The sequence below is a fragment of the Oryza glaberrima genome, chromosome 8 (assembly GCF_000147395.1).
Source record: "Oryza glaberrima chromosome 8, OglaRS2, whole genome shotgun sequence".
Classification (NCBI taxonomy): Eukaryota; Viridiplantae; Streptophyta; class Magnoliopsida; order Poales; family Poaceae; genus Oryza; species Oryza glaberrima.
In genome coordinates this window covers 23417630-23540106 of record NC_068333.1, presented here as the reverse complement: position 1 = coordinate 23540106, position 122477 = coordinate 23417630, and the positions used below count along the sequence as shown (strand labels likewise).

The window sequence follows — 122477 nt, the reverse complement described above, 5'->3', positions numbered from 1 at the left end:
TTCCCTTGCAACCATTCAATCCCTGGCAGGCATTTTTGAAGGATGAGCAGTAGTAGTAAATGGTGAAGAAAGGGGGGGTTGGCCGGGCCCTGCAGGGACCATATGCATGCTTTGATCTTTTTGCACTGCCATGGAAGGGGGGCTTGTGGTGCTTTGTGCTACAATTATTGAGGTGAAAGGTTGTGTTTTTAAAGCTCAAGGCAATACCATCCATTCCATTATTAATTTGACCTTTTCTCAATTATACTCCCTCCGTCCAAAAAAAAAAATCAATCTAGAACCAAATGTTGGCAGCTAGATTTGTCCAGACTCGTAGTACTAGAATATATCAACATTAGGTACTAAGTTGGTTTTTCGCGGGATAGAGAGAGTACTTGTTTACTCTCATTTCTTAATAACCGAGAATTTCTATTTTTCATTTAATTTTTGACCATTAATTGCTCTCAAATTGTTGGACTATAAGTGAATAAAAGTTTTACCTCGCTTTAATAACATGATATCATTTGTAGTGTTTGTAATATTAGGAAAAAAGATAAGTGGTTAAAGTTTAAAAGAGAATAGTATCAATGTCAGTTATTTTAAAACAGGTGGGGTATATTTTTTTTCCCTCAGGAATAGTAGCAGATTTTTTTTCCCTTCTTCTTCTGATGAATGCGTTATAATACTGTTGTTGAGTGCTGTATGAATAGAACAGGTTTAATTATCACCAAACACCGGTTGTTGTTGTTGTTGCTTCAGCAGCCTAACCACCTTTCTGCCTGAGAAAGCTTAAAATAATCCACACATCAACTAAAGCAAATCAAAGCCGACAGATTGTTTCCAAGTTTGGTCATGCCTGAACCACACATTCTGCCTCCCTCCATTTTAAAAATCTCAACTTTCTTAATTGCCAAACTTGCCTCTGCACTTGCACCCATTATTTTTTTAAGTCCAATATAGAAACAATCGCACTTGCACCCATTATCCGAAAAGGACGCAAAAAGATATAGAAAAGACTCTTGCTCCTAGTCTAGCTAGCGAGTTTTTCTTTGTTTAAGCTATGAGTTGGGAGGATATACATAAACGTGATATTAAGCTAGGAGTTACATGTATTGACTAGTCTAACCCCAAAAGTTATTAGTTGAGCTTGGTCTTATAGAAAATAAATGACAAAAATAATTTGAGATAGGACTCTTATAATTAAAATCAGCTCTAAAATTAAGTTTTAAAATTTAAATTCAAGCTCTAGTTACAAGACAATTGAACAACGACCAGCCAAACAAGCGTCAACGGAAATTCCTCAAATCTTTTGATTTCGGATACAATATTGAGTTGTATGCCTCGACCAGTTCAATAAAAGGTAAAGCTGACAAAAGAATGGCAGAAAATTTATTTAAGCTCAGAGAATTCGGTTTCTTTTTCATGTACAGTAGGATGAAGAAAAAGATGAGAGAATGATTAATTTGATTTGGTTTGGTGTGGGCATGGGAGAGAAGGAAGGTGGTGGTTTGGATGGGAGGCAGGAAACAAGACCTTTGAGTGACATGGGGCTTGTTTGTTTGCTCTTTTTAGGCCTCCTTGCAGCCTTTTCATTTCAGTATAGTAGGCGATAATGGCTGACATTGCACTGCCGTGTGATTACACACAGGTCATCAGTCATGGGAGGATGATTGGCCATGTGAAGGTCATCTTTCCTGCTGCTAGCTCCTTTCCTTTTTTTTTTTCTTTGGATTGCATGCATGCTTCTCCCAACTTTCCCATGCTATAAGAGAATAATACTATTACTGTGGTAAAATGTTTTTATAGGATTTTTACTAGTAATATTTCTTACTGGTTACTAGATTAAATCTTCGAGATTGCGGCTTTTGTCGTCTGCTTGCTCAATTACCGACATCAGCAAACTTTCCAATTTAAAAACTCAAAATTAGAGTTAATTTTGTTATTTTATTATAGTATTTTTTAGCAATGTTTTAAATTGTTACTAATCTCGTAAATTATAATTGGTTGCTTCGCTCATCTAGCTATGACTTATCGGTCACTTAACCTGTGCAACTTTTACATACCAATGGTTTTCTTTACCCCTTTGTGATTGGAGGGGATTCGATAACAATATTAGGTTATGTTCTTCATAAAAGGTTAGGAACTAATTCTTTTGCACATAAAACGGAACGATTCATTAGTACATAATTAGTTAAAGGCATTATTTGAAAGCTAATTAAGGAGCTGATTTATCCTGAGACAGGGGATATAGTGTGTTTGTGCATGATTTACTCTACTCGGGTGCGCATCCTCTGCCTTTGTGGACAAAGGCAAAGTTTGCCGTTGCCTCTATCCAGGCCATCCAATTGACGGCTGCATGGCTTGGCCTCACTTCATTGACTAGCTAACAACCTAATTAGTAGATAAATTATCTCGAGTATTGATGAAATCGCATAGTAAATTTGCTGATGAGACAGGAATCAACATATCTCGGCGCTAGATCATGGGACAAGCTCAGTTGCTTCTTCATTAGATGTGGAGTGTATTGTATCTCTTTGATTTATAAGTGCAAGACTAATTACCACTTAACTAATAATATCATGAGCCAATTGCACATCTAAAGACTTATATATAAATTTACGTATTGTTAAAAACGTAAAAGGGAATCAGTGAAAAATCAGACCACAAATTAGGTGATCAATAGCATACAGTTGATTTTATCCGCTAATTAATTGTGTTGTTAACTAGCCAAAGAAGTGGTGCCAAGCAATTCAGCCGTTTGATCCACGGTGGATGGCCTGGATAGAGGCAACGGCAAACTTTGCCTTTATCCACAAAGGCAGAGGATGCACACCCGATTTACTCTTGCATTGTGGGCGTTGCAATTGGCGTGCACGTACTACACCAAAACACGCCGACGTGCGAGACGAGTTACGATCGAGTACGTGCCCTTCCATGCGATCTATCACCATCAAATCAAACCGATCGCCGACCATAGACGTACGGATCCATGCGTGCATCCACAACCGATCGACCAAGCTAGGCACCACACTACAACTATATATTACTCATGCTATATATGTACGACCAAACTGTACCACTAGCATCCGACCACGGCTCACACACCAATCCTTACGCTCGATTTAATTTTTCTTTATGTGAGTGTAGGAAAACAGTTTTGCTATACATTTATCAACAGATATAATACAATTGTAATGTAGCTACATTGTAACTTGTATATAACTACAATATAACTTGATGTAACTTTCAGAAATCTTGCGATAACATGCTATTTCTGCGAAGCGGAGGTCACAGGACCAAATCCCCTCACTTTTGTGTGCTTTGTGATTTTTTTTCATCCCCTATTTTAAAGCAAATCTAACGGTTTTAAAATTATATGAAATTTGCATACAAGTTACATTATAAATATATGCAAGCTAGAATATAATTACACTACTATTGTAATATATTTACATCTGATAAATTTCTAGAAGGAGTTTTATCAACAAATGTATAGATAGTTCCGTAGAAAAATAATAAATTTGTCTATACATTTGTTGAGTCGAAAACTAATGAGTGCTTCCTCCGTTTCATATTATAAGACTTTCTAGCATTGTCCGTATTCATACATATGTTAATGATTCTAGACATATATGTGTGTCTGGATTCATTAACACCTATATAAATATGGACAATGCTAGAAAGTTTTATAATATGAAACGAAGGGAGTAATTAATACGACACTGGTCGTACGGAATTCTGTCGGTGTCACCGGTGACGGCGAGCCTTGCCGCAGGTGACCCCAAGCTTGTGCCGCCACCGCCACCGGCGGCCGGCCAGGTGTAGTGTACGTGCGGTGTTCGGTGTTTTGTCTCCGGCGACAGCCAGCCGCGGGCCCCACCTCCCATCGGGCGCGCCGCCGGCCACTACGAGCGTGACGCGTGTCCATATCCCACAGCATCTCCGTACACATACGGGGTGACGTCATCCACAGCTAGCGCACCCGGTACCGGTAGTACTACCGCCGCGCGTACGTCGAGCCAAAAAAAACGAGAGGTGGTCCCGTGGATCGGATCCGGGCCGTCGATCGCGCCATCGACGGTGTCACGTGGATCTTCCAATCCTACTACTAGTATAGTTCGTGTCGTGTCTGCGTGCTGCTGGATGGTTTCCTACTTTCCTTTGGTCCAATCGCTATCCAATTCAGCATCCAGCTAGCAGCTTAGCTTTTGCAACGACAAGGTATTATTTCGTCAACTTGTGTGCACGTTTGTAGCTATAGCTTTGGGCTCAATCGATCACGACGTACTCTACTACACTTTACATAAGGTGGCCAAAGAGAGTGGTACTGCTACACCAAAGTGCAGCTATAGCTATTTTTTGCTGCTGTTGGCCATGTTTGTATGCAGGGATGATTTCAGTAGGAAAAAAAAGTTCACTTCTTGTAGTAGTTCAACATAGCTAGAAATGCTCTCACATTTCGTAGATGGGGCCTAGATGATGCTTGGAGCCTACATTTCATAGGTAGAGAAGAGAGAAGATTAAAAAAAAAAGAAAAAAGTATATATTTTTTTTGAAATTTTAAGGTAGAGATAATTAAGAAAAGATAAAACTAGAGAGGAAAAGATGTTTTTTTAAATTTCTTTTTCCTATTTGACTGACATGTAGATTCTTATGACACATACTCACTCCGTTCAAAAAAAACTAAACCTAGGAGGGGGACAATGAATCTGGACTACCCTTTGTCCAGATTCGTTGTCCTTAAACTAGGAGGGATCAAATTCCCTCCTAGGTTGAGTTTTTTTTTTGACGGAGAGAGTATGTGTCACCGTAGCATGTCACATCAGCGCACGGAATGGGTTGGAGCCTGTTTGAGCATGTATGATATCCAAGAAAAATTTCGGGATACGAATATGCATTTTGAGATTTCATGGATCTAAACGTAAAAGTTTAGATCAGATTCATTTGGTTCTACCTAATTAATTAGGCTGAGTAGTGCAGCTGGGCATTATATATGATCTCTGCACCAAGAAAAGTACTGGGTAGCTACATATGGGGTTATGGTTTGTCCTTAACGAATTAATTAGTTCGAGAAACCGAGTAACTGATCAGTGCGTACATCTCTGATATATGCAGGTTAGTTATTAACCTAGTTTCAATTCATTAAGGACAAACCATTCATGCAATTACATTTGCTGGGTTTGTACACTGTACTCACATGCAACAAGATATGCCAAGAGCTACAGTACTCATTAGTGATCGCTAGCTAGGTAGAGACCATGCATTCTTGCATCAAACCACCATTCTTGCAATTACATGCATGCTCAATCATCAAACCATACTACCAACAACCCAACAAGAAGGACGAAGAGATGATTAACTAATTAATTGATTAACCCTTTTCTGAAAGGCCGGGGTCCAGTCACCGATCATCAGATGACACACACACACACACATATACTACTACAGTAGCTGTAGCAACTAGCAAAGCAAGTGGAACAGAGATGAATCTTTCTGAAAAGGGTCATTCGATCACCTCGTCATCTAGCTAGCTTAGCTACCCCAGCTACTGAGTGACTGAAAGTGACGTCGTAGCCATCGATCGCTCGCTCGCCGGCGATCGACGACGGCGAGATCTACCGTCGGCGTCTGTCGCCAAGCTTGCGGTGGTCGTCGACGACGACGACGGCGACGGCGACGTTGATGGTGGCACATGGGCATCGACCGATCGATCGCTTTCACGGCGGCGCCGGCGACTATTCAACGCGGAATTGAAACATAATAATGCATCGGAGCAGATGAGATCAGAACGAGATCGCAGCAATAGCAACAATCTGACGGCGTCCTTGATGGCTCTGTTCCCCGGATCGATTTGCTCCGCTTTTTTGGTTTTTTTTGCCCAATCGTTGGATCGATCGATCGATCCTCATCAATGACGATATGCTCATGCATGGACCACGACAAGGGCCTAGCTACCCTAGCTATAGCTATAGCTACTGTTTTATTGAGCGGAATTCGCAATCAGTAAAAGCTAGCAGCGGAGATAGCTCAATGCGATAATTGGATTGATTTGTCAAAGTGAGACAGTACATGTAAACACGGCTCTTTACAATATCCACTCAATTAATGGGTCGATCGATTTCTTAGAAATAGAATCTACTCCCTCTGTCTAAAAAAAAGACAAACCCTGAATTTTCGTACTCAATGTTTAACTGTCCATCTTATATGAAATTTTTTACAATTAGTATTTTCATGATTAATACTTTATGCGTGACTTGTCTTTTTAATTTTTTTTATAATTTTTTCAAATAAGACGGACGATCAAACATTAAACACGGAAATCTAGTGTTTGTTTTTTTTGGAACAGAGAAAGTACATAAGTACATACCACGTACTACCTTTATTCGAGAATATAAGGGATTTTGCCTACGTGATTAATTGCATTAGCAAAATCCCTTATGTTTTCTTATAAAGGTAGTAGTACGAAACCACCATATCCATCTCGCGATCTGTGCTGCCGCTGTGGAAACCGATCGATCGACAAAGAGTCGTTTTTATAAGTCGTGATTGCAACTGATGATCATGAATATAGGCAATTAGCAAAAGCTCATTTATCGGTTTATAAATGAGAGATCGACCTGACGAACTCAATTAAAGTAGAGAGATTAAATTACGAGCTACGGCTCATCATCGATCATGCAGTAGCTAAGACGGCCACCAGCCGCCGGCGATCGTCGTCGTCGTCGCCCGGCGACATTAACTGCTCCCGGGCGTCTACTGTTCCTGTGTTGCGTGGCCGCATCCAACACCATGGATGGATGGGTGTTTCGCTGGAGGGAGGGAGGGAGAGAGCTAGGAGTACTAACTCCATAAAAAAGAAAAAAAACTCATAGCATCCCAAGATAAATTTAGTGAGAGATAAAAATAACCAAAATAACCCTCATCAATGGAAAATATAGTAATGATGATAGGTAAGTAAAGGATATTTAAGGGATAAAACTTCTCGTTTTATGTGTTGAAACCTGAAGGTATGTAGGGTGATAGAAGTTGGTTTTCTGCGGGATAAAATTTAAACTCTATAAAGTCCCATTTGTTTCTCCAACAAAAGTTGGATGAAGATTAAGATTTTTCATGACATGCTTTTCAAACTGCTAAATGGTGTGTTTCGTGCGAAACTTTCCATATGAAAGTTGTTCTAAAATATCATATTAATCTATTTTTTCAAGTTTATAATAATTAAAAATCAATTAATCGTACGTTAATACCATCTCATTTTACGTAAAAAACTTAATTTCATCAAACTTAATTTCATCTTCAGGAGAAAAGAACACCACCTAAATTGAGTTTTTTTTAATTTAGGGAGTAGCTAGCTAGCTACCAAGGTAGGGCTACTGTGCCGGGAAAACGATGCTTCACTCGGTCACTTTCGTGACCACGTCCCAGAACGCCGCAAGCACAAGCTAAGCTATGATCCACTAGCCAAGCTTCAATTAATGTTCTGGGTTGTTCAGCTAGCTGTCGAATGCGATGACGATTTTTACCTCCTTTCGTACCAAAATAACTACGATAAAAAAATATTATTATTTTTTCGTTTAAATCGTTCTAGAAAATACAATGCACACACCTAATATGATTAGATATTTTAAGGATAAAGGATTTAAAGAAAAAAGGTGGTTATGTCTTATATTTGATAGGGAGGGTTGTACCTACATACTAAGAGATTGGGTGTTTTACTGATATTTGTATTATACTGTAAAGAGAAAATATCTCAAGTCTAAATTTTACTTGCTTATTATTTTTTGAAAAAATAATTAAAATACTTGAAATATGTTAATATTATCAAGGTGCGCGGCGTCACATATATGACTTTCACTCATCCAATATAATCATTTATAGTAGTATGTGGTCAAAAAGTGGGACAGCCATAGTTAATTAAAAGTGGTAGTTAAAGAACGAAGGAAGTATTAAGGGCATGTTTAGATACTCCAAAATATAAAAGTTTTGCAGTTTTGGACCATTTTTTGACAAAATGAATCTAAACACTAGTAGCAAAAAGTAGACAAGTTGGTATTTGTCATTTGGGAGTACATAGCAGCAAATTTGGCCAAAAAAGCATAGGGCCCCGTGTATGAGAGAGGCACCAGCAATTAATGGTAAAACTTTACCATGCATCTAAACGCCAACCAACTTGTAAAATTGCAATGCCAAATCTTTTGCCACCAAAACTTTTGCCAAAAAAAATTTGCCGCATCAAATTGATCTAAACAGGCCCTATGTTGTATTTTATTGGAATCCGTACCACACGTATACTTTCTTAGCCTTAGAATAAATTCATTTTTGGCTCCTTTCGTTTATTCTAAAATAAGTTTATTTTTCAGTAATTATTATATCGGAGTTTATAAAAGTATAAAGGAAAATACATTGAGAGTAAATAAAGTGGAATAATTACATTAGTATTTGATAATGTGGGGGTATTCTAGTTTCTTTTATTTGTATGGTATTTGTGGAATTGGCTAAAAAGTAAAGTTATTTTGAGATGAAGGGAGAACTCAAAATAAATATAACTAAAGAGCGTAGGTGCACATATATTCACTTCGTTGCAAATTGATATTCCGTATGAAAAGGAGCATCCCAAGGTTTTTATAGGAGCGAATTTTAAATTAGGTTATTATATTGAATTTATCCCTTTTATTCTTAATGTGTGAGTTAAATTTAGGCTTAATTTCTCTCTGATTTTATAGACTGTTATACATATGTTGTATGAATATTTGCAACTTATTCTTAAAAAACATAACTATTTGGATAATGTTTGAGGAAACAAGAGGACATCCTCTTTGAGAGTTTACAAGTGTGTTTTCCCATTGTAAAACTGCCCAAAACCCCTACATTATGCTGTAGGACTAGTAGGTGTGTTTGGGTACTTAATTTGGTGTGGTCTAATTAATTACACGCTCTAGGGAAGTTAATTGTTATGGTGAGCTAGCTAGCTCATTAATTGTCTCGTAACAAATCAATGTGCCATTGTTGAGGAAGAAAAGCAAACAGTACCTGCAGCAAGCAAAACCGATCGATATGTGTCCTGGTTTTCCACACTGACCAGTACACATTTTCAGTTGCCTCCTTGCTTGGGAAGAAATTAACTACAGTTCCTACTATCTTATATATATATATATATATATATATGGAGAATTAAATTAAAGTGGGTAAAAGGACAGCTGATTTTTCAACAAGTGTGAATTCACCGCGCAATCAATAGATGTGTTCTAATCCTACTACGGGTGTGTTTAGTTCACGCTAAAATTGAAAATTTGGTTGAAATTGGAACGATGTGATGGAAAAGTTGGAAGTTTTTGTGTGTAGGGAAGTTTTGATATGATGAAAAAGTTAGAGGTTGAAAGTTTGAAGAAAAAGTTTGGAAGTAAACAAGGCCTAATTAACATGATAACATCGGACTTTTCAGGCAATCAGGCTACAGGAGCAGGAAGACATCTGCAGGTATACGTATGTTGCTTCCCGTGGATATTATTAGTAGCTGAATCCTATGAAAAAAATATGATAAGCGACTAACATTAGGAACGATCTCATGGTAGAGGGGCGGGACTAGAATTTAATTTCTCAAACCTATAGCTGGAGTACTATTATAGTTTACACATAATTGTATATTTAATTATCTTCAAGCTTTTGAAGTGTACAGTATAATTCAATGGGTGTTTAGGCTGTGTTTAGTTCACACTGAAGTTTAAAAGTTTAGTTGAAATTGGTACGATGTGATAGAAAAATTGTGTGTGTATGAAAGGTTTGGTGTTATGGAAAGTTAAAAGTTTAGAAAAAAAAACTTTAAAACTAAACAGGGCCTAATTAGGTTCATGATCGAGTAGGACTACTTACGGCGCCCTTAACTGTCTTATTAGCTAGGTTAAGCTAATTACGTTCCGTTGTAGCAGATAAAGAGAAGAAATCTCTCGTGTGTTATCCACAGCTTATGGAGAGGCGAACATGGGAAACAAAAATCATGGTGGCTCACATGATGACGCGGATTTCAGGTCACGTATACGTACTAGTATCGATGACGTTGTACGTGTACACATAATACAATATATCATAAGAGTAGAGTTTACGTACGTGTATTTATATAGGTGAGTGTGTACATTGTGAGTGTCTGCGTTGTACTGTGTATTTTTTTAAAAAAAATTAGTGTATGTCACATTCTCTTTTAGTTTTTTTTTTAACGGAGGAGAACAACGCCGTAATACGCACCTGGTCCATTGTGTATAGTACACGATCGACGACGTGGCATGCAGGGACCGCGTGTGCGTGCGTACGTACGTCGCATGTGGTGGCTGGCGTCCGTCCGTGCGTGTCTGTCTCGACCGCCCGCGCGCGCGTGGTCCACGTGCGGTGCGGACGGCGCAGCATCGGTCGGTCGGTCGATCGGTCCGTCCGTACACGTGTGGGTGGTGGTGGTGCTGGTCCAGTGAACGAACCAGTTGGGCTGGACCTGGTGGACCAGATCGAGCGCCTGTCACTTTGTCTGGCTCTGCCACGACACAACGGCTGGGCTGCCCCTGCCTGGTGCGCCCGATTCGCTCGACCTGCACTGCACTATACGTACGTACGTACTGCACCGGAAATGTATACGTACTCGATACTCCCATGTACAGTATGTACGTGGTGCACATCTTGTATAGTTGTGGGCTCTCCCTTTGTTCTAAAATATAATCATATCATTTTAGGTAAATAGCTGATATAGTCCCTGAAGTTTCGCTTTAGACTCAATTTAGTCTTTTGGGTTTCAAATCGTCTAAACAAGTCCTCCAAATTAGTTATTTGGGTTAATATGGTCCTTGGAACCGTAAAAAATACCACGTGAGCATGCAAGTCATCATCGCATATAGTGGTATGGATGAAATGGCCATTCTACCCTTATATACCATATACTTCATCCGTTTCATATTACAAGACTTTCTAGCATTACCCACATTCATTATTAATGAATCTAGACATATATGTGTGTCTATATTCATTAACATCTATATGAATATGGGTAATGCTAGAAAGTCTTATAACCTGAAACGGATGTAGTACAAATGAAAGAAAAAAAAAAGAAGATAAATGGTTCACATGTGTATGATCGTTTTAGAATTGCCACTTACGATTGCTGCAGCCAAGCACTGATCGCGTAAATTCCTTTGTCGGCCACCTATCCGCAACAATGCTGGGCCTGGGCTGGCATGTTATTTTTTTGTTTGTCTTTTCTTTCTTTTCTATATGGTATATAAGGGTAGAATGATCATTTCATTCATACCGCTGCATGCGAGGATGACTTGGTATGCTCACATGGTATTTTTTGGGTCCAAGGACTATATTAATGGTTAATTTGGAGGACTTGTTTGGACGATTTGAAACATCGAGGACTAAACTGAGCCCGAAGCGAAACTCCAGAGACTATATTGGCTATTCACCAAATCATTTTTAGAATAGCGTCTAGTCAAACATTTTAAACTTTGAATATTATAGTAAAAAAATAAAAAAAATCAATCATGTAAAATTGGTATTACAATATTTATCATTAAACAAACTATCATAATATAACTCTTTTTATTTAAAACATCTTACTTTTAGATATATTATTGGTCAAACTAGCATTTCAAAGATTATGTCAAAACAAATACTCGCTCCGTCCCATAATATAAACATTTTTAACTTCGACACGATCTTTAGGATGCTACTTTGACCAACAAAATCTATTAAAGTAATATGTATTAAATAAAAAAAGTTGCATATTACTCCCTCCGTTTCAAAATGTTTGACACCGTTGACTTTTTATTACGTGTTTGACCATTCGTTTTATTCAAAAAAATTAAGTAATTATTTATTCTTTTCATATCATTTGATTTATTTTTAAATATACTTTCATGTACACATATTGTTTTACATATTTCACAAACGGTCAAACATATGCTAAAAAGTCAACGGTGTCAAACATTTTGAAACGAAGGGAGTATAATAGTTTGTTTAATGATAAATCTAGAAACATCAATTTTACATGATTGATCTTTTTTATTTTTTATTATCAATAGGCAAAATTTAAAATGTTTGATTTGATACTATTCTAAAAATATTTATATTTTAGGATATAGTGTCTGTATGTTTCCAAGTTGCCTCCTGTAAATATTTTCTTCATCCATTCCATATTATAAGTAATTTTAATTCTTTTATCAATCAAATATTTTAGTTTAATTAAATTTATAGAAAAATATATCAATATTTTAAACACAAAACAAATATATTATTAAGATATATTTAATCTTACATCTAACAAAATTAATTTAGTATTATATGTTGTTATTTTTTTAAAGTTAATCAAAACTAAAAAGTTTTAAGTAGCAAATAGTAAAAGCGATTTATAATATGAAACAAAAACAGAGGCAGCATACCATACTGTCTATACAGCTAACTTTTGTACCAACCTATATTCCTTTAACTTTTGTACCGTTTATAAACGCTACTTCTCCAAATATGCTAGTACTAATTGATAGTACATCTCGTCTCGATCACACTCTCTTATAAGCTCGTGTAGATATTACTCCCTTTCACTCTCTTTTTTCATTAAATCTCTTACCACAATTTCATAAGCCTAGCTTACTCCCTGTCTTTAAAAAGGACAATTATACCATTTACATTTTAGCTTTTTTTTTTGAAAACCACATTTTAGCTTAAAAATACAATTCTATGGTATTATCTTCCCCCTCTAACCACCCTCATATAGTCACATATTTAAATTTCTTCCCATCTTATTATTAACAACCCTCCTACGACTCTCTCCTGTTCCTCACTTACGGATACCGTCCAAGTCATTTTTGTATCCCAGTTATTTTGTTTTTTTAAGTAATTGACAACCCATTTTATTTGCTGAACACATCATCCTACGTGGAGTATTAATTATGATCTGCAACACCCTTCCTTTAATTTAGATGTGTTACACTGCCGCATGCATTGATCGTTCTTTGTAGCAGGTGGGTACTCGGTTAAGGCTGTCTTTAGTTCACAACAAAATCGAAAGTTTGGTTGAAATTGAAACGATATGACGGAAAAGTTAGAAGTTTGTGTGTGTAGAAAATTTTGATGTGATGGTAAAGTTGGAAGTTTGAAGAATTATTTTGCAACTAAACACGGCGTAATTACACTAGCTAGCTCTCTAAATTATTAGTCCCTCCGTTCTACTCCATCCGTCCCACAAGAGCATTCCTAGTATTCCAAGGTAAAACTAGTGGAGAGTAAAAAAGACTAAAATATCCCTCATTATTGAAAAAAAAGTTGTAATGGTGATAGATAGGTAAAGTGTATTTAAGGGATAAAACTTTCTTATTTTATGTGCTAAGCCTGAGTTCAGATGAGGGGGTTCCCAACCCCTCTCCCTCGTATTCCGCGCGCATGCTTTTTTAAACGGCTAAACGGTGTATTTTTTACAAAAAGTTTCTATATGAAAGTTACTTAAAAAAATCATATTGATCTATTTTTTTTTAAAAAAATAGCTAATACTTAATTAATCACGTGCTAATGGACCGCTCTGTTTTCCGTGTGGAGGAGTTGGGTTCCCAACTCATGGTATCGAACACAGCCTAAGGGTAGATAGAGTGGTAGAAGTTGGTTTTTTTGCACAAAATTTAACTCCATAAGTTGAATTTTTTTAGACGGAGGAAGTATGATATAAGATTTACCCTTCTAACTTGTCTCACAATAATAATATATATAAGGGATTTTATTATCAAGAATACTTTATTTCCCATTTATCGAGTCTTTATAGTTTATTTTCCCAGCTATCTCTTGTGCTACTACCTAATTGTCACCTTGTGTACTACGGCAAATTGGCACGTTATTTTTCTACTCTCTTCATTTCAAATTAAAATATTCTCTCATATTCAGATTCGTAATACTGGGATATGTCATATCTCTATACTAAATTTATTTATTTTGAAACGAAAAGATACTTCCTTAAATTTTATTATATAAAAGTAATAAACTCCTTCCGTCTCATAATATAAGAGATTTTAGATGGATGTGACACATCCTAGTACAATAAATTTGAACAACCGTATGTTCAGATTCATTGTACTAGAATGTGTCGCATCCATCCAAAATCATTTATATTACGGGACAAAGAACGTAGTTTGACTAGTTAGGTTTCTTGTTTGTGGAACCAACCCCACCCAGTTGAAGTTCTAAACTTGACACGAGTGCTCGCATTTATGACTATTTATTCTTTTAGTGGTAAGCAACGCACCCATGATAGTGAGGAGTCCGTGGTGACTTTATCAATCTCAAGATATGTGAGCTTAGTTTTCTGGAGGTGTGCTCATAGGGTAGGGTGTGTGTTCATAGGGGTGAGTGGATGCGTGTTAGCGTGCCGATGACAAGTCATGTCACAACGCTGTTGATGCGAAAAACACACACTAGCCTAGGAGATCTGTTTAGCTCCAGTGCAGGTCCAAGACGTTGATGAGATGCGGGCGTGCCAGTCAGTTTGATCCTGCAACTGACAAGATATATAAACAAGATATCAATAAGCCGATCGGCTGACAAGCCGATGAAGTAATTCCAGCCGATACCGATACCAGCCGATAGCAATAGGGTTTCGAGCTATCGGCTATGTGTTTGATGTGGGGTCTGACAATTGATGTAGATAACAATATAAAGTCAATCAGCTGATGATGATATAATATAACAATAATATAATCCAGTAGAAACCAATCGGCTAATAATGATAGAGTAATCACTGATCCGAAGGTTAAAGCATACATCGGCTGGAGGTCCGATGTCATAAAATCCACAAGATTAGATAAACATGAAACCTTTGTTGTCATCGGCTAAATCCAACTTATATGTATATGCAATCCTTATAAGCCGATGCAACGTCTAGTAACTTATCGGTGTGATTACTCCATTGTACCTTGTACATACGCCACACTTTGCTCCTAGTCCTCTTTTCGGCTTCATCCAATATCCGGACCGGGTGTTCTGGATACGTAAGATCATTGCTAATGTGAATCTCTTCCAGCGGAGCTTGTTCTTCCGGCACTCGTAAGCATTTCTTTAATTGAGACACATGGAAGACTGGGTGCACATCAGCGATATTCTCTGGTAACTGTAACTGATAGGCAACTTGTCCTCGTCTTGCGACGATCTGAAAAGGTCCCACATATCTTGGTGCTAGTTTTCCTTTGACCTTAAACCTTTTTGTTCCCCTCATCGGAGAAACCTTTAAATAAACGTAATCTCCTTCCTTAAATTCCAGGTTTCTTCTTCGGGTGTCGGCATAACTCTTATGTCGTGATTGTGCTACCTTTAAACGGTCACGGATCAAGCGAACCTTTTCTTCGGCTTCTTGGATAATGTCAGGTCCAAATACCGCCCGTTCTCCAGTCTCGGACCACATTAGCGGTGTACGACATCGTCGACCAAACAATGCCTCATTGGGTGACATCTTTAGGCTTGCTTGAAAGCTGTTGTTGTAGGAGAATTCGGCGTAGGGCAAACATCTTTCCCAGTCCTTGCTAAAATCCAGCGCACAAGCTCTCAGCATGTCCTCCAGGACCTGGTTGGTTCTCTCCGTCTGGCCATCTGTCTGTGGATGATAAGCTGTGCTAAACGCAAGGTAACTTCCTAGGGCTTCATGGACTTTCTCCCAGAAATGCGAGGTAAACTGTGTGCCTCGATCAGATATAATCCTCTTAGGTACACCATGAAGACATACTACCCTGGTCATGTATAACTCGGCTAGCTTGGCACTGCTGTAATTCGTCTTAACGGGGATGAACCTCGCCGTCTTGGTGAGTCGATCCACGATCACCCAAATGGAATCATATCCTGTTGCGGTCTTGGGCAATCCAACAATAAAATCCATACCTATCTCATCCCATTTCCACTCGGGAATCCTAAGGGGTTGCAGCAAGCCTGCCGGTCGCTGATGCTCAGCCTTCACCTTTTGGCACACGTCACAGAGTGCTACGTATTCTGCCACATCTCTCTTCATGTTGGGCCACCAGTATCCTTCCTTCATATCTTGATACATCTTCGTACTTCCGGGGTGCAATGAATATGCCGATTCGTGAGCCTCCTTTAAAATTAATCCCCTCAGTCCACCCTGTTCGGGTACGTAAATTCTCTTTTTATACCATAGGACATCTTTTTCGTCAGTTGAAAATTCCTTTGCACGTCCTGCAGCTAAGCGTTCCTTTACCTCTCGGATTTCCTCGTTGTCCTTCTGAGATTCTTCTATTTGGGTTCTCAAAAGAGGTTGAATGTCCAGGGTGTTTATCTGTCCACAAGGTACTATATGTAGGTTCAGCTGAGCTATTTCCTCCCTAAGCTCAGGGACCATCCCTTCCATTCTCAGATGATTGCAATGGCTCTTACGACTCAGAGCGTCAGCCACAACGTTTGCTTTGCCTGGGTGATAGTGAACCTCTAGATCATAGTCCTTGATTAATTCTAACCATCGCCTTTGCCTCAAGTTGAGATCTGACTGGGTGAAGATATACTTCAGATTCTTGTGGTCAGTGTAGATATCGCAATGGTTTCCAATCAGATAATGTCTCCAAATCTTTAGCGCATGAACCACGGCTGCGAGTTCTAGGTCATGGGTAGGGTAGTTTTCCTCATGTGGTCGCAATTGTCGTGACGCATAGGCCACAACCTTTCCGTCCTGCATCAGTACTCCTCCTAGTCCTTGTCTCGATGCATCACAATATATAACAAAGTCTTTCCTATTGTCAGGGAGAACTAGAATAGGTGCCGAGGTCAGCTTTTCTTTGAGCTGCTCAAAGTTTTCTTGACACTGTTCTGACCATACAAACTTCGTTTCCTTCTTGAGTAATTGTGTCATAGGTCGGGCTATCTTAGAGAACCCTTCAATAAACCTTCGGTAGTATCCGGCCAAGCCTAGAAAACTCCGAATTTCGGTCACCGACTTGGGTGCTTTCCATTCCGTAACGGCCTCCACTTTTGCAGGGTCCACTGCTACTCCACCGGCTGAGATTACGTGACCCAGAAAAGCGACTTCTTTTAACCAGAACTCACACTTGCTGAATTTTGCATATAACTTATGCTTCCGGAGTTTCTCGAGTACCAATCGCAAGTGTTCCGCATGTTCTTCCTCATCCTTGGAGTAGATTAGAATATCATCGATGAATACCACCACAAATTTGTCCAAGTAGTCCATGAACACTTTGTTCATAAGATTCATAAAGTATGCCGGGGCGTTGGTTAATCCAAACGACATTACGGTGAACTCATATAATCCATAGCGTGTTGAGAACGCAGTTTTGGGTATATCCCCGGTCCTAATTTTCAATTGGTGGTATCCTGACCGAAGGTCAATCTTAGAGAACACCTTAGCTCCTTTGAGTTGATCAAAAAGATCATCAATCCGTGGTAGTGGATATTTGTTTTTGATGGTTACTTCGTTCAGTGAGCGGTAGTCCACACACATTCTCATGCTACCATCTTTCTTCTTGACGAATAGCACTGGGGCTCCCCAAGGTGACGAACTGGGGCGTACAAAACCCTTTTCTTGCAACTCCCTGATTTGCCTTTTAAGTTCTTCTAACTCATTGACCGGCATCCGATATGGTCTCTTGGATATGGGGGCAGTTCCGGGTATCAGGTCAATAATGAACTCTATGTCACGATCTGGTGGCATTCCAGGTAAATCTTCTGGGAACACATCAGGAAATCGCTGCACTACGGGCATTCCCTTTAGGGGTAGCATGGTAAATATACCTCCAGCACGTTCGGTTAGCCTAGGATCTTGATCTATGGTTGCTCTCATATCTGATCCCCATGGTGTGGTCAGGGTAACTTCTCTACGTTTACAGTCAATTACTCCTCTATGCTTTGCTAGCCAATCCATGCCCAATATGACATCAAGGGTCTGTGGTATCAAAACCATAAGGTTGGAAGGAAACACCACATCCTTAAGGCGAATAGGTACGTCAATGCAAGCTGTGTCCACGGCTATTTCACCCCCAGGTGAATGTACTAACATTGGTTGCCTTAGTTTAACTCTGGTTAAATTGTGTTGTTGACTTGCTTTCAAAGATATAAATGAATGCGATGCTCCCGAATCGAAGAGAACTTTAACTGGAGTGGAGTTGAGTGAAAACATACCCATCAGTACGCCTTGGTCTTCCTGGGCCTCTTCAGCTCGAACGTGGTTCACTTGCCCGCGTCCAAATCCGGTAGCGGTCCTGTTAGTCTGCGGAGTCCTGAATAGACCTCGTCCAGCAGCAGGGGTAGCAGTCCCGTGAATAGCCGTTGCATTAGCTCCGATGCGAATGGGTGTCTTGTTTGGATGAGGACATTTATTGGCGAAATGCCCATACTCTCCACAGTTGAAACAGCTTCCCGGCCTTACTGATCCAGTGGCGGCCTGATTCGGTGTAGGAGCTCGGTTCTGAATGGTAACCGGCCTATGGAAATTGCTGGAGGCGGCAGGTCGACTGGTTGTCACCACTGTTGGTCTCCATGCCGAGGAGGTTGTCCCTTTAGGACGCTGGGGTGCGGTCTGAGGCGGGCGGTTCATGGCAAGCCTCCTTTTACGATTGTGCTCCACGACCTTCCGGTCGTTTTCCAGCCTAACGACCTTATTAATTAAACTCTGGAAACTATCGTGGTCTTGTCCAATCATGGGCCCACGCAACTCGTCATTCAAGCCTTCAATGAATTTGTCGATCTTTTCCTCTTCGTCGGCAAGATCTCCAGTCGCGTAGCGTGCCAACTGAGTGAAACGGTTCAGGTACTCTTGTACTGTGGTATTCCCTTGCCGTAGTCTCCTGAACTCATTCTTCTTCATCCGCATCACTGCGGCAGGCACGAAGTTGTCGCGGAAGGCTGTGGTAAATTCTTCCCAGTTTGGTTCTCCAGCATCTTCTTCCCGAGCTTCTTTGTATGTGTCCCACCAGTCTCCGGCTGGTCCTTCCAATTGGTTTGCCGCAAAGATCACTTTATCGGCCTCCCGTACCCGAACAAGAGTTAGCTTCTTCTCAATGACCCTTAACCAATTTTCAGCATCCATAGGTTCTTCAGCTGTGGCGAATGTGGGTGGCTTGGTCCTCATAAATTCTCCAAAGCTTGATCCGCCGCGGTTGCCTTGGTTATTTGCGATGGCTTGTAGAAGTTGGGTTTGGCTGGCCATAATTCCGGCCAGAGTGGTTAAGTCAGGTGTCTGAGTTTCATCATTGCTAGTTGTTGCCCGACGTCGGCTTGCCATCTGTGCAGGTTGATTGATTGAGTAAGTATCCTAATTCTCTAGCTATCTTTTAAGGCTTTATCCCATTAAGGGGGGGGGGATTGTTTTGATGTGAACTTTGTTTTGCCAGCATGGTGGAATAAACTCATTTATGACACAACAACAATAGATATCATAACATCACAGAGTTTCACAAATAGTACATAAATCATGATGCAATCGACTGCATACATACGCAGTCCAAATAAGATTCATCCAAAGATACATCGAACTAATCATCAAACTACTCGTCCATCTAGGTAGGGAGGGGGGGTGTCTCGCATGCTATCCAAAAACTAACTGAAGCGAGATCGAAGCTGCAATAATCCTCCAGTCTAGTCATCCAGCCATCCGCAGGATCCTGGGGCAGGTAGAGGGTGGTCGCTGGCACGCGCAAACCTGAGTCCCCACGGCTCAGAAGTAGTGGCCTCTGGATCTGGCTTGGGCCTCTTGCCCGGAGGTCGTGTGCTCTTGCGAGCAGTGCTGAGGGTGCGAGGGCCTCCGAGGAAGGTGATGCGGGGAACAGGGGTCTCATCCTCTGAAGGATCAGTGATGTCTGGCTCGATCTCTAGCTTGGTGTCGGTCCCCTCTGTCTTGGAGTCGACCTGGATCGGAGTCTCCAAACTAGAACCCAGCTGCGGAGAAGGTGTAGGGATCAGTGGAGTGTGCACAATCTCCGGGGCAGGTGGCTGTGTCACTGTCGGGTCCACCAGGTAAGGTGCTGACTCGGTAGCTAGCATACTAGCCTCTCCCAGAAGAGCGTGGAACGCTGGTGGGTACGGCGGGGTGAGGAAGAAGTAGCGGTCACGGCCTACTGCTGTGGAAGTAGAAGCCCCTGTGGTGCTGATCGTGGCTGCTCGAAGCTGCTCCTCCAGCTGGCTGACGTGCTCCTGACTCTCTCTCAGCTGCTCCTCTAGTGTATCCATCATCCCGCGGCGGTCGTTGTACTGGTCAGATAACTGCTGGAACTGGTCGCCGTGGACCTGGAGCTGTGCCTTCAGTGAGTCTATCTCACTGCCCCAAGCCTGGTGCTCCTCCTCCAGCTGAAGCTGCTGCGCTGTGAGGTCGGTCACCTCAGTCTCTAACTCTCCCATACGTCTCTGGTGGTCGTCAATCTCCAACAGAGCCTCCTCGTAGTAGTCATCTACTGCCTCAGCCCATCGTGACAACCGAGTCACCATTGGGTTGTAGCAGCAGGGCGTGTCCTGAACTGTGCAAACTGAGTTGCCCTCCTCCCGGAACGGGTGATGAGCAAACTCGGTACTCGCTAACTCAGCTCGGTGGATAGAGCTGAGTCGGAGGAAGGCCTCCCGGGCTGCATCCTGCATCGCGGTCTCTGGCAAGTCTCGGTAGTGACGTGTCTGAAAACTATAATCCAACTCGGAAGGGACTCGGGGGTGAACCTTGACCCGAGCCTCCCAAACTGAACCACACTGTCTCACTCGGTATAACGGGAACCCAGAGTATCGCAGACGCCTCAACATCCGATGCAGCTCAATGACATACCCCTCTGATTGAGGTAAGCTCAACTCCCAGGTAGCGGGTGAATCCTGGTCTGCCATCTAAGTTTAAGAAAAACCCAAAGTTAGCTATGAGTAAAACTTGTTTTATGAAGGAAATAGTTAAGAGTAGGATGAAAATCGTTCCGAGTTTTGTAAACATAGCGTTTTTATTTTTGAAAGTATTACTAAATGGGAATTTCTCCCTTGGCCAAGCTTAGGAAAGGGGTGGGGCGCCTTTTGGTCTTTTCCTACAGTCGTATGGCTCTGATACCAGCTCTGTGGACCCCCGTTTCTATAACAGGAATCATTCGTGTAAACAGTACCATTTCCCTGGATCAAGTAGTCTGGTACACACGAGTTCATAGCTGAAATGCCAAAAGCACATACACGAGAGTCTAGTGCTAATTATTACATCATAAGCCCGCAGGCATTCTCTTAAATCATCGAACCGAGCGGTCCGGAATACATCCAAAAGCAGAAATAGATGAGGCAGCGGAAATCAGGCAGCGGCATGCCATTGCCACAGGCAACGACCGTAACTAAGACCTACTGAGCGCCATCGTCTTCATCTCCCTCCTGGTAGTAGGCATAGGGATCCTCCGAAGCTTCATCTCCCACTTCTGATTAATTTTATTTTTGCAAGGGTGAGTACCAACCGTACTCAGCAAGCCACCACAGCAAGAAATGCACATGATAAGGGTATTCAAAGGATAGCTATGGTTCCTTTGCGCAAAGCCGGTTTTGTAATTCTTTTCGCAAGCCTAAGACCTAGCACAGACTAATCAAATTTTAGTACCAGTGTTCATATTAAACAATGACGGTTCTGTCCACCATCCATTGTGATCCCAAGGATAGCTTCCCGCCATTGAGTCGTCATGGTTTTCTGAGGACGTCCACCTTCCTTCCTCTTAGGAAGTGGCTCCATCAGCATAAAAATCATCATGCAATATCCCATCCCACACAGGTTAAGAATTTAGAGTCTAGCCAAGTGTAATACATGTCCCGGTGCTCAATAACCGCGAGCACGGCTATTCGACTAGATTTGGTTTACTCACACTGCAGTGGATGTACACTTTACCCGCACTCCGCGACTGCCCAACACATGAGCCTCGTCCCAACACATGAGACGCGTCACGGCAAAGCTTTTCGATAACCTTGCATTGGCAGTACCCGCTCCATGAACTTAAATCCTCATGCACTCTAGGTGTCCATGTTTCTAGCAGTGAGAGGAGTTCTGGCGCTCCCGGGAAAGAGAAGTCTCACACACACATTAAATTATAGTTCAAGTTAAGTTCTCTCTCTCACACACTCATGGCAGTCCTACTAATGGCGACACCGATGTAGGGCACGCCTCTCGGCCCTACCTCAACGGCTGTCCCATCGTAGCGCACCTGCCTCACTCAGGGGTGAACCATCTATGCAGGGATACTGCCTCCACTCGGCTATCTAATCCGCTAGGTCTATACCCATTCGAGAAGTACGGTTGTACGGGGGTCGTTTCATGCTTAACTTCATGGCTCGGTCCTTAATTGACCGGGGACGGTACTAGCCTTTTCCAGATACCACCCAAATCCTCCGTCCGCCCCAGTCGAAAATAGTTGTTTAGTTTTATTTTTTTCCCTTTCACAAATCATGTCATCAATATCATGGCAATGTGGCGCTCATGTCTCCACATGCCGCATCTCAATTACCTTCCCAAAGGTAATTGCCCAGGCATATAGCATTTGATAAATATGAGTATGCATAATTCTAGAATAGCATTTCTAAGCAATTGTCATAATTGACTAGGGACTCATACGTAAACATGGTTACGAAGGAATAAGGGCAAACAATAATCAAGGCATGGCATAATCACAAGTAGGATGTTCATCATTGCATGCAATTTTATTTGTAAACAAAATAATTTCGCAATTGGGATCAACATGTTCAAGGAATAGTGATGACTTGCCTTGCTCAATGTCTTGCGGGTCTTGACCTTCGCTTGGATCCGCAACTCCCTCGGGCTCTATAGTTGCGTGCGAAAATTGATTTGAATTCGGTTAGAATTCAAATTAAAATCCAAATAAATCCAAATGAAAGTCGAATGTGAAAGTCGATTTCTTTACATTAACTTTATTATTCGCGAACTAAGGCAAACCCAATTTCGATTCAAACTATTTTGCGGGTATAAATATTTTGTTGTCATAAGTTTTTAATTTAATCTAACCGAGCGTTATATCCATATAATAGGTTAGAAATTTCTATCGCGAGCTAAATATCGGACGGAATCCTAGAAATATTATACGATTTAATTTAGTCTATGACTAAATGATTAAATATAATACACGGGTAAAATCCCTAGTAGTTAAATCCGAATTTCTACCGTGAATCGATTACTTATAGGGATTACCCAAAAATAATCTATAATAATCTATAAGAATTCATCTATTTGTTTAGTTATTAACCACATCTAAATTATTACCGCGAACTGATTTCTTATAGAAATTGCCAAGAATAATCCATAATTTATATTAAATTTTGCAATTCTAGACTATAATTAATCTATAATTAATTTCCAATTATTTTAAATTTTCTAAACTTCCTAATCTCCCTCTAATTTCCTATTTATTTCCTTTTTCTTTTTCTCCCTTTCCTTTTCTTTTCTTTTTTTTTTCTCTTTTTCTTTCTCCTTTCTTTTCTTTCTTCTCTCCCGGCTCCTTTCTCCTTTCCTCTCTTTTCTTTTTCTCTCCTCCCTCCCGGCTTCTTTCTATCTCTCTCTCTCTCGGCTCTTTGCTTCCCCGGGCGGCGACGGCGGTGGGCGCGAGGTGGAGGGGGGGAGACGGCTCACCGGCGGCGGCGGTGGCGGCGATGACGGCGACGGCGGCGCAAGGCGGCGACGCACGGCGCGGCGGCTCCGGGGCGACGGCGCGGCGGCTTCGAAGGTGGCGGCGCGGCGGCACGACAACGGCGGCGCGGCGGCGCGACGACGGCGGTGCGTGGAGAAGGGGAAGAGGGAGAGGAGGAGGGAATGGAGTGGGGTGGAGGAGGGGATTGGGCCGGGGTTTTTATAGGGGAGAGGGGAAGAAAGAGAGGGGAAGGAGGGGGAAGGGTGAAACGACGGCGGCGCAGGGCGCGAGGCGGCGGGCTCGCGGCGCGAGGCGACGAGACGGCGCGCGGCGCGGCAGCGGCGATGGGACGCGCGCGGCGACGGGACGTCGATGGCAACGGCGACAGCGGTGGCGCGCGGCTCGGGGCGGGATGCGATGGGCGGCGACGCGGCGACGGGACGGCTGCGCGGGGCTCGAGGCGACGCGGCAACGGGACGGCAGCACGCGCGGCACGGGGTGGCGATGTCGGCGCGGGCTCGGGGCGGCTCGGCGACGTCGGCGCGGCGGCAGGCGGCGATGGGACGGGCGGGCGGCTCGGGGCGCGAGGCAGCACGGCACGGGGCGCGTCGCGGGGCGATGGGGCGGCGCGGCAGCGATGACGACGGCGACAGGCGACGGCGCGACGGGACGGTGACAGCGACGGCGCGGCAGCGGCGGCGCGGGGCTCGGGGCATGGCCGGGCGCGTGCGGCAGGGGAAGGGGCGGGGCTAGGGGAACCATGTCGAGCACCTAGAGGCTAATGAACAGTGTAGTTTCCTATTTTCCCGATTTTAGCCCATTTTCTATTTAAATTTGATTCCATAATTCCTAATTTTTGTATATAGGAAGTTTAATCAATATTTGTGTTATTTTAACTAATGAATCCACCCTAGATTAATATTACTCATATTTTATTTTTATATAATTTATTTGAGTTTTATTTAGGGTTAATTCTTATCCCATCGTATTTAAATTTAATTGATCCAAATATGGTCGCGATAATATTTTATTTATTTCTATCCACACCTAATCTTTATTTTAGTTTATATTTATTTTACCAACTTGTTTTTATGGTTTATTCCTAATTAACTATTCTTTACTCACGGTTAATAAACTTCGAGATCAAATCCAAATAAAATAGGCGAATAGGATCGGCATGATGCAATTAATTTAAAAAGTTTTTGAAAATCCGTATTTTTAGAGTTTAGATTTTTGTCGGTCGAATTTTCAGGGTGTTACATAAAGATAAAAGGAAAACATAAATTCCTTATTGGACACTGAACACACTTTCCTAAAGATAAAAGGAAACTAACAAACTACTCCTAATTAATAGATAACTTGCCATGCCGCATCTCCCTTGAACTCGGACTCTTCTGGATAAATTTCCTTTAATTGATCCAACTCCACCAAGAACACAATTGCTGGCGATTTGATGACTCCCATCAGCCGATTCCAAGACTCTGAAGCCGATACCGACTCTAGGCCGATGATGACTTCGGGCTTACAAATTCTGGCGTTAACAAGCGCACGCTTGCATGCCCATCCATGTGTGCTATTAATTAATTAGGCTGTGTTTAGATCCAGGGGTGAAAAATTTTGGCGTGTCACATCGGATATACGCACACATTTGAAGTATTAAGCGTAGACTAATAACAAAACAAATTACAGAGATTCCGCCTGTAAACTGCGAGATGAATTTATTAAGCCTAATTAATCTGTCATTAGCAAATATTTACTGTAGCACCACATTGTCAAATCATGAAGGAATTAGGCTTAAAAGATTCGTCTCACAAATTAGTCGCAATTTATGCAATTAGTTATTTTTTAAGCATGTATTTAATAATTCATGGAGGTGTTTAAACGTTTGACGTGACATGATGAAAAATTTTAAGGTGAGATCTAAACAGAGCCTTAATAGTAGTATTAAGTCATGAAATGACGTATAGATGAATTAAATTCAGTCGTCAGACGGCATTAATTAACAACACTCCCCGACGAGCGTAATAAAAATGCCCGACATTAATTAATTAACAATGTGCATAACTGTGTATATATATGCATGCTAAAACAGAGCGAGGCCAATTAGCCGTACGTACGTGATCGGTGAAGCTTCATGCATGTTACTCATGACATGACATTTCAAACCTAATTAAATTGACTGATGTGTCATGTACATGTGATAAATTGTGTATAACATAATTAAATTGACTATGGAAGCAGCAGCCAGGGGTGAAAATGTGGCGGGTAAGATCGGATCACAATCAGAGTTTACATTACTGTCGGTAACCACGGTTACCACCATTACCACGGGGTTACGGTAATAGAAATACCGCAGTATCCTCCTTAAATTCAAATAAATTTAGAAAATAATTTGAATTTTTGATAAATTTTGCACGGTTTCGTACGGTTTTTCACGGTTACCGCGGTAACCGTGCTTACCACCGGGGCGCGGTAACCCTGGCCCCGATGGTTTAGGAAACCCTCATCACAGCATTCTCATATCCTAACCCACATCTTACTTTAAATTCGGAATCGGATACGGGTAGTGTCGGATAACACATCACTCATCCTGTATACTATCCCATATTAATTTCTTCGAATCGGATTCGGGAACGGATATTTTTTTATGTCCAACTCATGAATATTTAATGTAAGAAAACCAGTAAAGTGCTAAAAAAGATACATCAAGGAACAAATTATATAATATTGCACGTGAGCTTATAAAAAATAGTGATTAACTAATCTTTTATTATGTTTATAGGTGAATTTATAATAGATTTTCACATATGTTTCATAATATGTGACATGCGGGCGAATACAACCCTTCCTGTATTCTAATCCATATATTTTTTTACAGATTTGGGTTCGAACTCGGATAATATCGGGTATCCCATTTTCTCTCTCATATTCCTCCCGCAGGCCTCGGATCGGTTGGGCGGGCGGGAAATATCCGCCCCATTTTCACCCCCTAGCAGCAGCTACTATACCAATCGACCACATCACGTACTTATACGTATATATATACGTACGGACACAAATACAACTATATATGCAAGGGCAGATCCAGTGATTCATCTGTAAAGTGTGGAACTACGTACGTATCTACAGCATGCACGTATTCGTGTGTGTGTAATAGGTGTTAATCGAAGGACCTATATATACATAATACTACCTCCATTTTATGTTATAAGACTTTTTTTTTAGCTTTACTCACATTCATATAAATATTAATGAATCTAGACGCACATATATATCTAGATTTATTAACATATATATAAATATGAACAATGCTAGATTTATTAACATATATATATAATATGAAACGGAGGAAGTAGGAGTTATGGTGCCCATCGGTTGGCTTATTTAGGGAATAAACCAAACGACATATTTGCAAACGAAAAATAATTTGTAAATAAAACTTTTATATATGTATTCTTGGCGAGCTAAAAGCAAAGGCTGAAAAATAAATTTCGATAAAAAACCTCAAAACCAACTCAAAATTTAGGGTTAAAAATTCAAATTTTGGCTGATAAGCATAACCGTAATCGAAAGATGATAGGTGACGAATGAATTTTTATCACGTGAGCGTCACAGATTATGAACTGTGACGAAATTTTATGTTTTTGTGATGTAAAAGAAGCGTCATTTATCATAAGATTTCTTGTAGTGAGGCCACGTATATAGGTTGTAACCGTGTCATTGCATGATCTACCGACCACACGAGAGTATACTGCATGCATGCAGACGATGTATACGTACTTGTAAAGGAAGTCGTTTAGGACAATGTTTAAGTCAAACATTGGAAATATAAATCATGAATAACTCTTAAGTTGTTAAGTTTGAAAATATAAAAATTATATGAATAGATTTGTCTTGAAAAATACTTTTATAAAAGTATACATATATCACTTTTCAATAAATATTTTTATAGAAATAAAAAGTCAAAATTCTGTTTTAGAGACCGTGTCGCTAACCAAAACGACTTTCTTTATGAGTACGGAGGGAGTACACGGAGGTTTTAATTAATAATGACGGTGGTTCTGGTATTGTACGTGCATATGCATGAGATATCAGAGTACTGTACGTACTAGGTGAGATGGGCAGATCGCAATTAAAGGTTTGGTTTGGTTTAATTTGGTTTGGCCCTGTATACATTATACTAGTTTCTGATTATTGGACCACCCTCTGCATGCATATGCAGCTAGCAGTTTTTTGCAATGCAGATCGAGGCAGATAATATTTAGAGATGCAGCCACTACTATACGTTACTAGTACTACTGTTGCCCGTGTACGTGTGCATGGGCAACTCGTTAAAAACCCTAGCTTTATGAGATGATCCAAGATAGGCCGGCTGGCCATCGATCACTATACCAATACAGGCTTAGAGCTAGCAGGGTACAATAACATAATGCAGGTATGATAATGCATGCAGGCTTATAGCTAGATAACTATTCTGAGCTCTTGAGGAGATGTCCCCTGGTTGTTTACATATCACTTAAATAGTTATAAAAAAATTTTAGAAGATGTATTAATATGTGATATATCACTCCACAAATATGCAACTTAAAATTCAACTTTCACATGTCACAACAAAAAAAAAGAAATTAATTTACAGCTAGTTAACGTATATTAATAGTCAAATTTTATTTTTTTTCTTGCGATATGTAGAAGTTGAATTTTAAGTTGCATGTTTGTGGAGTGATATACTATCTGTTAATACATCTTCTTATTTTTTAAAAAAAAATTATAACTATTTGAGTGGCATGCAAGCAACGAGTGGATGTTCTTTCCAGAGTGTAAAATTTACTCCCGATATACTAGCTCACTATTACTACGCTAGTGGATGATTAGATTTTAGCTATATATCCATGGCATGATAGTCAATAGATATAGCTAGTTTTTTTTTTTTTTGAGTAATAGATATAGGCATATAGCTAGTTGGCTTTACTATTAGCTTTGCTATATGTTCGGACATGTTAACTTTTCCTTGAATTCGTCATATTGGTGTACCTACCCCCGCTGCAGGTAATCTGCTTATGTTATGCTCTAACTAGTAAAACCTGCTTTATTTAGATGAGGGAAGAATCGTACTACACATTTGTTGGAAGGACGGACAACGATAATCAATTTCTCTCTTTTTCAACATGGCCATGGAAAGTTTTTTAAGAGTAGGTACAATAGCAAACTATTAACCAACTATAAACATATTTTAATAAGATAAAAAATGAGAGAGAAGAGCAGCGAGCTACATATCTATAGCCAGCTGCAGCACGGACTCCAAGACGCAATATGTGTATGATATGTGGGACCATATATTAATACACTACAAGATAATTGAGCTATTGCCACCAAATTATTACAGCAAAAAATAATTCGTAGCAATATATTATACTATTGCAATGATAATTTTTCTGTGGCAAATAATTATTTTTTATTGCAACTATCTACAATCGTTGTTTTATTTAGTACTTTTATTGCAATAGAAAATGAGATATCGCCACAAAAAATCGTACTATTGCAAAAAACATGTTCTATCACCACAATTTTAATTTTTGTAGCAATTTATATAGTACATGGTACTTTTCACTATTTTTTGTTGCCACAATCAACAAATTCGTTGCAATAAAAAAAATTGTTGTCTCATAATTTAACTTAATTTTTTCATATGGACACGGATTGAGACAAATTTTATATAGAAATTATAGCTCTCGACGAGATCTACAATTTTATATGTGATAACTTTTTCATTTGAAATCTTTTAGATATTCAAATATATGATTCAAATCTCAGTTAACTAGGCTCAAATGGAACGATATGTATTTTCCAACAGAATTGATGCGTAGGTGAGTTGGTAAAGGAGAGCACACCTGTAGGACAGGTCTTGGGTTCGAATCCTATCTAAGACACAAAATCAAAAAGATAAGTAGATAAATAGATAGGATGATAGATTAATATTTGAACTTTTAATTTGGTACGTAAAACTAATGCTACATATGGAGTGGTGGCAATAATTTTTATTACAACGATGTGAAGTGTTGCAATATGACTTTTTGCCACATCCATTCCGTGGCAACATCTAAATTTATTACCACAAAATAAAAATCGTTGCAATAACCTATTACTACGCTGTTTATTACCACGGCTAGCAACGATTTTCCAATTGTGGCAACATGTATCTATTGTCATACTTTTAGTATTGATGCCACGATTTTTTTCGTGGCAACAAATGATTTTTCTAGTAGTGATAGTATAGTAAAGAACTATTGTATAACTTGGCTATTAAATTGGCTATAGATGAATTGGAGCTAGTAGTGGGCTATACTATTAAAATTGCTCTAATATGATTTGACAGACGTTCCTAGGCTCTTATTCGTCCGAACACTTGACCCTGACTCCTCATTAACGGCTGTCCTTCCACCCAATTCCCCACATCCTTGCATCGCATCTCCAACCCCTGCCTCCACGCATCCAAGGGTGCTACAAGGCTACAACACTTCCAACTTGTTTAGTTCCAAAATAATTCTTCAAACTTTCAACTTTTCCATCACATCAAAACTTTCCTACACACACAAATTTTCAACTTTTTCGTCGTATCTTTCTAATTTCAACCAAATTTTTAATTTTGGTGTGAACTGAACACAGCCGTCACATCGCCACCACCAGAGTTCAAAAACAAAGCTGGGACGTAATCCCGGGCGTGACAAGTAAAAATCCAAAATTTAACCATTCTGCTTTGCCATGCGTGCATCGACGTGTTTTTCAAGCTACTAACTACTAGTAGTACGATATGGTTAATGTTCAGGCACAGTTCGAAATCTGCATGGATCGATATCGATGCATTCCATTTAACATCATATCGTCGGACCAGGTCTCGGTTCGCAGTGGCTGAAAAAGCATGAGGGGTTGTTTAGATTTAGGGGTGTAAAGTTTTGACGTGTCACATCGGATATTATATAGCGTGTCGTATGGGGTATTTGGACACTAATAAAAAACTAATTACAGAATCCGTCAGTAAACCGCGAGACGAATTTATTAAACCTAATTAATCCGTCGTTAACAAATGTTTACTGTAGCACCACATTGTTAAATTATGGAGTGATTAGGTATAAAAGATTCACGTCGCAAATTAGCCGTAATCTGTGCGTTTAGTTATTTTTTAGTCTATATTTAATATTTTATGCAGGTGTTGAACGTTCGATGTGATAAGATGTAAAAGTTTAGAGTGTGATCTAAGCAGGCCATGAATCACTAACGAGGCAACAGCGGCGTGCACTGTGGAATCGACCAATTGATCGATCGATCATAGGTCTCGGTGGATGATGAATTTGGATTGGCGGCCGGCAAATCACGCATGTAGCAAAAAGGAGGAAGCAGCGAACCAAAAGTCGGACACAGGCATGTCTGAGATAGATACAAATTAACGGCCGGTCTTTGTAGGCAGTCAACACCTAACAGTAGGATCGATCTAAACCTATATATGTAAGGAGACATATATACTGTGTATCTAACGTACAGTACACTGTATTACAACATATATAAAACTAGGTGATACCTCGCGCTTTGCTGCGGGATTCATGTATGAGTATATGTTAAATATGTCGAAATGATGAAAGTTAATGTTGAGAAAATAATGCGAGGAAGATGATTTGACACATATTTGTTGATCTCTGTAGTATAATATTATAGATGATGTGTTATGCTTACATGAGATTTAAAATAGGCTAGAATAGTAATTGGTAGTGAGTGAAGATGTGACATACTTGCATGGGTTTTTAAATGGGCTAGAATAGTAATGCTAATGGATGATGATACGGCATATTTGCATGTTGAATTTTAGCTTCTAATAATTATTAGTGGGTATCAACTATATAGAAAGTATATATACTACTTCCGTCTTATTAAAAAAGCAACTTCAGACTAGGAACCTACGTTCAGATTTATGTTTAGAAATTGGTTCTTTTTATAGGACGCAAGAAGTATATTGGATAACCTCCATCATCGGTACAAGGGTCGTATGGTGTCAGTGCGGGGGGTGCCGTCACTATTCAGAACCTTAGAAATTAGAGACCCCAAATCTTAATTACATTAAGCAGTACTAAGCATACTTAATTAGTGGTATGGTTAAAATATTAAAGCCCAGAAGGTCCGGAGTATGACCCAGAGCTAAGGCCCTGTTTAAAATTTTTCACCCTCTCACATTGAATATTTGAACACATGCATAAAATATTAAATATAAACGAAAAAATAACAAATTACACAGATTACGTGTAAATTGCAAGACGAATCTTTTAAGCCCTAATTGCTCCATGATCTGATAATATGGTGCTGGTAATGATGGATTAATTAGGCTTAATAAATTCATCTTGTAATTTATAGGCGGATTCTGTAATTTATTTTGTTATTAGTTTACGTTTAATACTTCAAATGTGTATCCGTATATTCAATGTGACACGCCAAAACTTTACACACCTGAATCTAATCACAGCCTAAAAGTGGAACTTAAAGAGTAATACCTAAATCTAAATCGATTACCATAATCACATTTTACAAGTTTTTGTGATTTGCCATCTGCCTTTCTACGTAAAACAGTCAATCTCACCTACTTCTAGTAGAAACATTTTACAGTTGGGCCGAGTTTAGTTTCAAATATTTTCTTGAAACTTCCAGCTTTTTCATCACATCAAAATTTTTCTATACACGTAAACTTCCAACTTTTCTATCACATCATTTTAGTTTCAACTAAACTTTCAATTTTAGCATAAACTAAACACACCCTTGGTAGAAGTAACAGTGCTAGCTTCCCTTCATGGCTTCATACAATACCGTTGATTCCTCGGACCCACTTACCACAAACAGAACTATACAGAACATTAATTACTACTCTGTATTTACTACTCGGCCCTTAATTACTCTGCGGGCCTCCCCAGCTCTACAATTTATGGGCTGGCCCATCTGTCTCCCAGATATAAGATGAGAACTTGCAAAAAGACATTGATATAAGATGGACCAAGGTGACAAAACGAAAAATTGAGGCTCAGTGAACTGAAAATAATCTGGTGAACTATGTCGATTCCTGGTTACATTCCCTGGCATATTTACAACATGTAGTATATATACTGGTCTAGCTGAGAGTAGCAGATTCAGGAGTCAAAAGACCAGGCTCTGGTGAAGTAATTACAAGTTTACAACCTCCTATGATAGGCCAGCCGAAGAGTGACTCAAGCTGCTTTATACGCAAATGTTGGTCGCGACTCTTGTTCCTCATCTTCCGGTACCATCCAATCTAGCTTAGGGCCCTAAAGCAGGAAAAGGAAGACATAAGGGCCTCTGTGCATTTATACAAACCGCATAGAATGCAGTTGAAGCATCCAGTATTAGCTAATTATGCCAATCATAAGTCAACGAAATAGGTCACAAATATGAAATAGATAAGCATTACGAGATAATACATAACGGTGTGTTTAAATGCAGTACATATCATTTGCCAAATGTCAGGGGATAGAATAAGAAATTTCCTTTTGCTTGATAGTATAGTCATATGGTAGGATAACTTTAGTCCATTAATGAAAATGCATACCTTTCCCTGACGAATGATGGTAGGGTAGCTTCCCGTCATATCAACCACAGTAGACGGGTCAGCAATTCTAGTACCTCCATCGACAATGAAATCAAGGCCCTGAAAATGGAATCACCAATTAATGAAGCATATCACGCCAATTTGTGTTTCAGCATGACCCAGGAATGGGTACACAACTGCACATCAAAGTAACGCAGAATGGACGCTATGATAGTTTTACTAGACATTCCAAGCAGTTCGTTACAATTTTTACCTTTTTACATATAATTACATCAATCATATTTAGTAAAAAATAGCTTCATGTGAAAATAGCCAGCAACTGCAACTAACAGAGTCACACCCACAATTGTTTTGTAAGTCAGGACTTTTTGCTTCAGTTACCATACAAGCCAGAGCTGCAGAGCAGATCATAGAGACAACTTGTATAAAAAGCCTAGTAGATGATAACTATGAAATCTACAATAACGGGTCAGCATGTACTAATAACAATATCACCTATAATTCTTTATAAGAAAACAACAATTGACACTCTTTAAAAGATCAATACAGTGGAAAGTGTAACGCCATTGATACACAAAAGCTCTTTTAATAAGATCATAATGTGCATAGTTTCTAGTGTATTGATGGAAGTGAAGATATATACCTGTTGCTCATATATATCAGCAATGATAACCGGGTCAAGTATCCATTCATCCTCTGACAGAGATTTGACACTGTAAATACAGGAAAAGGAGTATGACTATGAGTATAATTGTTAAGAAAGACAAGTTGATAACACGACATCTCGATCATTATCAATTCCTCATTCCTTTCAAACGCTAAAGAAACCTAAGCTCCAGAAATTACTAAAAAAAAGAGAGCACAAGAAATCTCCGTTCGTTTTTAACTGACAAGACCGAAACAGAGAGGTACATATGCACGATATAGTATTGTGAATGTTCAAACATGCCAGCAGAAAAAATAAAGTACTTTCTCCAAACTATTTGATGGTATTATAATTCAGCAATATAACACAGCATGTCACTACATAGAGCAGGAAACAAATAAAGTAAATAAAAAAAGGTAGTTACAGCCTAGACCAACCTTGTGCAGATCAAAGGCTCATCAAGATTTTGCAATATTGCTTCACATATGGGGTCATCTGGAAGTCGGACACCAACCTGCCTCCTTTTCGCGTACCTAGTAGATGATCCATGCCTTATGCATTGTTTGGGCAATTCCTTGGTTGCAGGTAAAATAAAGGTGTACTGCACAGGATTAAATAAACAGGTCATTTGTGAAGTACTACAAAACTATGGCCAAGGGTGAAAAGAAGATATGCTTACAGGCCCAGGTATTACACGCTTGACAGCACGAAATATGTTAGCTTGCCCTTGGTTAGTGCCTCGAGGAAATCCGGTTGTGTAGGTATCAATGTCTCGTAGCGAGCGGCACAAGATGCTGAGAGGCTGCACAATTCAGAACTGGTATAAATACACAGAATCTACAAGTAGGAGGAACTGCTCCCAGGTTGTGTTTTGCTTGAGAATAATCATCAAACTCGTACAAAAACATTTTTTACGTCTTTGCATATCTTGCCTTTGAATCTCCAATGCCTTTGATCCTGAACAAGATAACAAATCACAAATCCCCGTTAGAACTGAAATGCATGCTTTGCTTCTGTTATTCAACATACTAACAGATCAAAGGCTCAGTTGTACCTGCGAAGGCGCTCGACAGAGTCATTGTTACTGAGATCACAGACGATGGAGTAGCTGGAAAAAATAATACTATAGGTATTATTTATGTTCCCAGTGCATTATGCAAAACAATAAGAGATGGAAAATTCAACAGCACATTTATGTATCTAAATATGGTCAAACAAAACGCACAACGAATTAGGACCAATGCAAGCTACTACTATCAGTCTTCTATAAGTTGATTTTGAGTGGAAATCAAGGCTTAAATCACAACATTTGCAGAGAAACTATTCAGAGATTGCTGTGTCTGCCCATTGACGAGCATGTACTTGAATGGGCATGCCATACTTAATATTGAGTGGAAATGAAAGGCTTAAATGACAACATTTGCAGATAAGTTATTCAGATATTGCCGGCGTCTGCCCATTGCCAAGCCAAGCATACACTTAAACGGGTGCACCGTGGGTATCAACTATCAACCGCAATTCTGCAAAGTCGCGGAACGCCACCTCACTAAACTAGACAGTGGCAGACTCCTAGACAAGCAAAGCAACCAGACGAACACGCGGTGAGACTGAAAGCGGTGGGCGTACACGGTGTCGGTAGGGATGATGCCGACGGCGCCGCGGTTGATGAGTTCGACGACGGGCTCCAGCTTCCACGCGTCCTCGCCGGATGGCTCCACCTGCACCCGCAGCATCCCGGCATCCCCTCTCTACACACGCCCCCACCCCCACCAATCACCACCACCACCACAACACAAGTTCAGCACACTGGAGTTAGCCGCGACGGCGACGAGCAGCGGATAGAGAGAGAGAGAGAGAGAGAGAGAGAGAGTACCGTGAACTGGCGCTGGGAGGCGTACTTGAGCCGCTTGGGGTTGCGCTTGTGGAGGGCGACGACGGCGAAGGAGGCGCGGCGGGGAGGAGGCACCGCGGGGAGGCGGAGCTGCGAGGAGGAGGAGGAGGAGGCGGCGCGGCGGAAGGGGAGGCGCGAGGAGGACGCGGCGGCGGCGGCGGCGGTCGCCGTGGCTGTGGCGGTGGCCATCGGAGAGGGTCGGGGTTGGGTTGGGTTGTCGCCGAGTGGGGGAATCCGCCGCGGTTTATGCCGTTCTCGTGATCGAATCCACGGGCAGCGCGTGCGTTGGGCCTTGGGCCGCACAAGGCTTCACTCAGCCCACGTATTTTTCTCGTGGGCTCTACGGTGAAGTCCACGTATTTTAGGAAGGAATGAACTATGGAAGAATTTTGTAGAAAGCTTATAGGAATTGTCAGCATGAAAAAAATTCCAATGGAAACCTAATTGTATTTTAGGAATGACTGTTCGAGATGAACGTTTCAAATCTACAATTTTAAAGAAAAAAATTGCAAAAAAAAAACACCCCAAATGTCATCCCGAGTTGAGTTTAAGGTTATCTCCTTGTTGCATATACTCTTTAGAATTCACATTGATTTGGGATTCCTGCTATTGTTTGGTGTTTTTTCCCTCTTCATGCATACTAGTATGTTGTATTACCTAGCATATTCCTTAATAGAAATGGCCTTAAACATATTTATTTCTTAGCAATACCAATACTTATATTGAATCTAACAAAAAAAACCTAACAAATGTCGAACCCTGCGAAACAAACGCAACAACTCATCTCTTCGTCGCTTCGATGTGTAAGAGTGGAGACTCATGATCACCGTCGTTCATTGACGTGCTGAACATTATGACTTTTATGAGTAGGCATGCATCTGCAACGGCAATATCATCAGCCCTGTCTGATATGAATGGCGACCACATCTCCTTACTCGTGAGCGTATGTGGGATTTGCAGCTATGATGATGAGCTAAGCATATAGGTAATTGGGTGAAAAAGGAGAAATAGAAAAAACATAGCATATAAAAATATAAAATAGAGAATTACAAAAGCACAGGAAAACCGTTGGAATGACCATTTGATTGGGTCGCAGAAAAAACATTGAAATTTGAGGAGAGATAAAGAATTAAAAAAAAATCTTTTCATGAGATTATACCTCATGTTAAATTTCCTCTAAAATTTGTATGGAAAGATACATTCCATAGGAATTTTTATAGGGTTCGTCTCTCTTTGATTCAAAGGACTACTAGTCTATCAAACAAAAAGGCAAAGGCCCTCTTCGTTTCCTCTAAAATTTGAGGATAAACTTTTGGATTAAAATGGCATGTTTTTCAAACTGCTAAACGGTATATTTCGTGTGAAAACTTTCTATATGAAAGTTGTTCTAAAATATCAGATTAATCTATTTTTCAAGTTTGTAATAATTAAAACTCAATTAATCACATGTTATTACCATATCATTTTACGTGAAACACTTAATCTTCATCTTCAGGAGATTCAAACAGCACCAAACTCTACCTACGAGTTCGTAGTTAGGATTAATTTTTTTGGGACGGATGGGGTATGTAGGAAAATTTCATATAGGAATGAAATCCTCTAAAATTCAAATGAATTTCCTTTGAATAAAGGAGCCCGAATTAGGAGAGAACATTTGTAACAAACGGTTGTATAAGAGAAAATAAACTCAGGGTTTTTTATGATTTCCCCAAATTTTTGTAACGAGATTCGATAAATTTCGAAAAAAAATGTGTCGAGCCGCGGCTAGGTGAAAATTCGCATACATTTCACGTTGCCTTACGAACACAAACAAACCCTCCCGGCTTGTTTGGCAACTTGAGGGAAGGGGATTGGGAGTTTACACGAGGAAATTGATGGTGAGATTAAGATGAGAATTTAATTTTTTATCACAGTCTCTTGTTTGGTAGAGGTGGTAGAAATTGATAGGGAGTTTAGTTGAAGATTAGATCATTAATGAAAACGGATGGCTAAAATTTGTTTAGCGAAGTAAATGAGGAATTCCCTCCCAATTACCTGCCTCTACCCAGGTATTGAAAAGGAGGGAGTTCATTCCTCAATTCTCCATCTCCATCTAAAAAAATCCCATATCCCATAACCAAACAAAACAGTTAATATAACATCATCCTCTGAACTCCCAGTCCCTCGTAAAACCCCCTCCAACCAAACAGGCCGTCCCAAAACCACACCAAACCACGCCACGCTCCCCTCCTCCGACTCTCCGGCCACCGCCCGCCGCCGGCCGCCCTAGCCGGCGCAAATGCCGGAGCCGCAGGCCATCCTCCCGCTCCGCGCGCTCCCGCCGGACGCGCCGCTCCCGCCCCCGCTCCCGGCGCCGTTCCACTCACCGTCCACCCCCGCCGCCGCCACCGCCACCGCCACCGCCACGCCCGCCACCGCCACAGCCACGCCGGCCACGCCCCCCAACCCGCCCGCTCCCCCCGCCGCGCCGCCGCCCACCTTCTCCTCCTCGCGGCCCCCGCACCCATGGGAGATCGCCGCGCGCGCCTGGCTCGAGTCCTTCCCCGACGGCCGCCCGCCCACCGAGGCCGAGGTCGACGCCTACATCGACGTCCACCGCCCCGAGCTCCCCTCCCTCCCCCGCTCCCAGCTCCACCAGCGCCTCCTCGCCCTCCGCGGCGACCAGGTAACCCCCTTCTCCTCGTGTTACCCACGGGAGATTCGCACATTGCTTACGGGATTATCAGTTGTATCCATCGATTTTAAGTCAAATTGGATCGATTAGCTTGGGCACTTAACCATAATGGAGATTCTGGTAGCGTCTGGGTTGAGCAATTTTTTGTATCAGTCAAGTGGAGTCTGTTTGTGAATGTTCAGTTGCTTGATTGCTACTAGTCATGGAACAGGTCTGTCAAGTATTAATGTATGTTATCATGCTAGAAAGGCTGATGGACTTCAGCCCTTTGAAATGGATCTGTTCAGTGTTGATATGGCTGATTTGCCTTCTGAATTGCAGAATAGCTGAACTGGGACAGATTGGAACTGTTAGAGCTAATTAAACATTTGAACTCTTTGCCTCTTTGGTTAACGATGTTTGTGAGCTTCCTAGGGTTTCTATCATGTAGAACTGCTGTTCGCCAGGCCTGTTGGATTTAGCTGTTTACCAGATTTTTCCAATTGATCACTGATTCAGACTGACATTTTATTTTCACCTATGCGTAGGTTTTAGATGCAGACCAAAGTGCTTTCCCGTATAGGTTCCAGCGGACTGATCTTTGGAAGCCTGTGTACAAGTGGTTGGAATCTCTTGAGCTAGAGTCGCTAGTTACATCAAAGGAGATATCGGAGTGGCTTACATCAAACCCACAGATAATGGACAGGTTGGTTGAGAAGCATTCAAAATATCATTTGATACACTACACCCAGAGGATGCACTTGAAGCTTCTGAAGAAGAGGGGGAAGATACCGAAGGTACATAATTTCTGATCCACTTTGATGGGGTAGTGCAAAAAAATGTTATATTTTCGCTCTATTTCCTAAAGGTGTTGCTAAGCAAAGGATAAAATATTTATGATTTTTTCATAAAGGCCTATCAAAAGTTAATTCTATTTTCTAGTAGTTGGTATCTTCTTATTGCTGAATGTTCTACCCATATTTAGCACCCGAGTATTCTTCCTTTTTTCATTTTATCTCTGTTTCTATTATTATTAGCTTACGATAGCAATTGGAAAGAACCTATGGCGCACCGATATGCAATATAGTTATATGGCTGTAATGATACAGTAGTTTCCCTAAAGCACCAATTTGGCAGTTCAGATGTATGTGTGTGTGTATTTAAAAGAAGGAAGTTGATAATGATGGGTAAGAGTTAAGTGCAGTCGATACTGCACATGTAAGATTAAACATTAGTCTGTAAGTAGGAAAAACTGTTCCAATGTTCCATAGAGCATAGCACAACTTCACAAACCATAACATTATGCACCTCAAAGAAATAGATATGTGCAGTAGTTTGTGTCTTTGGTGAGGGTGGTGGCAGACTGGTGGCTTGAGAATGGTAATTACAGTTAGACACTGGGCCTCAATTAGCGAGATTTTATGTCTATTGTACCATATATTTATATGCTATTTCTACATACAAAGATCTGGTTATATTGAGGTGTTGTTATGTCACTTTGGCGGAGCATTTGTCTATCATACTAAGGCTTAGTTCTTTCCCAAACTTTCCCAATTCACCTCCCTCGTTTTCCGCACGCACGCTTTTCAAACTGCTAAACGGTGTGTTTTTTGCAAAAATTTTCTATACGAAAGTTGCTTTAAAAAATCATATTATTCCACTTTTTTTTTAAAAAATAGTAAATAAATTAATCATAAGAAAATGCGTCGCTCCGTTTTACGTGCGCCCAACCTCACCTCCCGAACACAGCCTAAAGAATCCAGTCTCCTCCAAAGGAGCACCTATTATTATTTTACAATGAAGGAGCACTAGGTTTTTTTTTTTTTTCAATTGGATTACTTCAGGGCTCAGGCAGTTGCTTTTCAAGGAATTATTTGAAGTAATTGTATCTCATGTAGCAATTTGATGCCAGTTTATTGCATAGACTATGCACACTATATTGCAGTCATTTTTCTATTTTCACAAGTGTCTCTTTTAAATATATCTTGCTACACCGTTGGTTCCTTGCAAATAATTATTTTGTCCTTGCTCTTACAATTCTTGAATTGGCATCTTTGTTGTCCCTTTTCTAAGATGCTAACTTTACATTATTTGCATTTGGTCAACAGAGTCTACAACTTTCTGCGGCTAGAGCCACGGTCCCAGCGAGTGCTTCTCCAGTTACCCCACAAGAAAGCACACCAACTGTGAGGAAATCTCTACCTCCAGTGACAGGTTATCCTTTCAAGGATTTTGCATTTGTTTCTTGAAGTGATGTTTTCTCATGGTCTTCTAAATAATACAGCATCCTATTTGTTTTCCAGGTGTTAGTGCAAGCAGATTTGTGGGCGGCGATGCTCCTATAAGGGACAAGAAGATGTCACTATCCAAAAAAAAGGAAGCTTTCCTTAAATATGAACTGTACGTCACTCTTAGCTTAGCTAACCCTGGGTTATACCTCTGTTTGGTTTTTTTAATTGCTTGCACTAAAATATTAATAGTCGTGTTTCAGTTTGACAGACTTGCAGAATCAGTTGACCAGTGTGTTGTTAAAGAATCGCCGCACTGTTGCTATTAAAGAAACAGATTTTCAGAAGCCAGAGACTAATGTAAGTATGCAAGAAGGGGCTGCTACTGCAAGCACATCAACCCCTACAGAGGTGACGAAGATTTATTGCAACGAACAGCCAAACCAAGGAGCAGCAGACAATGAATTTGGCCAGAAGAGAAAAAGGAACCCTATAATTGTAACACCTGCTTGGTGTTATAGTGAAGCTACAACAGGTTTGTCCTTTCGCTTGGTGGAAAGATTAATCATCTGTTGTTCTATTTGATACAAGCTGAGAAGTACTACGTCCTATTGGTCCAACACATTTTCTGTGAAAGTTTGATTTGTTATTTTGTGACTATGCTTTCATATGTCCTACTGGCATACTGGGATGCACCTAGGAATTCTGGTGTGTTGCCATTTTCTTTTCACATGTTCATCCATGGCTACATAAATTGTATTGAAGCTCTGCATTTTCATCAGCTATATGATTGCAATATTTTATATTTGTTGCTAAAAAAAAATCTGTATCTACTTGTGGTGACAGGAACTTTGCAGCATGAGCAAAATTCTAGTTCACATAGCAATGGTGCAAGAAGTTATGATATTTGGAAGGGACATGTTAATCCATCGTTTCCACAAAGATCCATTAAGAAAAACATACTGTTCTGTCTAGAAGGGCGTGAAGCTGGTGCCAACTGGTCTCAAACTTGTTCAAATGGAGGTCACGCTGGAAGGAATTGTGAAAGATGGAGCCCCTTTCTTGAAGGTATGCTTTGTTTGTTCTCTAAATAATATTCCCTCCGTTTCAATTACTTGTTCTAGGATTCATTTTTTTTTTACCAAAATAATTGTCATTCTCACATCTTAGTTAGGGAACAATGTAATTTGACACAGCTCCTTAGTTAGTGTGAGATTTGCTAGAATGAGAAGTAATCTGAAACAGAGAGATTGTATTATTCAGCACTCAGCAGTTCTCTGTTACTTTGAATCTGTAGTTGTAGTTTCCTTATTTTTAATATCATAATTGATTTTTGTTGATTATTTTTATTAGGATGGAATTCACCTGCGGTCCAGTTTGAAGGTCCTGCTGTACATGTCGTGAAACAAAGTTACCTATCTTGGTGTCCGACTTCATGTGCTTATACGTCAAGCGCTCCTTCTGCTCAGCCTCATGACAGGGTATGGATCTCAAATTAATTTGCATGGCACTATGAAGTCCAAAGAGTTGTCAGCTGGCAGTTTGCTCTGGTCTTCTTTTTGGTTATGCAATTTCATTTATTCTTTTGGTGTACATTTACATTGCATTCTCCATTATGCTTTTAAGTTTTAATTCAACACACTATTTTCTAATTTTTCTTCTAGTATGCTTCCATTGGAAAAGGTGAAAAAAACATACTGTCTACATCTACATAGCTTGGCAACTTTGACAGGTTGCTATATTGACATCATCTGGCTGGAGTTGTATGTATGTATGTTGTGATGTTGACAATATTAACAGTGCTAAAGTTTTATATTGGAAAATCCAGAGGTGGGGAAAATTATTTTTGGGTGGTAGTCTTGGATGCTTCCAGAATTGAAAAAACATTTCAAAATGTTGAATATCCGGTCTACCTTTTTCCTATGTCTCATTGAGGCCATGAAGAACTCATATGCAGCTCACTTAGCATATTTTTGTTGGCTCTATACATGCATTTTCGTTTAATACCAAAGCAGAAAGCCAAAATCTCTTTGCGGAACTAAATTAACGTGATTGATCGTCTAGCTGTGCTTGATTATGATAATTTTTTTTTAATCTGACCTATTTATTTGTTTTCTATTGTAATGGCTCAGCAAGGTGTACGCAAAGTTCTTGATGTAAAGTTTCATCCAGAAGGGTTGCCTCAGCTTGTCTCTTGCTCTAATGAGGTTGGTAATAGAACTGTTCTTGGTGCATTATCTAGTCAATATTTTCTAGCAGAGAGCAGAAATCCGAAGAAGAGGCCTGGAAATGAGTGTGATATTCTTTTCTGCGTATTTTGATGGTTACCTTTGGGACATCATTACAGTGTCTCCATAATTATTGGATTGATTTATTCATAAATCATAGTGCTATTCCATTAATTCAGGCACCGAATGAATTGTTGCTTTTCAATCTTCTTTCTGGAAGAGCTACTCAACTTAGAGGCCACAATACCAAGGTATGCTGAATGAGTAATTTGTATATTTACTAAATATTTTCTGGGATACTAAATCCATAAATACCTTTCCTCCTTTTTGCATTTTTGCTTAAAAAATATATATGCTATCCTACCTGTACCTGGGATAGAAAAAACTTTATAGAGTTTAAGTCCATGTTCATGGAAAATACAAATGATTTGTTTGTCAAATGTTCAACCATGTCTCTTCAATCCTTACATCATGTCTGTCTGCCCTGCATATGTACTTCAGTAATTAAGTGAATAATGATGTGGTACTACTGCAGCATAAGAAATTTACAGTTACAATAATCATGCACGTGCAACAAACATAGCTTTCAATTCACAGAGGCTGATTGTTTGAGAGTTTTTTTGTACTTATAGGTTTTTATTTGTTGCTTTTGCTATGCTGATTATTTTATTTTATTTCCTCAGATCCAGGCTACCGCATTTGCGGTGAAAGGAGCAAGCATAGTATCTTGTGGTTCTAATCTATTAAAGGTAACTCAAGACTTTTATTTTCTTTCTTCAGTTCTAATTGTTGCTGAAATAATTAGCAGGAAAACATTATGTTGATTTTTTTTTTCATATATGGACTATAGGTATGGGATTGCATTACAGGGTCTTGCCTCTATACCTTAGGTGGTGACGATCACAATTCAGTGGGACATACTCAAAAAATTAATGCTATGGCTGTTAATAAATGGCAATCCTGTAAGCTAATTCTTTTGTCAGCCTTTCTGTACTGCATCTAGTAGATTCCTACATCTGTTCTGTTTCTGTATGACAGGTGTTAGTTTTGAATTGTGAACTTTTCAAGTGATTGATCTGATAATACGTGGGAAAGAGGCAAAACCTTGACTTAATGGGTTGTATAGGCCAATTCATTCTACATTAGTACATTACAGTTAACAATGTGTTACTTAGCTCATCTTGGCACTTCACTGATTTGGTACCTTCCCTATGCCTGTATATAGTATTGTATTTTCTGCATACCCTCTTATACTATTGTTTTATGTGTTTCGGGATATCTATTATAAATAAAATGAATGATCACTGGGATAAAAAAATTTCTATTGGTGCCCTAAGTATTTTAGCTCTTTTGCTTTATATTTGTTACCGCGTGGAACTCTGCTTATTTGCTGTATTCCAAACCTTGTTCTGCTCCGTCAAATTCTTTATACATATCTATTTTTTATTTCTAGTTTCAGTAATATTAGTTCTCTAACACATCACATGTTCATAGGTCTTGTTGTCACTAGTGGAGCAAAAGGTGATGGTAAGCTTCTACTGTGGAATGCTTTGAGAGGAGAACTCGCTTCTGATCTAAATTCAAACTTGAGGTAAACTGGAACTTTCCTTATTCCGTCATTTATTTGACTTTTGTTTAGTGTATGTTCTTCTTATCCCAGCCTACTCCTTTTGTCTAGCGTTGTGTCACTCCAATATTCATGCAGTGAAAAAGATGCGCGCGCTATGCGCTAATATGCACATAAGTATTTAAAGTGGTCGTATATTATTTTGAGTAAAATACAAGCTGTTTAACCACTTCTCACATGAGCTTGGAAACTAGCTCTTGGCAGTTTTGTCTATAGGGGTTAGTGAGCGAATGACACTAATGTACAATTGCACAGAACCTTATTGTTATTGAGCTGATTTTTTTTAATTCAGCTTAATCGTGTCCTTGGCTACATAACTAGGTAGAATGCTTTTGTTGTGCAAAATATTGTATGTCATATTTTGCAATTATACTGTTCCCCACATATAATTGCCACGCACAGTGGAAAAACTTGCCTATCATACATTCATACTATAAAATATTATCTAGTTTATGTCTTTATGATCATTTTTGTTTAAGTGGTAACACCAGTTAAAGCTAAATGCATGAGGATTTTGAAATGTTTACTGCTATACTCATTATCTACGTATTCTCTACTAGGTAGCCTTGGGCAAAGGAAACTTCTTGGTTATCTTTATTTGTGATCCATTTATTTTTTTCATCCACTGTTATTTTTTTTTTCTCAATTATGCAATCTATTTATCGATAGGCGTGGTGCAAACTTAAAATGTCCCTGGTTTGCATGTCTCAACATATTATTTTTCCAGTTAAGCTTGCAAATTTCTAATTCATCTTAATGTAGCTGTCAAACCTTGTCAACTTCTGTGTTGATGTAGGTCCCAGGATATGGTCTATCCTTCAATTGATACAATGGAGTTCTGTAGTGAAAATCTTCTAGCATGTGGAAGTGATTGTGAATATGGAGGTTCAGCTGTGGTACAATTGTGGGATATTGAGTCTCCAGAATCGTACCTATCTTTCTCTGCCAGTGATTCTGTATGTACTTTTATTATTATGTTTGCTGAATGTTCTAGAGACTAGAGCTGAACACAGCATTAACACATTGTGTTTGCAGTATATTACTTCCCTTAAAACCAACCCTGCTGGCAACACCATTATCACAGGTTGTATTTTCTTTTCTGCTGTATTCAGTATACATCTATCACTGTCTCAGTATAGACTATTATATATATTGTTAGCTCCAATTTGCAGGTTCTGGTGATGGGACTATTGGTCTTTTTGATATCCGTGCTTGTTCTGCAATTAATCATTTGTCAGTGGGACCTGGTTGTGAGGTAGTCTCTTTACTGCTTTCTGTGGGTTACCAGATATATACTAGTGGGTTGTATCCTATTTTGAGTAATTTCTCTTGAATATTTGCTTTGATTTACGGGTGAGTGTGATGTTTGTTGTTTGCACTTTTACTAAAAGCTGATATTGCCGTAGCATATAATTGATTGATTGCTGAGTGGCTTGAATAATTATCTGATTATTCTGCACTATCTGAGTCCTCATTTATCCTTGCAATTTTTGTGCCTCAGTCCCTTTGGGATCCCCATTCAATGTAGTGAAAGAAAATTATCGCAACTTCAATTGTGTTGTTTGGGAATTCCTTTTCGCTCAACCAGCACAGGCCACAACTCTAAGCATTGATTTTTTCTTGTTGTTTAGTACATGGATTACTTCACACATCCCATGGATTTGGTACATTTGCACATAAGTTGTATTTGTTGGATGTTGTTGCATGGATCATCTGCACCTATCATTGGCTCATTCCTGAAAGTGTGTCTTTTAGTATTTCAATATCTTAATTTTACTGGCATATTTCTTCCCGGAGAATTGATATTAAATGCACTGCTGCTTTTAGGTCACATCTGTTTCATTTAGCAACTGTGGTACCTATTTTTCGGCTTCTAGCACATCAAACAACACACTGGTTTGGGACACAAGACTAGTTCCATTAAACCAAAGCAGGGATGTTTCACGAAGTAAAGACATGCGTTTTTTCCGGCCTTTGCATTGCCTGAGCCACGGCAAGCAGATGCCTACTGCAGAATATGCAAGTCAACTGCCCGGGTAATCATCAAATTTAAGTGTCGAATTATTGCATCTAGTGATAATTTGTTGTTTAAAACAATGTTTATGGTTATGACCTTTGCGGGGCTCCCTATATTTATTTTGAGAATTAGTAGCTTAAATAGCATTTTATTGTCTATTTTGATGAACTCTTTATGAATTTTGAGAAAAAGTATATTCGTTGTTGCAGCCATGTTGATGAGGGTGATCAGGGGGTGAATGCAATGCAGTGGTTGCATAAAGAACCTGTACTTGTTACTGTAAGCGGTGATGGCAGGTGAGCAAACAATACAATGATGATATGCATAGCGACCATTTCTCACTCTATTTTTATCGTACTTACCAAAAGTGTTCAACTATCCACCTGCAGTGTTGGAATGTGGGATGTTACTTTAGGTCAACCTTGTGTCAGACATATCTTAACGCATAATCGATGTGCTAATGCGGTAAACTTTCCAATATTCTTCTGGGTAGTCCTTTAGCTTACTCTTGCAGATTCTTCAATTTTGTCATTGTACGGATTTCAGGTTGCTGTTGCTCCTAATGACGAATACATTTCCACAGGGGGAAGTGACCAAAAAGTTGTGAGTTGCTTATTTCCCCCTTTACTAGTTTGTTACGATGCTCTGTGTTGCATGGCTATTTATGAAGATTATATTTAAACATTATAAGAAAATGGGAAACACAACACCAAAATTTTCTTGATATGGTTTACCAGGGATTGGCATAAGTCAAAAACTCAAGATTTACAATTCATAACTTATTGCATCAACTGAGATGAATTTTTGCCTTTATATATGCTACTGAAATCACATCAAATGTTTGTTGATTCTGATAAAAGTGTGACTGTTCACCTTGTTCTCTTTTTTTTTTTTTTGCGGCTCTAGTTGTTCATGTTATTGGTTTTTGCAGGTTTTATATCATAGTAAAAGTGGGTGTGCCCACCTTAATTGGCGTCTCACATATCCTCTCCCAGGAAATGATTAATGTACTGCCATAATTTGTAGAATGAAATGTAAGTTATTCTTTTGTGCTTTCTGATGTTGTTGAACTTGCAATTAGCTGGTACAGAAACAGATAAGGGAACCATTAAAAAATAGCTAAAAGTGTAAGGATAAAAGGATTACTGTATGACAAGGCATTAAGGCAATAATTACATGGTTATGGTATCAATGCACACATTGTCTAGTGTCTACTGCTATTCATTTTTAAGCTTCGAACAATGGTGCTATCTTCACACACCAGACATAACTTACCGTAGACATCTAATGGACCAAATAAGAACTTGGAAAAAAAATCAAATTGGTGAAACGCCTTGTTTTATTGCGGAGAGACTTGGTGTTTTATCTTCATAAGAGATTGAGATGCTTCTGTTATTTCCTAGCGCGCGCTGCATACTTCTGTTCCTAACTTTTCTTATATGCACATCTTTTTCAGCTGAGGAATTATCTGCACTAGGTTGTTGAACCATAGTAGGAAGTCTGCTGCTCCAAATAGTACTTGAGCCAGGGCTGGTATTGAAGCCTCTGCTTGATGGACGACTGCAGCTTGTGTCGGGTCTTAATATAAATGAATTCTCATGCCTCCTTGCAAGTTGAGTCTGTACCTTTTTATTCTCCTGTCAAGAGAATCTTGATGAATTAAACAACAATTTGACTGATAATTTTCTGTATCACCAATCGATTAATAACTACTTACCCATTGCCTGTATTTTTCTTCTTCCTTTTCCTTCAGTGTTAGCATGTAGTCTTTCAGCATGGCCAATAGGGGAAGCTGCAAAACTGAATGTTAAAAAGTCTTGTTCAAGAAATTAAGGGACTTCTATCATTTGAAACCAAATAGTTGACATTTAATCCAACTTGTGTGGTTATTTAAATTTTTTTGCATGCGGCTATTCATAAAATGTTATTTTATTGGCAAAGTAAAATGTATCAATGCCAAAATACATAACAAATTAATTCACAAAGATTTGCTAACCAGCATTCTTATCAGAATATTATAGTTGAGTATACTATTATAAGCTATACACTGAATACTTCAAATACACCGCTATAAACTAGTGCATAACTGCATATTGTTTAGGTCTTGGTAAGACAAGGCCTTCTTTTTTGTCATAGAGCATAAGTTCAGGGTTATAATTATTTTATTCTTCATGAGCTGATTGATGTTGGTTGATTTGCTGTGGAAATTGGTATTGTACTCCTAGGAGCATGTACCCGTACTCCTGCTTATACCACTTATATTAGAGTATACTCAACTACTCAAGGTGGTAGAGTACTTAATTGGTTTGTTTTAAGTATATGCACTCTAGGAATATTAAAGAGGGTTCCAATATGCTACAGGTAATGATATCTTATTCATGTTATTGTGTGGATAGTCATATCTCCTGATGCAGAATACCATCATATCTTTGGGATTATATCTCTTCTCTTCCAGTAAAAAGCTTATCATTGTTGTTTCTCTTCGCATATGCAGCTTCCTAGAGGTATGCCACATGGGCCTTTGCTTGTGTGTCTTTGACAAGGTTGCTTCCACTAATATGAGGGCCACTTTACTAATTGTGATTTGCCAGAAGTTTTTTTTTTGCTTTTCAGGAGTGAAATTAGAAGTAGAGAAGATTCTATTATCTAACACTATTTTGCTGTCATGCATCATATATGTGCTAAGGTTGATTTCGTACTTTAATGAAAGCTTCGGAAGAAATGTATACTAACATAGAAAGTTTTCGTAATGATTGTTCTTCTAAACTAGACATTGTTGTAATTTAATATGATTGTGCATGGTTGACAACTTGATATTATCAAATATTTACCTTATTAGGAAAATCATTTGCACATTACTTCCCAGTCTCAAGGAAGGTTTTCCTTTTAAGGAAACAACCTTGTTAGTTGTTACTTTTATAAATCGGTGCCAATAAAGGCATTGGTTATCCCAGTAAAAGATAATTCTGGCCATTTAGATTGGTTATGGTAACAAGTACATGGTGGCATACTGGCATATCAAACTTGTAAAACTGAAACAGTTTATGGAAGATTTCATATTAGAGTAACTTCTAAAATCGAAATGTCTTATGAAGGATTTCATGTTTAGTAATTACGTTTTGAGTCAAAGGTTCACACCTCGTCGTAGTAGAAGACCTTTTCCCTCTCTTGTTCCCAGATCTCTGTCTTTGCCATTAAGAGTTCTACCAGGCCTGCACTTTTATAGTTAATATAACATATATGCACTAACTTTTGACTCTATTAGGTAGCTTTTATACTTACCTGGGATTTTGTTCACGATGATTCTAGCACGCTCTGCACGCTTCAAATGCTTATGTGCTCCTCTGCTTATCGAATACCTTCTCTCATCCTGCATAAAACATTGTAGTTAGCTCAACATGATGTAGTCTTGGAATTTTGGTATGGCAGGAGGCAAGTACGGCACCCTGCTGTATTCTTCTAGCCATCTCTCTTCATCACATGAAGCCATCCATTTTTCAACCTTGTCCATTATTTCTTTACGACTTGTTGCCTCCTCTTTTACTTTGTATATATATTCATCCATTGTCTTTAGTAGATCATCATGGTCCACATCCCCTGTTCATATTTTTCGCAAGTACTGTTATTAGTCAATGTTGTAGAAAGTTCTTTGTACTTTAAGATTATAATGAAATCTAATTGGCATCACACACCTGACATTATCACATCCATTATTTTGTTCATCTCTGTCTGGTAAGGCATATCCATATGTGACTTCTTGCAAATTTCCTTTATCTCGGTTTGCTTTATCATGAAGAGCTCTTTCATTTTGCTTGCCTTTAGATGGTCTAGTCGCTGAACTTCAGATTCGATCTGTTTCATGCAATAGTGGAATGAAACTACTATATGAGCTTCAGACAGTATATTCTTCAGTATTTCATTTTTTGGTTTGTTTACCTTCTGAATTGTCTCGAGTGTGAGGCTTCCTGGGCCTAGCATACTGCTTCCTGAAGTCATTGAATATATCTTAATTTCACCATATGGCCTGCGCTCTTCCATGTTAGTATCCAGAATATTCCATAATTTTGTCAATGCTTTCCCAAGGCTATGGAGCTGCATGTTAATGCCTACATTAGTGTAATATACATGGTACTGTAGCAGGGTCAGGCAGCTCGGCTTCCTGGCCTAATGCCCATGACATTTGTGCAAACATTTTATGTTCCTGCGACCGTTCATCGTATGCTTGTAAATTGTATTAATTGTAACCCTGAAATTTTGGTGTATATCTATTATATATTATTAAAACTGGGTGCAAAGGAGCCCCCATGCCTGCTAGTTCGAAGCAAATATAGCTGCGCAAACATGTGATACATTTTGCTAATTCTAAATTTCTAATTATTACATCGGTTCGGTGCATTATAGAAGTATTTGCAGAAGGATAAGAAATCACCTTGTCCATTCTCTGGTTCTTCTCTTCTTTAAGTTGCTGGACCATGGTGTTGAGCTTGTTAAGAATGTCATCACTGATGTTTTTTGTTTGTTGATCATTTGCGCCATCTAACAAGCTTGTGTGGACATTAGAGAGGATCTTTGAGGGATCCATCCCCATAATCTTTGCGTAGTTGTGAATGAGAACCTTGTACTCTTCAACTTTGCACAGGCGATCACTCTGGAGTAAATAAAATTCCAATAGGTAAATCAGATAACAGGGAGCCTGAATTGCTCTATATTTGACTCTAGAAGAATTCTTCTGTGCTTCTGGTACCTTTTCTCTTTTAAGCCTTTGCAGTTCACTTTGGTGCTCCTCGAGTTTCTTTAGTGACAGATCTTCTTGATTCACTGTGATGGCTTCATTCTCAGGGCGTCCTGCTATTTCAGAGGCGATTCTTTGTATCTCAGTTTGAACCTCTATGAACTGCTTCAGTCTGGCTTCTTTTCTCATCTGCATTTCTTGCAGGGCTGGTGTGATGGAATTCAGCTGCTCCTTTAGCGTACCTGTCATTTTCTCAGGCTGCATAAATAAATTTCAGGTCAGGTTCTTGCTGTTTTCTTCAATTTGATTATACAGTATGGTCTTTGAGATGAGAATGATACTCGGCCTGGGAATGATCTTTCTCCAAGAGAAAGAAGTAGGTTGGTAAATTCTGCCTCGGATTCAGCCAACGCTTGATGCAGTTGAATCCGAGACATATTTGCACTATTTACTTTTCTCCTATAAACTTCCTGGCATTCCTGCTCTATCTCTTGAAGTATTCTCTCTCTTTCATTTTCTTCTTGCCCAACTTCATCCCATATCATCTGAAATCGTTTGGAGTATGATAAGCCAAATAATCTTCAGCTGTTATGCTACAAAACTAGATGTTTTGAGAAAGAGGAATGTGTGCACCTTCAGTTCTTGAAGCAGGTAGGCACATGAGGACTCTGGCAGTGCTGTACAGGGAGCTTTTCCAGTCATCTTGAGTGATCCCATCTTCTGGAAATCCCAAGGCGAAGATTGCTGGGAGCAATTTAGTTGGATGCACTACTTGGTTAGGGGATGCATTGGAGCGCAGAGATGTGTGTAAGTGGTGAGTGTGTGGCAGAAAAAGCTGGGAAACACGTTGGTGCTGCGAGTGGCTTTAGATGCTGGATTTGCTTGCAAGACAAGTAGCACATACGTGGTTGGTGTCACCGAGCTGAAACACAAAGCCTGAAGCTTTGTGAAGAAGAGTCTTGACAGTTGCTTTGCTTTGTTGCTTCTTTATCTTTTCATTATTAGCCCCTATAGTTTCAAGAAGTTGAGCAGGTATGGTCTTTTCACGCATTGTCATATAGTATAATGTAATGGAAATGTTAAACAAAAAGATGAGGGTTCTAAGTCATTGTGATGGCTGCTCTTCATCTTCAGCAAATTGAATTCTGGAGACGTCCATCTGTGCTAGAGCTTGCAACTGAAGCCTGCAGACAAATGGGTGCTACTTTATTGGACGTGTGGATTGTACTGAGAACGAAACCCTACTTCGTGACCGCTTAAGGTAACAGATCAATTGCTTACTGGTAGGCAATTAACTGCAGGCTTAAGAAATAAGAAGGTAATTCTCGTCTGCATGTGCCAGTTATTATTTATAGCCACAGGATATCAGCTTAAGTTGTTTACGGGAATTTCAGCTTAGGAGCAATTCGGCGTCTTGTGCATTCGCTAAGTCTAATGGCGTGGCTTTCATTCTCGTGTTGGTCTGTCACATCGCATTATGGGACTAATTAATATAAGATGTATAACAATGTCTTATCATCATATCGTCAAATAGCATTAAGGTGAAATAGCATAAATCATGAGAATAATATGTCAGTTGTGGGCTGCCCCGGCTATTTCAGGGTTTGCAAGTTGGGCAGTTGAGATTGGACACCCCAAGATCGCGAAAAGAATTTGCGCCAGTATAATTTGTTTTATGATTACCTTTAGCAAGCTCTTAAGATGAACTTTTGCTACCTTTAACCAGCACATGTTTTGGTGCTGAAATGGTAGTGGTTTTTGCTACATAATGTTGACATGGTAGCGAACTTAACAAATAAAAACAAAAAGGGGTAATTGTGTTCTTGTCCCTATTTACAACTGCAATTGTGATTTTACCCTTGTATTTTTAACTTTGTGATTTTACCCTCACTATTTTGAACTGAAGCTCAGGTATGCCCCTGTTCCGTTAGGAGGACTTAATGGTGTTAACTGACAGGTAAAAGGACATCTATGCCCTTGCAGATTTGGCTTGTGAGGACTTGTGTTTTGGCTGTGTTTCACGATTACAGTAGAAAACGGAGGTATGAACTTGCCCTGCATGCTTAATTATTTTAACAACGAAATCCAACTTTGTAACTACACAAGAAATGCGATTCTCCAGCATATGTTTAAAAAAAAATCAAGGGATTTATTAATTAAGAAACACTATGGACTGAGGTATGAATTCAATGCCTCAATGCCTGACGTATGAACTTGCGCTGCATGTTTAATCATTTTAACAATCAAGGGATTTATGAATATGCAAACAAGAAACACTACTCTCATCTCTTTCTTTCAACAACAGAATAGCTTTGTTGGTCCTGTGCAGTTTAGGAACCAACCAATAGTCCAAGGCAGTAAGAAAAATAAAAACTAAAGGGGGAGTGACAAAGAAGAAAAAGTAAAAGACAATAAAACTCAAATGTTCCTCTCCTCCTCTCCTTGCTGTTCTTCTCCTCCTTGTCACCATCATGCCTCAGGCGAGCTCCTCGCGGCCATGCTAATGGAGGCAAGGCAGCCTAGCTAGCTACGCATATGCAGCAGTACGTATGTACTCGATCATCTGCTGTGCAGCGGTTCGGGCACTATAGCCGAGGCCGATGCCGACGAGCCCAGTGACCACCACGGCGGACGGCGACGGACTAGCTCAGCTTGACATCGCCATTTCGCGCCGGCCCAGCCTGCTTCACCCCGCGCTCCTCCGCGACGACCGCGCGCTCCTCGCTCTCGCTTGCCCGCGTGTGCCGCCACCGCTCGCGAGGGTTAGGAATCGGGGACGGAGGTCGGAATGGGGTATGGGGATCGGGAGGAGTCAGCAGTGGCTTAGGTTGAAAGGTTTGGGATAGAGATGTCTTTTTACATTTTGCAAGTCAATTTCTTATTTTCTTAAACTCATTTAATCTGAGTCCACCTAACAGACGTTTAAACCAGGGCCAAACAGACCATTCAACATCAAAAAGTGAGGGCAAAATCACAAAGTTTAAAAAGTAAGGGTAAAATCACAATTGCAAATGAAAGTAGGGGCAAGAATACAATTGCCCCAAACAAAAAAGTTTGTGAGAACACCATATCATCATGTTACATTCCTCCTTCCTTCCCATCTCCATCTCCTGTGCAGCTAAGCCTGCTAATGGGTTGGATGGGAATGGGTCTAATGGATTGGTTTTTAATTTGGATTCACTTGGTATATGTGTAAACGGGTTGAGATAGCTAATGGATTGGATCGGCTTGGGTGAGGGATGGAGGTGGGTTGGATTGGATTGGTTTTTGGACATAAGTTTTGGATTCAATTTGTAGGTTAGTCTTTTTTTTCTCCCTTATAGTTGTCTGCTTGGTTCCACATATAGATGGCCAAATGGGCCGTCTAGCCCGGCATGGCCCATGCACGACTAGGCCTGGGTTGAGGCTGGTCGGGCCAGCATGGCCTGACCAACACCCAGGCCGGGCTGGGACTGCCCATGGGCTGCACCCTTGGCCCAACAAGACTCGGGCTATGCCGGGCTGGCCCAAAGGCACGATAGCCCATTGTGCTTCTCTATTAAATAAGGATTTTTTTTCTCCCTCATCTCTTTGGGCTATGTGGGCCGGCCCGTCAAGCCTCGGGCCATATGGCCATCTATAGTTCCACATATCTGTCAATGTCTAGGTGCTTACTCTTTCTGTTTCATAAAAAAAAACTTCTAAATTTAAATCTGGACATAGGGGGTGTGCTTGCACATATGGACTTCATATTATTGTCATTTCAACCAAAATCACCTTGGTTTTAAGTGATTCGGAGGGTGTCCGGCGTAAATAGTTGTTTCTATAATTTATTTATTTATGGGCATTGTGTGGACTCAGAAATTCAGATTGCCTATCTTATTAGACATTTGTGCCCGAGCAGCTAAGCAATTTTATTGCACAACATCACCATCCATGAGGAAGAGACACACGATCGAGCCAAGCGATCGACCACTACCACACCTGATCGAAATGGTTGAAGAAGAAGAAAAAAAATAAAACCCAACTCGATCGACCGACCGATCATTTTGACGATGAGGCATCAACTCATGCATCCTAATAATGATCCTTTCCCTTGTTTCATTCATCAGGAGGCGAGCGTGGTGGGGAGGCAGCTGTCGTGCACGCAGCTGAGCACGTCGCGGTAATCCCTCTCCACGGTGAAGGAGTCATACACCTTCCCATCGCTGCTCTTCTTGTACTCGAACAGCAGCGACGAGTGGTTGAACGCGGTGAGCTTGACGAACCCGAAGTCCCGGTCCCTGAAAACGCTCCACTTGGGGATCGCCGAGGTGTAGTCCGAGAGGTGGCTCCCGCCGCCGCCGGCGACGACGAAGATGGTGCCGTTCATGGTGCCGGAGTAGCGGCGCCTCTCGCCGGAGACGCACTGGCTCTGGTACATCGGGCACGTCCGCTCGTAGTTGTGGACGTGGCCGAAGAAGGCGACGTCGACGCGGTGGCGCTGCCACAGCCGCTGCAGGCTCTCCCTCCCTTCGGGCTCCTCGAAGGACCCCTGGTCGGCGTACCACCAGTTGGAGGAGTAGCCCAGCACGCGGTGCGCCGCGAAGATGAGCCACGGCTGGTGCTTCCGGTCCACCGTCGACAGGCACTGCTCGATGAACTTGTACTGCTCGGTACCCTCCCTCCAGTCGTGCTCCGAGTCCGCGATGCAGAACCGGAACATCCCGTAGTCCACCTTGTACCTGTGTCGTGTTCGTGTATGCACCGACCAGTTCGACACAAAAAGCTTAATCCGATAGAGCATATGATAGAAAAAAAAGTTTAAACTGATAAAGCATGATCGATAAACAATTTACATCAGCCAGTTCAACCAAAAAAAGTTTAAGCCGATGGAGCGATGATCAATATACAATTTACATATGTCGAGACTTTTGTGGTCTACTCATCATACGTAAAATCGCAATCAGTTTACACAAAAGCTTAAACTAATGAAGCGGGATTGGATAAACAATTTATCAGCCTCGTCTTTTCACTTATGCTTATGCTTATTAGCCAAAATTTAAATTTTCAACTTTAAATTTGAAGTTGATTTTAGGGTTTTTTTTTTCATTGGAGTTTATTTTTCAGTTTTTACTTTTAGATCGCTAAGAACACGTATATAAAAGTTTTATTCACAAATTAATTTTCTTTTGTAAATATACCATTTGACTTATTCACAGGCTTTTGTGGCCTCCTCAAACGTGAAATGAAATATATAGAAGTGGGCTACGAAACGTACCAGAAGTTGGCTCGATTCTCGGCCGGGTAGTAGTACATGGTCTCTGCCGGAACGCCGCACTCGCCGCCGGAGTCCTTGACGTCGAAGAACCCTCCGGTGTTGGGCCAGTCCCTCTCATGGTTACCGCTGCATCAATCGACACGAAAATGCCAAATGAATATGAACAAATGCCTGAACATTTGTTGAGTTTGTCTGAACATTGCACAATAACAGATACTAACCTTGCAATCATGTAGGGCTTCTTGGCGGTGATGGGGGCGACCTGGGCGGTGAACTGGTCCCACTGGGAGATGTAGCCATTGGCGTACGGAAGATCACCGATGTGGAAGACAATGTCGTAGTTGTCCAGATCCTCGACCAGCCTGTCCGTCGTGTTCAGAGATCCTGGCTGGTAGTTGGCGAACTCGTTTGATCCGTCTCTCTCCGCCTGAAATTGCATATATTCAGATCAATCAATTACGGTATTATTACACTATATATATAACAGCTGTGCAATTTGTCAAAATGCATGTCACATAAGAATTTATTCCGTTTTATATGGAGGAGTAGTAATTTCTGATTGATCTAGAGGCAAATGTTGATGAACGGTTTCTGAACATTCTTGCAGGCTTTGCTCCTTCGTCAGAAACGAAAATTTTCACCTTGCCCATGTCGCCGAAGACGATGATGCGTTGCAGCGAGTTCTGGCCAGGGAATGGTGGCGCCCGGAAAGTATATTGCTTGCCCCAGACAATTGATCCGTCAGAAAGTTCATGCCCAATCTTGTAGTAGTACCTGAAATCACATCATACGTACATACATACCACAGTTCTGAATATACAATTGCTCATCATGATTTCACATAATTAATTAACTCTTGCTGCTGCACTAATCACCTTGCAATGATCAAAGATTATTTTATAATAGTACATACAAAGGTTTCTTTTCCCTGGATAGAATAGAATATAAAAGCATAAAAAATATGCACGCTTTCCTAGCTCGTAAATAGTAATGTGATTTTTCATATACTTTCTACATATAATTTTTTAAAAGTATTATTGTAAACCATTTTCCAATTTTATAATAGTAAATTCATTCATTTGTATACTTAAATCATTCATCTATTTCAGCATTCCATACTATTCAGTCCTAAAGATCGAACATGCCACTTACTCTTTGTTGGGCCACAGGTCTCTCAGGAAAGCTGTGTGGATGAACCCGGGGTCTCTCCACCCAACAGTGCGTGCCGGCTCACCTGAAAAGCATACAAGCTCACTCACCTTTACAAATTTCTTTTTGTTGATCGTTTATTTTTGTACGGCTTAACCAATAATTCGTAGAAAGAAATGGAGCGGTGTGGTACATAATGTGATTATTTTTATTATTTCTTGAAATTTTTAGTTTTAAATTTTAAAAATAAACTATCATAATACTTATTTCTAAAATCTAAATAATTTTTACCATGTCATCTCGTCTAGCATGCCACTCGTAGCAGACATGACAGCTTTATAATGTTATCGTCCATGGTAGCATGATGAAATAACATTACCACACCAGCCGAACCGATATGACGAAATAACGATATCACGTTAGCTAGACCGGCATGACAGTATTGTTTCATCACGCTAATCTAGTTGGCGTGGCTAAAAGATTTTAGTTTGGAAATAAGTTTTGAGAGAGTTTTTCTTAGAAAAATTAAAAAGTTTCAGAAAAAGAGAGAGAGAGAGAGAGAGAAAATCTAAATATGCGTGCGTGCGTACCGCACATGCTGCCGCGGTTGAAGGTGAGCGTGCCGGCGGCGGTGCGGGTTGGAGCGGCGGCGCCGGCGACGACCATGCCCCACTCGACGAACGGGTACGCCTCGCTGATGTCGTAGCCGCTGGTCCATGTGACGGTCATCTCGTCGTACGACTTGCCCTGCGCCAGCCGAGGGTACACCGGCGCCTTGGGGTTCTTGAACGATATCGCCTCCGACACCGCCACCAGCTTAGGCTACACATCAACAACAACGCCGTCGATTTCATCTCATTTCATCAGAGTTCTTCATTACATATATTGCGATTAATTGCATCAAGATTGATTAATTAGTTGCAGTTTTAATTAGTTTCTTTCTTAATTGGGTTAATCGATCATAATATCACGTACGTTTTCCAGGCCGCCGGTGAACAGGGCGAAGGAGAAGTCGTAGCGCTGGTTGATGAGCTGGAACCGGATGCTGCCCTTGCCCCAGTACACGTAGTTCGCCGAGTAGTTTGCGAATTGATACTGCATGCGCAAATCAATTGATTCGTTAATCATCCATAAACATGTTCATCATCAGTTCATATGTGCAGCAACCACTTGTTAAGATTCAGGTTCAGAGAAATTGCAGTTAATCCACCTTTATTGGTGCAGTGCAGAGCAGCGGCTCATCCGGGTATCTGGAAGGATTAGGGCAAGAACCCGAGCTGCACAAGTGACACAGATTTAACAGTTTAAACTAATTTCACGATCAAAATGTGTCCACTGATGAGTGAAGGAAACTAATTTCACGATCAAATGTGTCCACTGATGAGTAAAAGGAACTACTTTCACGATCAAAATGTGGAAATTTGAAAGGATTTTGTTGTAATTAGTAGTACATGAAATCGGCCGGAGAGAAGACAGCAATCCAGTCGTCAGCGGAAGGGTTTGCCCAGCCGTATTTCACCGTGACCCACTCTGTGTCTTCTCCCTGAAGAACATGTAGTGCATTCAGTATGCCAAATTGATTGATGTTGATGCAAATTTGAAACTCCTATACTTTTATCAAAATTTCACATGTTTAATTACCACTTCTTATTTAAACTTATTTATTGTTCATCATCTTCTTTTTTTCAAGTAAGCTAGCTGTTACGGAGTAGAATATTATCACCGGTGGCCAGGGGCGGAGGCAGGCCTAGCGTAGCTAAGGCTTAAGCCTTTGAACTGCCTCCAAAAACTTGCTTAAATTTTGTTAATTCACCATATAGTATTTTTTTTGAAAAATTAATACTTCATTAGTCGAGTTCTATATTTTTAGTCTTCTATAATTTTTTGACTCCGTCGCCGGTGACAGTCTGTACAGCAGACAAAAACTCCGAAGGGCCTAACTCGAAGAATTCATGCTCTATACTCTTTTCTCACTACGCAACAGGTTACAGTAGGTAAAAAAAAGTTCCATGCTAAATGCTCGTTAATTAAAGAAACAAAGTCAAGGTGCGCCACCTCTGGTTAGTTCTTGCGTGACAGCATCAAATTAAAATGATCAAATTAAGTGTCTCCTATTTGCACACGCTGACCTTGATGCTTCATGCTAAGATGCCTTAATTTATTTTTTGCTAAGTGCTAAGATAAATCACAGAGAAAATAAACAGAAGTACCAAAAATAATTTATAGTAAAATTTCCATATCTTTATATTTTTACTGGTTTAAAAATCAATACTGAAAAATAAACTACGATTGAGAAAAAAAACTCTATTTTACGGAATAAAAAATTAATGAAAACTTCTTCAACTCAACTTTAGTTTTAAGATTTAAATTTTGGTTGTGGCCTATAAACCAACAACAAATTAAATGATGAGAGATACGGTTAGCCGTGATCTGTACTACAGTATACAACATACAATCTGCCGTTAGCTGTACATGCTGACAATAACTTTTTTTCTTAAGAAAAAAATAAACTTTTTTTTTGTGCACTACTAGGATAATAAATACTATTTGAACGGTAGGGGTTTGCATTTAAAATGCAAAAAACAACGTGCACCCGACCGTTCCCCCATCGCGTGAATTAACACACCACGACGAAATCTATGCTGTTCTGCATTTCTGCTCCGGTGGTCACTCGTGTCGTCTACCTGGAGATGGCGAATCCACCAACAGTCGCACAACTCAGATATTTTCACTTCTTGGTCAGCTACTTCAGTTAGCTAAACACACCACGCATGCATATGAAATGGGGATATAATATATAGGAGTAGATCGATTTGGATTAATCAGCTTAACATAATCTGCGTGATCTGAGTGCAAGAATTTCGCCAGATTCTCTGCTCCCCGGATCTATATATTTCAATTCAGGTCTCAAATTAAAACATTAATGATCTCTCTCTCTCTCTGAAACCGACCATGGCGGCGGCGGCGGTGGCGGGCGTGTACCTGGTCGCCGAGCAACGCCGGCGTGGCGCTGACGAACGCGGAGCCGTGGAGGTCGACGGTGGCCTTGTGGACGGCGATCTTCGACAGCGGCTGGAACCCTTCCAGCGACGACGACGGCCGCGACGCGCTCGCCGCCGCCAGCAGCATCGCCACCGCCATTGCCACGCCTCCTCCTCCTCCTCTCTTCCTACTAACCATGGCTAGCTTTCTACAGCTAGCTAATGCAATCTAACTACCTCTCCTGCTTCCCCAGAAGCTGGAATGGATGGATGATTCGCCATGGGCATGACCGTGTGGTGATCATCTTATACACGCACGGCAGGAAGCAGCTTCAGTGACAGGTGGGGCCCACTCGTATGGACCCGCACGTCAGTGGCACACGTTCCCCCTTGACATATGTGCATGTCAGAGGAGCCCGTTACACACAGTGGACTACACTAAATTATACTACGCCGTTGATTTTTTAATTAACGTTTGACCACTCGTCTTATTCAATTTTTTTATGTAAATATAAAATTACTTATATCATACTTAAAGAATATTTGATGATAAATCAAGTCACAATAAAATAAATTATAATTACATAAATTTTTTTAAATAAGACGAAAGGTCAAACGTTTATAAAAAGTCAAAGGTGTCATACATTAAAATACGGAGGTATTACTTATTAATCGTCGGCGTGGAGCACGTTACCTGCTTAATTTGGACATTGATCGTCACCTCTTTTGGGATTATTTGTATTTGGGGTCTCTTCAATCGTCTCAACTTGTCAATTTGTTTAAGGCTGCTGAACAAACGCAGATCCAAATATGGCATAGGCAGGATCTAAAGTGGGGGAATAGGAATGATATTTAACTCTTGCAGCTTACTTGGAGTATGATATATACTCCCTCCGTTCAAAATATTTGACACCATTGACTTTTTAGCACATGTTTAACCATTCGTCTTATTAAAAAAAATTATGAAATATGTAAAACTATATGTGTACATGAAAGTATATTTAACAATGAATCAAATGATATAAAAAGAATAAATAATTACTTAATTTTTTTTAATAAGACGAATGGTCAAACACGTACTAAAAAGTCAACGGTGTCAAACATTTTGAAACGGAAGGAGTAGTTATTATTTTATTATACATCATGTGTAGTTGTTTTTTAATTACATGATGCACACTCACAGAAACAATAAAAAGCACTCACATCATCACGAGTGGGACACTTTACCATACACTTAGGAGTCGTACCTAATAAATTCTTATTATTAGTCCAAGTAGTATGTTGGAAACCGTGTCTAAATGCATGTTTATATTTGTGGATGCAGACAGTAATATATAAGTCATCAAATAATATATCTCAAAAGCTTACATCACTAGTATGTGCAAGATATTAATGTTTTACATGTATAATTGTATAAATGATATTAATTGGTTTGAACGACTAGAAACGTGTTACCACATTAATCTTAGAAAAAAAAAAGGTTCGCACCATTTGCTTCTGGTGAGTCTAAATTATTTTTTTTTGCGGGGAGTCTAAATTATAATATTTAGATTTGATTGATATGGTTGTATATGGAATATAATCATAATTATGGGAAAATAAGTAAGAATTGTCCCAAGAGTTTAATATAAATCTAATCATGTTTTTAAAATTTAGCTTCACACAAAATTGTGTGAGAAAATTCACTAGTTTATATACATTTGTGATTAATAACATATAATGATAAAATATCTGTATTAACAAGTTAATTCGGGTTGATATCTGAACTATAAATGAAAAGGAAGAAAACAAGGAGAAACAACTTTGACTTCTTTGTTACTCCTATAGTTTAGTGGTACTAAATATTTTTTAAAATAACCCACACAAGGTAGTGCGAAGTTTTATACTGATATAGCAGGAAATAAATTATAAGATTATAATAGTAACTTAAAAAAACCAAACACGCCACCACCACGAGTTGATAGCTCCTAGCTCACACAACCTAGACCTACAAGGAGGTCACAAACGCCCGGGCAAACACTGGAACTACACAACACCAACCCAACCGTCGCTAAGCGTGATCGATTGTCGCTAGATCTAAAAGGAGGTCGCAAACGCCCCACTAAACACCGAAACCACTCAAAAAATTGTAAACGAACTTTCGATTATCCTTTTGCAGAGGGGTTGAGAAGAGGAAGTAGGCGAGAGAGAAGATTATCAAGTCGTTCCTCGTGCGTAGGTATAAAATAGTTTGATTCTCTTAATTATTATACTTTATATATATTATCCTTATGTGCTGAACTCCTCAATTATTGCAGCAAATACGACTGATTTGGGTCACTGCAGGTTTGGGCGCTCTTTTTTGTGTAGTTTAATTAATCGAAGGTACAGATCACGCCTGCCTTTGTTGGTAGTACAGGCCTATTTAGTTCGCGAAATAAAATTTTTTTAGTGTCGCATGAATGTTTGATCGGATGTCGGAAGGAGTTTTCGGATACGAATGAAAAAACTAATTTCATAACTCGCCTGGAAACTGCGAGACGAATCTTTTGAGTCTAAGTAATCTGTCATTAGCACATGTGGGTTACTGTAGCACTTGTGGCTAATCATAGACTAATTAGGCTCAAAAGATTCGTCTCGCGATTTCCTCCCTAACTGTGCAATTAGTTTTTTTAATCTATATTTAATGCTCCGTGCATGTGTCGAAAGATTCGATGTGATGTATTTGGGAAAAAATTTTGGGAACTAAATCAGGCCTGCCTCCGTCCGAAAATAAGTGCAGTCGTGAGTATCTGTGTCCAACGTTTCACTATCCGTCTTATTTAAAAAAAGTATGATAAAATTAAAAAATTCAGTCACACATAAAATATTATTCATGCTTTTTATCTAATACAAAATATTAATCATAATTTTTTTAAATAAAACGAATAGTTAAACGTTGGATATGAATTGAATAGTGCAAAACTGTAGTACTTATTTGGAGGGAGGGCGTACTGCTTTATGCTTCTTGCTAGCTCTTGTCGTTGTTAAATGATGAGAGATACGGTTAGCTGATCTGTACTACATATACAGCATACAATCTGCCGTACATGCTGACAATAACTTTTTTTCTTAAGAAAAAAAAAGAAACTATTTTTTGTGCACTACTAGGATAATAAATACTATTTGAACGGTAAGGGTTTAATTTGTTGCATTTAAAATGCGAAACGACGTGCCCCCATCGCGTGAATTAACATACCACGACGAAATCTATGCTGTTATGCATTCTGCTCCGCTAAAAAAATGTTCGGTGGTCATTCGTCGTCTACCTGGCGAAGGCGAATCAACCAACAGTCGCACAATTCAGATATTATTTTCACTTCTTGGTAGTACTTCAGTTAGTTGATTTGGATTAATCAGCTTAATATAGTCTGTGTGCTGTGAGTGCAAAAATTTCGCCAGATTCTTTGCTCCCCGGATCTTCAGGTCTCCAATTAAAACAAGTATTTTTTTCATGATCTCTCTCTGAAACCGACCATGGCGGCGGCGGCGGTGGCGGGCGTGTACCTGGTCGCCGAGCAACGCCGGCGTGGCGCTGACGAACGCGGAGCCGTGGAGGTCGACGGTGGCCTTGTGGACGGCGATCTTCGACAGCGGCTGGAACCCTTCCAACGACGACGGCTGCGACGCGCTCGCCGCCGCCGCCGCCAGCAGCATCGCCACCGCCATTGCCACGACTCCTCCTCCTCTCTTCCTACTACCCATGGGCTAGCTTTCTACAGCTAGCTAATGCAATCTAACTACCTCGCCTGCGTCCCCAAGAAGCAGGAATGGATGGATGATTAGCCATGGCCATGGCCGGAGTGATCATCTTATACACGCACTGTAGGAAGCAGCACAGGTGGGGCCCACTCCTGTGGACCCGCACGTCAGTGTCACACGTCCCCCCTCGACATATGTGCATGTCAGGGGAGCCCGTTACACACCGTGGACTACACGGTGAGTTTGAGGAGGTGATTGAGAAGATACGTAAAACGAGATTAGCCATTAGCGTATGATTAATTGAGTACTAACTATTTTAAAAATGGATTAATATGATTTTTTAAAGCAACTTTCCTATAAAAATTATTTTTTACAAAAAAACGCACCGTTTAGTAGTTTGGGAAGCGTGCGTGCGAAAAACGAGGTGTTTTCTGACATTGGATACAGGTATACACATTTAAAGTATTAAACGTAGACTAATAACAAAATAAATTATAGATTCCGTATGTAAACTGTTATACGAATTTATTAAGTATAATTAATCCATCATTAGTAAATGTTTACTTAGCACCACATTATCAAATCATGGCACAATTAGGCTTAAAAGATTCGTCTCGCAATTTACATATAATCTATGTAATTAGTTTTTTTTATCTATATTTAATACTCTATACATGTGTCCAAATATTCGATGTGACATGATGAAAAGTTTTGCGTGGGAACTAAGCATGACCTAAATCTTTATACCGATTTCAGGATTAGAATTCTAGCATGTTATTGGGTCACGTGGCAACCTGATAATTTAGCTGAACAACTCCAAATATTTTTTCACTTGTCAATTATGTCGTGTCAATAAGATATCTACCAGAATCTCTCTTAGAAAGCTCCTGTGATTTGAGAGCTCCGGGCCAATTGTCGAATGGTTAACCCCGGCACATGGGATTCACAAATTTGGTTCAGCAGCTGGGTCATGCCATACACGTTGAGTAGGGAGGTGACGACCCAATCCGATAGTATCTGAAACGGATGGTTGGGCTATAACCTTCCTAAGAAATACAAGTTCTAAGTAAAAGATCTAATCTCTGTTTTATAACATGTAGAAGTAGATTTGTTGTAACACATGAAAATTATATCATTTAATTTTAAAACAAAAAAATGTACAGATAGATAGCAAACCAAGGATCCATTTCTAAAATAAAAAAAGCAAAAGAAGATTTAAGCACCACATCGGTTATATTGAAGGGTAATTTGAAACCATGCCATTATATGCCCCCAATTGTTCCTCCCACAAGCGTGTTCGATCGCCGTGCTATCCACGTCGCCCCGCGCGCTGGAAGGCGGAGGGGTTTTTCGAGCTGGCAATTTTCAAAAAAGACCTTGGTTTTATATATAATTTATAATAGGTCCCTCACTATATGTTTCTATGTTCTGTATTCTTATGTAAAAGCCCTCCACAACCTACTATATCTTATACGAAGAAGGAAAAAATGGGAAAATAGGGCTGCGCTCTGATAAACGAAAAGTGAGGGGTTTTTCTAAAAAAAACAAAAATCTCTACCCACCCCACCCCACCCGAAACCCTAGCTGCCACTGTTCCCTACCTTTCCCCTCTCCTTCTCTCGCTCTCTCCTCTTTCCTTGCGACGGGCGACAGCCGCCGCCCCGTCTTTCCCTCCACCTGGCTTGCTTCTCCTCGTCGGCGATGATCTCTCCCACACCACAACACGCCATCCTCTGCTTCCTGCTGTCTCATTGCCCCTCTCCCACTCCGTCGCAGCGTCGCTGCCCCGACCCGAGGATGCACCACCTTCAGATCTGGCGGTGGCTAGGGTTTGGCTTGGAGTGGTGGCTTGCAGCAGGCCGGACGCGGGTGCGCAGCGGCGGTGCAGCAGCTGGCGCAGTTACATTTTGATCCTAATGAAATTCTTTTCAGCACGATGAATGACAATGGAGGATATGTTGGTGGATGCAGTTACATTTGTTTCTTTGGTTTAAGATTTGTTTCCGTTGATTTGTCACTAATTTGCTACTTTGCATATTTAGCTGGCTGCTCACTTGACTTTTGGCTAAGGCCTAAAAGAATGCACTTTGTGCTGGCAAAGTACTCCTTTTTTTTTCTTTTCTATCATGTGAACATTTAATTTGACTTGTAAGAGGAAGGGGAAAAGAAGGGAGTAAGAGGCAGTTTGGTCTCAGAAGAATGCACTTTTTTCTTTACCCTGCCTCTTACGGTTTGTGGCTGCAATGGCTAGCAGTGTATCTGGTTCAAGAAGTCTTATCGACGTTGTTGCATTCTTCTGATGACCACACTGGATCTGGTCATTTGTTGCATGATAGAGGATCCATCATGGTGTATTCATGTAGTCATTATCTCCATGCTTTCCTTCATGCTCAGTGAATGGAGACTGAAGACTGAAAACTGGTTGGTGCTCTTGCAGGTGAGATTGAAGATATAAAATTGGTCGGGGCTCTGGTAAGCTTTGTAATGGAGAAATTTTGCAACTCTAGCTGTTTGTTTCATAGCTTCTCAAATTGCTGGGAAAAGGTAGAGATGAAAACATGATGGCTAGAGCTACAGTGTGGACCAATGATGGCACTTGGAGCTGGGTAAGGACCATTGATGATACTAGAATTTAGAGATGTGTTTGCGCATGCTATACTCTACATGTTTTATATTTCCATTGCCTTTTTTTTCCTTTTCTTTTTTCATTTCTTCTTGAAGGTATTGGGTCAGAGAGAGCCAACTTAGGTTTTAGTGTACCTTTATATTGGTAAAGTCACTTGGTTATTCAATCTAGGTCCAGAGTTCGGAATCTGAACTACACCTTATCTTGGCTGTATAATTAATGGGCCCCGGTGAGTAAATCGTTGAGTTCTGTACCGTGACTAAAGCGATGCAGAGTATAAGAAATTCAGAATAAAAAATTCAGAAATTCCAGTCATAAATTCAGAATCAGAAATTCCTAACCTCGAGACATGGTCAAAACTAATTAACAAGTTTTAAGGAATCAGTGTTGAGGTTGTGTTCTGCTCTTAATGTTTGTTTTAATCCATTTTTGCAGTACCTGCGTGACTATTCCATATTTTCTGCTACTGGATAGAGGCCTTTGCAGAGTACCTCCGTCGGTATGGAAGAAAATGTATTGTTACCGAGTTATACGGAGTATTTGTTATTCCATTGGATATACGGAGTACAACTTATCTGTGACTGTGACCACATGTGCATAAGTTGGTTTAAAACTTTAAATGGGCTTCCCTGAAGACATCGTGAGGAGTGCTCTGAAGATTGTCGACGGCGACGAGAACATGATTCTTGAAAAGCTCTGCTCTGTCTAAGGCCCTATGGTCGATATGAACTGTAAATTAAATCCCCATTTGTAATAAGACAACAGTGCTTGCTAATGCTCATTTTCTGTCTTTTCAGTGTGCCCTTTATGACACCTGTAAAACCTATTAGCTTGAGGCACACATTATTTTTGTTACAAGTATAATGGTTATGCCCATGAATAAATGGAAATGGTGTAAATTGAGGTTAACAATATGATGGTTCCAAGAGCTTTTTGTTTGTGATTCTTTAGCCAGCTGATAGGGCGCGCAACGCGCGCGGTAATGTCTAGTGTAGATTCAAGAGACCTCCCACTGTGCTAGATTACCAGTCACAAATCCATTTTTGGCTTCAAAGAGAACATCACGTGATTTTTATTTCCCTCGAAATTGTAGCATTACAATAGGATAGTTAATTGAACCAACGAAAAATATTTATTGGTAAAAAAAGGGCTACTCAACGAAGAAAAAAAATCAAATGACCATATAAAAGAAATTAAATCACAAATCAATATAGAAAAAAATATTTTTTATATATAATTTAGACATATGATGTTGTGCTCTATGAGCTTTGGCATTATTAAATATTGGCGCGGTAGATAACTGAACCAACTGAAAAGATATGTCGTTACAAAAAAATGCTAGTAGAATATATAATGAAAAAAGAAAATCAAATGACAATACAAACGAAATTTAATCACAAATCAATATCGAAATCAAAATATAATGACAGTCTTTTGCAATTTGCACAGATGGTTGTATGCTCTATAAGCTGATTCATGCCTTTGCATGTTCTCAAATTTCTGTCATGCCCTAAATAATATTGACAAAAGCAATGGATTTATAATTATCTACTAAGGGTTAAAAAAATATTTAATTTTCTTCAGTTACACGAACAGGCTAACTAAAGACGTGTCAAATGGCTCGCCAATTTTCTACTAGTAGTTATACTTAATCGTCGGCGTAGAGCACGTTACCTGCTTAATTTGGACATTGATTGTCACCTCTTTTTGGGATTATTTGTATTTGGGGTCTCTTCAGTCGTCTCAACTTGTCAATTTGTTATGGCTCCTGAACAAACGCAGATCCATATGTGGCATAGGCAGGATCTATTAAGTGGGGAGTAGCTAGGAATCTATACTTTCTATAACGTTATAATCCACTAACTCTAAAACTTAACATGCAACCATGCCACATCATCACCCACTAACAATAATTACATATTCAACCTCATACAAGCACGCAAGAGCATCAACAATCTATTTAATTCTACAAATTAACATGCAAGCATATTCAATCACCACCTCTCACATCATTTCCACAACAATTTTATGAATCTCTCTATCATTTTTATAATATTGAATATATACTTATCAATGTGTTCTACATTAAAGTGTGAATTTCATTTGTTTCATGATAAATATTGATAAGCCCTGAGATTTGATTATTTTTTCTTTTTACTCCTAGCTGAATTGTAACAAAAAATAATATTAAAAATTACTTAGTAATTCCCGCAGCAAAGCGCGGGGAATCCCCTAGTAATATTTAACTCTTAGGGCATGTTCAATGGTAGATATTAATATAGTTTCTTAAACAATACAAGATTATTTAGAGACCGTGTCTTTACAATTGTTGAGACGACAAAGGTTCTAACCATTAACTCAAAAAATATTTCTCTTGTTAATATTCTTTCCATTTTTCTTACCCTCATGCAACCATATTTCCATATTATAGTGATTAAGAGTCGTTGTTAAGCTGTTGTTATGCATAACAACGATATTTTATCTCTCCTTTTTCTCTTTCTTCCATGTCAACAAGTATTCCTAATTAGCAATGCTAAGACACCACTATTGACAACCATTGTACCTGGATTCGCCATCGCCAGGTAGACGACGAGTGACCACCGGACCTTTTTTTTTAAGCAACGCGGAATGCAGAACATCATATACTCCCTCCATCCCAAAATATAAGCATTTTTGGATTTGACACAGTCTTCGAGATGCTACTTTGACCAACAATATCTATAAAACTAAGATGTAAATAAAAAGAGCTACATATTATGATAGTTTGCTTATGATAAATCTAGTAACATTAATTTAACATGATTGATTTTTTTTCATTTTTTATTACTCCCTCTATTCCAAAATATAGGGTACAACTACTTTTAAAAGGTGTTTCATAATATAAGGCATACATGCATGCATGACAATTAATAGCACTTCCTCTCTCCTAAATTATTATTTTTTTAAATCCTAAACTCACAAGGTGTTTAAAGAGTAAATTGCGTCGTGGTACATGAACTTGTGTGGTGGGTGTAAATAGGTACATCAACTTATAAATTGCTCATCCTAATGTAGTAACTTGACTAGTCCGTGCAAATTGGGCCAAAATTGTCAATGCAAACCAAATCATTGTAAAACATCACAAACAGATGGCATAACAGCTTACATGTATGACATGTTTTGGATATCTTATTTAGAATGCAAAGAAAAAGATAAATTTTATTTTTGATGCATAGAATAGAATTTATTTCATGTCTTGGAAAAAATTATCCTCTGTATAACTCGTATAATGTCGGGACCATGAAAATTTCGTCCATGCGTTAGCCTCCTAGAAAATTTATTTTATTTTTCATTGTCAGACACTCCATTTCACCGAAAACTTATTTTAAAAGTTTATTTCCATGGTTGGACACTGATAATTATTTCACTTTCGTCAATCTAAATATTAAAAATATCAAGTGAATAGTGATTACACATTTTATCATTCCAAATTTTGATGTGTAATAAAATTTACTCGTCAATATGTACCATATTAGATTAATTTTGCTTGCAGAGATCGTTTTGGCCCAGGTTCGCACGGACTTGGCAAGTTGTTGTATCGAAATGAGCAATTTGTAAATTGTTGTACTTATTTACACCCACCATGCAAGTTTATATACCATGAGCGCAATTTACTCATGTTTAATTTTAGGGTTTGTTGGAACCATGCCGCCCTAATTTTGTAAAATTTAAGATATGCCACACGTATTTCAATGACACATAGGACCCACATGAGTCAATGACATGTGGGTCAGGGTGGCATATCACAAATTTTACAAAATTTATGTGGCATGGTTCAAATTTTCCCTTAATTTTATTGGGTGCATGTATTGTGTTAGTTGGGATGATTAAAACACAGAGGTGATAATAATTGTTTCTTAGTCTTTGAATCAAGGGTGGTTGTGCCTTATATTTTAGAATGGAAGGAGTATTAATAGTCAAATTTAAAAATGTTTGACTTGATACTATATTAAAAATACTTAGACAGATGAAGTAGATTTCGAAGTAGATTTTGTCGTGGTGTGTTAATTTACGGGATGAGGGCACGGTCGGGTGCCCGTCGTTTTGCACTTTAAATGCAACAACCCCTACAGTTCAAATACTAGTAGTCCACAAAGGCCCTGCTTAGATTTCAACTTTTCCGTCACATCGAATTTTCCTACACACACAAACTTTTAACTTTTTTGTCACATAGTTCTAATTTCATCAAACTTCTAATTTTGGCGTGAAACTAAACACAGCAAAAAAAAAGAAGTTTCTTCTTTTTTTTAAGAAAAAAGTTCTTGTCAGCATGTACGGCAGATCGTATGTGTTGGATCTGTAGGACAGATCACGGTTAACTGTATCTCTCATCATTTGTTGTGTTGGCTTATACTACTCCCTACGCCACGGCCCATAACGTATGAAGACGTCGTCTACATCACAGAAACAATCATAAGTACTCACATCATCACGAGTGGGACACTTTACCATACACTTAGAAGTCGTACCTAATAATAAACTCGTGAACCACGCTAAATTCTTATTAAAAACATACACTCAGTAATCAGGGCCGGCTCTGACTTTTTGGTGGTCCAGTGCGGAAAAAAAATGAAGGCCCCATTCACCATAAAAATACAAGATAATATTTAAAAACTCATTGTTATTAACGAATTTCACACTAATAAGTTTAAAATACCAAAAAGAAATATCTCTAGATCATTTAAAACATTTTTTTTCTAACAGTTCTAGATGCAAAATCAGTAATGATACTGTTAATAACAATCTCATCTAGTAGCATCTTCTCAATGCAGAAAATAGCATATCAGACTTGGTAACATAGTATACATATTTTGGAGGCCCCTAATTTTTGGAGGCCCAGTGCGGTCGCACCGCCCGCACTGCCTCAGGGCCGGCCCTGCTCATAATCATTTTATATGTATGTCCTTCGTTCATAAATATAAATATTTTTAAAATAATGTCAAGTTAAACATTTTTAGTCTTAACTACCAATGGCAAAAAGATCATAAAGGTTGACAATATAAGAATGATATTATTAGATTTATTGTGAAATAAATTATTATCATATGCAACTTTTCTATTTAAAATAATTTATCTTTATAAAAATTATTAGTCAAAGTAGTATATTAGAAACCGTGTCTAAATGTATGTTTATATTTGTGGATGCAGACAGTAATATATATATATAAGTCATCAAATAATCTCAAAAGCTTACATCACTAGCTAGTATATGCAAGATATTATGTGTTATATGTATAATTGTATAAATGACATTAATTGATTTGAACGACTAGAAACCTGTTACCACATTAATCGTAGAAAAAAAAAGTTCACACCATTTGCTTCTGGTGAGTCTAAATTATAATATTTAGATTTGATTGATATGGTTGTATATGGAATATAATCATAACTATGGGAAAATAAGTAAGAATTGTCCCAAGAGTTTAATATAAATCTAATCATGTTTATAAATTTAGCTTCACACAAAATTGTGCGAGACAGTTCACTAGTTTATATACATTAGTGATTAATAACATACAATGATAAAATGTATGTATTAACAAGGAGAGAATCCCTTATATACCACTGAAAATTAGTCTGATCCCTTATATGCCATTGAAAATTGGCTCTTCCCTTATATGCCATTGATCCAAATTTGCACACCCTCTCATGCCACTCCCGTCAGTTGACCGTGTGTTGACCGTTAATTCTTAAGGAAAAAAGACGTATTTACCCTTCTAAGTATAGGACATGCCTTACAACTCAGAGAGGGCAAATATATCTTTTTTACTCGAGAGTTAACGGTCAACACACGGTCAACTGACGGTAGTGGCATGAGAGGGTGCGCAAATTTGGACCAATGGCATATAAGGGAAGAGCCTATTTTCAGTGGCATATGAGGGATTATCTCAACAAGAAGTTAATCCGTGTTGATATCGGAACTATAAATGAAAAGGAAGAAAACATGGAGAAGCAGCCTTGACTTCTTTAAAATGACCCACACAAGATAGTGCAAAGTTTTATACTGATATCATAGGAAAATTTTTATAAGATTACAACTCTAAAAGATAGTAACCGGAAAAAGAAACAAAAAATCAAACACGCCACCATCACGAGTTGATAGCTCCTAGCTCACACAACCTAGGCCTACAAGGAGGTCACAAACGTCCGGGCAAACACCGAAACTACACAACACCAACCCAACCGTCGCTAAGTGTGATTGATTGCCGCTAGATCTAAAAGGATATCGCAAATGCCCCGCCAAAACACCGAAACCGCTCAGAAATCGTTGGCGAACTTTCGATTATCTTTTTGCATAGGGATTGAGAAGAGGAAGCAGGCAAGAGAGAAGATTATCAAGTCGTTCCTCGCGCATAGGTACAAAATAGTTTGATTCTCTCGATTATTGTACTTTTATATATTATCCTTACGTACTGAACTCCTCAATTATTGCAGCAAGTTGAGTTTTGTATAACTCCTATTATCTATCTATTACTCCTATTATACTGGAGTGGAGTATAGTTTAGTGCTATAGACTGATTTGGGTCACTGCAGGTTTGGGCGCTCCTTTTTGTGTAGTTTAATTAATCGATGGTGCAGATCACGCCTGCCTTAGTTTAGGCTTTTTGCTAGCTCCTGTCGTCGTTAATAATTCATCTGTCAATTACAAATCACCTGGATTTGGGGGAGTCTGTGGGAGAGAGGGGGTTAAACTTTAGCCCCTCTCTAAAAAATATAATTCCCTCCAAGTTTTGTCCCTCCTTCCCAAATACCATCTTGGCCGACAAGCTGTCCCTCCTTCCCAAACACCATCTTGGTTGCCTTGCCGGTCCTGACTCGATAGTATAGTACGTTGTGTGTGTTGTGAAAAATGTGAAGTGCATGATGCATGATTACGTGCATATGTTTTTCTGGATAATCCGGATCCGGCCGAGTCGATCGTTTACCGTGCTGATCCATGTCCCACTTGTATTATGAAAACTTTTATCTTTTTGTGAGGATATGAAACTATTTGTTTATTTGCGGAACACATTAAGAAAATTTGACTCTCATTACACGCGAAACACTCACCCCTACAAATGAACACCTTATAAGTATATTACATATCTTAAAATTAACGAAGTCATTACGAACAACACGTCGACGGATATATCACCTATCACAGAAGAAAATATAAAGTCATAAATACCAGCATCTTTTAAGAGACTGGACTGACATATTTTAAGATTTAATGTGCTTGTACTGTATTTATATATGTGAGAATTTAGTGAAAAAATATGGAGCTGTAGTCCCTTTGGTTTAAGTATACGGTGTGTGTGAGTATTCACCACATAGGACGAAAACCAAAACAACACGTGGCGTGGATACTCTGGTTTGGTTTTAACAGTTGAGGATGCCCAATAAGCGGTTTTGTAGTACTGGGATGTGAATGGAACTCAGCCGCTACATGGGGATGCTATGTGGACTTTGCTTAGTCTTCAATAATCTGCTGATAGACCGTGGGCTTAGCTACTCCCTCTCTCGGGCCGAATTTACGAGCCCACAAAAAACGGCCCATATTTGCTTGCGGCCCACCAACTAAAACGCCCTCTTAATCCTCCTCCTCCCCCAGGCGTCGCCGGCGGCTAGATTCCGGCCGGTGATGGAGGCGTCGGCGTCGGCGGCGGCGGCGGCGCTGTGGGGGCACAAGCACCTCCCGCTCCTGGCGCGCGCGTCCTCCAAGGAGTCGGTGGAGTACATCCTGCAGGCGCTCTGGCGCACCCGCCGCACCGGCCTCGACGCCGCCGACCGCGCCGTCGTCCGCGACATGCTCCACCTCGCCTCCGACGCCGACCTCGACCCCGTCCGTATCCGCCGCCGGCTACTCATCATCTCCACCACCTCTCCTCCCGTCCCCGCGCTCGCTTGTAGCTGATCCCATCTCTCTCTCGCAGTTGCTGGTTTGCCTCAGGGTACTGATTCGCAGATGCGTCCATGGGAACATCGGGAAGGACGAGGTCGCCAAGCTTTTCCCCGAGGAGGTGTCGCCCGAGCTGCAGAGGCTGCTCACCTTGCTTCTTCAGAAGTTTCAGCCGGAGTGGCAAGAGGATGTTGCCAAGGATCAGGTAAAATCAGGCAAAGTTCTAGCTCACTGGTCATTTCATTTTGCTTATGTGATTAGCTCAAGAGATAATTGTCCCAAGCTAATGTTTCTGTGGTTGGCATGTTCATAGTTTGTGCATTGGTGTCAAGATAAAATGTGGTCACTGGTCACTATTGATACATGGATTTTGGTTCTTGTTTTGACCTTCGGAGATAATTCAAGATAAAAACCAGCAAGTTCTAGCTCACTGATCATTTTGCTTCTGGGATTAATTCAAGAGATATTTGTTTCATCTTCTGTTCTAAGAATACCTGGTGTGCAGTGTTGAATCGGAGCCTAAGCTCCAATTAGGCAATGGTTGACATGTTCATAGTTTGTGAGTTAGTGTGATGATAAGAATGTGCTTGTTGGTCACCATTGACATAAGGATTTGCTTCTTTTTTTTTTAACGCAATTAGTTGTTTCGTAGGCATCTGCGTCACGGCCAGAAACAACCGAATGCCCTTCAAATCAAAACCAAGATACAACAGAGCAGCCAGCTGCTGGTGCTACAGAGGTATGCTTGAAACACTTGTTGTCCAAGATATATATTTGTGTCATTATCTTGTAATCTATATATATTTGTGTCATTATCTTGTAATTTTGCTTAAAACTTCATGGTAGAGTCTCACTGACTACGCTCCTAACATTTCTACAATCAGATTACTCGTTTATCAGAAGTTCAATTAGATTACTTGGATGGATGACCTGATACTGTAAATAATTGTCTTTTCTGCAGATTCAGAATGGTGGGAAATCATCAGTTGTGGAAAAAGAACTGAAGCTTCAGTTAACCAAGGATACTTTAGACAAAATGCTCGAGGATATGTACTCAACCAAGGGCCAAGCGTCCAACACTGTGAGTTGGCCAATCCCTTCTGCAATAACAAATTTTCACTACATTCTTGCATCTGAATGTTACTTTCATACTTTTGCAGGGCAATACCAATGGACATGAAGAGACTGCAGGATGCACTTAGGAAAATGGAAAATGCTGTTTTTGTCATTTTAGCTTTAGCTCCAGGGACATTTTGCAGCAGAAAAACTGTACCAGATAACATCCCGTGTCTCTCTGCGTCTTGTGATAGATATTTTTCCCCTTGGGCAGTTTGATCTAGGCTTTGGTCACTGCATCCATTTACCCTAAGGAGCAAATGTAGGTTTAGAAGTTTTCCTTGTAGAAGAAGTTAGTAGGTGATTCATCTGTAAATTGAATTCCATTGGAAGTATCAGTGTCAACGCATGCTGAAATCCTTACATTTCCACATATGCGGGGAATGTTTATGTCTTGTCACATCTTTGCAACTGAATTTACTGAGTTTTTTCTTTTATCATATGGATTGATGTAATGGAACGCCTGCCATGTTACGTATTGGCTGTTTGTTTTTAAGCAGCATCTGCTTTGCATCTTTCATGCTTCTCGGGGTTGATGGCGTTAACTATGGAGCACAAGAACTGCAAATTTTCCATTAGAAGACAACATAAATACTGGAGTACGTATTAATCATCTTCTTAACATCACTCCCAAAAATTGTGTTTCGTCTCATATAAGCCCAGGCCAGCAACACGATTCCAACATAGTACTATAGTACAGGAGCACAGTCTGCGAGAATCATCGAATGCTGCAATAACTTATTATTCCGGGCACTATAAACTCTTGACTTCTGATTCCAAGCAGTTTACTTATTTCACATTTTGGATCTTCCCACGCACGAAGAATTCTGTATTTTGATCCGATGCCAAGATGTGTTGAGGATTCCTCTCAGGTTCCATACGTCTTCCACCTTTTCAGGTTGAACATTTGCTGCTGAGTCCACCTGTTTCACACAAGATGCATTTTCATCAGAATTATTATTCATGCAAAGCACCAAACGTTGGGTAAATAGTAACCCAGCCAGTGGTGGATATCACTTACCGCCTTAGCTACTATCTCAGCGTTTGCTGGAACGTCTAATGTAGCCTCGAATAGAACCCATGCCCACTTATCACTCTGAGGTCCATCAGATATGTATGGCACGTTGCTTTTCTGATATCTATGAGCCTCGACCCATGTTTTCCCCCCATCGACAGATATATCAACTCTCTCAATGCCACGGCCACCACCTGAGACTGCATATCCAGCAATCCTAGCCTACATGGAGTGAGCATACTGATCCATAAATCCCAATTTCCAGATTTAACCACTCAACATAGTATATACAATAAAGGCTGCAATTGCAAGGCAAAACATGCATGTATTAAGGATAAAATCTGTACTAACCTTCCCTTCCTTGATAACATCCACATCCTCCAGGGTACAAATAGCAGACTGTTAAATAAAAAAAAACAAAGTGATGATAAGATATCCAGAAGCCTAACTTATCACTTCATTAAAAGAGGCAAAATAAAAGGCAGGAGAAGTTTTAAATATTGATAGCTTCTTGTGGTAAAAGATTAGTGCAAGGAAAAATGACAATATCTAATATACCTGCACAGGGAAATCCATTTGTGGCCTCCTAGTTGACCAATTAATATTGTCCCAGTCTACGGAGGGTGGAAACATCTTGTAATCTTTTTGCACAAAAAAACCCTGATCGATCACAGTAATCAGTGTCGACTCTTAAAATAATGATGAGATACTGAGCTGAATTTTTCAGTAAACCTGGCATTCTTCTTCAATTATGTTGATACTGTCAAGCCATTTTACAGAGCGTGCGCCAATTACTCCAGGTACAACAACACGAAGTGGGTATCCATGATCACGGTTTAGGGTCTGTACACATCATAGCGCCACATTAGAAAGCCAGCAACAGCAAAGTTCACAAAAGAACATACATGCATCCAGAATCCCAGATTCCGAGCAGAGTGTCTCTGCCCAACATTTTTTTCCACATCTAGTGCACTGTGTGCACCAGTAATTGACAATCACTACCACATTAAGTTGCCATAGACTGGGTCAGCGTAAAAAAAAAGGGCTACTAGTGGATATTGATACTTAGTAGTAATCAATATTTCAGGTGCTGCTTGTGCTAACCATTCTGCTTTAGGAAGAAACAACTATATGAATGTAGCATGTTTACTACAGTGCAGCGTCAGTACAGAAAATATTATATTATATTTAATCACATCTAAAATTAAGAAATGGTTATATCTCAGCATATGTAATTTTGAATAAAATAGTGTGCTAGATAATATTATAATGGATTAATAGCACAAACTCAAAAAGGGAGACCGGAGAAATAAACATAAGCATTTGCAAAGTCAAACATTTTGAGAAATTCTAAACCGCATAGGGAAAGTTATCAATTTTCATACTAAAAGAAAAAAAACAATGTTCTTTCACCTCTCCGTTCATTTCGTATGCAAGTAACACATCAGCTTCAGGATCTGTTGCCTGCTTTAGTGGAATTGATGCCTTATAGGGACCACCTTTTTCTTCCTAGAAACAAATGGCTTGAGATTAGTTCGGTAGGCTAAAAGAACTTCTGCGGGTAGATAAGGACTTACATACTCACTTTGCACCTGTCAACACTGACAAACTCAACATGCTTGCCTCCTAAAGATGTGACTGAGCTGAGTTTAGGTATTCCAACTAGTTCAAGGACATCAGATAGCTTTGCTCCTCCCCATGTTGCTGGGAACAATATGAAAGAAGAAAACATAGTACGATTATTACAACTATATAAAATTGTGTCCATTTCATACAGATAAATCTAGGAGGACAAAACAGTCCCGTATCAGTAATTTATGCATGATATAACAATCACTGAGCAGGGTACTGTTAATATAGGAAAAACAAAAGGTAAAAAGAAATGACTTATTATGGTCGGTAAAGTTATATAGCATGAAAAAGAAACAATTCTAGGCCTAGCTAACAAGAGATAATCCTTGCAAATCCCTCCGATCATACGATAATAATTATCTCTATAATTCCTGCTATCAGAATGTAGTTGTGTAGTGATAGCATGCCTAGATCCCACAAAGTGCATTATCTTCTGGACATTAGTGACGAGTAGCATTCAGTAACACAGTACATCAGATTGCATTTCTAAAACCTTGAAGACAACACTCTTCAGTAGGTGTATTTCTTACCATTTCCAAGAGCAGATATGTCCCACCCAACGCCTCTCACTTTCCGTACCTTACTCATTGCAGTCCTCCTGTTGCCTGCACACTACAAATTCGATGTTGTATTGTTATGTTACTAATAATGTCAATATTATCCATCAGATAAAGATTTGGGGAGAGGGATTTGTGGCAAACCTGTAACGTTGCAGTTATATCATACTTTGGGAGACTCCTGCATGTGAAAGTTTGCATCAATTCTCAAAACAATATTTTGTTTAGTCATAACAAAACATAAAATGAAGTACTTACCTAATGTCAGCCATGGACAGCTGAACATTCTTGTTGACAATACCAGTAATGGAAACACTGTATCTGTTGATTCAGTCAAACTGAAAAAGGTAAGGTTTGTTACAAAACATAATGATAAATGGCAACTTATAGTTCGTGCTGACAACCTAGAGAGGTCATCCACAATTGGTATCGGTCCATGGTTTCTCTTGTAGAAGAAATCCACCGGGGTAATATAAGATGAAACTAATGCTGATCGATGAGGCTCAGCATTAAATGGTTCCTGCCAACAGTTGTAGTAAAGTAAGACTTGCTAACTTTATATATATACCGTGCACTGGTATACTATGATAGTGACAGACCATATAGAAAAGCAAATTGGGTTATTCTTTCCCTCACATATTTATCCTAATGTACAATCCTAATCAACAATGTAAGAGTTGTTCTCGATTGGCTGGTTACATAATAACTTTATAGCATGGAACAACATCACAATTTGAATAAAGTTCTGACTTAGAAGGAAGATTATAATGAAGATAAATATAGCTTGTCTCTTTCTTATCTTTTCTTTTAAGAATCAGTCTGCTGTCTGCAATACTCCTGACCAAGGACAAGCGCAAAAGTGTCCGAGCGTGTTCCAATAAGGAATCGACAAATGCGATAGCAATGTTCATCCAAGTTATTACGAAATATGTAGAGAAAAAATCAGAGACTTGTTTACTTCAATATTTAGGATCCAGTTCCTTGTCAAAGGTATATTCAGAAGGGGATCCTCTCGGAGAGTGAACCGATTAAACAGAACGAAATGCCCCATTTCTATGTCTTGCAAAACAATCCATGAACAGCTGAAGCTAATCTACACGACAGAAGGCCCGCAGAGCAGCCTTGTAGCACAGCACACCCGAGTGAATTGTATCGTGAACAAACAGAACAACATCGCAAAATCGGCTAATCCTAAAACCCACCTGCTTTCGCTCAAGCCGGGAAACGGAGAATCGGAGATCCATTTCTCCACCGAGCAAGCGAGCAATGACAAGCCAAACTACCCTACACATCCCCGCACTTCACTACGCAACGCGTTGCGTCTCTGAACATGGGCACTGTGTACAGCATAAACGGAGACCGCCCGCGATTCCGGCGATCCAGCGGCGTGGGTGGACGAACCCGACGGCGGGAATCGTCCGGCCCTCCAAGGTGGCGAACGACGACGCATGCAGGATGCAGGCCCCCAACCCCGAGCAAACCCCACCAACCCACGCAGGTTGAACGACGACAGATTTCATTCAGGAACAGCGATAGGCCGGTGGGAGGGCGGAGCGAACGGACGAACCTTGGAGTTGATCTTGAGGGCGGGGTGGCGAGGCGGCTCGTCGGAGTAGCTCGCCGGCGCGGTGAGCCCCGGCATCTCGGTGGTGGAGGCGAGGCAGAGGCGATGGATGGATGGATTTGCCACGGGCTCCAACTCCAAGTGGGCTGGAGTTTTTTTGGTTGTGTGGTGATCGACTCGGCCGGCAATTGCGAGGCTGGGTGACGGCTGTCACTTGCTGACCTAACATTTTTTCAGGTCCATGACATGTGGGCCCTCTCCAAATCCTTTGTGCTGTTGTGTTTTGCTCAGGCCACATCGTTTGGCTTTTTTACTGATAAGACAAAACGGCTTACTAGAGAATAAAAATAAATTTATTGGTAAAACTTTTATATATGTGTTCTTGTGACTTAAAAGCTAATGCTGTAAAAGAAACTCCGTTGAAAATATCTCAAAATTAAGTTTGAAAATCTAAAATTTAGCTTTTTCTTTGGCTGTTTAGGCCATCCGATGGGAGCCCTCAATTGTTCGTTCTGGAGCAGAAAAGCAGGAGAAGTATTTCTAAAGGAAATATTAATTCTTTTGCAACAAATATTATTTATATATTCGATTCATAGGATTCAAAAGAAGATTTTTCATAGGAACGCTATGCCAATCCTCCAAAATGTACTAATTCCATAGGAATAAAAACATCCACTCCATCCTCTCATTCAGCTCAGTGTAGAAAAAATTAATATGTTCCAATCATTTTTTTTTTGCACGTGCATTCCTACATTATTTCTATGTTTTTCCTATTCTTGTGATTGGGAAATCCCGTCAACCGAATAGGCCTAAGAGATTTTATTTTGCTTGTTTTCTCGCAGGGCCGGCGACGAAGAGGAGCCTCATGTAATAAGATTTAGATAGAGTTGTTACAAATTACAATAAGCACTGTGAAACATAGGAATCTTTTATGTCGTTCCTGCGTGAGCCAAGCCAAAGGATCGAAAAGATTGTAATTGAGTGGATTCTTTTTTTCCTCTGTTTTGGTGAAGGGATAGCAAGTTTTACTGTAGTTTTCCTTTTGGTGGATTCCTTTGGATTCACTGTGGTATAGTGTCAATTCCAAAGGATTGCATATTTATGTACTTTAAAAAAAATCCTTTCAACCAAATGAGGCTTGAATCTTCTTGGAGAAAACAAGGCTCACAGTACTTCTTTATTACTCTCTTTTATCACAAACATTTGATGTTCGGTGTTAGATTTGGTCAAAATTAAAAACTTTGATTATAATTTCTCTAATGCTTAGTTTTTTTAATAAAAAAAAGGTATGCCTAGATTTGCCTCAAATACTTTGAAACTTATTGGTTTTTATAAACTTATTTTAATATAACATTGATGGCCGGATTTTTAAAGGTTTGATTGAATATTGTTCTAAATGTCAAATATTCATGACCGGTATTTGGCATGACAAATTAAAAACGACGAGCCGCAACCAGAGTAAGGCCTTCATGTCTCAAACTTCCAGGCCCAGCTTATACACATGGATCCTCCCCCTTAGAATGTATCATAATGTTTGACCTAATTCTTTTTATGATAATCAATTCAACCTCAAACATTTATGGGTAAGATTTTGTTTTTCAATTATTTCCTTTGAATCAGTAGAACATCGGAGTGATTGTGCGCTCTACACGGCCCCTACTTCTCAGGACCTTGTAGGTTCTAGCTGCATATACATACCTCCATATGCTAACCATTTTCATATGTCAACATTTGTATACATAGGTGCCCTCATGAAATATACAATTCATAGATTTTGTATCTGATAGCAGCATAGCACCAAATCTCCACTATATGTTATGACGGGTCCCTGAATCTCCACACAGATCATGAATATCCTCTGAATGACAAAACCAAATATGAATTGAATGTGCTCCATATATACACTCCTGAATTTTATATATTTACATTCTTATCTTGAACAATATTGAACATTAAGCATAAGCTAGATTCGATCAGCAATCAATAGCTACAACTATAAGCATTGGCTACGCAATGGAGTACTTTGTTCTTTTGATTCTCTGAAACTCTGAATCTCTACAAGTCAAGCAGAGCTCCTCTGCTCTGAAATATCTGAAACTCTGAATCTGTGAAATTCTGAAACTCTCAGAAAATTCTGCGAAACTCTGAATTTGTGATCACCTGACGAACTTCTGAACGCCTTCGAAGAAATCGAGCATGTAGTCCTCGAGATCCTCGAGGCTGTACTTGATGTGCTTCGCCGCCGACGAGGAGTGGCGGCCGCTGCTGCTGCCGGACTCCAGCAGCTGCCTCGACCGGCCGACGAACGAGCGGTACGCCGGGATGAGCCGCTCCGACACGGCGATCCGGAGCTCCTCCCGGAGCTGCGGGTCGGTCACCTTCCACGCCGTCTGGCTCCGGTACAGCTCCTCGAACGCCGCGTTGAAGCTCCTCGCCTTCTCCTTCAGCGCCGCCCTGCCGCCGTGCCCGTGCGCCGCCGCCGGCGAGGCGTCGTCGCGGAGCGAGGCCAGCACGGACATCCACGACGCCCGGAGGTAGCCTGTCTCGTACTGCCTGATCTGGCCGCGGTGGCGGCGCACCCAGTCGTCGCCGAGGAGCTCGCGCAGCGCCGGGAACTCCACCATCATCTTCTGCACGATGTAGTAGATGTTGTTCATGAGGAAGATGTTCTTCAGCCCGGCGTCGTCGTAGAGCCTCGATTTCTCGTCGAGGTTGCGGAGGAGGTGGGTGAGGATCTCCCTCATGCACCGCCCCGACGGCGTCGACGAGGCGCCACCGCCGCCGCCGCCGTCGTGGTCGTCGTCGTTGGTGTCGTGGTTGCTGGTGTTGTTGTCGGCGAGGACCATGTCGAGCGTGGCGCGGCACTCGGCGAGGAGGCCGCAGTAGTTGAGCACGTAGCGTGTCATGGGGTGGATCTCGCCGCCGAGGACTGGTCGCCGCGACGACTCGCCGTGGATGACGTTGACGAACTGGTCGATCGTGTGGCGGATGGTGCTGCCCAGCTGCGCCGCGACGCCGGCGACCTCGGAGGAGAAGAAGTCGCGGGCGTCTCCGGTGAAGAGGGATTCAATGTCCGGCTCGACGGCGGTGAGCGCCTCGTACATGCCGAGCATGCGGTAGAGCTTCTCCGTCGCCGGGGTGGACATGGCGACGGCGTCCGCGAAGCCGATGAGCTGCAGGAGGCAGCCCCTGGCGACGTCGGCGAAGCACTCGTGGCCGAGCTCCTCGTCGGAGGCGAACACCTCGTCGCAGAGGCGGCGCTCGCCGGCGAGGAGGGTCTTGACCACGGCTCTGACGGCGTGGCTCCACCGCCGTATCCTCTGGTTGAGCACCCCCCACTCCATCCTGAGCACCTCCTCGATGGCGACGGCCTCGACGCCGAGGTGCGCCGCGGACTCCGCGAGCGCGTCGCGGCGGACGGCGACGTACACCTGCGCGAGCTCCGGGCCGTACCCGGCGCGCAGCATGCGGTCCGCGACGCCGCTGGCGGAGGCGGCCGCCTCCGGCGAGAGCGCGTCGCGGCGCGGCGGCGACCCGTCGGGGGTCGTCGCCGCGCCCGCGTCGTCGAGGTCCTCGAACGAGTCGAGCGAGAGGCGCCGCGCGGAGGAGCCCAGCAGCGCGCGCACCTCCTCCTCGAGCCGCGGCATGGCGGCCTGCACGGCCTCCGCGGCGCGGGACGCCAGCTCGCCCTGGAGCGCCGTCGCGGCGATCGCGTCGTCCACGGCGTAAAGATAATCAACCATCTCGGACGGCGACGACACCGAGTTGCACCGGCGGATGATGTCCTCCGCCGCCGCGAACACCTCCTCCTCCTCCGCCTGATCCACCTCCGGAGGCGACAAGGGGAACATGGGCGCCTCACCTTCGTACCTGGACAGAACGCGCATCATGTCATCGGCCGCGTTCTTGGACACCGCGAGGCTCTTCCCCATGTGCTTCGCGACCTCCACCACGGCGTCCCGCGCGCCGTCCGCCATGGCCGTCGTCGACGCAGCAATCGCCTAGAGGAGAAGCAAAGGAGAGAGAGAGAGAGAGAGCTTCTTGGTGGTGGTGTTCGTCGTCGTCGCGGGCGCGCGCGCGCGCTGGGTGGTAGCTTTCAAAGACCGGGTGCTGTGCAGCGCGACGCAACCAACCAAACGCGCCGCTCGTGCTGCTTTGCTTTGCTCGGCGTCCTCGGACAATTTCCACGTATCAAAACACTGCAGCGCCACACCTTTCTTATACTCGGGGATGATTATCTCGTGTAGAGTTTATGGAAAAGGCTATCTTTTTTTTATTGAAAAACACAGTTCAGACGCAGATGTTTTATCCAATTAACACCTCTAATCATGTCAGTGTATCTTAAAATCGACGAAGTACGGGTATGTCGTGAGAAAAAGAAAACTAACTGTTGTTGATTGTTGATAGAAAACACGAGGCCTGGGAGATATGCTTAACTCCAGTGCAGGTCCAAAGCTCGTCTTTGAATATATGAGCGTGCCAGTTGATTTGATCCTGTAATCAACAAGAAATAGAGACAAAGAATTCGTGGTTAAATCTATAAATGATAGCCGATCGGCTAGGTGCCGATGACATATCATTTATATATGAATCGATCGGCGGTTATAAATAGATAGTAAGGAACTAAATCTATTCGATCGGCTGTAGATATTAACGATATTTAGTTCTTATATTAATATATATTTAAATTAAGTGATTGGGATAGATCGGTCACCATGCCGAGACAGTATAAATCACTTAGATCGAAATATATATTAATAACAGGATTATATATATTTATAGCATAGCCGATCAGATAGATCTAGCATGTATCGGCTAATACTCCGATACTACTTTATATAAAGATATCAAAACAAATATAATATACCAAACAAAAGCTTAATATACTTAAATGCCATAAGATCTTGACATAAAGGGCGGATTTAATATGTCATTGAAGCATATAGATCGAATATGGTTAAATCAGATAAGATCGGCTGAAACTCCGATACTACCCTAATTGGCAACCAGAGGGTAGGCTAGAGATTGATATTCTAAGCACGACTTAATAGATCAAACTCAACTGATGCAGCATTAAGTATGAAAAGAAGAACAATATCTAGACAATCAAGCCGCTAGGTGTTTCATAAAGTGGTAGATATCTTATATAATCTAGGACAACGTCGCTATTTAACCTAATCGGCTGCCTTCTATTAACAAATGTTAGCCGATTGTAGGTTAGATGACGATATTGCCAAAGATTATGTAAGATATATGATAACTTGACGAATTATATAGACAAGATTAGAGTGTCATAAAGATGGAAGCACTAATCTCGAGAACACAAGTCGTCATAATAAGTTTTACCTCTCGTTGAAGATCGAAACCGATGCAGCTCAACCCGAAAGCAAGAACTCGTCGAAACAAAACTAAAGCAAAAAGGTGGTGATGCGCCGAAATTGTATTGAACGTGTGTGTTAGAAATTACATAGGGCTCGGAGTCTATTTATACCCGAGAATTACAAGATATGTCCATACCGGACACGACCACTATCTCTAACAAACTCTAAGATACCATAAGTCTTTGCGGCATACTTTTGCCCAAACATATCTCTAAGGAAGTTACATAAAACATCATAATTAATAGATACAATTGCCTTCTCAGGACTCTATCTATGTGCGGCAATCATCTTGAAGCACCTCAATTCAACCCAATGTCATACACCAAATTATACTGTCAGAATCGGCTGCATCGGCTCACCTAGTCCGACTCAGATCCAGCCGATCCTAATCATAGCCGATCTGGACTTCAGCCGATTCTTTGCTCTGTTCTCGGATCAATCTCCGCCTTCGACTCCACCTTGTTCTAATCTCCTTTTCCGATGTTGATATTACCAAATTTGGTCGTTAACACTAACTGATAAATCATGCTCACTTCGTGAAAAATGTCGTTTTTAATGGAAAAAAATGTTTTTTTGATGGAGAAGGTTGTGCTTTTGATGGGAAAGTCATGTTTTTTTTTCCCTTGTTCGGGAATTGTAACCGTGTGCAAAAATATGTACGGCATACAAGTTTGTATTCAATAGGAGGTAGTAATACGGTTTTGTCCTTCTCTAAAAAAGTGCTAATACGGTTTTGTACTTTCATGGTAGCTTCGTAGGATTTGGAACATTCGAACTCAGCTGGTAGGAAAGATGCACAATGGAGTGCGAGTGTGTGACTACTTGTCTACTTTCCTCATGTCAAGTGTTGTCTTCCAATAGGCCCTACAATTTTTATTTGGTAGATCAGATGAAATTTCAGATGTCCAATCCCACAATCCTTGATTGGTTGATAATATCAATTGTCAAATAACTTTTTACCCAATTCAGGATTGCAATTTTTTCAGGATCACATTTTCCAACGTTGACAAATGAGAAAGCTTCAAATTTCAACCATAACAAGGATCACATTTAGCGGGACAAGATCACAGGCATGACCAAAGAAGATATTTTGCAGGATAACTAACGAATTGAAGTTTGGAACAATGAATTCCATCGCATATCAGAAAGGTCATTAATTATTGTTTTCTTCATATTTTAGAGAAGTCGACGGTCAAATTACTCGGTCTGGGACAGGCAGTTAGCCTATGTGGGCCCACAGGCCGAGAGGCTGGGCCCACCAAGTGCCAATTGGGCAAGTGGCCTAGAAGGTCAAGTATAAAGATTCTTGTAGCTGTTCTGTAGACGGAGTCCAAATCGTAGAAAGTTCAGACTTGGTACTAACAAATCGACAAAACTGTATCAGTAGTGACGTCTCATCCCAAAATTACACACTGTTCATTGAACCTTGCTTAATCACCTCCAGTTTCCCCCACTTAATCCAACCGAAATATCAGAGTGCCCATTGCACAAGGGAAAACATCGAACCTGTGCCGATTCGATCGAAGTCCATCAGAGAATATCCTTCTGAACATTTGTTGTCAGCTCTTCAGTAAACCTGAACGATTCTACTCCAGCTGATATTAACCGTCAAGTCTGGGATTGCATAAATGTCCCTTTATCGTCATTATCTTCTCATTAGTGTCCCTTTATCGTCAAGTCTGGGTTTGCATCACAGCTGACGGTAATTACAATGCTGCTTCCGTTTACGAGCTCTTCTTGCTGGCTCGATTGCGATCGCAATGCGCACAGCTTATTTGGCAAAAAAGAGCACCGTCGCGGATTAAATTCCTCATGTGGTTGGCAACAAAAGGCCGTTGCCTGACAGCGGACAATCTTCAGAAGAGGGGCTGGCCGCATGACGCCTCTTGTGGCCTGTGCAATGCTGAGATGGAGAGCTGCAATCACCTCTTAATGAAATGCCCCCTAACCAATCGAGTCTGGCGCATGCTCAGGGGATGGATAGGGACGACCTTCCCGCTGCCGCAAGAGGAAAATGCAGAGTTTGCAGACTGGTGGGTTGCAGCCCGAAACTCTTTTCGGAGGTGCTACAGGCGAGCTTTCGACTCCCTCTGTCTCATGGTTTGCTGGTTCATATGGAAAGAGCGCAATGCGCGTATTTTCGAGCATGTCTCTAAATCGGCAACACAGCTCTTTTGGGCCATCAGGGAGGAGATTATTATTTGGAGAGAAGCGGGCATCTTCAAGCAAGTAGACTAATCGACTAGTTTCTCAGAGTTTGTTAGAGGCGCCGTGTTCTTCACGGTCGTTTATTTCGGGGGTGTTAGCCACGGCTAGCATCCCTATCGACTGTTTAATGTCGATGATGTAAAAGTTGTATCACCCTCTCTCTTAATAAATTTTGGGCGGCCAACCTTCGGCCGTCCCGGCAAAAAAAAGTCTGGGCTTGCATATAGTATGTATCTGATTCTGACAACCCATTGAAAAAGATCAAAGATGTCACATAGGATGAATTATCATGGTTAATCTTGTGCATTGATTCTCTCTGATGGACACCATGCCTCTTGTCTGCCGGTCCTATATGCATAGTATTAATCATTTTCTTCGCAGTTTTTGTATATGCTGAATTAAGTGATCACACAGGTGAGAAAAACATTGAAACTACGCATCACTTCATATTCGTTCAAACGGCCAGTGTATTAGAGATGGCAAAGCATGATTCAGGTGACGAGTAATTTCGTAATAATTTACTAGCTAGAGCAGTTCCTATTCGATCGGAGTGGTTGGGAACACATGAAAGCATGCCCACCTTGATGGATGTCATGACTTTGAAATGAAGGCCGCTTCTGAATTCATCAGTTCACATTCAAATTTTCTACTTTGCCCGACCAAAATACTACTCAACAGGATTGTAATCTCTTATGTATTGTTTAATACTACTCTGTAATCTACCCTGTTTTGGAAACAAAGAAAAACGAATACTCGTATCGAATTTAGGAATTACAAAACTCACTGAAAGTTATGTGCAGTCAACGTCCAAGGTTCATTACCACAGTACGAATCTGAGCAACATCTATTGAAAAGATCCCTTTGGGCCAAGTGAGCCAAACAAATGTGTATGCTGTTTCTATCAAAAAGATTACTGTATCACGAATTCGAGCCTCTGATTTCATCCGAGTTGGACAGTGGATACAAAGGTTTGACTTTTATCTTGCTGGATTGCTACTCAATCAGTCTTTCCTGATCAATTTCTGATCTGATGGCTTCAGCCAACTGCATCAACCTGATGCTGTGGTCTTAGAAGAAATGAACTTTTGTTGCTCACAGTACAGACTCCAGAACCCATTGTCTTCAAGGGGATTTTTTTTTTTGTCTTCAAGGAAAAAAAAAGTTCAGAACCCATTGTATTTATTAGTAAGTGTTGCTGTGCTTATGTTCAATCTTAATGTCCTTCGGTTAAGTATTATGTTATGGGCATGCAGTCACAATCAAATTACATGACTTTGGTCGCCGACCTTCACTATACTATATTCACACAATCGTTAGAATATTCATGAGGCAGATTTGCTCATATCATCTTGGATGTTCGGCCATCCTGATTATAATACGCCGCACGCTGATTAAATCTACGATATACAGCCATACATGTTCATATTATCAACCGTTCTAAACCAACCATCCTTTTGAATACATCCTTTGTTTTAAACTTTATAGTTTTTATATGGAAATTGAATTGTGTTCTTGGCTGTGTTCGTTTCAACAAATGAGAAAACTGCAACTTTTTTTACATGCACGCTTCCTAAACCGCTAAACGGCGTGTTTTTTTTTAAAAAAATTTATAGGGAAGTTATTTTAAAAGAATCATATATATTTTTTAAGTTTGAAGTAATTAATACTTAATAATTATACGCTAATAACCCATCTCGTTTTACGTATCTTCTGTCTCTTATTTTCTATGCTCTCAAACACAATCTTATCGAATTCATTTTGGCAAGACCAAATACCAAATGGGCCTAATTTGTCTATTAGAAGAGCCCACAATAATGGGCCAGCCTTGTGCATACATGTACGTACAGCCCACTAGGAACCAAGCCATATTTTTGGGCCCAACTAAAGCCTAAGGCCCATGTAGAGATCCCTAACCATTTCTAGGGTTTCTTCCCTCCTCTTAGACCGCCGCCGCCACCGAGCCACTGCTTCTTCTGTGCGGAGAGAGAGAGAGAGAGAGAGAGAGAGAGAGAGCTACCCTTCCCTTCCCTTCTCCTCCTCCTGCTCCGCCGCCGCCGCCGCCATGGTTAGTCCTGAGCTCTCTCCGCTCCGGTACGTTGATCCGCTCGTGGTTTGTTCCGTTATTGATCTGACGTCTCGCTGTTGCATCTTTTCGTAGGGCAAGTACTCGACGGAGCCGTCCAACCCGACCAAGTGTAAGATCTCGATGATATCCTTTTCCCGCGATGGTTTGGTTTCGGTTTGATTTGTCTGTGTAGTGGTTTTTGATGGGATGTTGTTTGTGTGCGCAGCGGCCAAGGCCATGGGGAGGGATCTCAGGGTCCACTTCAAGGTGCGTTTCGTCAACCTGCTCTGTGTGCATCTCTGTTTTTGTGTATTTGGTTGATTTGTTGTAGGTTATTGTGTTTGCTCGTTTTGTGCAATGTTGTTCGGTTAGGGCAAATAATTGTGTGGATGGCATATGCGAAATTATTAGAGTTTCATTCTGTTGATAGCATCGTGAAAGGATTGGATTCTCACTCTGTAGATAGCATTGTGAAAGGATTGGAGTCTGATGATGACCTAAAGAGTAAAAGGTTCTGTTCTGTTTTTCAGACGAACAGTTCCCACGTTACTTTAGGAACATTGATGCACTGTCTTCTGGCGAACTGTTGTATCTCAATGACAAATGGTTCAGAGACAGTGCGACATCATGCTTATTCCTTAGTTATGATTTTGGCCTGATAGAGATCATAAGTGTTTCTGCATTTTGTTCAGAACCTGTGTCGTATATCTGCAAAGTTAGATTTTCGCTATGCGAAAATGGTGTAAGATATTGTGAACTTCACATAATTTTTTTTGACGATATTGCTTGCATAATGCTACTCATGTTTTGATGTTGTTACCTGTTCAAGTGCGCACTGTACAACCTGGAGGAAGTTATTTTTATTAGCCTGATTGTTAGGTATAATTCTATTCACATGTTAACCATTTCACTGAATTTTCTTGATCTGATTAAGCTTAGACTTTCACAGGTTACAGCTATTTTATGCTGTTCTATTACTCATTATGGTCTTGTTTCTCATGTTTTCCTTATAGATCTTCCTTGTACATAAAACTATTGTATCATTATTGTAGAACATTTGGCCTTCTTGTCACACTGCTCATAACTCTCACTAGAAGTTGCTGTTGATATGAAATCATTTTCTGGTACTTTGTGTGCATGGTAAACTGAATTCACTGGACTAGTTTATTGTAAGACTCTGATGCGTATGCGATGGTTTGTTTCTTGGTTCTTGTTATCCTTTTTCCTGTTTCTCTAGCTGAATGTCAAATGCTCTAATAATTGCTGCAGAACACAAGGGAGACAGCGTTCGCTCTTCGCAAGCTGCCTTTGGTCAAGGCAAAGCGGTACCTTGAGGATGTTATTGCTCACAAGCAGGCAATTCCCTTCAGAAGGTACTGTGGAGGCGTGGGCCGTACTGCACAAGCGAAGTCTCACCAATCAAATGGGCAGGGCAGGTGGCCTGCCAAATCAGCCAGGTTCATTTTGGATCTGCTGAAGAATGCTGAGAGTAACGCTGATGTATGAACCTGTTGCTAGTTTTCCTCTCAATTTTAATGGTGACACTCTTCATATTTTTTTAATATGCTTGGGCTAACTAATGGTTTGTTGCGTATAGGTTAAAGGCTTGGATGTCGACAACCTCTTCGTTTCACACATCCAGGTGAACCAAGCCCAGAAGCAGAGACGCCGGACATACCGTGCTCATGGACGCATCAATCGTAAGTTCTCGAGGATGGATGTTGATTTATGGTTCCATTTGTAGTTTACTTATATTGCTTTTGTGGCCAGCTTACATGTCCTCACCCTGCCACGTCGAGCTTATCTTGTCAGAGAAGGAAGAGGCCGTGAAGAAAGAGGTATTTGTTTCTTTCATCCCATTATAGTCTCAGTTGTTTTCGTGAATTAGGTAGTTTGTGGGAAGTAATGCTTTGGATTTATATAGACTATTCAAGCTGTTTGGGCCACAATGTTTTTTCTCAGTGCCGTGTTCTGTGCAATAATACAATCATGATGTTAACCTAAATCCATGTATCCTTCTCAGCTTGAGGTCCTTGTAGTTGGAGCTAAATTTTGTGGGCGATGCCCCTTTTATCGTTCCAGCATTTCTTTAGCTCTTTTTTTCTTCTAATCCATACTGTCAATTGTTTCTTTTGTAGCCTGAAACCACCATCGCCCCGAGGAGGCAGTGAGCTTATCCGCCCAGAGTCGCAACTTTAGTTCATTTTCTAGTACTTTGTTATGGCATTGTGTGCTATTTATGTTTCTGGTACCATTGTTTAGTCGGAACTTGTTAAGTTTGATGCTATCCTTTCGTTTGTGTATGTTCAAATGGTAACAATTACTTGCCAACTTATCTGCCAAAATTTTACTGCCTTACAAAAGCGTCATCATCAAACTGCCTTGATTGCTTACAGTGATTCAAATTAAATCTTATTTTCGTCTATGTAAAACGGTCGGTCGTTCCCGGCACACGATGGTTGGATTGCTGATGCTACAGGCCATCTAGATTCACAACAATTCGATTACATCTATATTATTGTGAGCTTGGCATAATCATATTCAGGGCCTGTTTAGTTAACAAAACACAAATTTTCATGCTGCCACATCAAATGTTTGGACACATGTATGGAGTATTAAATGTAGGAAAAAAATCAATTATATAGATTGCGTGTAAATTACGAGATGAATCTTTTAAGCTTAATTGCGCATTGTTAATGATGGATTAATTAGGTTTAATAAATTCATCTCACAGTTTCTTGACAGAATCTTATAATTTATTTTGTTATTAGATTACGTTTAATACTTCAAATTTAAATGTGTGTCTATATATCCGATGTGATAACTACATCCAAAAATTTTCCCTAACTAAACAAGGCCTCAGTCATTCATCATTTTTTGTTTGGTGGTAACACGTAAGAAATGTTTCTTACAAATTTCTTACAAATGATACATTGACGTGGCACACAAATTCAGCCATTCATAAGCGGCCATGTTTCAAAATTTCTTGGAGCTAAGTATTTTCAGCTCTAGAAATCTATGAATCTGAGCTGTGATTACACCAATAACATTTGGATTAATCATTTTGCGTCAGTTTTAGGGTAAATTTAAAGGGATTTGCTATACAATAGCCTGCTTTTTTTTTTTTGTTTTTATCAGCTGAATTGCTGGCCATCCAATTGTTCAAGGTTTGTGCATGTAATCAATGAATCCTAAAGTTAGCCCTAAGCCGGCTTCTCCCTGCATCCGAGGCTTAGGGCTAATTTTAGAGTTTTATTGATTGATTGATAATAGAGGACATGCGGTCCCTTTATATTTAGGGTGGACATAGAAGGAACTAGTCTATAATATTATATAAACCAATCCAATCTCTATCTTTAACTTTCCAATAAACCTCATATCTTTCCTAACTAGGTAATCTCTTATATTTGTGACTTATTCCTAAATTATCATACCTAAACTGTTGCATGGGCCTGGCCCATGCCCATAACAAACTATTAAATCATATTATTTATGTCATAGAGTACTTTTGTTAGGCCCTAGTAGTCCAGATGAATTTGTACTTTTGTTTTTGTCTTTGTCTTTGTCTTTTTTTTAAAAAAAAAATTATGCAAAAAAGTGGTTTTGTGTGTCCCATTTGTAATTTTGTTACCAAATTTTTAGGTGTAGTGAGTAGTTGTGTTAGTAACCTGTTTTGTTAGTTCTTATATGGTTTTTCACATATACTTGAGGTGTTTAAAAAAAATGCTTCATATTAATCAAGTTGATACGCTATCTACATGATAATAACTATTAAATCATATTATTTAGGTCATAGAGTACTTTTGTTAGGCCCTAGTAATCCAGATGAATTTGTATTTTGTTTTTGTCAGTTTTTTTTTAACTTCTCCAAATAAGTGGTTTTGTCATTGCTTGTCTTATTTTTTTGTCAAAAAAATTTACTTTATCATAAATGAGCATAATTTCAAAAACGGTGTGTTTTATTTAGAATGCAAGGGCTGAGGCTGAGCAGAAAGTGGACAAGCTAAATTTCTCCTGTATATTGACACATGGTTGTTTTTTTTATGCTCCTGTATATTGAGATAACTTGCAATATGTATTTGTTTCTCAAGACTAGCGGATAAATTAAAGATGATGTATATTCGTGTCTGGTTTTTGTATTTTTTTTTTAAAAATATTTTGCTACTTATTAATCAAGTTCATGCGCTATCTACATGATAATAATTACTAAATCATATTATTTAGGTCATAGAGTACTTTTGTTAGGCACTTGTCCAGATGAATTTGCTTGTTTGCTTATGCCTGGCATCCATTACAAGTATACCTAACACTAAGATCGTTCACTGTTTCCACGTAGGGGTAGGGAGACAAATCGTGTAATGGCTGTTGATTGATTATTATATTCTTCAGTATATATAATCTTGTTAAATATTGTTTGCCCGGGTGCGTAAAGTCGCGCAATCATAGCAGCAAGAACATATACCCTGGCAAGAAATGCCGAGCAAGATTACTACTCATGTTGCTTTTGTTTATTTTTACAAATCAAACCTCTGAATGAGCTCATAATGTACAATATCATATTTCTAAATCTGAAAAATTTATTTTTGATAATCATATTTCAATCCAACAATCTATCATCTTAATGACTTTCTCGGATTTAATGCATGACTCTATTCTTCCACACAAGATTGACTATATGGGCATCGAGAAATATAAATATTAATGATTCGCTTGTTTACGAGGAATAACTAGTAGCATGTTTAAATGTATGATAAGTATAATTACTTATTCTTAGTCTGTGTGTTAAGATGAAATATGACTATCAAAAGTAAATGGAGGGAGTATTAAGTAGCCTACAATTCTCTTTCTACCAATAAATACCTTGTTTTTTTAGCCAGTGCACGAATGCAACATTGATTATGCACAGAAAAGTTTGCAACTGGAGAGCTTCATTGATCATGTGGCAGGCCGTATCCCTTTTGTTTTCTGAAGACTAAATTGATTTGTACGAGTATTGCTGCTTAATTGTAGCCACTCAAGCAGGAGACTTAGGCGTGTATTTGTTGACATAATTATCTCAAATTCTTTCTTGCATCCAATTAGTACACTTCCCTGTCAACATGTCTACACAAAAAGAATTGGAAAAGGGATGACGCAAGAGCAGCGGTACAGTTTTGCACGCCCAGTATTTCGCTAACCGGTCTGCAATTCCATCAAGTATTAAAAGGATTTTTTTTTTTTTTTGCGAATGCAATTCCATCAAGAACTTGTCATGGTGAAGCTTCAGATTGAATATCAGAATTGAGAAGATTTTCAGGATTTTGGTCTCACAAAATGTATCCCCAGAGCAGTCGCTATCCATTTCATTGCACCATTACAAAAAATAATAATCAAGGTACCCTTTGGATGATGAAGGTTTGCCCAACTCACAGTTGGATAATACTGGTAGAGAGTGATGCCTCGTCTATGATTAAGATAATAATAATAATTATGCCAGTCCACTTCAGCTCACAGAAGACTTCAGATAGAGAATTGATTTTGTCAAATCATATCATAGTACACACACTTCATTATCAAGAAAAGGGCCAATATACGGGAGTGGATTTCAATCCCTCGAGGGGATATCTCCTTGTTATTTGCATGTCACTTAAATACTTATGAAAAAAAATTAAGAAGATGTATTAACATGTGATATATCACTCCACAAACATGCAAGTTCAAATTCAACTTCTATATCTCACAATGAAAAAAAATAATTGTGAATATACGTTAACTAGTTATAGTTTAATTTGTTTTTTCGTTGCGAGATGTAGAAATTGAATTTGAACTTGCATGTTTGTGGATGATATATCACATGTTAATATATCTTCTTAATTTTTTTTTTACATTTTTTCATAACCATTTGAGTGACATAGAAACAACGATAGGATATCCCCTAGAGGGATCAAAATAGTTTCCCCCAATATATTATTCTTGCAATTACCATCAGTTGATCACACAAATCTTGAGCCCTATTCTGGCACCAATGCTGGCCTCTAGCATTATACAACTTCAGAATACAAATTTTTGAATGCTCCTTAAGGATAAGTATTCATAAACTGAACAAAAATTTTCTGAATGTTCTTGCATTAGTTTAGTAACTGGGACTAGTTTCATTTGCAGAGATGCAGTCCCTTCTTCCAGGTCTTGTTCGCTTCATTTCCGTTTTGCTGTCGTCCGAAGATTGAAGCAACAATCAAGCCTCCTAAACAAAGTTGGGCTTTTTTTTAGCAGAATATATATGCTCTCTCTTTTACGACTGCATTGTTTTTCTAAGCTTTTTTTAAGAGGACTGATCGATTCCAACTGGTGGCAGAGGGGGATAATGGGGCTAAGCCCGTGTATTTCCAGCAAATGGGCAGTTCGTTTCAAATTTCTCAAACAGACTAGTTTGGGGTATTGGTAGTTTGGGGTATTGGTGGATTGTTTGTTTTTAAGTCAGCTTGTTTGTTGGGCAATTTTTACTGGACAAAACACAGACGAGCTTGATGCCAATCTGATCCACAAGACTGGGCAAGAGAAGCGCGCGTGAGGTCAGCATGCGCGACACGATGCTGACACGTGTTTTATCTGATGGCCCCAAATTCGGCTGAAGACACACAAGAATTCAGCTGGATGATGGCTAGACAGTCCCTAGCTATTATTTAACTTATATAAACTTTTAAATTCAATACATGTGTTTAGTATTTCAAGCTGTGCACCTGTTCCAAGCAGGGCCTAATTAAATTGTATTTAGGGGAAAAGTACATGTACAAAAGGTTTCTATGTTTCTATAATACTCTTACAAACGACGATGTGGCACACAAGAGTGTTGATTTTCTATAACTCCGAACAAACTAAAAATCAAACGGTTATAGCTATGTATTTTTTCATCATGCATTGCACAGCTGATTCAATTATGTTCATAGCAAAAGGGGGAAAAAAGGTGAATTTGTATTATATGTTATGATAAAAAGAACACTTTTACGATGCTCCTGATATCAATCAGTCCCACTTAGATCCCAACAAGAGGGGAAACAAGAAAATGTACACACGCACTGACTACTCTTGACCAGTACGTAAAACAATCACAGTAATAACTACTTTTTCTATTTCATATCATAAAACTTTCTAGCATTGTCTAAATGTAGATATTAATGAATCTAGATATATGTGTGTATAGATTCATTAACATTTATATAAATATGAGTAATGCTAGAAAGTTTTATAACCTGAAACGGATATAGTAATAAACAGTGCTAGCAGCAGCTAGCTAGCTAGGCTAAAAGCTTAAAATTAAGCTGGTAGCAAGCAGCTGCTGGAGGTGTCAGCGGATGCACTTGCCCGGCGTGGTCCATCCGAAGCCTCCCCGGCGCCTCGCCGCCGGCGGTGCCGCCGTGTAGTTCCTCCAGTCGCGGAGGACGGCGGCGAGGTCGTGCACCTTGTTGGCGAGGCCGGTGCAGCAGTTGGCGTGGAGCGTGCAGACCCTGGCCATGTCGTGGCTGAGCTGGCAGAAGCCGCCGCAGTGCGCCGTGTCGAGGAACTGCATCCGGACGCCGGCGCGGCGGCTGAGCTCCGCCTGCGCCCGCTCCAGGACGTGCTGCTCGTTGGTCCCCGGCGGGAAGCCCCGCCGCGCGTCGCGCCACCGCCGGTAGAAGTCCACCGTCCGCCTCGCCGCGCGCACGTACAGGAAGCCGCCGTTGGGCCTGTTCCGGAGGCTCTCCGGGTCGCCGTTGTAGTAGTCATTGGCCACCGCGATGTCCGACGTGATCGCGATGTGCCGCAGCGGGTTCCGGAACCACATGATGTCAATGTCCTGAATAATTAATGCACTACTATTAATACTACTTTCGAGTTACATGCATCGGCCAGTTCGCCGTAAAATTTGGAATATTATGTACTATCTTTTGTAGTAAATATTTAACGTTTAGGATAATATTTGATCAAACTTTTAAAATTCAAACCATCAATATTTTACCAAATGCTTAGTTTAGTTTCGAGAAATGGTATAAATCGAAAACTACTATCATAATTCCACAAATTACTTTTTTCTTAGATAATGAGAAAATCTTTATAAACTTACTACTTCTTCCGTTTTATATTATAAGTCTTTCTAGGATTACTTAAATTCATATATATGTTAATAAATCTAGACATATATATATATGTATGTATATATATATATATATATATATATATATATATATATATATATATATATATATATATATATATATATATATATATATGTATATATATGTCTAGATTCATTAGCATCTGTATGAATGTGAACAATGCTAGAAAATCTTATAACATAAAACGGAGGCAGTAGATTTTATAAACGTATTCTACTATAAAAAATTAATTGTTGAAAATATAAAATTTTATCCGAATCTTTGTCCTAAACATCAAATGTGTTTACGACCGAACGATGATTTGAGTTGCATGCGATCGACAACCAGTTTATGCTGTGAAGTTTGTCCAGGTAAGGTGATCATGATTATTCATACCGTGAAGAGGAAGTTGAAGCCGAGCTGGAGGATGGTCTGCTGGAAGAGGTTGCGCCCCCACATCATGTCGAGGTAGTCCTTGCTCATGAAGCGCTTCTCGTCGCTGTAGTCCACGGCGCCCTCCGGCCGCCGGAGGAGGTAGCAGTGCGGGTGCACCTGGCGGCACCGGGCGAGCGCCGCGGGGTCCATGGCCACGATGAGGACGTGCTTCAGCAGCGGCTCCGTGCCCTCGCCGAGCCGGAAGCTCTCCAGGAAGAGGTCCAGCAGCGACCCCGGCGCCGCGTACGCCCGGTTGATCGACGTCATGATCACCGTCCTGTCGTCCATCGACGCGTTCCTCAGCACCTCGGTCAATTCTGACAATGCTTTCATCTGCAATCATTATTATTATCTTTTTTCAGCCTTTTTCCATTAGATGTTTCAAATTTGAAGATCGATCTTGTTGTTTTGTTTAAGAATCTGAACTGAAAGTTAGTAGCAAATCTTTCCATTGGATGTTGCAAATGTGAAGATCTTGCTGTTTTGTTTAAGAATCTGAACTGAAAGTTAGTAGCAAGTCTTTCCATTGGATATTGCAAATGTGAAGATCTTGCTGTTTTGTTTAAGAATCTGAACTGAAAGTTAGTAGCAAGTCTTTCCATTGGATGTTGCAAATGTGAAGATCTATCTCGTTGTTTTGTTTAAGAATCTGAACTGAAAGTTAGTAGCAAGTCGAGCTGTAAAATTTCATAGAAAGTTCACTCGAATCAATTGGCTGAGTTGTAAATGATGTAATATATCCTATCCCCACAAGGCTGCTTGGACAACAGGTTAGCATATTCGTTACCTCATCAGTAGTCAGTTTCAGCTTTAAGCTTTTGGGCTCTGTGGATGTGACAAAGCTACAGGAAGCTTATCTCAGGCTAATGTTGGAAAAGTAGAATTGGCACTTTGGCTTGTTGATGATTGGCTTTTAAAAAAAAAAGGAAATTCTAGACTTGGCTAATGCTGTGGAAGATATCTGCAGCATTATATTGGATATGGATTTGCTTGTTGTTGCGTCTTAGAGACTTATCAGCTCACTGAATGAAGATGTAGATAGAGGAATAATCTAGGACGATAGAAAGGGAGACCAGTAGACTACCTGACCACTAATACCCGTCTATTATGCATAGTTGCAACTTCCAACTATTTGCAACGAAATGAAACAGTCCCAATTAATTGCACGGCCATTATCTATTAGAATTTTGAAGCATCTTGCAAGACAATAAGAACAAGAAAATTGAAATGAAAAAAAAAGGTATAAAAACCCTTTTTTTAATATGTAAAAGTATCATTCGGCATTACTCAAGGAAACTGCACTGAAGATGTTCTCATCTCATGTTCAGAACTTCAGATTGTTAAGCAGAAAACGCAGAAAGCAGCATCGGTAGATCACTGACCTCGTCGGTGACGGCCGGTGGAGAATCATTGTTGTTCCAGGAGGCCAGGGCGGAGAGCCTCCAGTTGATATCCATAGTAGCAATGACGAACGCCGCCGTCAGCGCCGCGCCGAGGAAGAAGGAGATCACCGGGATGAGCTTGCCCATGTCCCCTCTCACCTTGCAAGCCATGTTCTTGGCTTCTTGCTGCTGCTCCCTGAACAAGGTGATCAGAAACAAGATGGATCATCAGAGAAGAGTTGTGTGGTATGATTTATATATGCATGCAACATGTAGCTTTTACCACTAGTTTGTTGGCTCGTTTGTTACAAGACCTCCAAGGAAGCCCACAGGTTGAGCCTTTTCTAAAGAAGAGAATTTTTTAGCCTTAATGTTGATGATTAGGGGGCCTTGAATTGGAATCTAGTACAAAAGAATTGTTCTGAAATATTGATATTATGCATGATAACAAAAAATCAGGCATACAACTTGCGAGAGTAGTGGAACGGGAAAGAATATGCTGCCCAAATGTCCAAGCAAATGAGTTTGTGCAATGCCAATGGATGAATCAAATTTGCGAAGCTATTCTGACGTTGGAACTCAAAAATGAAAGATGATGCGTCAATTTGAACAAAATCTGTATTAACTGAATGTAATAGCTAGGTAGCGAAGCCATTGGAAAGTCAAAAGGAGTTTTTCCTTGTTGTCGCTTTGCTTCGTTGGTATTTGAAAAAAATGCAACGATATTAAAAATCTTTTGCGTACTCCGTAAAAGTGAGTTGTTTGCAAGAATTTGAAGGGACATACCAATTGGAGAAATAAAAAGTCAGAGTCAATGCAATTCAAAAGAACAAAAATGATGCCTTCAATTCGAAATAAAAACCATATGGGTTTAACATCCTATTGAAATCCTCAATAGAGAAATTCAACTCCAGATTCCTATGGGTGATTCGCAAAACTGATATTGAAACCCAAAAGGCACAGTTGATCTCTGAAAAACTGAATTCAGAAATTTACCGTGAAGCAGTTCATCCATAACCTATTTATGTTAAATTCTGTTGGAAACATTGTCATGCAAGTGTGATATTATTAGTGTGAACAAGTTTGTATGTACGGAATCATGTACGACATGCATGTAGGAGATGTATTACTTGGTCAGCTATGATGCATGTGCTTGCATGAGTTAGTTGAGTTGGTTAATTAGTGGCTGAGCCATGTGTTCGATGCATGGCCAGCAGAGTTAGTGCATGCAGAGTACGTTGTGGTCAAGGTAATTACTACTAATTTAGCATTTGTATTTAAGGAGGGGTTCAGGAAGCTTCTACAGTTGAGGTTGAGTCTTGAAATAAACAGGACAAAAAAAATATGGTGTTTGGAACCACAGAAAATCAGTGTCTATTCATATTTGCGTTCATCATGTGTATACATTTAAAGTTGAGCGATCAAATCCCAACAAAATTCAGAGATTTCAGTCAAAAATAAATAAATTCAGAAATGTCACTACACTTGTGTAATGTACTACTTACCGGCCCCAAAACCGTCGTTTTGTACTTTGTCTGAAACTGATGTAAAAACGATAAATTAAAACGCCTTCCCTGAATTAATTAATCACGACGATCAAACGACCTCGTATCATAACAAAAAAAATAATAAATAATCATACGGAATTGTATGCGATTGTGAGCAATAACATCCTAATGATGGTGATTAAAGATCTCGAAGTCAAGAGAGGGAGGACTCGCGGTTGATTTACCTACCGAGACGGGAGTTAACCGCTCGCGGCGGGCGGCGGCGGCGGCCTGCGACGGCGAGGGAGTGGAGGCGACGAGAGAGGTGTGGGCGAGCAGCCACCGCGGCGGCGATGAGGAGGGGGTGCGGCGGCGGCGGCGTGCCGGCGTGGGAGTGCGCGTGTTGGCGAGAGACGACGACGCCGCGGCGCCGCCTTTCGCCCTCTCCCCCGCGTGCGCGGTTGGGCTTGGGCTGGCTCGCATGTCTCTGGCCGAAACGGCCGTAATTGGGCCGCGTGTCGAAGGAGTTGGGCCGAATTGACGTAAACCGAGTACGGCTCCGGGCCGAAACTACCGCGTTGCTGGGATTTTATTGCGAACAAACATTATTATTACCTGAAAGATATACATGCATACCAATATACCATGCTCCCTCCAAATCTAAAATATAAATTGGACAATATATTTCTATTATAATATACTCTCTCGGTTCCAAAATATAAGTGCCAAAATAAACATTTTTAACTTTGACCGTTAATAGCAAAAAAATAAAAATAAAAAAATAAATCATCTAACATTGATATTACTAGATTTATTATTAAACAAACTTTCATAATATGCAACTTTTTTTATTTAAAACATAATATTGTTGGTCAAAGTATATTTTGGAACAGAGGGAGCATCCAATAAACAAAAAATATATTTCTATTTTTATTGTAGTATTTTGTAAGACAAATCTATATATGTTGTTCTAGCGCCTTTAAACTAAATATTTTTAAAGTTGTTATAATAGTTAAAGTTATAAAAGTTTGATCCTAATCTTATCCAAAACGTTAAGAATTATAAAACCGGGAGGATTACATGCATACCAATATATCAATTTGAAATATATACATGCATACCATTTTCAACCCTCCTAAATTTTAACGTTATGGTTTATTTAGTTTAAAGGCCTAATTTTTACCATATCAAAATTAATTTTGGCAACTTCAATAGTATCAATTGAATGTTTGGTTGGCTACCAATTTTGCACACACTAGTTTAAATTCTATATTGTCTCAAAAAAAGTTTAAATTCTATTCTATGCTAAAACTTGTTAAGATTTTGAAACTAATAAAATTTTGGTTTGGCAAAAATTTGGCTCCAAACAAAACAAGCTCAAAATGCACAGGCATCACCATGTTTGCACATCACATGCTAAAACACAACTTTATGTGCATAATTATGAGCACTAGAATTTACAATATTATGTGTCTACGGACTCATATCCTCTGCAGCAGCAACGTGCATATGGGCTCAAAGAAGAGTGGAGTAGGACCTAAATGTCAGTGGCTTTCATATCCCCTAGAGAATTTTTGTTCGGCACCCCTTTTCCCAGCCCCTCTCACTCGTTTTCCGCACGTACGCTTTTCAAACTACTAAATGGTATGTTTTTTACAAAAAAGTTTACATACAGAAGTTGCTTAAAAAATCATATTGATCCATTTTTAAAAAGAAAATAATAAATACTTAATTAATCACGTGCTAATAGATCGCTCCATTTTCCGTGCTTAGTGCACGTTGGGAGCCGGCTATAGCGAACACACCCAGCCACCAATGCTGCTTCCACGATGCGCAAACAATTGTCAGGACCATATGCATGGACTTTGCAGTACATACATATGTAAGTTTCATTAGCATGCAGTTCAATCACAACTGAAAGTGAAACCACACGGCATCTGCCGCATTCAGGCCCGAGAAGTGGGCTCTACATGTCACAATTTTTTCCCTTTTTTCACACGCCGCTGTAACTAGCGACAGGGGCCTTCAAAATTCAACACCCGAAGTTTTTATCACAGCAGCAAACACTAACACACGAAATCGCACGATTTCGGTACCTCCAATGGTATACCACAAACAACCAAACACCAGTATATATCTCTCTCACGGTAATGTTAGCTCTAATGTGATCTTTTCACATCGCCAAAGAAGCCAGTATCAATCCCTGATTAGTCTGTGCCGAAGTAGCGATCACCATACTCTCCTAACCCTGGGATCACCCGGTACTCCTCGTTCAACCCAGTTTCGATCTCTGAGGTTACAATCTTCAGACGAGGGAATCGCTTGCAGACACAATGGACCCCTTCAGGAGCCTGTTCATCGAAATGCCATTACCAAGTTTGCACAAAATGAATCATGTACTATATCAGTATTAACCATGTCAAAGAGCTGGAGTATTTTACCGAGATGAGATTGAGAAACATGATCCGCTCCTCAGGAACTCCACTACTTATAAGAAGTTCTATAGCTTGATTTGCCGAGTTACCTGTACAGTTGAATAGTTATGATAAGAAACTTTAGCTGTGACTTCAGTAGTTCTCATTCCGACAAGCAAGCAAACATCACTATGAAAGGAGCATTGGATAAATTCAACACTACCTGTACCAAGCACAGGATCCATGAGTAGAACATGTCGTTCAGCAATATCCAAGGGAAACTTGTGGTATATGAGCTGGACAAGGGGAAAAACAAGGTCCGTTCAAAATTTCGCAGAAAGTGAACTATTTCCATGGTATTTTCAAGAAAACTACAAAGCATTTCACCTGTTGTCCATTGTCCCCATCCCGATGTATTAGAATTTTGCCTATTTTAATCCCCTTACAACAAGCACGTAATGCATTCTCCATGCTTTCTCCACTGCAAAACAACATATATACCAAGTTATTTCATGCAGTAAGTACATAAGGATAAAAATAAATCAAAGAAATGGGTCGTAAGTCTAACTAAACTACACTGCTGGTCAGCATGGGCTGAGTTATGAGTACCAAATACATACCCCTCCGTCCCAAAAAACAGACCAATCCTACCTACGAACTACACATGTGTATCCAGGTTCGTAGCTAGGAATTCGTTTTTTTTTTTGGGACAGAGTAGTATTGAATAAAGATTTTCATCACTGAACACACTAAATCAATGTATACACAATAATCTGCAAAAGAACTTATATGGTATAGAAATTCACTCAGGTTTTATTAACCATTAAAGGAAGGTTCAACACTAGAAGCTGCAGATAATCCAACTTTTTTTTTTTTTTTTGCATTTGAAGCTATTAGTTTTCAGGAAAGCAATGGCTTACCTTCGAATAATTGACACACCACAGAGCTTCTTACAAAAGTCAACTCCCATGTAAGTAGACCCTGGACAAAAGAACAGAATGAGTATGACGTCATAAATGTGCAACCTTCCAACATTTGTTTACATTAACATAAATGGACAGTGCTACGTGCGTGAAACTGTAGACAACCAGTAATTGCAGCGCTTTGCTTTCTCTTTATTAATACAATGCCAGTGAAGCTGGACCTTTATAAAAAAGAATAATTCATGAAGTAATTGGGTGATCAGACAACAATCTTTTAGAAGCCCCAGATTCAAGATTTCTCTTGGCAATGAATATTGAACCAAGATGGTTAGATTCATTTGATTCACAGCTGCTTACATTCCATATTTTTCCACTTTGAATGGAGAAGCTCCTTTATCGCCATAAAATTAAAATCAGTAGTAAAATTGTAAAGGGGTTATTGGAGCTCTTGTTGCTCCTTGTTATTTTTCAGGACAAAAGATAATAGGTAAGTGCTTGTTGAAATTTAGATGCACAACTTTATCATTTTAGACCTATATTATTGGAGCGGTGCAAAAACATATTTCCCATTGCTTGTTGCAAAGACACAAAAATGGTTCTTAGTAAAACCACCATGGATTCAAATGGCTCTGGGCAAAACCATAAACATGCAATTGGAAATGTCAAATCCCACACTTTCATAATGGTACATATAGCAGATCCAGTTTTGCCAAAACTGTCCTTCCATTTCTACAGTTCACAAACACCTATTCTTAGATACCATAGAAACATTGTTAAGAAAACCTCCAGAGCATATACTAAGTTGCTACCACTAAGAGATAATTCCAAACATACTTAAGGTGTTACTTTTTCTTTTTCTGGCTGGCATATGCTAATGGATTTATATAGGGCAAATTCCAAGAACAAAAATAAATAGGCGCAAAGTATAATGGAACCAGCAAAGCACCTGTTGGTGTAACAATCTGCTTCTCTGTGAAAGGCAAATGCCCCAGTCCATGCTCAACTACCTAGCAATATATTTATTTTCCACATGAATAACACATCAATAAACAGTCAGACACATTCAGTAGCTATGTAGAACTAGAGAAGGGTACAGAGGCCAAAAAGAATGAGTGCTACCAGACGAATCAGACGATCTGAATAAAAGACGAAATCTGGAGTTGCAATGTCCCGGTCGCGAATAAGAGTATGCATTCCACGTATCTGTTAATCGAGTGTTTATAACCATGGGTTGGGAATAAAATAACATTGTGAAACTTAGGATCGAGAGAAACTATTGATTGTACCTGGAAAGTTGTATTAACCACATAAACATTTGGGTAGATTTTGCATAAGTCATGCTGACCAAGTTTTGTACGAATATGTTGCACAATTAAATCTATGGCAACATGGTTATCTCCCCCTCGCGGTATGATCACATCAGCATATTTTTTGGAAGGAAGAACAAAATCATCGAACGCAGGCTTCACAAACCTCCCATACTACAATTCAATAAGGTTCATCAAAAGTGTCATTACATATGTATTACAAACATCAGGGCATGCAGATTTTGTGACATATTTAAATAGAAAAAGACTAAAATAACATAGACGGGTGTTTAAATTACCTGCTCCAGCACTGAGATGACATCTCTACCTCTTTCAACTGTATCACGCCTTATACGCCGGGCAAGTCTAATATCGGCATCTAAATTGATGCATAAAATACAAAGGGATAAAGGTGAATGATCACAAACGATATTGTTACCATAATATCTATTATATTATACCTAACAAAGAGGAGCAACAAACCTGTGTCAACAAAAATTTTCATATCCATCAAATCACGAACCCTTTGATCATGAAAAACTAAAATGCCCTCCAAAATGATGACATCTGATGCATTAACCTAAGAAAACAAAATAGTCAAAAGATTTTTAAGCCTAATTAACAATCATAATTCATTAGGTTTCACTACCATTAAAGAAATCCAGAAAATAGACCAACAACGACACTGAACAGAAAAAGAAATACCACCCATAAATTATTGCCATGGCGAAACTAGGGCTGGGTTGGTTATGAAAAAATTTCATGAATCATAACTGCTACATAGGTTGAGCAAGGTCCACAGTAGCTTCGTAGACATATGATGTACTCTTTATATTGCATATCCTTTCCCCGCCCACAAAAAAGGTCACTTTATAGTATACTCTTTTAGCATGTGTAGCTCATTTATTAATGGAGACTTCATAGTACACTACTTAACTATGTGCCTATAGATTCAATATTTTGGCACCAAATTTCTAGAACAGAATGTGAAAAAAGGCACACCAGATGCCATCAATCTACATAAGACCTTTGCATACAAAGTTATCAACCGGTAATTAATCATAGATAAAAGGTGTAATAACAATAGATAAACAGGAATTATCTTTTTCACACCAAAGGTCAACAACGACATTACTACCTTTCTAAAACTTTCAGAGCATCGACGGTGGTTCTTAAAATCATATATAGGAATATTTACAGATAGCCCACTTTTAAGCTGTCCCATGCACTCTAAAAGTTGCTCTGTATCAAATGCATCTGCAAAAAAGAAAGAACGAAAATATCTTAGTCTCTTCCCAACGTAAAGCAGATTGAAACCTCGAGAACTCAAAAGGCAATCAATTTTTATCAAATCAAGCACCTGGGTGATCAAAGTTGTAATCTTGCACACGGTCAGATTCTTCCTCAGTTAAACCACGGTAGAATGAATCCTGCAAAATTGAAACTTTAGCTGAAGTATATAGAATAATTGCAGAAATGATCTATCAGACATAGTCAACAACTAGTCTTTGCTCTTTTGATGAAGCTCTTATTCAAATGACAGCAACTTGCAAGTACCCAGATCAGCATTCACCCAACTGAGCAAGAAACCACAGCCAACCATACAAGACACACAACTGAATACAGATGCGAATATGAAAGCAATTTCGTGCTTCTAGCTTGCCAATACGCAGGCAATGATTTAATCAAATGCACATTTTGTTCAAGCTGCTCCGAAAGAAGTTCTTTTCACAACGCATTTCCCCTTTTGACAACTTGCACAAATAGCAATTCTGCCTGCTTGCCTTAAAGAAAAGAAACAAGCTATGAATGGTACAGAGAAGAAAAAATATAATACTGCACGAAAGGCCCTACATGTTTAGGCATTAGGATGCATACAAACTGCACATACAAGAAAGTGGAGTACCATACTCATCCTCGACCTTGACTGTTCAAATCATGTCATTTTTGGACCTACCGCATCACAATATGTTCCACTCCGTAAGTTATTTTGTACTAACAACAAACCATACACTGATCACTGCAACAACGGATTGGCTGATTGAACAAAACGCTCGAAACACGAAATCTCACTACTAGGCAAGCATATGCACATAGCAACCAACCAAGCAGACATGATATGCATCCTGACGATGCAACGAGGCACACCACACCTGGTTGACGAGCACGACGCGGTGGTCGTGCAGCTGCTGGATGATCATGTCGCAGACCGTCGTCTTCCCCGACGCCGTCCCTCCCGACACACCTTCGCCAACCACAACCACCAAAATTCAAAACAAACACCACCAAGGATTACGATTACGAGAGAGAGAGAGAGCGGGCGGAGGAGTGCGTACCGATCACGAAGGGCTGCTTGCTCCCCTCCTCCGCGGCTGCGGCGGCGGAGGGGGGCGGCGGCGGCGCGAACCCGTTAACCGCGGCGGGGGCGTCGTTGCCGCCGCAGCCGTTGCTGGAGGCGGCGGAGGGGGAGGTGGGGAGGGAGGAGGAGGAGAGGCGGCGCGAGTCGAGGCGGAGCCCGCTGAAGTGCGGCCCCACCGCCGACTCCATCGCGGCGTCCATCTCTCCCCTCGCCGTCGCCGCCGCCGCCGCCGACGTGCTGAGCTGGCGCGCACGGTGCGGAGGCCGGAGGTTTTGACACGCGGATTGGGTGGGTTTTTGGGGGATGCGTGGACCCGGTTTATGTAGACCCTTCGCCGAGCCGCTGCTGACGTCATCACGCGGTCCACCAAGGATAGGTCCAGGGATGTTTCGGTTCGCCCTCTCTGTGGACTAGGCGAGGAGGAATATGAGGGGTAGATTCTTTTTTTTTTCTTCTTTTGTTTTTTTTTCCTGCTCTGCTTAACTGCTTTGCAGAAATCGCAGGCTTGTGTTGTGTTGCAGTTGCTGGTCCTGTTTGGATTTTGCAAATTTGTTTCCTTCCCATTGTTTCCTCGTGCGTATTTATGAGCTACCAGTATTCAGTTTTTTTTTTCCTTTTGTGTAATGTATTCAATGTTCATGAATGTCCATTGACCAAATTTATGCGTTTTTCCCGCTACATTGATACTTCCGATGCTATTACTCCCCCCTCTGTTTATAAGGGCATTTGTGGTTTATGTGTCCAACTTATTTTACCGTCCATCTCATTTTAAAATTTATAAAAATAATAAAAAATAATAAACCACACCTATAAGTATTATTATTCATGTTTTTATTATCTAATATCAATAAAAATACTAATTATAAAAAATTTAAATAAGATGTTAATTAAATGTTGGATATATAAACCACAAATACATTTAAAATGAGAGGGAGGGAGTAGTAGAGTTAATGGGACATAAATCCTCTACAGTACTGTATTTGCAGTAGCAGTGACTAACAAATGGATCCGGTTCCACATATCAATGACAGCTACTGCAAGTGTAGTACTACAAACAATCCCAATAGCATTGGTTGAGCTGGTAACGCCGTAAGAAATACTAAAATTATTATGGATGAAAAACCAAGGTAGAAAGAAGCCTAAAATCAAATCTAAAATTAAGTTTTAACATCTAAGTTTTAGTTGTGGTTGATAACTAATACACCAACTAACAAACTGGTATTTTTCATCTTAAAAGAATATCAGGGATATGCCATGCAAGTTGCTATAATTATTAGGCTTTGAAAGTGTGATTAGTGCAGACTTGCAGAGAATGGATGGAGCAGGACCAGCAGGTGTGTCGGTGCATGATTGATTAGAGATTAGTCACTCTTTCTTTTTTTGGACGAAAGATTAGTCACATTAAAAAGACACAAAAATACATGTGTCTTGATTCCTGGGGCGATAGGTTTCTGTTCACACATCAAATTATCAAATGGACACTGTGATCTGATCGAAAATGAAATAAACAATGACTCTGAACTCTCGACAGACACTGTGGATAAGATCAAGTAAACTGGAATTAATAATTAAAAAAAACCTACTTGGAAGACTAGCATCAAAGTCATGGCATCAAGAATTAATCGAATATTATAATGTAAATCCAACGTGGCTAGCATCAAATTAAATCTACCAAAGCATCGAGTCATGGTCAAGTGATTAAAAAATACACGAGACAATTACGTGCACTCATCAACTTGGTTGCAAGTAGCAGCTACTGATATAGACTACCAAATTTTCAAAAAAGCAAAACAAAACAAATGGGCTCTGTTTCTTTTTCGTCAGGCCTAAATTGGGCCGGAGCAATGCATGATGTTTATTATCTGGGCCGTAATTTGTAATGGACTTCAAACTGGGCCGGAGTAACTGAGGCTGGTTGATTTGGGCCATAATTCGTAAAGGACTCAAATTAGGCCGAAAATAGGACTTCAAATTGGGCCGTAGCAATGGACGAGGTTGATTACTTTGGGCCGTAATTCGTAAAAGGCTTCTAATTGGGCCGAAAAGAGCCCAAATCGCCTTAGATTGGCCTCCCTTCTCCGTCAGACTGAAGTACTGAAGCAGCTGGCCTGCAGCCCTGCACGCACAAGTTCAGAGTTCAGATTTTCAGAGAAGTGTTCGTGTGGACACTGGACAGTATTAGCACTGAACTGCTGCTGCTGCTCCAATGTCAAAAGGGAGGAGACCAGCTAGCGATGCTCTCATCTCAATTCTCACCTCATCTTCTCCAAGAATCTCGCCTTTATTCTCGCTTCTGTTGCTGCCTTGCTTGCTTCATCAGTTCATCTCATCGCCATCGCAGGATAAGTCAAACATAGGACCATTCTTTCTTTCTTCCTTTTCTTTCCTTGTGCTAGCTCGCTTAGAACAGAACTGATGGGCTCGATCAATAATTGAGTGATATATGCAGCAAATGCGTGCGTGCACTCATCAACTGCTTGGAGGGATCGATCTCTGCTAGATAGATACATGATGTGGATCTGATCGATGATGCAAATGCTTGCATGATCCTAGGCTCATAGCTACACGCGTGGACATCTAGGGTTCGAGGCTGAGATTAATGGATTCGATCCATATCCATGTCAGATAAGCGAAAACTTCAGTTCTTCTGACGGTGGTCTGAATTTTTACCTGAAGAATGAAACGGAATGAAGAGTTCAGTGAGGTTCAGAAGGAGAAAATGCATTGATTTTTTGCAAATGCAAAATTGGAATGTTACAGAAAACAATTACTAGGTGAAGTAGTGGATTGATTAGTGCCAACTAGAGATTGCCAACTGTTGGCAGACCACTAATCCTTTTTGTAATGGAAAAACCACCAATCCTTTTATAGGCTACTCTGTTGATGTGTTTCTCCTAATTGTGTTCTTTTTGTGGGAGGATATCTAATGATGGCTGGCTAGCTAGCTAATCTGAAAAAAAGAATGAAGAATGCACAATGCACTAACCATTGCAATTACACGTTTTGCACTCTTTAAACGATAATGCACCCAAGCAGTAGTGCCGCAGAAACCCAAAATCAATACACTGATTTCTTTTCTGAATAAAAGGCAACAAACACTGAGATATGTGTCACCTAGGCACTGAAGAGGATTGAGTGACTGGACCACTATCTTCTGCACTAAGGAAGACAGGAAGGTGTGAACATTTGAGCGCATATGTTCACTTCTCCTTTTCCCAAGGACAAAGATCGAGAAATGTTCAGTTGTTCACTAGTGCAGAGTTCTTGAGTAAACTGTACTAGCGCCCATGCTGCGTTGCATGAGCTTTCAATACCGATAGGCCATATACGGTACTCCTCGTATATATCTATCTTGTTATTGGGTAGGGGAGCTAGCTAGCTAATGTTCTACACCGCTCTGTACGTGCCATATTCATGTCATGTTCTGTATAAAAGGACAAGAAGTTTGGATTGGTAGGACATGCATTTTTCTTGGCTCTTTGTATGGATCAGGACGAGAATGTAGTATTACAGAGCGGTGCAGATCACATAGCTTGTTTTCTCTGCAACTGCATGATACTATAGTACTTATGCCGTGTTTAGTTCCATGCCAAAATTAAAAGTTTGATTAAAATTAAAAGTTTGAAGAAAAAAGTTGAAAGTTTATGTGTGTTGGAAAACTTTGATGGGATGGAAAAGTTGGAAGTTTGAAGAAAAAGTTGGGAACTAAACAAGCACTTATAGAGTTGGGGTACTCGATCGACGTGTATCTGCTGGCCTACTTTCGAGTCACCATTCCCCACCTGATGAAATGGGTGTAAGATGAGATGCACTTGATAGTGCAATGACAAAAAAGTTAACCTGAAAGTTTTATGTTCAATTTCTAACACGCTATCTTCTTAAAAAAAATATTTGGAGAACGTCTCCCTCTAAATCTTGTTTTTTTTTATATATTATGGGTGCAATATGTAGCAGTTCTCGATTCTATTTGATAGAGCTTCGGATCTAGTTTTTCAAGTTACATAAATTTTTAAGGCTAGAATTTTTTTTTTTGCCGAGTCGGCCGAAAATTCGACCAACCGAATTGTATTAAGAGGAGAGAAAAAAGAGCCAGGTACATACGACATTATACTGTTGCAGGGCATAAGCCCCCCCCCCCCCCCCCAAAAAAAAAAGAACTCCTAGGGATCAAGGAACCCAGGAGGAAAAATCCCACACACTACTCTCTATGCTTAAACACACCAGCTTCCCTCCAAATCAGCACTTCATCTCTAATGGCTCTGTAAACTTGCGCTGCAGTGCAATCTTTGTGTTCAAAGATTCTCAAGTTGCGCTCTTTCCATAACATCCAGCAGACCAACATACATAGAGTGTCAAAGGCCGGCCTGTAGCTTGGCTGAAACAGCTGCCGCACTTGTCGCCACCATTCCGTGAAGTGTTCCCCTTCATCCCCCGGCAAGGAAAAGGAGACTCCGAGCCAGCTCCTTAACATTCTCCACACTCTGTTTGTGAATTGACAGTTCACTAACAAGTGTTGACAGCTCTCTTCCTCATTGTTGCACAAAGCGCAGCTGTCACCGTGCGGCCACCCTCTTTTCTGAAGGTTGTCTAATGTTAGGCATCGCCCTTTCATTGCCAGCCACATGAAGAACTTTACACGGGAAGGAGCTCTCGTTTGCCAAAATCAGCTCGGCGCTGCTTGAGCGCGTGCGGGAAACAAAGAACATGTCATATGCCGAAGCTGCCGAGTAGAGACCATTGGTTGTCAACTTCCAAATAATGACATCCTGCTCATCTTCTTCTAGCTGCACTCCCTGGATTTCATCCCATAGGCGAAAATATTCCGCTAGGGCTTCATTGGATAGGCTGCCCCTTAGGTCCCGAACCCATCGATTGTGTAACAACCCTTGCGCCACTGTTAGCTTTGACCTGCCCAGGTAGCTAGCCAGGATTGGCGAGGAGGAGGTAATGCTCCCGTTCGGCAACCAGCTGTCCCTCCAAAAACTAGTGTCATTGCCATTTCCGACTTTAAAAGAGCAAGCAGCCGCAAACATCCCTTTGAGATCAGCTGGGAAATCAGCAGCCACAAGAGTCCAAGGGCGCCCTTTTTGTTCAAGTCTCCTGGCAGGCCATTTCAAACGCAAGGCCTTCCCGAAATAATCCAGATTCTTGATTCCTAAGCCTCCACATTCAATTAGACTGCAAACTGTATCCCAGGCTACTAGACAATGGCCACCATTCACTTCTTCTTGCCCCTTCCACAAGAAAGCTCTGCATTTTTTGTTGAACTCTTTGATTGCCCATTTCGGCATCTGCAAAACGGAGAGGAAATGCACCGGCAAAACTGTCAGAATAGACTTGATCAGCCGCAGTCGTCCATCCGGTGATAACATTTTCGGCTTCCACCCCGCTACTTTCTTGGAAAGGCGGTCAAGAATCGGCTGCACCTCAATCTTCGTTGGCTTTCTCAAAGACAGCGGCAGACCTAGATAGACAATGGGAAACTCTTGCACTTCACATCCCACCAAATTTTGGATCTCAACAAGATTGTCGGTTGCACACTGAATGGGCGTCATGGCGCTCTTGCCCAGGTTTGTTTTCAGACCCGTGGCTTTGCCGAAGAGCTCTAGGATTGCACAGACAACTTGCGCCTCCCGCTGGTTTGGTTGGAAGAAGATAACCGTATCGTCTGCATAAATGGAGGTGTTTGGGATTAACCTCCGTGCATCCAGTTTTGCCAAAAGACCCCATGAAGTGGCCTTTGCCAGGAGTCCTTGAAGCGTATCCATGATTAGAACAAAGAGCAGCGGCGAGAGAGGATCGCCCTGCCTCAGACCTCTGGCCGGCTTGAACTTTTCACTGTCCTGGCCATTCACCAATACCGCTGTTTCAGCAGTGAGAAGGATTGCCGCTATCCATCTCCGCCATTGCGCCCCAAAACCCCGATACCTCAGAAGGTTCAGTAGAAAAGTCCACGAGACTGTGTCAAAAGCTTTGGTGATGTCCAGTTTGAGGAGGATCATTAGTTTCTTTCTTCGGTGAAACTGTAAAGCCAACCCTCTGACGAAGATGAAGTTTTCATGTATGGAGCGCCCTCTGATGAAGGCCGTTTGGTTGTGAGCCACCAACCCCTCCATTCTTGGTGCCAATCTTGAGGCCATGATTTTTGTTGCCAGCTTGATGAAGCTGTGAATTAAGCTAATGGGTCTGTAATCCTTGATCAGCGTTGGCGCCTCTTTCTTTGGGAGCAGAGTGATGATAGCTGTGTTGAGGTACTCAAGATTTTGGCTGTTTCCACTGTGCAACTTGGCCAGGGCTGCTAAGACATCCGCTTTGATTGTGTGCCAACAGAACTGAAAGAAAAGCCCTGTAAATCCGTCCGGACCCGGCGCTTTTTCATTGGGCATTTCCTTGATTATCTTCCACACCTCCTCCTCAGTAAACGGTAACTCAAGTTCAGTGAGGTCCGCCGGCGGTGGTAACACTTGATTGAACACGAGTTGTGCTGAGTCCTGTTCCCCCACTCCCATGATGTTCTCAAAGTAACTCTTGGCCATTTTCAGTTTGTCTTCTTGCACAGTGGCGATCTGTCCATCGTGCTCGAGCACTGGGATGAAAAGCTTGCGACGACGTGCATTCACCTTCATGTGGAAATATTTCGTGTTTGCATCCCCCTGGCGGAGTTGGGTGATACGCGCCCGCTGGCGCACCCGAATTCTCTCCAAGGATGCCAAAGCCAAAACTCTGCCTTTGAGGATTGCCCTGAATCTTCTTTCAGTCGGGGATAACAGCCGGCTTTCTTGTGCAACATCAAGTCTGAGGATTAGCTCGTTCGCGATTTGCATTTGAAGGCGGAAACGGCTGATCTTTTTCTGCCCCCATACACTTAACTTTCTTGCAAGTCTAGCCATTTTGACATAAAGGATCACATAAGGGTCTGCACTGTCTACCTCTTGTTCCCAAATCTCCTGAACCACCGAAGGGAAATCCTCCAACTTGACCCAGAAACTTTCAAAGCGGAAATGCCTTGCTGCCCTGAAAGTCTCCCCACAGGTTAGTAACACTGGGCAGTGATCCGAGCTAGAAGTGCTGAGAGCTTGTAGATGAGAATCTGGGAAGGATTCCTCCCACTCTGTCGACGCCAGCACTCTGTCGAGTTTCACCAGAGTTGGTTGTTGCTGCTCGTTGCTCCAGGTGTAACGGCGACCAAACAAATACAGCTCTTCAGTTCCAACTCATTGATTCTGTTCCGGAAAGCGTTGAGAAGCCGTCTGTTGATTCTGGTGTTGTTTTTGTCTGCCGCCGCCGCGATGAGGTTGAAATCTCCTGCAATTAGCCATTCCTCTTGACAGAGCTCCCTTACCGCCGACATTTCATCCAGAAATAGGAGCTTTTCCCCGTCGTCCTGAGGACCATAGACAGACGTCAGGGACCAGGATTTAGTCCCCTGAATTTCTTCCAGTTTCACTGTCAATGACCAATTTCCGCGATGGACTTCTACTCCCTGAAACATTTCCCCTTTCCAAGCGATCATCACCCCCCCTCTAGTTTGAACAGCCGGCAGTGCCGCAAAGCCATCAAAGGCCGCACCACATAGTTCATAGATAAAACAACATCGAGTTTAGACTCCTGAAAACAAACCACCGACACATTGGAATTTAACAATGACTCCCTTACCACCCTCCTCTTAGCGGGGTTATTTAATCCCCTCACATTCCACACAAGCACACTAAAATTCGACATGACAACAAAAGGGGAAAAGAGCTACTCCACGCACAAAACCACCACGAGCTTCAAGCAGGTGAGGGGATTGCCGCTGGCGCGGCCTCTGCTACAGGAATCTCCTCAGGTGGCAGTTCATCTTGCGGTGCAAGGGACACATCTAGCAGCTCGGCCAACGCCTCCATGTGCTGGGAGGGGAGCGGCTGATCAAACACGCTGACGAACTGCTGGACCGCTTCATGTGTGGCTTCCTCTTCTTCATCGATGATGCCGAGCCTCTTCATTGTCACCCGCTGCGCCTTGGAGATGGAGTGGCGGCGAGGCCCACTCTCCTGGTTCCTCAGGCGCTCACTGCGCCACGGAGTGAATCCGGCGGGGATCTCGTTGCGGCGGCGTGATTTTGTCTTGGGCACAGATTCTGGCGGCCGTCTCCCCAGCAAGGAGGGCGGCGGCGTTGTGGAGACAGAGTCGATGAAGCTCTGCAAGGTCGGCTCCGCCTGGGCTATCACTTGTGGTGGAGCAGCGTGGGCCGTGCCCTGGGTCGTGGGGTCCTCAGGCAGGTCCAGAGCGCCTCCCCGCGCCGAGTCTTCCATTTCAGCCTGCTGGGCCGTCAGTGTCGGCCCAAGTTCCACTTCCGGCCCCTGGTTGGAGCTTTCGTCCGGTCCGAGGCCCACATCCGGCTCGTGGTCGGTGTCGTCGGCCACCATAGGTGACGGCCCATGCCATCTATTGGGCCCGCGGCCCCTAGATCGGTGGTAGACGAGATTTCCCGCTAAGCGCCTGTCCTCGCCCAGCGCTTCGAACACGACCGCCTCGCTTGCGCTTTCTCACACAGTTTCCATCGCTCCCCCACCTTAACTTATTCTTAGGTAAATTCATTGGGACATGCTTCTCTAGATGTTCCATATCTGTTTTCCATCTTGTATATGAAAACTATCGATTCTTATTAGATCTTTCGAGTAATGTCAAACAGGTTCAAGATTATCTTTTATATGCAACGTTTTAGACCTGGACTGTTCGTAAGTTTGTTTATCCGGAAATGTGAAATGCAACGTGTTTTTAATTATTCAGACTAAGGGATCAGATATTCAGATGGGTTGATGGGTTGCATGGATTCATGTCTGTTTCTCACCTCCTCCGTTCCCGGTGGCGTCTGAACCCAAGAAAACAGGAGGACGACCTGATCGATGATGATACTGACGAGCAGAGTCCACCACGCCAAACTCAATAAAAACATCACACATGGGCATACCTTTCCCAGCAATTCGGTGAACACATTATCATCTAAGGTCTTTCGTCTAGAAAACATTATAGTGTGGATATTTCAGAAATTAATTAAAAGCCTCCTCTTTTCGGTTATGTTTATGCTTATCAATGAAAATTTGAATTTTCAACCTTAAATTTGGAACTAACTTTGGCTTTTTTTCATAGAAGTTTATTTTTCAGCCTTTATTTTTAGATCGATAAGAACATATATGTAAAAGTTTTATTTATAAATTACTATTAGTTTATAAATATGTTGTTTGGCTTATTCCACAAATAAGCGAAACAATGAGGCTTTATCTGATTTCTCTACAAAAGATTAAGGCTTAGCTCTGGTTTGCAGGAAGTGCTGCTAATGGTGAAGAGTTGTTACTCTTATAAAAGCATAAGCATATATACTCTTAAAAACAAGAGTTATTGCTTAGTATTTAAATTAATTGAATTTCACATAGTTAAAACTAGAATTAAACCACCACAGAAACAGATCGAGTTACTACTAACAGTAATTAAATAGCATTTGACCGTGTGTCATTGTTCTGAACACTGAACAATGCGTGTCACACTCTCACAGGCCACAGACAGCACGCATATGCATCAGGAACATTATGGCGGTTATAATTAATTAATTACTCAGAATTAATTTACCAAGTCAAATTCTTTACACACGCAGTAATGCAGTTAATTACAGTGTTATGCCGAATGAATTTTGTTAGAACTAATGAACCGTATCGCCCATGCATGTACACCCATTCCCAGATCAGAACTGAGCTGAGCTGCTAGCTAGCAAGGTAGCCAAGCCAAGGTGTCACGCTGAAGAAAGCAAAGGCCAAGAATATATCTCACGCACTGGGGGTCGCCGCGTTCACACGGCGCAGCTCACCGCAACAACATCACTAGCTGAGCAGTGACCACCTTTAAATACGCATGCGCCCACTCCTCGATCGCTCGCAGCACTGAGCTCGATCGTGCGCGCGCGCGCACGACGCAGCAGCGGCTAGTGGCACTCAGAGCGCGCCACGGCGGGCGCCAGCATGAGCACCGCGTGTCACGGCGTTCGCGGCTTCTTCTCGATCTCGGCGGCGGCGATGACGATCGTCGTCACCACCGCCGTCGTCCTCCTGTCCGGCCCGCAGCTCGCCGCCGGGGCGCGCGTCCTGATCAACCACGCTGAACTCCGGCGGCGCGACATTGCCACCGCCGCCGGCGGCGGCGGCGGCGACGGCGCGTGCGCGACGGCCGTGGCGCCGTTCGGCTACCCCTGCGAAGAGCACGAGGTTAATCAATCTCGTCGAACACCTTTAAACGCGCGCACGCAGAACGTTCGCACGCACGAAGCAAAACCGTCAAATCTCTTTTGTTTTCTTCTTCTTCTCATGGACAGGTGACGACGCAGGATGGCTACATCCTGGGCTTGCAAAGGATCCCGAGGGGACGCATCGGCGGCGTCACCGGCGGCGGCGTGGCGGCGGCGCGGCAGCCGGTGCTACTGCAGCACGGTGTACTCGTGGTACGCATCACGCACGCATGGCACCTAACATTCTCTCTAATCCGTGGTCGTTTTCTTGCCAATCTCACATACTTTCATGTGCTTAGCACCACGCCATGCCGGTGCACACGTATTCGTCTCATCATGTCGTCCCTGTTTCATTGCACCTTTCGAGCTTTTCTTAGCTTTACAGACAACTTTGTCTAAATTTAACCCAAGTTCGTACGCTTTTTCGTAGTTTGGGTTAGTAGAATAGAATCTGTGTCCAAGAAACCTGATTTTTGGGGGGTCGGTGAAGAATTCTCCGAACTCCGTTTGGGTTCACAATATCCGTTCGATGGAGAACGTACGGACAGGATAGTCCAGGATTTTTAGCATCTTTGAATTAAAGTTTTTGAATGGAATTAAACAAGCTTGAGGAATTAATATATATGCATGGATGCTTCTTTTCATGATATCCCAGTGTTAGTCTCGATCAATATGGAATTTGCAGATATGCATGGCACATGGTTCGGTGCTCCTGTCTCCTTCTAGCTTCTGCTGCGGACTAGTTGCAGCACTCATGGACTTTAGCTAGCCCATCACTTGCATGGGGTCTCAAATCCGTACACCGTTGTAGCTAGCTAGAAACATTTGAGACATGCTACGAGCAGTAATAAGGAGTATATCCCAAAATATAATCCCTCCGTCACAAAAATATAACAATCTAGCACTAAATTTCCTACATCCGAATACTTATATGTCCAGATTTATTATACTAGGATACGCCTCATACATTACCATGCTGTTATATTTTGATATGGATGGAGTAAAATCTTTCAGACCGGTTAGATATGGTATTAAAAAATAGGTAAAATTAAATAGAAAATAGTGTAATTGGTTGAGAAGAGAAAGCAGATGGAGAAATTAAATTGTGAAAATTTATGATTAGTTGAGAAAAAATCGGTGGAGAAGTTGTTATATTTTAGGATATTTTAATTTTGGGATGAAGAGAGTAGTCCTTAAATATGTACAGCACGGCACGCATCACAGTTTTATATTGTCAATTTGTGTTATCTCTTGATGCATCATTTAAAAAATATCAGGAGTATTAACATTTACATTAGATGGTGCAATAACTCTCGAGACCTTCCTAAAGATTCTAAAAAAAAATCTCAAATTATATAGAGTATATATATGTTATATCGAACTTGCAGATTATATATGCACAATTGGTGGGTAATTTGTTGTTTGCGAATCTAATTCTTGCTACAAGTTTTTTTTTTCTGCTGATTGAGATTTTTTTTAAAAAACCGAAGCCAGACTACGCTGGTGTTATATTGAGAAGGAGAGAAAATATTTACAAGGTCACCAGAGAGGTGAGAGAAACATGGGAGGGGGGGGGGGGAGAAAACATAGAAAAAATACACACACTCTAAATGAGAGCTAAGTGGATATTCTTGCGATGTTTTTTTCTCCACACATGCTCCATATCTTGATTTCATCTTGTATTTTGACGAGTAGTTGTGACATGGTTTTCTCTTAATTTCGGAATATTCTTCTGTTTCGTTCACACCATATTTCCGAAATATGCCACCAACAAATGGATTGACTTAAGTGCTTTAGCTTTGCCTTTTCTGTCTGATTGAGAATTAAGTGGAGTCAGAGAGCCGTTAGGACAATTTACAATGATGTTTACTAGTAGTAATGATGTAAATGTATGGTCAGATATATAGTACGTATGACAAACTAATGAATATACATTCATGCAAGAATTTACTCCTAGTATCTCACAATCAAACATGGATAATAGCAAGATGCATGGTTCAACAAGAAGCAATGATAACAGTTCCGTACTACACTATTTTGCAATCAAAACATACTCTCCATCTGTGGTGTGGTACGATTATTGATTAGTATGGCTATCAACATCACTACTCTCTCTATTCCAAAATCCCAAATTTTATTGTACTACATTATATCTCATCCCAATAGATTGATTTATTTTGAAACGGAGGAAGTCTCTCTTATCCGGTGTCTTCATGCATGAACAATGGGCACATAAATTTCAAAATTGTCAAAATACGCATCACCTAAAACACTACTATATTTGGTCATAAATATTTAATATTTAAGATAATATTTGGTTGAACTTTAAAACTTTGACCATCTATTTATGTTAAAATAAATTTATAAAATCTAATAAGTTTATGATATTAGGATAGTACTTTTCAGGATAAATATACACATACTTCTTTATCCTAATTTTAAATTAAACATTTGAGAAATTAATTATAGAAGATCAAGATTTCAAAATGTTGACCAAACCCTGTACTAAACACCAAATATCAGGGAATATAATAAATTGTTCGTGACAAAACATTAATGCTAAAACCGTCCCACGTTAATTAGTTGAAAGGACGTACAAATCTAAGTAAAAACAATCTTTTTCATAGTACACAAAAAGTGTCATAAGCAGCCCAACAATTACATCGTTCAATCGAATACTCCATGTAATGATGTAAGGCGGCGAAAACTGTTACTCCATCTTGTGGAGCTGAAATATCTTTGTGAGTGGCAGGATGGCATGACATGGCTGCTGGGGTCGCCGGAGGAGTCGCTGCCGTACATCTTGGCCGACCAGGGCTTCGACGTCTGGATCGCCAACAACAGGGGGACCCGCTGGAGCAGCCGCCACGTCTCACTCGATCCCAAAAGCCGGGTAATTACTTCACCATTAATCACACTCTGAATCTCTTTACTGCTTGCTAATCAGAAAAGATATGTTCTAACTTGTACTACAAAGTAATCTTATATCATATCCTAGATAGCAACAATTTTTTTTTTGGGAATAAAGACAGCAGCATTTTAAACCGGATGTAGTAATATTAACTGCAACCCTGCATTGCAACACGGTCATGTACACTGAAGACTGAAGTAACTGATGACCATCTCTTCTCATGTCAGAGCTACTGGAACTGGTCATGGGACGACATCGTGGTCAACGACATGCCTGCAATCGTTGACTACGTTTGCAGCCACACCGGCCAGAAGCCACACTACGTTGGCCATTCAATGGTATATACTAAGCTGGCAAATTAAAGGAGAATTCATCATCATCGTCATCATCTTACTGTAATCTGTTGGGTTGAAAACGTAGTACTCTGTTTTTGTTGTTGTTGTTGCAGGGGACGCTGGTGGCGCTTGCAGCTTTCTCCGAAGGCAGGATGGTTGACAAGCTGAAATCAGCTGCGCTGCTCAGCCCT

General features: G+C 40.6%; 11 protein-coding genes, 1 long non-coding RNA gene and 1 other non-coding gene across 16 annotated transcripts in view; 6 read left to right on the top strand and 7 right to left on the bottom strand.

Annotated features, from left to right (window-relative positions):
- Nucleotides 1–32621: 32621 nt before the first annotated feature.
- LOC127781511 (uncharacterized) lies at nucleotides 32622–35924 on the bottom strand. Its single transcript, XM_052308473.1, has 9 exons — nucleotides 35691–35924; nucleotides 35444–35565; nucleotides 34872–34925; nucleotides 34750–34774; nucleotides 34497–34619; nucleotides 34255–34418; nucleotides 33815–33884; nucleotides 33172–33270; nucleotides 32622–32890 (listed from the first exon to the last, which is right to left on the bottom strand). Exons 1-9 carry the CDS (start codon nucleotides 35895–35897, stop codon nucleotides 32813–32815), a joined length of 942 nt encoding a protein of 313 aa, XP_052164433.1. The 5' UTR covers nucleotides 35898–35924; the 3' UTR covers nucleotides 32622–32812.
- Nucleotides 35925–37889: 1965 nt separating this feature from the next.
- On the top strand, nucleotides 37890–48190 carry LOC127781886 (uncharacterized). Its single transcript, XM_052308946.1, has 21 exons — nucleotides 37890–38373; nucleotides 38910–39158; nucleotides 40470–40575; nucleotides 40665–40761; nucleotides 40853–41124; nucleotides 41436–41657; nucleotides 41943–42070; nucleotides 42722–42796; nucleotides 42997–43068; nucleotides 43501–43566; nucleotides 43668–43779; nucleotides 44312–44408; nucleotides 45241–45400; nucleotides 45480–45528; nucleotides 45617–45699; nucleotides 46272–46480; nucleotides 46671–46757; nucleotides 46851–46926; nucleotides 47008–47064; nucleotides 47393–47495; nucleotides 47918–48190. The coding sequence occupies exons 1-20, from the start codon at nucleotides 37987–37989 to the stop codon at nucleotides 47465–47467; spliced, it is 2679 nt and encodes an 892-aa protein (XP_052164906.1). The 5' UTR covers nucleotides 37890–37986; the 3' UTR covers nucleotides 47468–47495; nucleotides 47918–48190.
- LOC127781888 (65-kDa microtubule-associated protein 8) lies at nucleotides 47576–52413 on the bottom strand. The gene is made up of 11 exons (XM_052308949.1): nucleotides 51827–52413; nucleotides 51535–51738; nucleotides 51206–51451; nucleotides 50891–51109; nucleotides 50398–50553; nucleotides 50154–50313; nucleotides 49907–50058; nucleotides 49744–49831; nucleotides 49600–49673; nucleotides 48179–48253; nucleotides 47576–48098 (listed from the first exon to the last, which is right to left on the bottom strand). The coding sequence occupies exons 1-11, from the start codon at nucleotides 51908–51910 to the stop codon at nucleotides 47778–47780; spliced, it is 1779 nt and encodes a 592-aa protein (XP_052164909.1). The 5' UTR covers nucleotides 51911–52413; the 3' UTR covers nucleotides 47576–47777.
- A 2658-nt stretch (nucleotides 52414–55071) lies between these two features.
- LOC127782600 (nucleotide pyrophosphatase/phosphodiesterase-like) lies at nucleotides 55072–64350 on the bottom strand. Of its 2 annotated transcripts, none has more exons than XM_052309870.1 (10): nucleotides 64088–64350; nucleotides 59033–59124; nucleotides 58792–58858; nucleotides 58557–58676; nucleotides 58172–58403; nucleotides 57585–57666; nucleotides 57074–57206; nucleotides 56654–56859; nucleotides 56433–56558; nucleotides 55072–55896 (listed from the first exon to the last, which is right to left on the bottom strand). In XM_052309870.1, exons 1-10 carry the CDS (start codon nucleotides 64283–64285, stop codon nucleotides 55281–55283), a joined length of 1872 nt encoding a protein of 623 aa, XP_052165830.1. In that variant the 5' UTR covers nucleotides 64286–64350; the 3' UTR covers nucleotides 55072–55280. The 2 variants fall into 2 exon arrangements, with proteins under 2 accessions (XP_052165830.1, XP_052165829.1); XM_052309869.1 differs by lacking the exon at nucleotides 64088–64350 and adding an exon at nucleotides 60564–60860.
- A 1842-nt stretch (nucleotides 64351–66192) lies between these two features.
- On the top strand, nucleotides 66193–67689 carry LOC127782661 (uncharacterized). Its single transcript, XR_008019217.1, has 2 exons — nucleotides 66193–66888; nucleotides 67344–67689. It is a non-coding gene; the product is annotated as an uncharacterized LOC127782661 (long non-coding RNA).
- Nucleotides 67690–74539: 6850 nt separating this feature from the next.
- LOC127782474 (uncharacterized) lies at nucleotides 74540–76337 on the top strand. 2 transcript variants are annotated; one of them, XM_052309674.1, is made up of 5 exons: nucleotides 74540–74769; nucleotides 74861–75031; nucleotides 75479–75565; nucleotides 75788–75907; nucleotides 75987–76337. In XM_052309674.1, exons 1-5 carry the CDS (start codon nucleotides 74569–74571, stop codon nucleotides 76026–76028), a joined length of 621 nt encoding a protein of 206 aa, XP_052165634.1. In that variant the 5' UTR covers nucleotides 74540–74568; the 3' UTR covers nucleotides 76029–76337. The 2 variants fall into 2 exon arrangements, with proteins under 2 accessions (XP_052165634.1, XP_052165635.1); XM_052309675.1 differs by having other exon boundaries at nucleotides 74541–74769; nucleotides 75794–75907.
- A 197-nt stretch (nucleotides 76338–76534) lies between these two features.
- Nucleotides 76535–80880, bottom strand: LOC127782473 (sulfite oxidase). 2 transcript variants are annotated; one of them, XM_052309672.1, is made up of 12 exons: nucleotides 80714–80880; nucleotides 79551–79666; nucleotides 79405–79467; nucleotides 79291–79327; nucleotides 79120–79201; nucleotides 78543–78661; nucleotides 78371–78466; nucleotides 77690–77800; nucleotides 77516–77617; nucleotides 77309–77356; nucleotides 76964–77179; nucleotides 76535–76865 (listed from the first exon to the last, which is right to left on the bottom strand). In XM_052309672.1, the coding sequence occupies exons 1-12, from the start codon at nucleotides 80786–80788 to the stop codon at nucleotides 76737–76739; spliced, it is 1194 nt and encodes a 397-aa protein (XP_052165632.1). In that variant the 5' UTR covers nucleotides 80789–80880; the 3' UTR covers nucleotides 76535–76736. The 2 variants fall into 2 exon arrangements, with proteins under 2 accessions (XP_052165632.1, XP_052165633.1); XM_052309673.1 differs by lacking the exon at nucleotides 79551–79666 and having other exon boundaries at nucleotides 79405–79484; nucleotides 80714–80834.
- A 1581-nt stretch (nucleotides 80881–82461) lies between these two features.
- Nucleotides 82462–84911, bottom strand: LOC127781635 (exocyst complex component EXO70B1-like). The gene has a single exon (XM_052308622.1). It carries the CDS (start codon nucleotides 84685–84687, stop codon nucleotides 82867–82869), a length of 1821 nt encoding a protein of 606 aa, XP_052164582.1. The 5' UTR covers nucleotides 84688–84911; the 3' UTR covers nucleotides 82462–82866.
- A 5319-nt stretch (nucleotides 84912–90230) lies between these two features.
- On the top strand, nucleotides 90231–92741 carry LOC127783379 (60S ribosomal protein L17-like). Its single transcript, XM_052310645.1, has 7 exons — nucleotides 90231–90364; nucleotides 90458–90494; nucleotides 90591–90631; nucleotides 91634–91864; nucleotides 91962–92064; nucleotides 92135–92202; nucleotides 92503–92741. Exons 1-7 carry the CDS (start codon nucleotides 90362–90364, stop codon nucleotides 92533–92535), a joined length of 516 nt encoding a protein of 171 aa, XP_052166605.1. The 5' UTR covers nucleotides 90231–90361; the 3' UTR covers nucleotides 92536–92741.
- On the top strand, nucleotides 90863–90992 carry LOC127783445 (small nucleolar RNA snoR74). The gene has a single exon (XR_008019345.1). It is a non-coding gene; the product is annotated as a small nucleolar RNA snoR74 (small nucleolar RNA).
- Nucleotides 92742–97306: 4565 nt separating the features above from the next.
- LOC127782720 (uncharacterized protein At4g15970-like) lies at nucleotides 97307–100560 on the bottom strand. Its single transcript, XM_052309988.1, has 3 exons — nucleotides 100293–100560; nucleotides 98872–99243; nucleotides 97307–98177 (listed from the first exon to the last, which is right to left on the bottom strand). The coding sequence occupies exons 1-3, from the start codon at nucleotides 100461–100463 to the stop codon at nucleotides 97689–97691; spliced, it is 1032 nt and encodes a 343-aa protein (XP_052165948.1). The 5' UTR covers nucleotides 100464–100560; the 3' UTR covers nucleotides 97307–97688.
- A 3060-nt stretch (nucleotides 100561–103620) lies between these two features.
- Nucleotides 103621–109082, bottom strand: LOC127782744 (uridine/cytidine kinase UKL1, chloroplastic-like). The gene is made up of 14 exons (XM_052310011.1): nucleotides 108760–109082; nucleotides 108577–108668; nucleotides 107784–107853; nucleotides 107562–107680; nucleotides 106907–107003; nucleotides 106723–106802; nucleotides 106403–106597; nucleotides 106236–106319; nucleotides 106063–106123; nucleotides 105114–105174; nucleotides 104581–104674; nucleotides 104417–104489; nucleotides 104221–104303; nucleotides 103621–104130 (listed from the first exon to the last, which is right to left on the bottom strand). The coding sequence occupies exons 1-14, from the start codon at nucleotides 108980–108982 to the stop codon at nucleotides 103987–103989; spliced, it is 1476 nt and encodes a 491-aa protein (XP_052165971.1). The 5' UTR covers nucleotides 108983–109082; the 3' UTR covers nucleotides 103621–103986.
- A 9623-nt stretch (nucleotides 109083–118705) lies between these two features.
- LOC127782539 (triacylglycerol lipase 2-like) overlaps nucleotides 118706–122477 on the top strand; it is a 5088-nt gene continuing 1316 nt past the window's right edge. The window contains exons 1-5 of the mRNA XM_052309797.1: nucleotides 118706–119020; nucleotides 119128–119253; nucleotides 121793–121933; nucleotides 122179–122289; nucleotides 122400–122477. The exon at nucleotides 122400–122477 is cut by the window's right edge and continues 66 nt beyond it. Coding sequence (XP_052165757.1) covers nucleotides 118778–119020; nucleotides 119128–119253; nucleotides 121793–121933; nucleotides 122179–122289; nucleotides 122400–122477 — 699 coding nt within the window. The 5' untranslated portion in view covers nucleotides 118706–118777. The remainder of the gene's footprint in view (nucleotides 119021–119127; nucleotides 119254–121792; nucleotides 121934–122178; nucleotides 122290–122399) is intronic.

Coding starts and splice junctions, on each gene's coding strand:
- LOC127782473 (XM_052309672.1), bottom strand. CDS start 80,788: ATGCCGGGGCTCACCGCGCCGGCGAGCTACTCCGACGAGCCGCCTCGC. Junction 78,467..78,542: donor TCAGTGTTGACAGGTGCAAA/GTGAGTATGTAA, acceptor ATTTGTTTCTAG/GAAGAAAAAGGTGGTCCCTA. Junction 76,866..76,963: donor CTGAGATAGTAGCTAAGGCG/GTAAGTGATATC, acceptor TGTGTGAAACAG/GTGGACTCAGCAGCAAATGT.
- LOC127782474 (XM_052309674.1), top strand. CDS start 74,569: ATGGAGGCGTCGGCGTCGGCGGCGGCGGCGGCGCTGTGGGGGCACAAG. Junction 74,770..74,860: donor CCGACGCCGACCTCGACCCC/GTCCGTATCCGC, acceptor TCTCTCTCGCAG/TTGCTGGTTTGCCTCAGGGT. Junction 75,908..75,986: donor AGGGCCAAGCGTCCAACACT/GTGAGTTGGCCA, acceptor ATACTTTTGCAG/GGCAATACCAATGGACATGA.
- LOC127781511 (XM_052308473.1), bottom strand. CDS start 35,897: ATGGCCACCGCCACAGCCACGGCGACCGCCGCCGCCGCCGCCGCGTCC. Junction 35,566..35,690: donor CCTCCCAGCGCCAGTTCACG/GTACTCTCTCTC, acceptor GGGCGTGTGTAG/AGAGGGGATGCCGGGATGCT. Junction 33,271..33,814: donor CTGATATATATGAGCAACAG/GTATATATCTTC, acceptor TTCCATTTTCAG/GGCCTTGATTTCATTGTCGA.
- LOC127782744 (XM_052310011.1), bottom strand. CDS start 108,982: ATGGACGCCGCGATGGAGTCGGCGGTGGGGCCGCACTTCAGCGGGCTC. Junction 107,004..107,561: donor GCTCTGAAAGTTTTAGAAAG/GTAGTAATGTCG, acceptor TTGTTTTCTTAG/GTTAATGCATCAGATGTCAT. Junction 106,803..106,906: donor GAAAATTTTTGTTGACACAG/GTTTGTTGCTCC, acceptor GCATCAATTTAG/ATGCCGATATTAGACTTGCC.
- LOC127781886 (XM_052308946.1), top strand. CDS start 37,987: ATGCCGGAGCCGCAGGCCATCCTCCCGCTCCGCGCGCTCCCGCCGGAC. Junction 43,069..43,500: donor TTAGAGGCCACAATACCAAG/GTATGCTGAATG, acceptor TTATTTCCTCAG/ATCCAGGCTACCGCATTTGC. Junction 45,529..45,616: donor TGGCAACACCATTATCACAG/GTTGTATTTTCT, acceptor TCCAATTTGCAG/GTTCTGGTGATGGGACTATT.
- LOC127783379 (XM_052310645.1), top strand. Junction 90,495..90,590: donor GCCGTCCAACCCGACCAAGT/GTAAGATCTCGA, acceptor TTGTGTGCGCAG/CGGCCAAGGCCATGGGGAGG. Junction 92,065..92,134: donor TGCTCATGGACGCATCAATC/GTAAGTTCTCGA, acceptor TTTTGTGGCCAG/CTTACATGTCCTCACCCTGC.
- LOC127781635 (XM_052308622.1), bottom strand. CDS start 84,687: ATGGCGGACGGCGCGCGGGACGCCGTGGTGGAGGTCGCGAAGCACATG.
- LOC127782600 (XM_052309870.1), bottom strand. CDS start 64,285: ATGGGTAGTAGGAAGAGAGGAGGAGGAGTCGTGGCAATGGCGGTGGCG. Junction 58,859..59,032: donor TTCTCTCCGGCCGATTTCAT/GTACTACTAATT, acceptor TCACTTGTGCAG/CTCGGGTTCTTGCCCTAATC. Junction 58,404..58,556: donor TCACCGGCGGCCTGGAAAAC/GTACGTGATATT, acceptor GTTGATGTGTAG/CCTAAGCTGGTGGCGGTGTC.
- LOC127781888 (XM_052308949.1), bottom strand. CDS start 51,910: ATGGGATCACTCAAGATGACTGGAAAAGCTCCCTGTACAGCACTGCCA. Junction 50,554..50,890: donor AGAACCAGAGAATGGACAAG/GTGATTTCTTAT, acceptor ATTAACATGCAG/CTCCATAGCCTTGGGAAAGC. Junction 49,832..49,906: donor GGCTAGAAGAATACAGCAGG/GTGCCGTACTTG, acceptor TGTTTTATGCAG/GATGAGAGAAGGTATTCGAT.
- LOC127782720 (XM_052309988.1), bottom strand. CDS start 100,463: ATGGCTTGCAAGGTGAGAGGGGACATGGGCAAGCTCATCCCGGTGATC. Junction 99,244..100,292: donor CACCGGCCGTCACCGACGAG/GTCAGTGATCTA, acceptor TAATGATTGCAG/ATGAAAGCATTGTCAGAATT. Junction 98,178..98,871: donor GCTTCAACTTCCTCTTCACG/GTATGAATAATC, acceptor TTAATTATTCAG/GACATTGACATCATGTGGTT.